General features: G+C 42.5%; 1 protein-coding gene across 2 annotated transcripts; it reads right to left on the bottom strand.

Moving 5' to 3' along the window:
* Positions 1 to 4,216: 4,216 nt before the first annotated feature.
* acbd3 (acyl-Coenzyme A binding domain containing 3) lies at positions 4,217 to 96,219 on the bottom strand. 2 transcript variants are annotated; one of them, XM_063040601.1, is made up of 9 exons: positions 95,903 to 96,219; positions 55,319 to 55,460; positions 43,382 to 43,522; positions 36,884 to 37,042; positions 34,835 to 35,009; positions 30,681 to 30,840; positions 22,432 to 22,716; positions 8,072 to 8,200; positions 4,217 to 4,716 (listed from the first exon to the last, which is right to left on the bottom strand). In XM_063040601.1, exons 1-9 carry the CDS (start codon positions 96,198 to 96,200, stop codon positions 4,679 to 4,681), a joined length of 1,527 nt encoding a protein of 508 aa, XP_062896671.1. In that variant the 5' UTR covers positions 96,201 to 96,219; the 3' UTR covers positions 4,217 to 4,678. The 2 variants fall into 2 exon arrangements, with proteins under 2 accessions (XP_062896671.1, XP_062896670.1); XM_063040600.1 differs by having other exon boundaries at positions 4,217 to 8,200.
* Between the last annotated feature and the right edge of the window lie 6,074 nt (positions 96,220 to 102,293).

Genomic DNA, 102,293 nt, shown 5'->3' with positions numbered 1-102,293 from the left:
CACTGACAGTGGTTGATATCCACCACCAGCAGTAAGTACCACAATCCCTGTGGCATCTATATCTCTGCCTCACAACACATCACAGGACCAGCTCTGTCAGCCCATGATGTTGTGCCAAGGTAATTCAACTAGTCATTAAACATCTAACTAGTCTCTTCTGCCTGCACAAGTCCATAATCCCTCCATTCTCTGCATATTCACAAACTAAGAACCTCTTAAGTGCCTCTATTATATTTGCCTCCACTACCACCCTTGGGAGCTTATCCAGGCACCCAACACTTTCTGCAAAATCAAGTTGACTACACACCTCCAATGATCTACCCACTTTCCTTATGCAACTCGAGCATTCATTCGTCCAAAACTGCAGTGGTAGGAGCAACCATGGAAGATTCATTTGGGTCAATGTTTTTATGCTGTGTAGCCTTGCAGTTCAATACTATGTTGTAGAAAAGATGTGGTTAAACTGGAAAGAGTGCAGAAAAGGTTTATGAGGACATTGCCAGAACCACAGGGTCTGAGTATTGAACAGATGACCAGGCCTTATTCCTTGGAGTGTACAAGAATGAAGGATCATCTTATAAGAATGATGAAAATTATGAGACACAAAGATAAGGTGGATGTCAAATCTTGGAGTAAGGGGTCCAAAACTAAGGAAGCATAGGATTAGAGCGAGATTGGAAAATTTAAAAAGGGATCTGAGGGGCAACTTTTATCCATGCAGAGAGTGACGTGTATATGGGACGAGTATTTAAGATGCACTTGGAGGGGGTGGGGGCTTGGAGGGAATAGAGTTGAACACAGGAAATTGAGACTACATCACTGGGCCAAAAGTTCTCTGTGCGCACTGTAATGCCCCACGACTCACCAGACCACCCTTGGTTCATGTATGCAAAACAGTAAACAATATGATCGCACCACTCAAAGATTAGTTTAAATTCTGCATTGGGAAGCAGATGCCAAGAACATCCCTGACAGAACGATAGGAATCAAGCTAGGAATACAAAACAAGCACCTGCAACTATCGTTGGGCATCTTAGCTTCCTCTTGAGATTTCCTACCCTCACCAAAGCTAGTATCCGCCCACATTCCACAGGGATCACTCCCTTAGTGATTCCCTTGTCCTTTCGTCTCTCCAACTAATCTTTCTCCTGATAGTTATCCCTGGCAAGTTAAACAAGTGCCACATCTGCACATTCACCTCCATTCAGGGCTCCAGTCCTTCCCGGTAACACTTCACCAGCGAGTTACTGCATCCAGTGCTCCCCGATGTGGCCTCCTCTTCATTGCTGAGAGGCAACATAGACTGGGGGACTGCTTCGTCGAGCATCTTTGCTCCATCCATAAAAAGCAGGATTTCCTGGTGGCCAACCATTTTGTCCAACCTCCATTCTGACAAGTTGATCCATGGCTTCTTTTACTAATAGGATAAAGCCACTCAAGTTAGAGGAGCAATACCTTATATTCCATCTGGGTGGCCTCCAACCTGATGGTATGAGCATCAATTTCTCCAACTTCTGGTAATTTTTCCTCCCCCTTCCCTCTTCAATTCCCTACTCTGGCCTCTCTCTCTCTCTCTCTTCTCATGGGCTTATGACTTGCCCTGGTGCCCCTCGTTCCTTTTCTCCATGGTCCACTCTCCTACAAGTTTCCTTCTGTTCCAACCCTTTACCTTTTTCACCCATCACCTCTGCTTCTTATTTCATCCCACCACCTTCTCCACCCACAACCTTCTAGCTTATACTCCTTCCCCTCCCCAAACCTCATCCTGGGGTCTTCCCCCTTTGCTGTCTAATGAAGAGTCTTGGCCTGAAACATCAATTCTTTATTTCTATAGACACTGCCTGACGTGCACAGTTCCTCTCACATTTTGTGTTGCTCTCAATTCCGAGCACCTGCAGAATCTCTTATGTTTATGATTCAGCCACTTGGTTTCTTGGTATCCAGTGGATAAGTGGGGACAATCAATCAGGTATGCCCTCTTTACAATAAACAAACAAATCAGCAAGTCAATCCCTTATCTAACTACGTTCAATCACCAGCCATTGTTACCCAATTGGAATTTGAACCAGGACAATTTGGCTTACAGGCTTCATCACAGCAGTATTCCAAACATGGAATTGTGCGCAGAATTCCTTGACATTAACCCGGGAGACATCACAACCTCTCAAGCCTTCTCCATCATTTAATAAGATCATTAACTGCTTACATGGGGTTATTGTGTACAAAATGCACGTCTCAAGGTTCTCAACTGCTCCTCACACCACTTTGAATCAGGGGCCAGAGATTTCCAGAATCAATGAAGATGTTACATTTCATAAAGCAGTTTCTGACTACATTCTTCAATCTTTTTCCCTGTTTGACCCTCTTCCCATGATTAATATTGGAGATGCTAGCCTGGGAGAAGATAAACAAGAATACCCAAGATATCTGCCTTTCAAACATCTGCAATCATTTACCATTCAGATGACATGCTTTATCATATTACAAGCATTTGACTAAGTAGAGCATCAGGGAATCCCGGTAAAACTGAAGTCAATAGGTATTAATGGGATGACGCTCAAGAGTTCCTATCGCACACAAAGGGAGACAATGATTGAATTACAATCAGGCAGTGTCTTTGGCTCAGACTCCTTCAGCTGTTCCACTGTGCCCCTCATGCTTGCAAGGAGCCAACGTCTCTAAAGCAGCATAGGAGGGGCAAAGCAGTTGACAGCCCATCCAGCACTGACACAGTGCAAACTTCTGCACTTACAGAACAGCAATGTACTTACAAGTCAATATGGAGAACCTGCAATTAGTGGCCTTGCCATGCTTCTTTATGTCCTCTCCGGTGGTAAGGGGCAATGGTTTGGGAGATGCTATCAGCATGTGTGCCATCTACAAAATACACTGCTGTTAAGTGACAAGGCTGCACAGACATCACCCCCCAAAGCCTATTCCTTTACTGTTGCTGCATCCAAATCCTGAGACTCCCACCCAATGACTATAAGATGTCATTTTCACCACTTTTCCTGCAGCAGGTCTGCCCATTCACCATCATCTCTGGGGATAATTATGGATAAGCAACAATGCTGGTCTTGACAGTGACCTCCACATTGTGAATAAAGAAAATATTTAACTACCATGCAAACTAAAATCCAGTGCAAGATGGTGGGTTAACATCACCTCTGAGGACAATCAGCAGAGGCCAATAAATGCAACCTTTTCCATCCACACATACATCCCCAGAACAAAAAACGATGTGTGCTGCAAAGAACTGAAAAATAGTAGATAACCTGCAACACAAAACGCTAGAGGTACTCTTAATCAGGCAGCATCTAGAGAGGTAACTGCACGAAGGGTCTTGACCTGAAATGTCAACTGACATTTCCCCAACATTAATACTACCTGACCTAAAATTCCTCCATTGGTTTATGTGTTGTTCCAGATATCAACATTTGCAGTCTGTTATGTCTCCATACTAGATAATCACTGGTTACTTATATACTTAGCAAGCACAGAACTTAAAATTAATGAAGGAAGCCTGTCTGCTTAACTAGATATGTGCAACTTTGCTGTCCATCCTAATCTGGCCTCTAAAGGGATCTACCTAGCAAGTTAGTTGATAGTACTGCACTATGCCACTGTAGAACACCCTCACCACACTGACAGAAGCTTGTCAAGAAAATGGCTAAATATCCATACTCTCAAGTATCAGATCCAATTAATTAATTGAGGCATCCGCGATCTGCGCCTGGAAGGTCTTCACTCTCCAGGGTGCAGGCCTGGGCAAGGTTGTATGGAAGACCAGCAGTTGCCCATGCTGCAAGTCTCCCCTCTCCACGACACCAATGTTATCCAAGGGAAGGGCATTAGGACCCATACAGCTTGGCACCAGTGTCATCGCACAGCACTGTGTGATTAAGTGCCTTGCTCAAGGACACAACACATTCCCTTGGCTGGGGCTCGAACTCACGACCTTCAGGTCGCTAGTCCAATGCCTTAACCACTTGGCCACGTGCCCACACATCAGATCCAAAGAGCACAAATATAGATGGAAAAAAAGCAGTTTGTTAAACTTTACACAGCTATCAGTGTTGCCCTGATTCTGTTAATTCAGAAGGAAGATAGTTCTATTGACATATGCATTTAATAACTTCCTTAAAACTTCAAACTAATGCAAATCTCACAAAAAAGGAAGGGAAAATAAAGACTGCCGATACACATTTTAATTGAGATTAAATATATTATTGGAAAGAAACAGTTTTTGAAATTGCACTGGTCATTTTGTTTTAAAAACTCACAGCAATAAAACCTTCCCACGTTTAATATCCTGGGAAAATCAGACCACATTTCCAGTAACAATCTCTGTAAAGTAGGAGCCCCATTATATTTCTATTTCTCTGAAAACTGGAATAATGAAAACCATATAAAACAGCCAGAGCTGTCTAATTAAGAAAATAGCTGTAAGTACACACAAAAAGGAAAGGGGACAGAGAAAATCATTATGTACAAAACAAGGGTTAAAAATTATTTATAAAAGAGAATAAGAGAGAAAACAAAAAAGAACCACACAGAATCACCACCTGTAGAATAAACTCCACTCTTAGAACTGTACAGATCACAGCCATGTTGTTTGGGCATATCAGGTGACCACACCACTGGAAATGAAAGCATCACTTGTGAAGGAAATCTCAAGTTAATGACGTGAATGAAGGCTCTTTGGTGACAAAACAGCTGCAAAAACAAGGCATATCAGTAAGAGAAAAAGCATTAAATTATAACGGAAAAATAAATCTGTACTTAATGCAAGTCTGTCACACTCCTGTTATTGATGCAAAACTTATTTTTTTTAATATGTTTAAAGAAAAGCATTGGGCTGGGCATTGCTGACCCAAAGTCCAGAGCAATTCACTAATATTACAAATTTTGCAGTTTTGTTCCTTCTTCGCTGCTCACAGGGAGAGACCAAAACAAAAGGGACAGGCCAGGATAGCAGCTGAACATCTTGATTCCAGACCAACAAGCCCATGAAAGATCCCTCTACATTATAAACATACACTTTAAATATACATAATTAGAAATCACCATTCAACCTGTACAGTCACAAAAATATATTGCTTTAAAAATAAAAAGGGGAGAAGAAAGGTTTTGAGTGTTAACCTCTGAGATTAAGTATAGTAAATTGTGGCTTTCCTGTCTCGGGAAACGGAGCTGTCTTCATGCCTACTTGGTTACTGCCTAAGGGGAGCCCAGTTCATTGAGGTAGGGGGACCAAGCTGCTCAGTACTTCAATTCCCATGATATTTATGCAGATACTAATTTGGGGTGAGCCTGTAATTGGATGGGTGGCTCCCAGTATGCACTGCCTCATCTAAGAGGCAATTTAGTACACTTTAGCCTAAAATGAAGTGGAGTCCCACCCAGTCTTTAACTAAGTGATGTACTGTTCACATTATAGCTGGCCCCATCCATGGTGATAATTGTTGACCCACTGTAACATTCTTGTTACTAGGACTTGCTGGCAAGATTACAAAAGTACAATGGGGAATATCCATGTGTTGCTCACAGAAAGGATTGAGAGTGGGGATGAAAAGGTCAGGCCTTGACTCTCCACTGTGCCTATTCAAATGGAAATGTCCACTGTCAAAATGGCAATCCACCCGAAAGGCATCTTAAATGAAACAACCTTTGACTCCAGAATGACACATTTATCAGGACATGAACTTCTTCCGTTGCATCAGAAGCATAATATTTCAGGACACCATATCCCAAGGTGACATCAAGGTCATTGGAGGAACATACAGAACCAACCACTTTCCTGGTCTTTTCTAAATGAGATCCATTTTCCGCACCACCCACAATCATTCTGTTTGTCTCTGGCTTGCTATCTTCACTGCCTTATTGATAGGCAAAAAATGTTGAGGGAAGTTTAAAGCATGAATTTCTAAAATTTCAAAAGGCATCCCAAGCTGGAGAAGCCATTTACTGTCTACAGTGAATATAATGCCAAGGAAATTTGATTGGGATTTACTCTATCATGATGGGTTTAGGTCAAGGCCAACATTAATTTTTCTGAAATCTCTAGCCAGCCCCATTTCTGAGCTAAACTTGGTTACCAGGTTAAGGTGTCCAAATTGACCTAAAACACATCTTTATCTCTAGATGTTCATGCCATACAATATATTTTTGCCTTTCTAGTCAGTTCATACAATGTGGCAGTACATGCCGCACTAGGAGGGTGATCATAGACCAGTCCAATTGTAATTACACCCACATTATTCTGCAGTTGGGATCACACGAAAGCAATCAGGAACACAAATTCTGTCGGTTTTACCTCTGTCAGAGATACTCATAAGAAAAGACAGCCTCACAGTTGCTGAGAGCAAGTACCCCAGAGAGTGGAGACGCACCATCTATACTTCTAGCGTATCCATCTCAGGGTTAATTTGATTTGTACAGTTGAACATCAATCTGTCCCATGGGGAATAATTTGGATAGGGGTGTTGTCTGCAACAAGGTGAAAAACAGCAAAACAGGTGACAGTCTGCAAGTGTTCCACCTGCCAATGCTTGCCCCTACTTCCAGTGGCTTGCTGTCAATGGCATTGGCTGTTCTCTAGAATGAGAAACAAGTTGAAGAACTCAGGCAAAAGCCACACAAGCTTTGAGGCTTTCTTCAAGCTTAAATTTTGATTCAAAGACATCAGTGTTGCCACTGAAGGAAACGGCGCTGTGTAAAGGAGATACTTGCTGCCAGAATACACAGGTACCAGAAACCTACCAGGGCAATAGGTATGTGCTATTCTGACTGAAAAGGTTGAACAGATAGAAAATAAACAGCACAATTGCTGACCAATGGGATTCCATCAAGTGTTTTTTCAAAGTAAATTTGAATTTAGATGGAGAGGCTCTGAGCATTGAATAACTGGATCAAGCTACTCCAACAGACCATCTACTGAATTTTGTTCCCAACTGCAGGATGCTCCTAATGAACAATCACTCACCTTCATTCTTCTAATTTCCCTCCCCACTCACCCAAATCTTAGACGTCTAGTCTGTGGGACAGGTGGCTTAACAATTGCCAGAAAAATATCTGACACAGACCTACCAGAAAGTAGCTCCTTTTAAACAGCAAAACCAGATGGAAATTTTAAATACGAGAGCTTGACAAAAAATTTAAAACAGGAAAAGCTGGAGGGGGCAATGTACAGCATGTACAAGGTTCCTCATTCAGGTATCTCAGCAACACACAGATCCCCGAGTATTTCTTTCTTAAACTCCTCCCCAGCCCCACACACTACATCCAGGTTTTAAGAGGCGATCCCAGGCTCTACAGCCTACGGGGCGGGGGGGGGGTGCAAAACCCACACCGCACCTCGTAATAAAACACAGACATTCCTTCTCATCACTTCAGTAAAGCAGCCAGCATAATCAAAGACCCCATCCACTCTGAACACTCTCCCTTCTCTTCTCCTCTCCAATTCAGGAAGGTACAAAAGCCTGAATCATGTATCACCAAGCTCAGAAGTAACTTCTACTCTGCTATTAAGAGACTTCTGAATAATTCCCTGATACGATAGGATGCACTTGACCTCACAATTTACCTTGCTATGGCCTTGAACTGCACTTTCTCTGTAACTGTAACACTTTATTCTGCATTTGGTTTTTGTTTTACCTTGTACTACCTTGATGCACTGTTACAATAAATTTATGGGTGAACAGTATTCAAGACAAATTTCTCACTGTCCTCAGTACATGTGACAATAACAAACCAATTTATCATTTTAATTAACCAAAAAACATTAACCTGGTGTAATAATGACACTAAATATATCTATTGAAACCAATTCCTGGCAGTGATTCTCATTACTGCAATAGCAGATCCTTCACCCAATTTATTATTATATAGAATGATTTAGATAATTATTTCAATGCACAATGTGCAAATTAAAGTTTACAAAAGAAAGCAAGAACAAAAGCAGATGCCAAGCATGGTGAAGCTTGGTTTTATCTGGTATAATATACTCTGTAGTAAACCGTTTTTGACCTCCACAGTGAGTAGGAGTTGTCAAATTTCAGAAGATAGACACCTCGGCCCGGGTACTGATGGGATCCAGCATAGACTTCTTCGTGGCAATCTCGTCGGTAGACAGGCACCACCTCATCTACCTGAACTTTGATGGCCCCCTTCTTGGCCTTTTCTGTTTCACTGGGGCTCCCTGGAAAAAAAACGCAAGTGATTTTCAGGACTTGTGAACATTTATTCCAGGGTACAGATGCTACATGCATGACAGAGGTACAGACAAGCGATAAGGGAGTGTGGTCTTTTTGATTGAGGGATAAGTAACAGCAGTATTTAGTGAACAATGCCACTAGAGTCATCTCTGAGACCATGTGGGTAGAACAGAAACAAGAAGGGGGAGGTGTCACTCTAGTGGGGCTGTGTTGTAGACCCCTAAATAGTCAGTAAGAACTTGAGCAGTTGTGTAGAGAAATTGCTCATAGTTGCAGCAATACTGCTGTATTAGTGGGAAATATGAATTTCCCCAGTACTGGCTGGGCCACCCAAAATGTTAAGGGACTGGATGGCAGACATCCCACCCTGCAAAAACTCATTTCAGGGAGGTAGCACCATCATTTCATGGAGGTAGCAGCCCCGCGCCCCCCCCCGCAACCCCATATCTCCACCCCCTCCCCACACCGGGGAATCTCCAAGGGTGTATGTAATACTTCGTTTAGTGATTTTGTCTAATCTGTAAACCAAGTTGGGTATATGCAGAAAATGTGACATTAAAGTATGTACATATATTATATTATCATGTTTATTCTATTACAACTTTAAGCAAGTCTACAGGGAGTTTGGCTTCATCACGTAGGACATCAATAGAGCAGCTACTTAGCAGCTAGCCAGATAGTTTAAATAATGCTAGCTACGCTAATGAACGAATGACACCTGTTAAACTCACCTCAACGTGTCTTTTACATTTTTGGGCAACAGAAAAGTCTCTGTTGCAAACAGTGCAGCGGGCAACACTTTCATTATTTTTGAGGTCGACTGTAAAGCCCGCCCACAGAGAAAACTGATAGGTCTACTTAGCACGAAGAGAGACCAATCAGGATGCTCGCTCTCCCTCTCAAAAAAATTAATTTGCGGGACATTGTTATATAATTTCCGGGCATCAGGGAGCCACTATCAATATGCGGGAGACTCCCGGAACTTCCAGGAGAGGTGGGATGTCTGGGATGGAGTAGCATTTGTGCAATGTACTAGGAAAGTTTCTGAGTCTATATATAAAGGGCCCTGCTCAGCAATGAGCATTACTGGACCTCCTTGGGGGTGGGGGGGGGGGGGATGCGGGAGGGTAAGTAAATGAAGTGGCAGTGTAGGGAGCACTTTGCTCCAGTGACCATAATTCAATTGGTTTTACAGTACTGATGGAAAAAGGATAAGTCAGGTCCATAGATTAGGGACCTAAACCAGAACAAAGCAATTCTGAGGGAATTAGAGTTTAGCAAAGGTCGATTTGGTGACCGTGTTTGAAAGGAAAAGAACAAATGGCAAGTGGTAAGCATTAGAAATTTTACAGACGCTGGAACTCTTGAGCAATGCACAGAAAATGCTGATGAAACTCATCAAGTTACAGCATGCAGCACCTATGCAGGAAAATAAAGAGTCCATGATTCAGGCCAAGACTCTTCAACAGGCAAGTGTGTGACCTTTAAGTCTGTGATAGCAAAGGTCCAGGACAGCATGCTCCTTTAGGGTGAAGGGTAAACTGGCAAGCTGAGGAAACCTTGACCAATGACAGATATTGAGGGTCTAGTATAGAAACCGAAACAAACATACACTGGGTCCAGTGAAGACTATAAAAAGATTAAGAATACTCCTCAGAGGGAAAAGAGGACAACAAATAGATGGATCTGGCAGGCAAGGTTAATGAAAGCCCCATCTCTATAGCTAAGTTAAGAGTAAGAGGGTAGGTAGCAAGAACATAGGTCCCCTCAGAGATGAGTGGGGCCGTCTATATCTTGAGCCACAGAAGAGGGGTGAGTTTTTTTTAATGAATATTTCTCCTGTGTTTACTGAGAAAATCATGGTTACTCAACAGATAAGGGAAATAAGTGGAGATATTTTGAAGGAGATTTATATTATCAAGGAAAAGGTATACACAGCCTTACAGTGCATTAAAGTGGATAAATCTCCAGGTCTGACCAAGTCCATCATTAGAATTTGTGCAAGGCTAGAGAGGAAATTATGGAGGCCCTTGCGGAGATATCTGCTTCAATGTTAGTCACTGGGAAAGTTCCTGAAAACTGCAAGGTGACTAATGTTGCTTCTTTGTTTTTAAAGGGTAGCAAGGACAAGCCAGGGAACCACAGGCTGGTCAGCCTGACATCTCACAAAAGTTACTGGAGGTAGGCTATACCCGCATTTGAATAGACAGCAAACATGTAGGTGGAGGGTAGGACAATGGATATTGTCTATTTGGACTTCTGCGAAGCCTTTAATAAGGTCCAACATGGCAGGCTGATCTGAAAGATTAAGTCCCATGAAATCCAGAGAGCACAACTTAGGTCAATTCAAAACTGGCTCAGAGGTAGGATGTAAAGGGTGTCAAGTTGAAGGCTGTTTCTTAGAACGGATGACAGTGACTAGTGGTATACTGTTGGGGTTGGTGGGAACCTTGTTATTTATTGAGTGATTTGAATGCAAATACACATGGCTTGATCAGGCAGCTGAGGATGACACAAAATAAGATGCTGTTGACAGTGAAGTTTATAGTACGGTATGAGGGGGTTTTGATCAGTAAGGGAAATGGACCGAGGAGTGGCAAATGGATTTCAATACAGGTAAGTGTGGAAAGTCAAACCTCTGTACAACTTGCACTATGATTGGTAGGGCATGAGGGAGTATAATGGAACAGAGGGACAGGAGTACAAGTGTATACAGTTCAATGAAACCACCAAGTGCAGACAGGATAGTGAAAAAGTGCTTAGCATGCTAGCCTCCTTCAATCAGGGCACAGAGTATAGCAGCTGGGTAGTTATATTACACTTGAATAAATCATTGGTGAGGCCATACCCGGAGTACAGCTTTAGTCAACCTATTATAGGAAAGATATGATAAAACTGGAAAGACTGCAGAAATTAGTAGGTTAATTGTTGTTGTGATTAGGCTAATTTGCAAAGACTAGAGTGCCTGAGAGGTTGGTCAGGCTAGAACCTTATTCCTTGGAATGGGAGGTGACCTTACAGAAATATTTATAATTATGAGAGGCATAGATAAGTAACAGATCTTTTCTCCAAGTCAGGGAGTACAAGACTAGGGCTTATAGGATTACAGTGAGAGGACAAAGACTTACAAGGAATCTGAGGGCTGAGGGGGCAATTTTTTCATGCAGAGTTTGGTGAGTATATGGAACAGCTTCCAGAGGAAGCGGTTGAGGCAGAGACAATAGTATCATTTAAGAAGTGGAGGGGTGGAATTTAGAGGCAAATGGAGGGGTGGGGCTGAGAGGGATATGGGCTGAACAAAGGAAATTGAAATTGAAACTAGCTGGATGAGTACCATGTCGTTGGGCATGGTCATACTGTAATGCTCTAAGATTATTTATTACTGTTGCTTTTCTTCTGATAAATTTTATGGGAAGCCATTCAGCTCAATGATTCAATGCTGGCTCCTGGAAGAGCAAGTTTGTCCAATTCCTTTTCCATGGCATTCTTACAAGTGCCCATCCAGGTGGTGATTGACTCTGTTCCAACCACCCATACAGGCAGCAAGTTCCAGATCATGGAAGTAACTATTCATATTTCACACCGCATGGAAATAGGCTCTAAAATATATAGTTTATATGGCAAATAACAATATACACTAATCCTGCATAATCCCACCCCAACACTCCCACCTCTGCTTACCCACTAGCCAACTAAATGAATCTTCAGAAGGCAGGAGGAAATCTGAATGCCTGGGTGAATCAGAGAGAGAACATGCAAACTCTACAGCTGGCTCCAGAGGTACAGTCATAGAGATATACACATGGAAACAGGACCTTTAGCCAAGTCATCCACGCTAACCAAGATGCCCACCTGATCTAGTTCCATTTACCTGCATTTGGCCCATATCAGTCTAAACAGCTCCTGTCCATGTTCAGCGTTCAAAGTAACAGCTCCTATCCATGTACTTAACCAAATATCTTTTAAACGTCATGATTGTAGCTGCCTCAACTGCTTCCTTTGCCTGCATGTTCCATATACTCATCACTCATTCTGTGAAAAAGTTTCCACTAAATCCTTCCCCTCTCACCCGAAGTCTATGCTCTCCAGTGTCAGACTACCTACCCTGGAAAAGGGACTGTGACTAATCACTTATCTGTGCCCCTCAAGTTTAATAAGTAAAAGTACAAGGTTACCCCTCAGCCTCTTGTACCCCAGGAGCTGTGACTTGGGCATTTGGATTTTGAATCCTACCAAAGCTTATAAAGCTTCACCTTTTTTAGGAGTGAATAAAAAGACAGGGGATAACATGGGGTGAGTGGAGGGGGATAAATAATCCCTGACTGTCCCAACTCTCAAAGCCACTCAGACCCCCAAATGGGTGAGGATGGATCACACAGCACAGAATGAGGCCCTTTTCCCACCATGTTCATACCAACCATTAAGTACCCACTTACACCAATCCCGTTTACCTGCACTTGGTCCATAGCCCTCTCCGTCTTGAAGTCCAAAGTGCTTGTCTGGTTACTTCATAAATTTAGGAGTCTGCCTCAAGCAATGCCTTCTAGGTTCCAACCGCCCCCTGGGTGAAAAGAGCTCTTCTTCAGAGATCCTCTACACAGCTTCCCTTTTCCCTAGACCCATGCCCTCTAGTTTTAGATGCTTCAGATCTGGGGAAACTTTTCCTACTATTTATCCTGCCTATGCCTCTCAGATATGTATTCCTTCCAAAGATTTCCTCTGCTCCAAGGCAAACAAACACAGCCTATCTAGTCTCTGATATTGTTAGTAGATATGCAGGACTGTTTCTATGCAGCTCATAGCAGATATTTATCTATCTGTATCGCTTTTAGTTCTGCTGTGGTGACCATCATCTCCTGCCACAAAATAAACTCCACAGCCACTGACAACTTTGAAATATAGTCACTGTTAGACCACAGAAAATGTAGCAGCCAACTTGCTTCAGTCATGTGTTAATAAGAGGTTTTGCTGGCTGTTCGATCTGCAGAATTTACTCCCTCCTTGGCATTACGAGGGCTGCAAAGGATCAAGAGGTGTGACCCATGGACCAACGCTGTCGGAACACAAGCTGGGGTCTGATCAACCCTGGGCGTGGGTGTCTGATGTTGAACGACCCAAAACACCCAGGTTACATCATTAATGATGTGTCCCAGTGCATCCTAGAATGTACCACAGAAGCATCAGATAATCCTAACTAACATTGAGGAATTTTTATTAGGCTAGACATAAGAAGAACTCCTTCAAAATAGTGCTACCAACAAGTCCACAAGCAGCAGCAGACAAGGACTTTACTTAAATATCTCAGCTGCATCTTTAACAGAGAAGCACTTCCTCAGCATTATGGTGCCAAACAAGATTAAGTGCTTGAGAATGGAGTTGACTTGAGCTCAGAGACCAGATGCTACACGATTAATTTTAACTGAAATCCAGTGAGGAACCGACAAATTCTTGGCACCTGGAACAATATGGATGACTGTAGCCAACAAGAAAATCTCGAGAGATGGAATAATTGGATAACAGCCTAAACTGCCCTCCTTAATATAAGTTTACTTTGCACAAGGACAATATAATGTTCCATTCCTGTCTGATTTAAGCTCAGCACAAACTCAGCCCACTTTTGCTTCTGGGTTGAATGATTTTTGGTTTAAGGTCCACATTATTGTCACAGATACACTAGTTAATAGGGGTGGGACTGCTGTGTCAGACTTGCCACCTCCTGAATGAGATGTTAAACCAAAATTGGTTTATATATATCCAAATAAAAATCCTATCACACTAAAGGAAATAGAGCAGGTGCATCCTGGCCAACACCCTTTCTTAAACTAATGAAAAGCAATGACTAAAAGTCCCAAAACCTTGCTGCAATTAAACTAGCTAGTGCCTTATCAGTAAAACACGCTTGCAACTAAATTTTCAAAGTCCTTTTCAACCAACAAAATGTTTTTAAAGCATAGTTCTTATTACAATATGGGAAATACACAAACCAACAATGTGAAAGTAATGATGTTTTGCGGTAATTGTAGGATAAATCTTATCATATCCTTTTGAAAAGATCGTGCATTCCTCAGAGAATAGGTCTCAGTTTAATATGTGACGCAAAGGACGGTATTTCTACCAGTGTGGCACCCTTTGGCTGTGGACAGAAAATGTGGGTGCTGTTCAAATCACAGGAGTGAGCCTCCAATTCAAAATAGTTCCAGTTTTGAGACAAGAGTGATACCTGTTTAACCAGAGGTGATATCATTCACAGCAGTCCTGATGAAGGGTCTTGGCCCAAAACATCAACTATTTAATGCTGCCTGAACTGCTGAGTTCCTCCAGTATTTTGTGTGTGTTGCTCTGGACATTCTCAGCATCTGCAGAATTTCGTGCTCATCATCCACATCATAGATATACCCAAGTAACTTAATCCGACAGCTTCAGTATGGCTAACTTCACCGCTCCCCAACAATTCATTTGTTACCTCTACACTTAACAATTCTAACAAACTCTTGATCTTCTCATCTCTGTAAACATAAAATATCTCTGTCCCAATTGCTATCGTTTTATTCATGCCTATATCTGTCAGCTACATTGGTTCTCAATGCAGAAAAGCATCTATCAAAAAAATTATCAGCCTCATTTTCAACATTCCTCCTACCCTAGCTCCCCAAGTTTCTGCCCTTTAACTATCACCACAACATTGAGATCTCTACATTCCTCCAATCCTGTTCTCCTGCACAGTATCTCCAAATAATGACTGGTGGTAATTATGGAAGAAGGCCTGCCCACTAGCACAAACTGAACTGCAACTTGCAGTACATACTTGTCACCCTCCTGCTCCATTAGTAACCCATCGCCATGGCAACCCTTGATATTCAGGTATTCCCTTTCTCCTGCCTGATCTATAACTTAGAAACTTTTCTCTTTTTACTAGTTGTGACAAATGGTCTTCAACACAAAATTTGAACCATTTCTCTCAATAGATGCTGCCTGACTTGCTGAGATATTCTGGCATTTTCTGTTTCCTGTGTTTCAGCTTCCTATCACCTTCTGCTTTTGTTTTTAAATCATCAAGGCTTAGGTACATAATCCATTCCATTTCTTTCAAATAGCCACATTAGCATTTTCTGGCTAAAGCTCTGGTAGCCATAAATCATTTGGCACTTTAGGCTGATAGAGTCAGAGTTGTACAGCATAGATACAGCACCTTCAGCCCACCACATCTATACCAACTACCACGGGAATTTGGAGAATGCCTATGAGAGGAATTTTTTAGAGCAGCTTGCAGTTTAGCCTACTAGGGGAAAGGAAATTCTGGATTGGGTATTGTGTAATGAACCAGATTTGATTAGGGAGCTCAAGGTAAAAGAACCTTAAGAAGACAGTGATCGTAATATGATAGGATTCACCCTGCAGTTTGAGAGGGCAAAGCTAAAGTCAGATGTATCAGTATTACAGTGGAGTAAAGGAAGGCAGGATAGAGGAGTTGGCCAAAGTTGATTTGAAGTGGGCACTAACAGCTATGATAGAAGAACAGCATTGGCTGGAGGGCAATTTGGAAGCTGCAGGACAGATACATCCCAAAGATGTAGCAGTATTCTAAAGGGAAGATGAGGCAACCGTGGCCAACAACGGAAGTCAAAGGCAACATAAAAGCAAGTGAGGACATACGACATAGCAAAAATTAGTGGGAAGTTAGAGGACTGGGAAGCCTTATTAAAAAAAAATAACAGAAAGCAACTAAAAAGCCATAAGGAGAGAAAGGATGAAATACAAGGATAAGCTAGCCAATAATATAAAAGAGGATATTAAAAGCTTTCAAGATATTTTATATAATAAGTAAAAGAGTGGTCAGAGTGGATATCAGACTGCTGGAAAATGACACCGGAGAGGTAGTCCGATCACAAACAAGAAAAAAATTTGCAGAGGCTGGAAATCCAAGCAACACACACAAAGTGCTGGAGGAACTGTGCAGGCCAGGCAGCATCGATTGAAATGTTTTGGGCTGAGACCCTTCATCAGGACTGGAGAAAGATGAGAAGTCAGAGTAAGAAGGTGGAGAGGAAGAAATACTAGGTGAAACCAGGCGAGGGGAAGGGTGAAGTAAAGAGCTGGAAGTTGATTGTGAAAGAGATAAAGGGCTAGAGAAGGGGGAATCTGAGAGGACAGAATGCCATGGAAGAAAGGGAAGGGGGAGAAGCACCAGAGGGAAGTGATGGGCAGATAAGGTGAGAGGGGGAAATGGGAATGGGGAATGGTGGGGGGGGGGCATTACCGGAAGTTCAAGAAATTGATGTTCATGCCATCAGGTTGGAGACTACTCAGACGGAATTTAAGGTGTTACTTCTCCAGACTAAGTGTGGCCTCATTGTTACAGTAAAGGCCATTGACTGACATGTCGGAATGGGAATGGGAAGTGGAATTAAAATGGGTGGCCACTGGGAGATCCCACATTTTCTGGCAGATGGAGCATAGGTGCTCAGCAAAGCAGTCTCCCAATCTACATTAGGTCTCATTGATATACAGGAGGCCACACCGGGAGCACCGGATACAATAGGTGACCCCAACAGACTCTCAGGTTTAGTGTCACCTCACCTGGAAGGACTGTCTGGGGCCCTGAATGGTGGTGGGGGAGGTGGTGTAGGGGCAAGTGTAGCACTTACTCTGCTTGCAAGATAAGTGTCAGGAGGGAAAACAGTGGGGAGGGACGAATGGACAAGGCAGTCATGTAGGGAGTGATACCTGCAGAAAGCAGGGAATTGGGGGAGGGGGGAGAAAGATGTGCTTGGTGGTGGAATCCCATTGGAGATGGTGGAAGTTACGAAGAATTAGGTGCTGGAGGAAAAGCTGTTGGAGTGGTAAGTGAGGACGAGGAACCCTATCCCTGGTGTGGGGGCGGAAAGATGAGGTGAGAGTGCTGGAGAGGTAGTAATAGGGAACAAAGAAATGGTAGATAAACTTAAGTTAGTCTTCACTGGAGAAGACACTAGCAGTATACCAGAAAATCAAGTGTGTCAGGGGCAGAAGTGAATGTATTTGCTAATACTAAGGAGAAGGTGCTTGGGAATTTGAAAGGTCTGAAGGCAGATAAGACACTTGGACCAGATGCATTGCACCTTAGGGTTCTGAAAGAGGTGGCTGAAGAGATTGTGGTGGCATTCATAATGATCTTTCAAGAATGACTAGATATGGCATGGCTGTGGAGGACTCGAAAACTGTAAATGTCACTCCACTCTTCAAGAAGGGAGGGAGGCAAAATAAAGAAAGTTACAGGCCAGTTAGTCTGACTTCAATGGCTGGTAAGATGTTAGAGCCCATTATTAAGGACAAAGTTTCTGGGTACTTGGAGGCACATGATAAAATAGGACAAAGTCACATGGGTTCCCAAAGGAAATAATCTTATCCAGCAAATCTGTTGGAATTCTTTGAAGAAATAAGAGGCAGAACAGACTAAGAGGCAGTGTATGCTGTTTACTTGGATTTTCCAAAGGCCTTTTACAAGGCACTGCACACGAAGCTACTTAACAAGATAAGAGCCCAGGGTATTACAGGAAAGCTACTAGCATGGATAGAAGACTGACTGACTGGCAGGAAGCAAAGAGTGGGAATAAAGGGGATCTATTCTGGTTGGCTACCGGTGACAGGTGGTGTTCTACAGAGGTCAGCATTGGGACTGCACATTACTGTGTATGTCAACCATTTGGATGACGGACTGATGGCTTTGTGGCCAAGTTTGCAGCCAATACAAAGATAGGTGGAGGGGCATGTAGTTTTGAGGAAGCAGGGAGTCTGCAGAAGGGCTTAGATTGAGAGAATGGGCAAAGAAGCTGCAAATGGAATAGAGTGTAGGGAAGTGTACGGTCATGCACTTTGGTAGAAGGAATAAAGACAGACTATTATCTAAACAGAGAGAAAAATTTTTAAAAATCAGAGGTGCAAAGGGACTAGCAAGATTAATTTGCAGGTTGGGTCGATGGTAAGGAAGACAAATGTAATGTTGGCATTCATTTTGAGAAAACTAGAATATAAAAAGAACGTAATGCTGAAGCTTTATAAGGCACTGGTCAGATCACACGGAGTATAGTGAGCAGTTTTGAGTCCCTTACCTACGAAAAGATGTGCTGGCATTGAAGAGGGTCCAGAGGAGGTTCACAAGAATGATTCTGGGAATGAAAGGGGTTAACCTATGATGTTTCTAGGCAGGTACTGGAGTTTAGAAGAATGAAAGGATCGCATTGAAACCTATGGATGTGGAGAGGATGATTCCTAAAGTGGGTGAGTTTAGGACCAAGAGGGCACAGCCTCATAATAGAGGGACATCCATTTAGAATAGAGATGAGGAGGAATCTTTAACCAAAGGGCGGTGAATCTGTGGAATTCAATACCACAGATGGTTGTGGAGGCCAAGTCATTGTGTATATTTCAGGTGGAGGTTGATAAGTTCTTGATTAGTCAGGGCATTAAAGATGATAGGGAGAAGGCAGGGATAATAAATCAGCCATAATGGAATAGTGGAGCAAACCAGATGGGCTGAATGGCCTTATTCTGGTCCTGTGTCTTATGACCATTTATACGAATCTCGTTTACCTACATTAAATCCGCATCCCTCTATGCCCTACTCATTGACATTCTTACTTAGATCACTCTGCACTCTGCTATGGAGAGGGAAGTCTCCCTTTTTATTGCTGGTGAGATCGTTCTGCTATGGAGAGGTAGAATGTTGCCCATAATGGCTTTTGTATTCTGTGCTTTTTCACCCAATCTTTCTCAATTTTTCAGTGCAGGGGAGGAGGATTTGGGGGTTTGATGAGAGGAGGGATGGGGGGGGGGTTAATGACCATGTTGCCATTCTTTTCTTTCTTGGTTTTGTGGCTATCTGGAGAATTTTAGAGATGTATACTTTGATAATAAATGAACTTTTGAAACCTCTCAAATGTTACTATTGCTTCTGCCTCCACCACTTCCCTTGCAGCTCATTCCAGATAACAACCATCTGTGTGAAAATTTTACCTCAGATCTCTTTAAATCTCCTCACTCTCTCTTTCAACCTAGGCACTCTAGTTTTAGATGCCTCTACCATGAGAGATCGTCACTGGCTATCTATCTATACCCCTCCATTTTGCGTGTCTCTATAATAACACTTCTCAGCCTCCTTCACTCCAGGGAAAACAGAGCCAACCTATCTAATCTTTCCTGATAACTAACCCCTCCATTCCAGGCAACATCTTTGTGAATCTTTTATACACCCCTTCATTTAATCACATCCCTTGTAGACTGTGGTGAACACAATAGTGTAATTTTTTTTTACAACAGTAACATCCTAATTCTGCTCCCCAACACAATCTTACATCATGACTAGATGTGACACTATGCACTCTGGGCCCTTCTGTTGGTCTCCATAAGACATAGGAGCAGAATTAGGCCATCTGGCCCATTGAGTCTGCTCTGTCATTCAATCATGGCTGATCCTTTTTTTTTCTCCTCCTCAACCCCATTCCCGGCCTTTTTCCCTGTAACCTTTGATGCCATGTCCAGTCAAGAACCTATCAATCTCTGCCTTAAATACACCCAATGACCTGGCCTCCACAGCTGCATATGGCAACAAATTCCACAAATTCACCACCCTTTGGCTAAAGAAATTTCTCCCTCACATCTCTGTTTTAAAAGGGCACCCCTCTATCCTGAGCCTGTGCCCTCTTGTCCTAGACGCTCCATCATGAGAAACATCCTTTCCACATCTACTCTGCCTAGGTCTTTCAACATTTGAAAGTTTTCATTGAGATCCCCCCCACTCATCCTTCTGAATTCCAGCGAGTACAGACCCAGAGCCATCAAACGTTCCTCGTATGATAACCCTTTCACTTCTGGAATCATCATTGTGAACCTCCTCTGGACCCTCTCCAATGCCAGCACATCTTTTCTAAGATGAGCATCCCAAAACTGTTCACAATACTCAAGGTGAGGCCTGACCAGTGCCTTATAAATCCACAGCATCACATCCTTGCTCTGGTATGCTAGACCTCTTGAAATGAATGCTAATGTGGCATTTGCCTTCCTCACCACTGATTCAACCTGCAAGTTGACCTTTAGAGTGTTCTGCACAAGGACTGCCAAGTCCCTTTGCATCTCAGACTTTTGGATTTTCTCCCCGTTTAGAAAGTAGTCTGCACATTTATTTCTACTACCATGCATTTTCCAACATTGTATTTCATTTGCCACTTTCTTGCCCATTCTCCTAATCTAAGTCCTTCTGCATCCTATGACATCCAGTTTCTCAACACTACTTGCCCCTCCACCAATCTTCGTATCATCTGCAAAGTTGGCAACAAAGCCATCTACTCCATCGTCTAAATCATTTATATACAGCATGAAAACAAGTGGTCCCAACACCAACCCCTACGGAAAACCAATAGTCACTGGCAGCCAACCAGAAAAGAATCCTTTTAGTCCCACTCGCTGCCACCTACTGATCAACCAATGCTCTAACCATGTTAGCAACTTTCTTGTAATACTATGGGCTCTTAACTTGGTAAGCAGTCTCATGTGTGGCACCTTGTCAAAGGCCTTCTGAAAGTCCAAATATACAGCATTCACTGCATCCCCTTTATCTAACCTATTTGTAATCTCCTCAAAGAATTCCATCAGGTTTGTCAGGCAGGATATTCCCTGAAGGGTCCTGTGTCACCAAGTACTCCATCACCTCATCCTTAACAAATGACTCTAACATCTTCACAATCACTGAGGTCAGGCTAACTGGTCTATAATTTCCTTTTTGCTGCCTTCCTCCTTTCTTAAAGAGTGGAGTGACATTTGCAATTTTCCACTCCTCTGGCACCATGCCAGAGTCCAATGATTTTTGGAAGATCATTTCTAAAGCAACTGCAATCTCTAACCCTACCTCTTTCAGAACCCTAGGGTACAGTTCATCTGATCCAGGTCTTTCAGCTTCTTGAGCACCTTCTCTCTTGTAATAGTAACTGCAACCACTTCTTTTTCTTCACACACTGCATCAGGCATACTGCTAGTGTCTTCCACAGTGAAGACTGATGCAAAATACTCATTTAGTTCATCAACCATCTACTTGTCCCCCGTTATTCTGCCTCAATTTTTAACCGTACTATATCCACTCTAATTTTTGTTTTAGTTTTAGCATACTTGAAAAGAACCTTTACTATCCACTTTGATATTATTTGCTAGCTTGCTTTCATATTTCATCTCAAAGCTGGAACCATGACATCCAGCAAGAGAATACTCAGGCAGTATGGGGTGGAGGTTGGGTGCAAGGCAGACGGAGAGTGTGTGGTCAGAAAGACGAAGAGCAGTGAGGCTCCAGTTACACAGAGAAGTCCAGCACAGCAGCCAGCCCTTCAGCCCACACTGCTGTGCTAATGACACCCAACACGTTCTACCTGCACAGGATCTATATCCCTCCATTCTCTTAATATTCATGTACCCGACAGCATCTTAAACACCCCTATCATAGCTGTCTCTAACACCACCTCAGCAGTGTGTTCAAAGTACATACCACTGTGTGGAAAAACTTGCCACACAATCTTCTTTGAACTGCCCTCCACACCTTAAATGCATTCCCTTTAGAATTAGATATTTGAAACCAGGTGAAAGATACCAGTGGTCTACTCTATCTATGTCTCTCATAATTTTATAATTCCTTACCTAGTCTTGACTCAGTCACGCCAAGAAAAACAGTCTAGTTTGACCAACCTTTTCTTATAGTTCCTGCACTCTAAATTCAGGCAGCATGTTAAAGCACATTGGCTCTAAAGCATGTCCTTCCTTCTAGTGAATGCAGCAGTGTTCTCTAGGCAGCGTCTCGTCCTGAAACGTCCACTGTACCTCTTCCTAGAGATGCTGCCTGGCCTGCTGCGTTCACCAGCAACTTTTGTGTGTGTTGCTTGACTTTCCAGCATCTGCAGATTTCCTCATGTTTGTGTCCTTCCTTCTAGTGATCAGAACTGAGTACAATATCCCGGATGCAATCTAACCAGTTTTGTTCTGCTTTCCAGTAACAATGATTCCCCTAGTATCTCAGCTGCCAGATCTTAGGGTGCGATAACAGAGAACTTCCAGTACCCCCTGGAGTCTGTGTCTACAGTATGTCAATATTTAGTGCCTAAACGGAAAGGTACTCCACACTCAAGTGATACACAGCAAGATTTATCAGTTAAACCATTCTGAATCCCTGCCCCACTATCAGAGATAGTGGCTACTGTACCTTCATCATCCTCTTCGTCTTCACTGGATTCGGTGACGTGCACACTCACAGTGGTGTTTGGAGAATCCGTCCATTCAAAGCACACGCCAAAACCTATGTCATAATTGTCTGTGGCAAATTCCCAAAAGAGGTAAGAACCCTCTTCGTGTGTGGGGACGCGCACTGTCACCACCTCTCCCCGGCCCACTGTGATGACAGAGTCTGCATCCTGTCGGATCTTCTCTTTGAAGTCTTTGATTTGTGGTCGGGTCCACATGGATGGTGCTGCTATGACTGGAGTTGCATCTGTAGGAATACAAATACAGGACTGAATTCTGATAGAAGTAATTAAAAAGCAACTTGTACTGAAGGCAAGTAGGCACTTACTTCAGATTTGCCCAGTCTAGTTCTTGAGGGTAGGGAAGGAGATGTACTGGTGGCTAAAGGCAAAAGAGGATCCTTTAAGTGGCAAAGTATCTCAAAGAATCCTAAGGGAACATTTCTGAACTAAATTTGCAAGGGAGATGAGAGAGTTTAAAGGAGATGTGCAAGGTAGGCACTTTTTAAAAAAAATCAACACAGTGGTAGATGCCGGGAACACACTACCAGGGGTGCTGGTGGAAGCAGATACAACAGAAACATGTAAAGGCATTTAGATTGGCACAGGGATGGAGGAATATGGATAATGTACAGGCAGAAAAGGATTAGTTTAACTTGGCATCATGTTTGACACAGACATTGTGGAGTTATACTGTTCCATGACAAAATTTGACCAAAGATGCATAATGACTAACGGCTTGGCTAAAAGGAAGTTGAGAGTACTGTTTATGGGCTAGAGCAAACTTCACAAGGAGAACGATAGCTTGAAAATCAGACTCTAAATACTTTCAAGGGTGGAAGACTAAAATCTTAGTAAACAGTTTTAAGTATTTTTTTTTAAATAAAACAAAAAGACAATGGGGTAAGGAATACTTTGCTGCAAGGAATATTGAGGTTAGTCTAAAGAGCTGGTAAAGACTGGAAGCAGAGAGATTTGTCGAAGGAAAAGAAAGGGAAAAGAGAGACATTTATCCAAGAGGGAAAGAAGCAGGCGTCAGAGCCTGCTTGGAAAGCCAACCAACAGTCGCCATCATACTTGAATGGCCAAGTGGCTGGCACACTGTTCGGCACATGAGCAATGAAATATTAAGCTTTTTATGGCGGCATAGCCTGCTCAAACTGGCTCATGTAATATAAATAGCAATTAATTCTGCATTACTAGACCCGTGGGTGCATTACATGCAGTATTTGTTTGGCAAAGTGAACTTTGAAAAGAGTTGGTAGCACCACCGCTGGGTACAGAGGTTCCAATCGCAGGAGGCTACATAGCGACATACACTCAGCCAGCCCTATCATGGGCACAACCTTCCCTGCCTTCGAGAACTTGTCTCAAGGCAGCAGCATCCATCACTAAGGACCCTCACTGTCTCCACGATCTACTGACTCACTTTCAAGGACTCTTCATCTCATGTTCTCAATATTTATTGCTTATTATTATTATTTTGCCTGCTTCTTTTGTTTCTTTGTATTTATTGTGAATGCCTGCAAGAAAATGAATCTCAGGGCTGTATATCGTGACATTAATAAATTTACTTTGAACATGCCCTCTTCTCGCTACTAGCATTGGGGTGAGGTACAGGAGTCTGAAGACCCACACTCTATGTTTTAGAAACAGCTTCTTTCTCTCTGCCATCAGATTTTAGAACTGTCTTTGAATACTACCTCATTTTTTTTGGACTTTTTATTGTGTACAGTAATTTTATGTCTTCGCACTGTACTGCTGCTGCAAAACAACAAAATTTCATGTTATCAAAGTCAGTCATAATCAATCTGATTTGGACCTTCCAATTATGAGAGGCTAAGTTTTTCATCTGGAATTGTGAAAACTAAGATTTAAAACACTGGATGACTTTTATATTTAAGTTCTCAAGTCTTTGTATCATATGATCATCAATACTCAGTTTACATGAGTAATGCATACAGCCTGGCAGAAACAGAACTGAGACAGAACCCCACATCTGTGCAGCGTGAGTAAATTATGAGGCATACTCCACCTCCTCTACTTTTAAAAGACTCAACTGCCCTGTCTTTGCTATGAATGGTGAAGCCTTTGGGCTGTAGAGCTATGTCCAAAATGCTGGGGGTGAGCCATGTTTCTTTCAAGCAAAGTACACTGATGTCCCTCTGTACTGCAATGTTGCTGAGTTCTTCAAACCTTCCGCCCACCCCGCCACCCCCCCCACCAGGGACTGTACATTTGTCAGCAGTATAGTTGGGAATGGGGGTCCGAGGGCTCCGTGTTTCAATTGTACCTGCAGCCCAGCACATGTTCCCTGTTTCCTCTTTCTTAAAGGGGAACTCTACTCATGACCCGAGTCCATAAGACCATAAAGCAAGGAGCAGAAGTTGGCCATTCGGCCCATCGAGTCTGCTCCGCCATTTTAACACGAGCTGATCCATTCTCCCATTTAGTCCCACTCCCCCGCCTTCTCACTATAACCTTTGATGCCCTGGCTACTCAGATAGCTATCAATCTCTGCCTTAAATACACCCAATGACTTGACCTTCACTGCCACCCATGGCAACAAATTCTACAGATTCACCACCCTCTGGCTAAAAAAATATCTTCACATCTCTGTTCTGAATGGGCGTCCTTCAATCCTTAAGTCATGCCCTCTCATACTAGACTCTCCCATCATGGGAAACAACTTTGCCACATCCACTCTGTCTATGCCTTTCAACATTCGAAATGTTTCTATGAGGTCTCCCCTCATTCTTCTAACTCCAAGGAATACAGTCCAAGAGCGGACAAACGTTCCTCATATGTTAACCCTCTCATTCCCGGAATCATTCTAGTGAATCTTCTCTGAACCCTCTCCAACATCAGCACATCCTTTCTTAAATAAGGAGCCCAAAACTGCACACAGTACTCCAAGTGAGGTCTTACCAGTGCCTTATAGAGCCTCAACATCACACCCCTGCTCCTATACTCTATTCCTCTAGAAATGAATGCCAACATTGCATTCGCCTTCTTCACCACCGACTCAACTCCCAAGTCCCGTTGCATCTCAGAACTTTGAATTCTTTCCCCATTTAAATAATAGTCTGCCTGTTTATTTTTTCTACCAGTGCATAACCATACACTTTCCAACACTGTATTTCATTTGCCACTTCTTTGCCCCTTCTCCCAATCTATCCAAGTCTCTCTGCAGACTCTCTGTTTCCTCAGCACTACTGGCCCCTCCACCTATCTTTGTATCATCAGCAAACTTAGCCACAAAGCCACCTATTCCATAATCCAAATCATTGATGTACAGCGTAAAAAGAAGCGGCCCCAACACAGACCCCTGTGGAACACCACTGGTAGCCAGCAGCCAACCAGAATAAGATCCCTTTATTCCCACTCTCTGTTTCCTGCCAATCAGCCAATGCTCTATCCACGTATGTAACTTTCCCATAATTCCATGGGCTCTTATCTTGTTCCCGCCTCATGTGTGGCACCTTGTCAACGGCCTTCTGAAAATCCAAATACACAACATCCACTACATCTCCCTTGTCCAGCCTACTTGTAATTTCCTCAAAAAATTGCAATAGGTTTGCCAGGCAGGATTTTCTTTTAAGGAAGCCATGCTGAGTTCTGCCTATCTTGTCATATGCCTCCAGGTACTCCATAACCTCATCCTTGACAATCGACTCCAACAACTTTCCAACCACCGATGTCAAGCTAACAGGTCCATAATTTCCTTTTTGCTTCCTTGCCCCCTTCTTAAATAGCGGAGTGACATTTGCAATCTTCCAGTCCTCCGCAACCATGCCAGAATCTATTGACTTTTGAAAGATCATTGCTAATGCCTCTGCAATCTCCACAGCTACTTCCTTCAGAACACCAGGGTGCATTCCATCTGGTCCGGGAGATTTATCTACCCTTAGACTATTCATCTTCCTGAGTACTTTCTCTATCATAATTGTGAATGCACACACTTCTCTTCCCTGACACCCGAGTGTCTGGTATACTGCTGATGTCTTCCTCAGTGAACACTGATGCAAAATACTCTTTCAGTTCCTCCACCATCTCCTTATCTCCCATTACAATTTCAGTTATCCTGGGTCCATCAATTAATGACTGATAGATTTTTAATAGTTTTCAAACAATTGCTTACTGAAATCCCATGGCTGACTGGATTTCAGCTGTAGCAGTCCTAAATGGAAATAAATGAAAAAAAGGGAGGAGAAGATGGCAGTGTGACGCAGCTCGCAGCAGCCACTCCTGTGGTGATGTCTGTTATTTGTCAAGTAGGGTGCCGTGCACAATCCTGATTTGATGGAGACGGATGTGAGAGCACAGAGGAATATCTGGTGAAACTTCTGAAATGCCTGCTTCGCTGCTGCTACTACTGTGTGGTCCAGAATCTCTGGAGGTGAAGGCCCCGAGTCCTCGGCTTTGCTTGTTGCTTGGCAGCCAGGGCGGGGTCGAAGCGCTCGGCAGAGGATGGTGCCCGGAGAGGCTGTGTCGGAGGCTCGAAGTTTTCCGATGGACTCAAGAGTCCGCTGCGGTCGGGTGCCTCCAATGGTGCTGCATCGGCAAGTTTGCGGCGCTTGGAGTTTCATGGCAGGGTGAGTTTCTCCCTTCTGCCGCCTGAGTGAGATGATGAGTCAATCGGGACTTTGAGACTTTTTTTTTTACCGTGCCCATGGTCTGCTCTTTATCAAATTATGGTATTGCTTTGCACTGTTGTAACTATATATTATAATTATGTGGTTTTGTCAGTTTTAGTCTTGGTTTGTCCTGTGTTTTCTTGTGATATCATTCTGGAGGAATGTTGTATCATTTTTTAATACATGCATTTCTAAATGACAATAAACGAGGACTGAGTGTCCTCATAATCTAATAATCTAAATATTTAATGATTCCTAGAGCTGCATGCAGAGTTGCCACTAATCGGCAAGGGTAAAAAGACACTAATAGCAGTTATATACAGGCCTCCAAACAGCAGCCGGGATGTGGACTACAAGTTACAGCTGGAAATAGAAAAAGCATGTCAGAAGGAAAATGTCAAGATAATTATGGGGGATTTTAATATGAAAGTGGATTGGGAAAGTCAGGAAGGTACTGGATCTCAGGAGAGGGAGTTTGTAGAATGCCTACGGGATGGCTCTTTGGAGCAGCTTGTCCATAAGCCCACCAGGGGATCGGCTGTTTTAGATTGGATTGGGTGCCGTGTAATGAACCTGAAGCAATTAGGGAGTTGGAGGTAATGGAACCCCTTGGAAGTAGTGATCATAATATGATTGAGTTCAGTTTCAAAGTTGAAAAGGAGACGCTGGTATCAGGTATATCGATATTTCAGTGGAACAAAGGAAATTACAGTGGTATGAGAGAGGAACTGGCCCAAGTCAATTGGAAAAGTAAGCTAGATGGAAGGACAGTAGAGCGGAATTGGATGAAATTCCAACAAGAAATAAAGAAAGTGCAGGAAAAATATATTCCAAGAAAAAAGAAAATCATGAATGGAAAAATGGCACAAATGTGGCTAACGAGAGAGGTTAAGGCTAAAATAAAAGCAAAAGAGACAGCGTACAAGGAAGCAAAAATTAATGGGAAAACTGGGGACTGGATGACTTAAAAACTTACAGAAGGAAACTAAGAGTCATTGGGAAAGAAAAGATGAATTATGAAAGGAAATTGGCAATTAACATAAAAAGGATAGAGTTTTTTAAAATATATGAAGAGTAATAGAGTGACAGGGGTAGATATAGGACCGATTGAAAATGATGCTGGAGAAATTATAATGGGTAACAAAGAGATGGCAGAGGAACTAAATGAGTATTTTGCATCAGTCTTCACAGTGGAAGACATTAGCAACATACCTGATAGCCAGAGGTCTCAGGGAATAGAATTAGGTACAGTCAAGATTACTAGTGAAAACGTGCTTGAGAAGCTAAATGGACTAAGAATAGATAAGGCTCCCGGACCAGATGAGATGCACCCACGGGTTCTGAAGGAGGTGGCTTTGGAGATTGTGGAGGCATTGGAAATGATCTTCCAGGAATCAACAGACTCTGGCATGGTTCCAGAGGACTGGAAGGTTGCAAATGTAGTTCCACTGTTTAAGAAAGGAGGGAGGCAGCAAAAAGAAAATTACAGACTTATTAGTTTGACATCGGTAGTTGGAAAGTTATTGGAGTTGATCCTCAAGGACGAGGTTATGAAATACCTCGAGGTGCATGACAAGATAGGCCCAAGCCAGCATGGCTTCATGAAGGGAAGGAAGATCCTGCCTCACCAACCTATTGGAATTTTTTGAGGTAATCTCAAATAAGATTGTCAAGGGAGAGGCTGTGGATGTTGTGTATTTGGATTTTCAAAAGGCCTTCGATAAGGTGCCACATAAGAGGCTGCTTAATAAGATGAGAGCCCATGGAATTACAGGAAAGATGTTGGAATGGGTGGAGCATTGGCTGATACGCAGAAAGCAAAGGGTGGGAATAAAGGGATCCTATTCTGATTGGTTGCCGGTTACTAGTAGTGCTCCGCAGGGGTCGGTGTTGGGGCCGCTTCTTCTTACAATGTATTATCGATGATTTAGATTATGAATTAAATGGTTTTGTGGCTAAGTTTTTAGACTATGAGGACACTCAGTTCTCGTTTATTGTCATTTAGAAATGCATGCTTTAAGAAATGATACAATGTTCCTCCAGTATGATATCACAGAAACACAGGACAGATCAAGACCAAAACTGACAAAAACCACATAGTTATAACATATAGTTACAACAGTGCAAAGCAATACCGTAATTTGATAAACAGCAGACCATGGGCATGGTAAAAAAAAAAGTCTCAAAGTCCCGATAGCCCATCATTCACACAGATGGTAGAAGGGAGAAACTCTCCCTGCCATGAACCTCCAGTGCCGTAAACTTGCCGATGCAGCACTATTGGAAGAACCTGACCACAGCCGACTTTGAGTCCGTCCAAAAACTTCGAGCCTCCGACCAGCCCTCTGACACCAAGCACCATTTCTGCCGAGAGCTCGACCCCGCCCCGGCCGCCGAGCAACAAGCAAAGCCGAGGACTCGGGGCCTTCCCCTCCGGAGATTCTGGACCACACAGTAGCAGCGGCAGCTAAGCAGGCATTTTAGAAGTTTCACCAGATGTTCCTCTGTGCTCTCATGTCTGTCTCCATCAAATCAGGATTGTGCACGGTACCCTACTTAACAGATATTCATCACCGGAGTGGCCGCTGCTCGCTGCGTCGCGTCGCCATCTTCTCCTCCTGTTTGCAGATGACATCAAGATAGGTGGAGGAGCAGGAAGTGTTGAAGAAACGGAAAGGTTGCAGAGAGACTTGGTCAGTCTAGGAGAGTGGGCAAAGAGATGGCAGATGAGATACAATGTTGAGAAATGTACAGTTGTACATTTCGGAAGAAGAAATAATCTGGCAGATTGTTTAGATTTATTTAGATGGGGAAAAAATTCAAAAATCCTAAGTGCAAAGGGACTCGGGGGTCCTTGTGCAGGTTAGCCACCAGGTTGGATTGGCAGTAAGGAAAGTGAATGCTATGTTGGCATTCATTTCAAGAGGAATAGTGTATAAGAGTAAGGAGGCTCTATGGGGCACTGGTGAGACCTCATTTGGAATACTGTGTGCAGTTTTGGGCTCCCTATCTGAGAAGGGATGTACTAATGTTGGAGATTTACGAGACTGATTCCTGGAATGCAGGGGCTAACATATGAGCAGCGCTTGTCGGATCCTGGACTGTATTCATTAGAGTATAGAAGAATGAGAGGGGGTCTCATAGAAACATTTCGAATGTTGAAAGGGTTGGACAGAGTAGATGTGGAAAGGCTGTTTTCCTTGGTGGGTGAGTCCAGGACAAAAGACCACAGTCTTAGAGGGTACCCATTTAAAACTGAAATGAGGAGAAATTTTTTTGGCCAGAGGGTCGTGGACTTATGGAATTCGTTGCCACATACAGCTGTGGAGGCCCGATCAATGAGGGTATTTAAGGAGGAGATTGATAGGTATCTAATTAGTAAGGGTATCAAGGAATATGGGGAAAAAGCTAGAAATTAGAACGAGATGGGAGAATAGTTTAGCTCATGGTGGAGCGGCGGAGCAGACTCGATGGGCCAAATGGCCTACTTCTGCTCCTTTGGTCTTGTGATCTTGTTTTCAGACAAAGGACTTGTGAACAGGGCTCAGCCTGTGTTAACAAACTCAAATGCCTACCTTTTGGTCCATTTTCCAATACTTCTTCTGAGGATTCTGGCTCAGGCTCTTTTTCGGAGCTGTCTGTACATGTGGTTGTTTGTCCGTTCACTGTTGGGACTTCTCCAATCCCAATGTGCATTGTTGGTACTATTGGCTCCTGCTGTTTCTGTAGTGTTGCCTGAAAGGACCGAGGAAACAATCTGCTATTATTTAAATATAATCAACAGGAAGCTAAAAATACAACAAGCACAATTAAAGAGTTTCTATCATTTGATTCCACTAACATTTGGTGGAATGCATCTTATTTTCACTATTGTTGTAAGCTCACACCTCTCAAAGGAGCAGCTGCAAGGACGCTAATCACCTCGAGCAGCAGCAGTACTCTCAATGGATACCATTAAATATTCCTGTTTCAGCCTGACACAGCTAAAAAGCACAACTGCTTCCAAGGTCAGTACAGTCAGCAAAGATGTCTTAATGCATTTAAACGTACTATCACTGCTTAAAACTGATGGAAACAACACAGTCTGTGATCGGAGAAAACCTCGGAGGAAGCGTGGGCGAAGATCAGGATTACAAGTGCATTTAAGGAAACGGGGTTTTAAACTCCCTATAGCAACGATCTTGCTAGCGAACATGCGGTCTCCAGTGAATAAAATCGATGATCTCAGAGCCAGGGTGCTGAATCAGAGGGACATTAGGACCGCGTGTCCTTTGTTTCACAGAATCCTGGTTAACCCCTTCCGTACCGGATGCAGCAATCCAGATCGATGGGTTTACTATACACCATCAGGATAGATATATAGGGTCTCTCAAAAGCAGAGGTGGAAGAGTATGCCTCATGATCAACTCTTCTTGGTGCATGAATATATCAGTGCTATCCCAATTCTGCTCACCAGAGCTGGAATATCTAGGAGTAAAGCATCATCCTTTTTACTTACCACAGGAGTTCTCTGGTAGCAGTTTACATTCCACCTCAGGCCAATGTCAAGCAGCCTTTAGATGATCTGAGCAATGGGATCAACATGCACGAAACAGCGCACCCTAACACCTTCACCACCGTTTTGGGAGATTTTAACCAGGCCAGTCTGAAAAAATCACTAAGCAATTACCATTAACAGATCACTTGCAATACCAGAGGAAACAACACACTGGACCATTGTTACACCACCATCAAGAACCGTGCTCTTCCATGCCCTCACTTCAGGAATTCTGATTACCTGGTTGTACTTCTACTCCCCGAATATAGGCAGAGACTGAAGACTGCAGCACCAGCAGTGAGAACCGAGAAGGTTTGGACAAGGGACGCACAAGAGCGCCTACAGGATTGCTTTGAATCGGTGGACTGGACTGTACTCACAGGGATTCATCTTTGTTACCAACTTCATTAAAACCTGTGTGGATGAGTGTGTGCCTACAAAGACTTACTGTACATAACCAAACCAAAAGCCATGGATTATCCAGGAGGTACGTTGTCTGCTGAAGGCTAAATCTGTGGCATTCAAGTCTGGCAGCCCAGGCTTGTACCAGAAAACCAGGTATGATTTGCAGAGGGCTATTTCAAGGGTGAAGGGACAATTCCAAACGAGGTTGGAGGAGATATCAGATGCACGGCCACTCTGGCTGGGACTGTAAGACATTACTTCCTACAAAGCGAAACCCAATAGTATGAATGGCAGCGATGCTTCACTACCAGATGAACCCAACACCTTTTATGCTTTGAAAGGGAGAACACAACTACAGCTGTGAAGATGCCTGCTGCACCTGATGACCCTGTGATCTCTGTCTCAGAGGCTGATGTTAGAACGAGAGTGAACCCTTGCAAGGCAGAAGGTCCCAATGGAGTACCTGGTAAGGCTCTGAAAATCTGTGCCAACCAACTAGCGGGAGTATTCAAGGACATTTTCAACCTCTCACTGTTACGGGGTGGAATTTCCCACTTGCTTCAAAAAGGCAACAATTATACCAGTGCCAAAGAAGAATAATGTGGGCTGCCTTATCGACTATTGCCTGGTAGCACTCGCATCGACAGTGATGAAATGCTTTGAGAGGTTGGTTATGACTGGACTGAACTCCTGCCTCAGCAAGGACGGGGCCCCATTGCAATTTGCCTATTGTCACAATACGTCAATTGCAGATGCAATCTCCATGGCTCTCCACATGGCTTTAGACCACCTAGACAACACAAACACCTACGTCAGGATGCTGTTCATCGACTGCAGCTCAGCATTTAATACCATCATTCCCACAATCCTGATTGAGAAGTTGCAGAACCTGGGCCTCTGTACTTCCCTCTGTAGTTGGATCCTCGACTTCCTAACCGGAAGACCACAGTCTGTGCGGATTGGTGATAACATATCCTCTTCGCTGACGATCAACACTGGCACACCTCGGGGGGTGTGCTCAGCCCACTGCTCCACTCTCTGTATACATGAGTGTGACTAGGCATAGCTCAAATACCATCTACAAATTTGCTGACAATACAACCATTGTTGGTAGAATCTCAGGTGGTGACGAGAGGGCGTACAGGAGTGAGATATGCCAACTAGTGGAGTGGTGCCGCAGCAACAAACTGGCACTCAACGTCAGTAAGACAAAAGGGCTGATTGTGGACTTCAGGAAGGGTAAGATGAAGGAACACATACCAATCCTCAAAGAGGAATCAGAAGTGGAGAGAATGAGCAGTTTCAAGTTACTCGGCGTCAAGATCTCTGAGGATCTAACCTGGTCCCAAAATATTGATGTAGTCATAAAGGCGGCAAGACAGCGACTATACTTTATTGAAGGGATTTCGCATGTCAACAAATACACTCAAAACCTTCCATAGTTATACCATTGAGAGCACTGACAGGCTGCATCACTGGTATGGAGGGGCTACTGCACAGGACCAAAAGAAGCTGCAGGAAGTTGTAAATCTAGTCAGCTCCATCTTGGGCACGAGCCTACAAAGTACCCAGGATATCTTCAGGGATCAGTGTCTCAGAAAGGTGGCGTCCATTATTAAGGACCCCCAGCAACCAGGGCATTCCCCTTTCTCACTGTTACCATCAGGTAGGAGGTACAGAAGCCTGAAGGCACACACTCAGCGATTCAGGAACAGCTTCTTCCCCTCTGCCATCCGATTCCTAAATGGACTTTGAAGCTTTGGACACTACCTCACTTTTTTTAAAATATACAGTATTTCTGTTTTTGGACATTGTTTAAAATCTATTCAATATATGTAATTGATTTACTTGTTTATTTATTTTTTTTTTCCCTCTCTTTGCTAGATTATGTATTGCATTGAACTGCTGTTGCTAAGTTAACAAATTTCACGTCACATGCCAGTGATAGTAAACCTGATTCTGATGCAGGACATCAGTATCCTTAAGATTTATTCACAGCCGATCTTGCACAAGACACGCTACAAGTTAAATGTCTAAGGGATGGTTCTGAGAAGGGATGATGGCAAGCTTTCCCCTCTTAATCAACAGCCACAGAATCTAACTACTGTATCCTAGTTGAGACAAGTGGACATGAATTCCACAATACGTATGATTTGTTTGACTCAGTTGCTCCTTAAGAAAATAACACTGAGGATTTCTCATCAACTAGAAAGCAGGATGCTCTAACCATATAGTTTACTCATTTGATTGGGGAAACTACCTGCAGGCTCCACTCCTAATACCAAACTCTTTGACAATTTATGACTTTATGACAATTAGTTTTTAACATGTAGAACTCTAGATGAATTAGATCACGGTAGAAAACCTAATTAGGTCCCAGGAAATACTACTTCGACAACTCTTACTTGTCACTCACCGTATCCCAGTGTTCTCCCTAGCTTTGCCTGAAATCAGTTTGCATTTCACCCTTTCCTTGTCCTTTCCAATTGATTTATTCTCCCACTGCTACCCTGAGTAAGATTACTCCAAACTCTGTCCTTAACACTTTGATGATAATTTGACCCTGCCTGGGACATGAATTTTAATTCAGTCCCCTCAAAATTTAGTGCCCAAATAATTTTAATCATGCCAATTGATGAGAACACTGTCAGTGTGAGCTTAGTAATGATAAAGCAGGAATGACTGTAGAAAGTGATGTGGCATTTGCAAATGACCCTAAAATTAAGGGGATAGTTACTCTTTTTGTTTTGAACCCCTATCCCCTTTGGCTGTCGGGGTCACCCTTACCTGCTGCTGTGCTATCTGCACCTGGTAGAGCTGTTGCATGTATTGTTGGTAGTGCTGCTCTTGAAGCTGGCGAATCAGGAGTTGTTGTTGCTCGAAGTTGCCGGGATACTGCTGGGCTGCATATTGCTGGAACTGCACTGCAGTCTGTGCGTTTAATGCAGCCATTATCTGTTGCCTAAAATCAAAAGTCCACAGAGTAAAGTTCCAGGTTAAAGCTTTATACTTCTTCACAAGGATGCCTGCACTTTTTAACCATTCCTGCCAATTTTCTGCTGGATAAATGCATCATCCAAATGTGGTAACACTAACCACACAGGCCAGGAAGATGCCAGGTTCAGCAATCTCACAATCAGAAGGTTAGAGCCAGAAACTTCCCCAGTCTGAGTTAGGTAGCTCCAGAGGACTCCAAAATGATCCTAAGCAATGGAACAGAAGTCAATCAGGATTCCTGTGTCAAGCACTATTCTACTCAAATGATGGGCCAACAACCCTACTACAGTCACTTTCAAGATTTACATGGAGATAGAAAATTTAGCATTCATTAGTTAAAAGTAACACAAGTTTGGATTTTTATATTGCTGCCATACATGAATACAAAAAAGACTAAAGAAACTAAATAACAGTGGAACATTTGACAGCTATCGACACACAGTACTGATGCCTGTTGGAAAAGGACAAGAGAAGACACTCATATCATAGTCCTAGAGTTATAGAGCCTTCTATGCCCATGCCAATTGTTAACTAACACCTATACCAATCTACACCAGAAAATTGTCCATGCCTTCCAATCCTTGACTATTCAAGTGTTCATGTAAATACTGCTATTACACGTGTTTCAGATTCCAACCACCTTGGTAAAAGAAAGTTCCTTAGACATTGTGGGGCAATGGACCTTTACTATGTTATGCTGTTCCATGTTCTAAGAACCATGTGCTACCTACAGCTTGTAACTTTGCAAGACGTTGCACAAGTAGTTTTTTTTTAGAGATACAGCATGTAATAGTCCTTTGAGCTGCCCCCACCCAGCAAGCTTTGATTAAACCTTAGCCTAATCAAAGAACAATTTATAATGACCAATTAACCTACTAACCAGTACGTCTTTGGACTGTGGAAAGGACTGGTGGACCCAGAGAAAACACACAATTCCACGTGGAGGATGTACAGACTTCTTACAGACGATATCAGAATTGAACAACAATGCCCCGAGCTACAATAACTCACGCTAACTGCTATGTTACCAATTTTTAGTTTCTATTGAAGGAAAACAAAGTAACTGTTGTATAACATCATGTTCCTCAACAACAAAGAGATAACCACTGGGCATTCTTGTACTATCATTTACTAAGATAAATGAGTGGCACAAAAGAGCTTCAGTTATATATTTCACTCAAAACATGATATCACTGGAAACACAGCACAACCACCTAGACCGGTGGTCCCCAACCACCGGGCTGTGGACCGCTACCGGGTCGCAAAGCATGTGCTACCGGGCCGTGAGGAAACAATATGATTTGGCGATATGAAATGATATGAGTCAGCTGCACTTTTCCTCATTCCCTGTCACGCCCACTGTTGAACTTGAACGCACGCGAGGTCATCAGTCGGTCATTAACCTACAACTGCTCGATGAGTAAAAAACAAACGTCGCTTGAGAGTTTCTTTGGAAGAGGTCCTAGACCATTTCCAACAGGCTTATTGAGAAAGAGCCCAGTCATTGGGCTTTTCTTTTGCCTAACAGAAAGATGGTCATGGGATCGAATTCAATTCCTAAGTACATTTTGGTTGAGGTCCCTGGTACAGCAGCGAGAGATGGCAAACTGTGGCACTCTTTATTTCAAGTAAGATACAAAGATCCCATGATTTTAAAACTAATGGGTGCCTACTGGGCAGTGCAGGTTCCATACTTAATAATTCTAAAATAGTTGTCCAAGAACATATTGAAGCAATAATACCAAGTTCAAATTTAACACAAGCAATCCCAAAAATGAAATTAGTATAAAAATAAAGCTCACATTAAAACTAATGAGCTTCATCTGATGAAGACCTTACTTTTGTTGCTCCATTCGAAACCGCTCTTCCTCTAGATTTCTCCGTTCCTCTTCCTCTCGCCTCCTTTTCTCTTCCTCTTCCCTTTTCCTTCGCTCTTCCTCCTGCCGCAAACGCTCTCGTTCCTCTGCCTCCCTATGGCGCCGTTCCTCCTCTTCTCTCCTACAGAGAGGAATTAAGCCACAATTAACTGTAAAACAAGAGCAGTCCCAATGCAAGTGACTGAGTATATTCAGTCTGGAAACAAGCAGGTACATGAGCTATAGACAACCTTTAATATGGTGAAGTCTCCCAGTGCCAGGCAAAGTTATTAGTCAAAGGAATGTCCCCTAATCAAGAGATCCAAGAGGCAGATATTAAGCAGCATCTTAAATGAGACATGTGGAAAGATATAGGAAGGAGATTTACGGTTAAGGCAACTGAGGATATGGCTGTCTACAGTGGAATGAAAGAACTTGTGGATGTGCTACAATTAAATTGTAGGGCTGCAGGAGATAATAGAGTAACATGGCACAGAAACAGGCCCTTCAGTCCAATATGACCATATGAACCAAACTGTTTCCCCACATTTTGCTCATAATCCTCTCAACCTTTCTATCTGTACACCTGTCTTTTAATCCTCTCAAACTTTCCTATCCGTATACCTGTCTTTTAAGTGTTTTAATTGAACCCACCTCTGCCACCTTGTTTCATATAACCACCACCCTATGTAAAAACAAAATGCCCCTTAGATCCCTTTTACACAGATCACAGGGAAGAATGCGAAGACAGACAGAGGAGGGGAAAGTAAGTGTAATGCCCTGGTTAAGAAAATGTTTTATTGTATTTCTACAGCTATGCTGTGAGGTATTTTGATTTTAGCAGTTTTTCTGCAAACGCAGTGTATTCTATTAGTTAAGCTTCATAGACCAGTGTCTTGGCTTCCGCTGAGATAAGAGCATTTGCTCAACCTAGGAATGTGGTGTCAGCCAATTGGGGTTGTCTGGTAACATGCTGTAGCATTCCATCCAGTGGGATGCCAACTCGAGAGAGTTGAGCAGGATCAGATTGCTGAAGAACAATGGCCTGGCTTTGGGTCTTTTGTTGGCAGGTGTTGGAAAATGAAGATGGTGCAGAGCGGAGCATAAGGGAAGATGCCTGCAGAATCTTGCCCAAAGAGGAGACCCCGTTGTAAGAAGTGCTTTGTGTAGACGAATGTTTCCAATGAGGAAGTGCCAATACTCCCGAGTAAGCTCCTGTTTGAAACGGTCATCAAGGAAAGTTGCATGGGGCAGCATTTACACAGCATTCACCACAATTTTCATTCCCTCATTGAAACATTCCAACATTCCTGTTTGGCTGAACCTGAATCATACTGACCCTAGATGTGCATTACTTATTGAAGGTGGTCTTCTCACCGTTGCTTAGGCAATGCTGAGTCACGTGGCTGTTGGCCAGAGTTAGCTAATGAACCAAGTTTGTATGTGCTATGGTGAGAGGGTTACATAAGGGAGAAGGATTGGGCTGGGAATTGGTGGGGTCACAAATGGGGATATACTGTACATGAACCAAATGTAGAGAGGGATAGTACAGCCTAATTCAAGTGGGTACTGAAAGGAAATGGTATTTTACAGCACAAAGAGGAACCAGATGAAATAAAGTGGATGGAACTATACATCTGATTTCTCAATTCTAGGATACCAAATGAAATCCATTATCCATTCTAATTACAACATTGTTTTCTAAAAAATTGATTCTACAGTGACAGACTTCTAAGAATAGAGATTTACAATTACAAAACTTCATGAAAACGAGATACTGCGGAGTTGAGATTTATTTAAAGATCAAGGTGAATAAACTGATCAGCTTACTCAATAAGGTGAAGGTACAACATCAGTTAATTCATGATGGAACTGAATAGGTACATATATTGACAACCTTGTCTTCTAATTTCACTTCTCCCATACCTGCCCATCATTATTCACACCCCTCAGTCCCACCAATCACCTCAGGCCCCAGATGTACCTCTCCTCCCTCTCATCATTATACTGATATCTCCACTCTTAATTCTGATACAGGGTTTTGACCCAAAACATAAAAAATTCCCCCACTCCACTGATGATGTTAAGACTCAATGGTTTCCCGCAGCAGAATATTTGTTGATTGAGATTCCAATTACTTGCAGCCTCTTGGGCCAGGACAACCATAGACCACACCAACTTGGAGGTTCAACCAGTGTGCAAAAGACAATAAATAAATAAATAAATAAGCAATAGATATTGAGATCATGTGATGAAGAGTCCTTGAAAGTGAGTCCATGTGTTGTGGGAACAGTTCAATGATGGGATGAGTTAAGTTATCTCTTCTGGTTCAGGAGTTTGATGCTTGAGGGGTAACAACTATTCCTGAACCTGGAGTGAGAGTCCTGACGTTCCTGTACCACCTTCCTGATGGTAGCAGCAAGGAGAGGGAATGACCTGGGTGGTGGGGGTTCCTGATGACGGATGCTGTTTTCCTGAGACAGTGCTCTGTGTATGTGTGTTCAATAATCGAGAAGGTTTTATTATGATGGATTGGACCGTATCCACCACGTTTTGTTGGATTTTCAGTTCAAGGGCATTGGTGTTTCTTTACAAGGCTGTGATTAAAAGGCACACATCCAACCAAGTCTATAGAAGTCGGTCAAAGTTATAGATGTCATGCCAAATCTTCAGAAACTCCTAAGGAAGTAGAGGCCAGTCTTGCCCATATAGGATTATAATTTTCATTTGATTTGGCAGCTGAGTTCAATAACGCAACTTTGAAACACTAGTTTTCAACAGTTACTTCCATTTGTGATCTCTTTACTAATGCACCCTTGAAACTACAAACCCCATTTCCAGAAAAGTTGGGATATTTTCCAAAATGCAATAAAAACAAAAATCTGTGATATATTAATTCACGTGAACCTTTATTTAACTGAAAAAAGTACAAAGAAAAGATTTTCAATAGTTTTACTGACCAACTTAATTGTATTTTGTAAATATACACAAATTTAGAATTTGATGGCTGTAACACACTCAACAAAAGTTGGGACAGAGTTAAAATAAAATTGAAAAGTGCACAGAAAAGTCATGCTACTGTGACAATTATAGCCACCTGGGGTCGGGAGTACTTCGGAAAACCATTGTCACTCAACACACTCTGTTGCTGCATCCAGAAATGCAACTTGAAACTGTATTACGCAAGGAGGAAGCCATACGTCAACTCTATGCAGAAACGCCGGAGAGTTCTCTGGGCCCGAGCTCATCTCAGATGGACCGAAAGACGGTGGAACCGTGTGCTGTGGTCAGATAAGTCCACATTTCAGCTAGCTTTCGGAAAAAACGGGCGTCGAGTTCTCTGTGCCAAAGATGAAAACGACCATCCAGATTGTTATCAGCGAAAGGTGCAAAAGCCAGCATCTGTGATGGTATGGGGGTGCATCAGTGCCCACGGCATGGGTGAATTGCATGTATGTGAAGGTACCATTGACTCTGAGGTGTATATTAGGATTTTAGAGAGACATATGTTGCCATCAAGGTGACGTCTCTTCCCGGGACGTCCATGCTTATTTCAGCAGGACAATGCCAGACCGCATTCTGCACGGGCTACAACAGCGTGGCTTTGTAGACACAGAGTGCGTGTGCTTGACTAGTCTGCTGCCAGTCCAGATCTATCTCCTATTGAAAATGTATGGCGCATCATGAAGAGGAGAATCAGACAACGGAGACCACAGACTGTTGCGCAGCTGAAGTCTTGTATCAAGCAAGAATGGACAAAATTTCCAATTGCAAATCGACTACAATTAGTATCCTCAGTTCCAAAACGATTAAAAAGTGTTATTAAAAGGAAAGGTGATGTAACACAATGGTAAACATGCCTCTGTCCCAACTTTTGTTGAGTGTGTTGCAGCCATCATATTCTAAATTTGTGTATGTTTACAAAATACAATTAAGTTGGTCAGTAAAACTATTGAAAATCTTTTCTTTGTACTTTTGGCAGTTAAATAAAGGTTCACGTGAATTAACATATCACAGATTTTTGTTTTTATTGCATTTTGGAAAATATCCCAACTTTTCTGGATATGGGGTTTGTAATTCTACCAATGTCCCTATCTTCTGCTTGGGAAGTTCTTACAAATCTAGACCAGGCTAACACAATGTACGAGCAAGGAGTAACTGTTTCACCCACCATTGTTACTCTGCAATTCAATTACAAGACTGATCACTATCTTAATACCATTTACCTCCCTTGGTTTCATAAATTTTAGTTCCCTTCTTAACAAAACTCTTTCAAATGACTCCCAACTTCATCGACTTTTCCCTTTTAACCCATTATGTTCCCCAGTTTAACACACTCTTCCCAAGGTGTCATTTCCAGGTGGAATGCAGAACAACAGGCTCTCTGTACAGCTGTAACATAACATCCTCTATTTGCATTCTAACTCCCTTGAGGTGATAAATCTGGAATCACAAGTCTCCCTATGTTCAGTTCCTGCCAAGGCTAGAATTTATTGTCCTCTAAACACCCAGGCAATCTGACTAGGCTGCCAAGAGTCTAACAGCATGCCTGTTGTTTCTGTAATAAAGCTTCACACCAGTCAGAGCCAGTAACAATTCAGAATTATTTTTCCAAGGGACACTAGTGAAATGCTTCATTTCATTATGGTTAGTAGCCATTTCCACTGAATTTATGTTCGGCAAGCGCCAACAAATAACAAATATAATATTCAGAACTTGAGACATTGGTTCTTTTCACAGCTATCATTGGGCAGGAGATACAGAAGACTGAAGTCCTACACTACTTGGGTACAAGAACAGCTACTTTCCTTCAAGCATTTAGTTGTTCACCCTAAATGTCAAAATGCTAAACACTACAGTTTAGCAACAGTATGATCACTTTGCACTAAAATGGAATTTTTGTTCTAATTGTGCTATTTCCTGCAAAAATTGTGTATCTTTTTGTGAATACTGTGTCTCTAATGCACTGTGCCTGTGATACAGTTGCAAGTAAGCTTTTCATTGGACCTGTGCATACATGTACTTGTACATATGATAATAAACTCAACATTGAATTTTCCTCTAATGTCTAACCTGAAAGGCATTAACACGAATGACTCTGTTGCAAGAAACTACAGAGGACTGTGGACACAGCCTAGCACATCACCGAAACCAGCTTCACCTCCATGAACTGTCTACAGTTCTCACTGCCACAGCAAAGCAACCAACACAGACCCAACCCATCCTGGACATTCCCTCTTCTCACCCAATCCTGTCAGACATAAGATATAAAAGCTAGAAAGCACATACCACCAGGCCCAAGGACAGCTTCCTCTCACGATTATTAGAATATTCATAGACCCTTAGCACAATAAGATGGACTCTTGACCTCACAATCTAGCTTGTTATGGACTGGCTGCAAACAGCCTGGCATGAAGCTCCAATACACAGGATCACAAGAGGCTATATATGGTTGTAGACTCAGCCAGCTCTAGCACAGGCACAACCCTTGCAACCATTGAGGACACCTTCAAGAGGTGCGCATCCAGAAGATGGGATCCATCACCAGGGAGGCCATGCCCTCCTCTTGTTACTTCCATTGGAGAGGAAGTACAGAAACTTGAACACCTACACTCAACGATTTAGGAACAACTTATTCCAGTCCGCCATCAGATTTCCGAAGGGTCTGTGAACACTAACACATTATTCCTTTCTTTTAAGCATTTATTGCAATTTTAATGCCTTTGCACTGCAATGCTGCTGTAAAATAACAAATTTCTTGACATACAAGTCAGTGATAATAAACCTGACTCTGATAGTCTGTCTGGATTGCACTTTCTGAAACAGTGACATTTTGCTCTATAATCTTTTCCCTTTAATTACCTTAATGCACTGTTGCAATGAAATGATCAGTAATGATCGCATACAAAACAATGATTTTCACTGTATCTCAGTATACGTGACAATGATAAACCAATTTACTGCAGCTGATAGTACTGCACCAGCTATTTGTACTCAGGTGCTCAATTGTGTCAACCCTCTCAATTCAGGAAAAGCCATGGCTGATACGTACCATTTACAAAGGAAAACTTTATGAGGCAAGTTATTTTACGCATAGAATAGTAGGTGTCTGGACTGCATTGCCGGGGAAGTGGTGAAAGACACCAATAGCATTTAGACATGCAAATGAACAGAAAGGAATGAAGGAAAAGAGCAGATGGGACTAAAATTCCACTGGCGTCATGGTGAGCATAGACCAGGAGTTTCCATTCTGGGGTCCACGGACCACTCGGTTAATGGCAGGGGCCCATGGCATAAAAGAGGTTGGGAACCCCTGGCATAAACGTCGTAGGCCTATGGGGCTATTTCCATGTTGGTCTGGTCTATATTCTATGAAAGGAAAGATTATAAAAATACACTGCCTTTCTTTATGACTGAAACTTTTTTTTATAAGTATCAAACTATTAGAACTGTGAAGACAGACAACGAATGTTTTTTTTACCTCTTCCTCTCCTGCTCTTCCTTCTCTATCTTATGAGAGGTGACATATGGTTCAAACAGACTGCAGCATTTGTTCACCAAATGAATAAATTCCACCATGGCATTTTCTTTTTTCATGCTTCCAAGGGCAGTCCATTCTCTCCTGAGAATAAAAGGTCCAAATAGACAACTGTCACTGGTCTTATTAAACACAACTTCACAAATACAACAAATTATTCTTAAACTACAGTTACACCATCAGACAATCCCACAACCTGCACTATTAACACCAGAATACATCTTTTTGCAGCAATGTTTGAAATGAAGTGATACTCAGGCACAGCCTTGCCCATTTTGGAGCAGCAAAACCATTGCGATAAATAGAGGACGTTAATCCTTATTCTACTTAAATTAACACCAAAGTAACTTTTAAAACTTACCTGAGCATATCCCAAATTGAATCTCGAAGAACAGCGCCATTAACATGGCAATGAACATTCCTTCCGTTTAGTATTAAGACTTGCAGTGAGGCTTAAGCTCTCAACCTTATGTGCCTCGGAGGCAAGGGTTTATAAACTGAGTCAGGCTGATGGCAGAATCAAAGTTATTTATAATACTAAACACATTATTAATTATAAGACCACCTGCCATTTCACCATCCATTGCAGAAATAAGTAAAAATCTCCTGACTTTAACCAGCAAGGTTCAGTGCTTCTAATTCTCCTTTCCACCACTGAATGTATCTGGTCCTGTGAATCCAAAGGTAGTCTTCAGTTTAATTCTTCTACCACCCACACCAAAAAAAAAATCTGAAGTACTTCAACCGCATCCCTCCAAGACTGCTTTTTTCCCCGAGTCTAACAGGGTCTGAGGAACAGGAGGCCAGTTTGCCCAGCAATGTGCAACCCCATTAATCAGGAATACTCAAACAACAGGAATTCTGCAGATGCTGGAAATACAAGCAACACACATCAAAGTTGCTGGTGAACGCAGCAGGCCAGGCAGCATCTCTAGGAAGAGGTGCAGTCGACGCTTTAGGCCAAGACCCTTCATCAGGACTAACTGAAGGAAGAGCTAGTAAGAGATTTGAAAGTGGGAGGGGGAGATCCAAAATGATAGGAGAAGACAGGAGGGGGAGGGATGGAGCCAAGAGCTGGACAGGTGATTGGCAAAAGGGATACAAGAGGATCATGGGACAGGAGGCCCAGGAAGAAAGACAAGGCGGGGGGGGGGCGGGGACCCAGAGGATGGGCAAGGGGTATAGTCAGAGGGACAGAGGGAGAAAAAGGAGTGAGAGAAAGAATGTGTGTATAAAAATAAGTAACAGATGGGGTACGAGGGGGAGGTGGGGCATTAGCGGAAGTTAGAGAAGTCGATGTTCTTGCCATCAGGTTGGAGGCTACCCAGACGGAATACAAGGTGTTGTTCCTCCAACCTGAGTGTGGCTTCATCTTTACAGTAGAGGAGGCCGTGGATAGACATGTCAGAATAGGAATGGGATGTGGAATTAAAATGTGTGGCCACTGGGAGATCCTGCTTTCTCTGGCGGACAGAGCGTAGGTGTTCAGCAAAGCGGTCTCCCAGTCTGCGTCGGGTCTCGCCAATATATAAAAGGCCACATCGGGAGCAGCAGACGCAGTATATCACCCCAGCCGACTCACAGGTGAAGTGTCGTCTCACCTGGAAGGACTGTTTGGGGCCCTGAATGGTGGTAAGAAGGAAGTGTAAGGGCATGTGTAGCACTTGTTCCGCTTACACGGATAAGTGCCAGGAGGGAGATCAGTGGGGAGGGATGGGGGGGACGAATGGACAAGGGAGTCGTGTAGGGAGCGATCCCTGCGGAAAGTGGGGGGGGGGAGGGAAAGATGTGCTTAGTGGTGGGATCCCGTTGGAGGTGGCGGAAGTTACGGAGAATAATATGTCGGACCCGGAGGCTGATGGGGTGGTAGGTGAGGACCAGGGGAACCCTATTCCTAGTGGGGTGGCGGGAGGATGGAGTGAGAGCAGATGTACGTGAAATGGGGGAGATGTGTTTAAGAGCAGAGTTGATAGTGGAGGAAGGGAAGACCCTTTCTTTAAAAAAAAGACATCTCCCTCGTCCTAGAATGAAAAGCCTCATCCTGAGAGCAGATGCGGCGGAGACAGAGGAATTGCGAGAAGGGGATGGCGTTTTTGCAAGAGACAGGGTGAGAAGAGGGATAGTCCAGATAGCTGTGAGAGTCAGTAGGCTTATAGTAGACATCAGTGGATAAGCTGTCTCCAGAGACAGAGACAGAGACAGAAAGATCTAGAAAGGGGAGGGAGGTGTCGGAAATGGACCAGGTAAACTTGAGGGCAGGGTGAAAGTTGGAGGCAAAGTTAATAAAGTCAACGAGCTCTGCATGCGTGCAGGAAGTAGCGCCAATGCAGTCGTCGATGTAGCGAAGGAAAAGTGGGGGAATCAGGAATACTGGCAGGTGTCACACTTTAAAAAACATTCAGAGCCATCATAAACACACGCGTACACACACAGTACTTGGTACCAAATAAGCAGACATTGCTCATAACTCTGATGAAGGACCTAGGTTCAAAACATCGACCCTTTATTGCTTTCTATAGATGCTGCCTGACCTGCTGAGTTCTTCCAGCATTGTGTGTGTGCTGTTCAGGATTTTCAGTATCTGCAGAATCTCTTGCAGCTTTTTACATTACTCCTATTCTCTTCCTCCCCCAGCTGGCCAGTTCTTGTTTCACCCATTTCCCTCACTTTTTTTTAATCCTGGCTATCTTCACTCTTTCGAGTCTCGATGAAAGGTCTCAAATTGAAATGTTAACTGTCCATTTCCCTCCACAGATGTTGCCTGAGCTGTCAAGTTGCTCCAGCAATTTGCGTTAAACTAGAGGTTTCCACATCTTCTTCTGGGGTTGAGAACTTAACCCCAGTATAGAGGGTACTGGCACAATAAATAAATATACATACATACACACAGACACACACACACACACACTTATTTATTTAATTGAGCACACATATACACACACACACACACACACACACAAACACATTTGACAGTTCTCTGTCAAATGTTTGTGGTGTTCAAGCCCAACCCTAGAAACTTCAACATCTAGACAGGGATATTATAGGGCCAGTGGAAAATCAGAGGAACCGTTAGACGTCTTGTCATTGCCAGCTCTCTCACAAACCAAAAGATTAGTCTACTGTATTTTACATGGAGCAAGGGTCATATCCTTCTAACCTTGGCTGATATTTGCCACTCAATCACTAAAAGATTCTCTTGCATTTACAAACAAGAGAACATCTGCAGATGCTGGAAATCTAAGCAACACACACAAAATGCAAGAGGAACTCAACAGGCCAGGCAGCACCTATTGAAAAGAGTCAGGTCACTTGCCTGAGTGCTACTGGTACCATGTAACCCAGTACTACCTGTCACATGCTCGGGTGGTTGGCAACTAAACCGGCTCCCCCACCAGGCTTGCCTGGTGAAGAGAGTGGGTAGACACCCTGCACGACAAAAAACAAGACCTGTCAAAGGGCAGATGAACCCTCTCGTAGGGTCAACGGCCATCTAGCAAACAGGTGTTGTGAAGCGCAGAAAGGGCATTCCTTGCATCGAAGCTTGGTCTGGCCATTCACTGCAACAGAACTTCCCCTAGCCGTCTTGGACTCCACCATGCCACTGGATCTGGGAAGGGATATCAACAGTGTGGGTCCGGACCTGTGCAACCTCCTACTCACCTAAAATCCACTCACGCACACGCTGTTCCTTTCTGAGGAGTGGGGTACCACCCCACTAACTGACTGAAAGGAACCATCATCATCCTATGGGGGGGGAGAGGGGGAGAGGGGGAGAGGGGGGAGGGGGAGGGGGGAGGGGGGGAGGGAGAGGGGGGAGGGAGAGGGGGGAGGGAGAGGGGGGAGGGAGAGGGGGGAGGAGAGAGGGAGAGGGGGAGAGGGAGAGGGAGAGAGAGAGAGAGAGAGGGAGAGGGAGAGGGAGAGGGAGAGGGAGAGGGAGAGGGAGAGAGAGAGAGATGCAAAAGAGTACAGTCGATGTTTCGAGCAGAGACCCTTCAACAGGACTATGCATTTGTAGGAGTGCGCAATGATAGGATGGCACAGTGGTGCAGCTGTTAGAGCTGCTGAGTCACAGCAATGCAGGTTCAATACTGACATGCTAGTGCAGAGCCTGCATGTTTACTCTAGGACTGTGTGGGTTCCTCTACATACCGTGAAGTGTCTCTGCTATATAGGGCAAGTGGTAGAATCTGAGGAAAATTGATTGGAACGTGTATCATAATGATAGGTACAGACCAAATGAGTTACAAGCAACACACGTAAAAATTGCTAGTGAACGCAGCAGGGCAGGCAGCATCTATAGGAAGAGGGACAGTCGACATTGCGGGCCGAGACCCTTCGTCAGGACTAACTGAAAGAAGAGATAGTAAGAGATTTTGTTTCCATGCTATATGACTCTAACATTGCTTATTAAATCTTTTCCTGTAATGTCTATTCTAATATATTACAGAAATAAAAGTTGTGAAAAACACTACCTGTACCTTAAAACTCTGATTAAATATGCTTTATTAATCTTCCATGGAATGCACCAAGAAATGAGTCAGTAGCCAATTGCTCTTATCCAAATACTCACTAGGATACAGCTGTTTCCTCTATTTTGTCTGCTTGTTGCAAATTATAGTTTGAGAGATTAAGTTAGAGATTAGGACTGGGATGGGGAATTATGGGAACAAGGCAGTGGAACTAAGAAAGGAAACGTAAATAGAAGCCAGTTTGGCATACAAATTATGACAGCAAGCTCCTGATGCAAAATCCTCTGTCCTCGGGTATAGTTCTGACGTTATTATGACAAAAGCAGTGAAGATGTCAAATCAGACTCCACGCAGTACTGGTAAGGAATAAACAGCTCTGAGTTAAGTTTACTTTGTGCCACAAGTAGTGCCTCAAGGATTGATAGTTCTTGCAGGAACTGATAATCAGAGGATTTTTGCTGTTTTACACAATAATGCCACTGTTTTCCTTTCTCAGAATAACTGTACTAAAGCCCTGAGGTTGTTGCTTGTGAAAACAAATCTGATGCAGTTCCTAATGGAAACTGGCAGTTAAGTGCTTCATGATGTCCCGAGGTTGTAAAAGACTTTATACAAGTTTACGTGTACTTCCCGCTTCACTTCCTACATAAACACAAATGCAGATCACTATTATTATGTAAGTAATATCATTTTGCCTTCACCAGCATGGTTTGGAACTCCCTCATCATTCCTGCTCTCAAAGTCTGCTAGCTCTATTTTAGAAGTGAGGATAGAAGAAAACCCACAGAACAGCAAAATTATGAAATGTCTCTAAATCAGAGGTGCCTGAAAACTTGGGGGTCTGTTAAATTCAACAATGCAGCAAGGACATCATCAGGTTCCATCATTATGCATTCCCAACATTCATCATAACACATCTGCCCCACCCTCATCCCTACCCACTTCCTCTACTAAAGACATAGACTGAGTGAAATATGAGGTCCCAGCTGAGTACAAAGTAAATTAAAATTATGACACGTCAACTGAACACTCAGTCAAGGTGGTCTAGGCCGGTATTTTTCTTTCTCCTTGAGTTTCCTTCAACACAACTTTACCAAGTCATATCAAGATGCGGTTCTATTGCAATTTTTTAATTCTCATCTAGCTTGTCATTATGTAAACACAATAAAACAAGAGTGGTAGACCAGCTTTAGTGGTTTTTCTCTATGGATCACTACAAACTGCATAGACGCTATAGTGCCTCTGACAAAGCAGCATTCTTAAACAATGTAATGGAGTGCTAGGAGTAGACTTTCTGTCTGTATCCGAGGATAGGGGTTCCACAGTAATGTTCTGAACAAGTGCTGAACTGAACTAACAGATCATTTATAACCAGGATTAGGACATTCATAGACACAATCAAGACATAAATGCAGTACTTTCCCTTTTACAAAACCTTGAAACATCACCTTCGATTTAAAAGGATAACTGTTTCAATGATGATTTGCAGTTTTCCTGAAATAAAAATAGTTATATTAAATAAAACAGTTAACTGTGAATTGTAAATATAAGTTAACTGTGAATTTGAGGGATGTCCATTTTTAGCAGAGATGAGGAAAACTTTCTTTAGTCAGAGAGTGGTGAATCCGTGGGATTCATTGCCACAGACAGGATGTCATTTGGTATATTTAAAGCAGAAGCTGAAAGATTCTTCATTAATCAGGGAGTGAAATGTTGTGGGAAGAAGGCAGGAAATGGGGTTAAGAGGGATAATAAATCAGCCGCAATGAAATGATGGAGCAGACGTGATAGAAATAACTGGCCTAATTCTGCTCCCAAGTCTTGTGATCTTATAATGCTATCTACGTAACACAGAGTTCCAGCTATTTACCTAGAAAGGTAGCCTGACTGTTACACTTTCGGTTTTATAATCTCTTCTGTACATGTAGGAAGTAAAAAACCAAAATAATGGAGATTTTTGTTTCTACTCTCTTTTAAAGTGATGGAAATAGGAGTTCTTGTCAATAATAATGAGGTAATGAGTTGACCCAGTGTTCTACAATGGTCGCAATAAGATATCTGAAAGAGCATATTACACTCACTATAAATATATTAAGCCATGAGCACCAAAATGTTCTTTCAAAGTACAGTAGGGCATTGTTGACCACATTTATTCTTTCATCTCAAATGGATCAGTTGGTAAATTTTGCTGCCCAGAGACAAGTGCACTGTTGAGATGCTGTTAATATTCCCAGGAAATCTTAGCAGTATATGAACTGACTTTCAAGTGCAGTTTACGTACCAAGTGCATGTGCACACTGATATATACACACACACACACACACTCACTCACCCCCCCACACACACACACTCACCCTCCACACACACTCACCCCCACACCCACACCCCCACACACACTCATCCCCACACCCCCACACACACACCCCCCCACACCCACACACTCACTCACACTCACCCCCACACACACACACACACACACACACACACACACACTTACACTCTCACACACCCACACCCTCACTCACTCACTCACTCACACACTCCTGTCTGCCTTGTACAAAGGCACTGGAGCAAATTATAACACTTAGCACTGGTGACAAAGATACTGTTCACGGTTTACAATTCTGCTCCTTTTTGTATGACAATTTTAATTCCATTTCTATACTTTTAACAAGTGTAAGAGAGATGGTTTCCTTCTGAGTCTCACTATTCTAATTTGGAAATATCAGTTTCTTCAGCTTCACTGGATATATACCTTTGCTTCATCTCTATCCTCTTCTTTTCTTTATGACATGAATGCAATAGAATAGGTCTCCGCAATGCTACAAAAGACATGAAAATTATAATACACCAGAAGGACTGGTCTCCATCACGTTTTTCTCAACATGACCTTTCTCCAACTAATCCATAGCAGTGAAACTGCACCGGGAGGAATGTGTGCTCTTTTGGCTGTCTTATTATAGGAGTGACATCATTAAATTGGAAAAAGGGCAGAGCAGATTTAGGAGGATGCTGCCTGAACTCGAGGGCTTAAGTTATTGGGGAAGGTTGGGCAGGTTAGGACTTGATTCCTTGAAACATAAGGAATTGAGGGGTGACCATACTGTGCTGTATAAATCATGAGGGGTACAAAAAGTGTAAATGTACATACTCTGTCTTCAGGGAAGGGAAACTAAAAACTGGAGGGAAAAGTAAGGTAAGAGAGGAAAAATTTTAAAGGGTCTCAAGGGGTCTTAATGCAGAGGGTTTTGTGTATGTGAATGGAGCCGCCACTGGAAGTGGGTGAGGAGGTATAATAATATTTAAGACATTTGGGTAAGTACATGAACAGGAGGAGTTTAGAGCAATAGGAGCCAAACCTGTGTAAATAGGAATAAGCTAGTGGCATCAAGGTCAGCAAAGATGAGTTGGTCCTAAGGGTCTGTTTCAATGATGTCTGACTCTAATCTTTCTATGTCTTTCCCTTCCTTCCATGTTTGCGATATAAATAATACATACATTTTCTACATAAATGGCATTTTGAAAGGGTATGTGAAGATGTATTAAGATTCAGTAAAATGCAAATATGTTTTGAAGATAAATCTGTTAATCAGTTCAGTTCATATGGAGCATGTGGCTTTGTTGACTCCATTTAAAAATATGACCACGGGGTACTTAAGTCAACTGTCCAGTAAACAGATTCTTCAATGGCAACATCCGAATTCTGACCTCCACCAAGTAGGTCACAGCAGCACAGCTGGTTGAGCTACTGCTTCACAGCTTAAATCCTGACCATAGGTGCTGCTCAGATTCTTCACATTCTGCTAGTACATGTGGGTCTCCTCACTCATCCCAAAGACATGCAGGATAGGCCAATAGTTACTATAAATTATTCCATGTGTGGGTGGGAGCGGTGTGGGAAATTGATGGGAATATGGGAGAACAAAACAGCATTAGTATAGGATGAGTGTAAATGGATGATTTATGGCTGACACTTACTCGATGGGTTACTTTACTGTCGCCAAACAATTGATACTAGAGCGTACAATCATCACAGCGATATTTGATTCTGCGCTTTGCGCTCCCTGGAGTACAAATCGATAGTAAATAGTAAAAATTTAAATTATAAATCATAAATAGAAAATAGAAAAGGGAAAGTAAGGTAGTGCAAAAAACCGAGAGGTAGGTCCAGATATTTGGAGGGTACGGCCCAGATCCAGGTCAGGATCTGTTCAGCAGTCTTATCACAGTTGGAAAGAAGCTGTTCCCAAATCTGGCCGTACAAGTCTTCAAGCTCCTGAGCCTTCTCCAGGAGGGAAGAGGGACGAAAAGTGTGTTGGCTGGGTGGGTCGTGTCCTTGATTATCCTGGCAGTACTGCTCCGACAGCATGCGGTGTAAAGTGAGTCCAAGGATGGAAGACTGGTTTGTGTGATGTTCACAATCTTCTGCAGCTTCTTCCGGTCTTGGACAGGACAAATTCCATACCAGGTTGTGATGCACTCTAGAAGAATGCTTTCTACGGTGCATCTATAAAAATTAGTGAGGGTTTTAGGGGACAGGCCAAATTTCTTCAGCTTTCTCAGGAAGTAAAGGCACTGGTGGGCCTTCTTGGCAGTGAACTCTGCTTGGTTGGACAAATCAAGTCATTTGTGATATTGACCCCGAGGAACTTAAGGCTTTTGACCTGTTCCACTTGTGCACCACCAATGTAAATGGGGTCATGCGGTCCGCTACTCCTTCTGAAGTCAACAACCAATTCCTTTGTCTTGCTGACATTGAGGGATAATTTATTGTCTTCGCACCATGCCACCAGGTTCTTAATTTCCTCTCTGTACTCAAACTCATCATTACCCGAGATACGGCCTACAATTGTGGTGTCATCAGCAAACTTATATATTGAGTTCGATGGAAACTTGGCTACACATTCATGGGTGTACAGTGAGTACAGCAGGGAGCTGAGTACACAGCCTTGTGGGGCACCGGTGCTCAGAGTGATTGTAGAGGAGAGCTCGTCCCCTATTTTTACAGCCTGGGTCCTGTCTGTGAGGAAGTTGAAGATCCAGCTGCAGATCTGAGTGCTAAGGCCCAGGTTCCAGAGCTTAGGAATCAGTTTATTTGGAATGATGGTATTAAAGGCAGAGCTGTAGTCAATGAAAAGGAGCCTTACATATGCGTCTTTATTCTCCAGGTGTTCTAAGGAGGAATGCAGGGCCAGAGAGATGGCATCTGCCGTTGACCTGTTGCTCCGGTAGGCAAATTGCAAAGCATCGAGGTTGACCGGTAGGCTGTGGTTGATGTGTGCCATAACCAATCTCTCGAAGCATTTCATAGCAAGTGATGTCAGAGCCACAGGTCGATCGTCATTCAGGCATGCCACCTTGCTCTCCTTCGGCACTGGGATTATCATTGCCTTCTTAAAACATGAGGGGATCTTAGACTGAAGCAAGGAGCAGTGGAAGATATCAGCAAACACTCCAGCTAGCTCGCTTGCACAGGCCTGGAGAACCCGTCCCAGGACGCCATCTGGGCCCGTCGCCTTCCTTGGATTTATCTTCAGGAAGGCCCTTCTAACATCCTCCTCGGTGACGATGAACCTCGAGTTCACCCGGAGGGAGCGGGACGCTCCTCTTCTGTTCGAATCTTGCATAGAATACATTAAGTTCATCAGGAAGAGAAGCACTAGAGTTACTGATATTCCCAGCCTTTTCTTTGCGCTCAGTGATCTCATTTAGACCTTGCCATAGTCTACCGGCATCCCTCTAGTTAGCCTGGGCTTACTTCCAAGCTGTATGATTCTTGGTCTTTAGTACGAATGCAACAAGCATGTGGCAAGCAACATCAGCCGCAGGCATTAATATCCAGGCTTGGAAATGGAACTATCACTGGGTCCCTCCCCACCAGTACTGTGCCTTACCCAGAAGGACTGCAACAATGCAAGGCAGTACACAACCAGCTTCTTCAAGACGATGGTGTTGTGGAATTGTGTGATAAAGGCAGTGATGATGTAAGCATGTGTTGCTAATAATGAATATCAAAATAAAAGCAGAGACAATGGTTGAGAAAGGAAAAATAAAGGCTGTTAGGTAGATGGTGAGGAAAAGAATAATTGAAAGATTATACATTTAAAGAAAAAGGTTTTGTATGATTTTAATAAAATAATTATAATAGAATTTGAAAGTAGCAAGCAACACAGCATATCAGATAGCATCTAATGGGTTAAGTGTTGATGAGAGGTTAATCTTTCTTTGCTCTCTCTTCATAAACTGCTATTGTGCAGGATGTTCACAGCAATTTACTGTTGATAGAATTCTTTAATAAGAAAGAATTTCTTTAAAGTTTTGTAATGTTAAAAAAAATTAACCAAGAGAAACAAAATGAAGACAAGGACTAGTTTAATAAGTCCTGCAATCAGCTGCATGTCTGCTGATCAACAAAAAGCTTGATCACAGTTTTAAAGGTGCGTTGGTACAATTTTATTGCACAGAAAACAGATGTTCAATTCAGTATGGCCTTCATAAACAGAATAATTTACACACAAAATATTTTCAGTCCATTACCCAAAAGGCCACAACACATTAAGTAATCTGGCCCCATTACTTTTCAGGCAGCATATTTAAGATCCCCAGCAACACACAAAAGCTGAAGGGACTCAGCAGGTCAGGCAACATCTATTGAGATAAATGACTAGCTGATGTTTCAGGTTGAGACCCTTCATCTGAAATAGGTCAGTCCAAATGAACTGCTTCAACCCAAAATGTTGACTGTTCATTTCACTCCACAGATGCCGCCTGACCCGTTATGTTCCTCCGTCTTTTCTGCCTGCTCCAGGTTCTAGCACCTGCAGTCTCTTGTGTCACTATTTAAGTTCCCCACCAATATCCGCCATCACCCATTTAAACAACTGTCTTCAATTTAAGTCCCTATTTATTGAACTTTCTCTTAGTCATCTTCTAAGCTTCTCAAAATGACTCAGTCATCTATGGGAGTTTTGAGGTAGGTAACCAAAAGTTTGGTCAACAAGTTAGCTTTTAAGGAGCATCACTGAAGAAGAATGATGTTCCAAATATCAGAGCTAAAGGCCAAGCCACTCAAAGGCGTAACCAGCATCCAGAAGAGATAAAAATGAGGATGATTAGAAAATTCAGTGAAGGCTAGATTAGAGCCTTAAATGGAGGAATTTATAAAGCAGACGATTAACCGGAAGCATTTAAAAGACACATAATACCTGGCTATTTTTGTGGGTGCATCTAGCTTATTGCTCTGGAGAAATCCTTTACTCCCTCTTGACTCTCAAGTTTTTGTATTTTGCCTTAGGTTCCTAATGAAATTTCCACTTATATTTCTGAATGCCCACTAAATTGGAAGCTACTAAAGAATGAAGCTGAGAGTGTGCAAGCCTGAAATAATCGTTGAGAATCAGGTCACAATTACCTCCTGTCATTGCCAAGTACATCAAAGAAGCCAACCTCTGGACAAGAGTCAGGACTATAGGGGCCGACAGAAATCTGTTTGTGCAGAGCGACAAGCTTCAGTTTTTCTTCATATGTTGGGTGAAATGCTTTTCCATCTTTTTCTGTAAATGGAAATATAAAAGGTTAGAATTCCTTTTAACATGCTGCTCTAAATTTCCTCACATTTAGATTGATAGAGTAATCTAGCATTTCATCCACATAGCCAAGCTCCCAGATGGGTTACCAATGTTTCCTTTAGAAGTCACTATTTTACTGGAGATTCTTCGTGCTTTAGACAAAAGCCACCGAGGTTACACCTGGATTCCGAAATAGCAGAATACAGTTGATGTTTATTATGTGAAACCTGGCTTATTGATACAACCTAAGCTTTAGTACACTGCTCTTACTGATTCCACCTAAGCTTTAGGTACACTTGCTCTTGGAATCAGATTTCTGAGAACAACTCAACACCAGGGGAAAAAATTAGCTTCTGCAGAAACTCAGTGGGTCAGGCAGTATCTATGAGGGAAATATTCAGTCACTGATTCCACTATCTGCCCCCACCAATCACATCCACCCACCTGACCCCATCCGTCAATCACCCTCCGCACCTGGATTCACCAATCACTTATAAGCTCTTGTCCCACACCACCTCATCACTCCTTTATACTGATCACCTCTCTTCTTACTGTCCAGATGAAGGGTCTCATCCCAAAATGGAGATGGCCCATTTCCCTCCAAAGATGTTAGTCGATCTGAGTTTGTCCTGCAAGCTCATTTTTTGCTCCAGATTCCAGCATCTGCTGTATCCATGTCTCATAACCCGAGGAGATCCAGTTTCAGTACTACTTGACTTCAGAGCAATTTTTGATGTTACACTCACTGTAAACAGAGTAACTAAATGCATAAGGGAAATCTAGATCAGCTGATGGCTACCAGGGGAAAGCTGCAGCGTCAATGTCTCCGACGTTGAGTCAGGCTTTGTGGCTCAGAGCACAGACCAGTAGTGACAGGACATAGGGAATTCATTGGTTAGAGAAACAGACACGAGAACAAGATTCCCAGATGGTTTGTTGTCACCTAGGTGCCAAGGCCAGGGACACCTCAGGAGGGCAAGTAGCCAGGGGTAGTCCACATAGGCAGGAAGGGTGACAAAGCGAGCTCAGGGAGTTCGGGGGATAAGCTAAAGAACAGCACCTCAGGATTGCTATCCGTGCCACACATTATTGAGGCTAGAAATACTGTAGGAAAAGAATACAGTTCAACATGTGGCTAAGGAGATGATGCAGGTGGGAGAGCTTCCGATTTTTGGATCACTGGGCTCTCTTCCATGTGAAGTGGGACCTGTAAAAACAGGTTTATACCTGAACTTACAATAGCAAATTGTGAGTACCACACTACACTGACAGCAGGAAATGAAAAGCTTGTTCGTAGTCATCTTCTGGAGGGCAGCGAGACATGGGTGATAAATACACTCTATGCCAGAAAAACTGATAGCCCAAAAATATTTTTTGTCAAATAATTTCTGAAGACTCTCTATATTACAGCAATTCAATTTATGAATGTTTTAAGAATTTTCACTAAACTGCCATTGACTCTTACAGCCATGTGTTTTTATCATGTGATTTATGACACTATCTTTCACAATGATGATTATTGTGTATGTCTCTATATAGGGTTACAGAATACTGAAATACTTAAATGCACTTTGCCCTGAATTTTCTCACTCCAAAGATTTTCCAGTAATACATCAATTTGCTAAATCTAAGATTGACTGTAATTAGCTTACTATTGAAAGTTTGAAAAGTCTCAACAGTAACTTGGTATCTATCAGAACCCTGAAAACTATCCAGAGCTGAAAATTAGGTTAAGGTTAAATTGGGGAGGATGCCGAGTGGCATGGCTCAAAGCTGGAAAGGCCTGTTCTGTGCTCTATCACAATAAATATATAAATAAAAGGCCTGTTCAGTGCTCTAGATAGATAGATAGATAGACAAACAAACAAATAAATAAATAAATAAAAGGCAAGGTTTGGACAACACATACAAAATGTAGCAGAAGACCAGGCAGCTACGGGAAAGAGTAAACAGTCGACGTTTTGGCAGAGATCCTTCATCAGGATTACAAAGAAAAAGGAGAAGTTGGAGTAAGGAGATAGGGAAGGGGATGAAGTGCAAGATGGTTCACAATTCTCTGCAACTTCTTGTGGTATCAGGCAGAATAATTGCCACAGCAAACAGTGATCTACATCTGGATGGGACACTTTCTATGGTGTGTGACGGGACCCTGGATTACCGCTATTAACTGTGCTTTTGAAAAGAGAGAGAGAGTTATTTACCACTGACATTTTGTTTTGAAAGAGAGAGAGAGATACAAAGACTAACTGTTGGACGGTCACTTTAAGGCACTGGTTAACTTTTGGATTTCTGCTGAGTTGGAGACAGCACCGAGCAGCTCGTAAGTTGCTATGGTGACCGAGGCCGCGTTATTAAATGGACAATTAATGTTATGATTTTCTGCAGGTTGTTGACATTCCTCAAGGACTTTTGCCTGCTTGCATTTCTTTCACAGAGAGAGGAAGGAGGAGTTATTTGAATGACAGTTGATATTCAGTATGGGAAGATAAAATAGGAGGTCAGGTGATAGACCTCAGACACATGTTTGGACAATGAATGAGCATTGTTGTGCCCACAGAAAAAGTGGGTTTTGGAGGATCGATCAGTCACTCTTGCAGTGGAAAGAGGAAAAGGGTTGACTAGTGGGGAGTTGTCCATGTGTCCACCTTCCCCTGGGGGATAGCTCCACCACAGAAAACCGGTCCCCTTTGCTAAAGTCACAGTCGGTGACTTTTAAAGGATTTCGAAGGACAACAAGAAGATCGACGGCGTCAGCTCACCTGAAGACTCAAATCTCTCCCTCTCCATCACTACTCAACTAAATACCACTGAAATGAACTTTACTCATCATCGTGAGACTGTATCTTTTTACCCGTAGACTTAAAGAAGCTTGGTTTTTCATACATATATATTCCACACTTACTTTTATGTAATCATTGCTAACCTGTTTGATTTATCTACATTTATATCACTGTATTGCGTAGTTACTAATAAATGTTATTAGTTTATAGCAATATTGGACCCCAAAGTGTTTTCTATTTCTGCTGGTTCTTTATTCCCGTCATGAGGTTCGTGACAGGTGCATCTGTAAAACTTGTTATATATTATAATGGAATCATAAGGATTGAATGTTGTAAACATGCATAAAGATAGACAACATCTGTTCAAAGAGGAACTGAGAGAATGTTTCAAGTCAATGATCTTTCATAAAATGTATTTACAGTTTAGGAGGAAATCAGACTGTCTTTTCACACTAAGATGATCCCCAGGGATTGAAACTACTTTTTCAGTCCCACAGTAATTGTTAATGTCTGCTCCACCCCCAAAACTCTTAACAACTCATTTTCTCGCCACACAAAGGTTTTAAAACAGAAGCATCAAACACTTCTAGCTCGTCACGGTTATCTGAGGCGTAGATATGTATTATTGTTGACACATATTGTGTAATTACAACAGTATAGGGCAAAGCAACACTACATTTAGATTAGATTAGATTCAACTTTATTGTCATTGTGCCAAATACAGATACAAAGCCAATGAAATGCAATTAGCATCTAACCAGAAGTGCAAAAGAATAGTATTACAGGTGCACATTCCTCTATCCAAAATTCTGAAATCCTAAAAGCTCTGAACACCAAAGTTTTTTTCGCCAACAGCTGACGTCACTCAGGTGTGACATGGCAGCACTAGTAGAGGCCACCAGATGTCAGCTGTGGCTCAACGCTCGTACTGGTTACACGTGCATTTGCTGTTCGCTGATATTTTGTGTTCACTGTTGATCTTGTGTTTAATTTCACTGTGAAAATGTCAAAAAGCGCTGCAGATACCCCTATGGGTAACAATGAGAAAAAGAGAAGGAATCTTCTCTATCAATAACGCAGGAAGTGGAGTTATTGCAGAAGCTTGATCATGGTGTGTCTGTGCAGTGTCTTACTGAAGAAGATAGTGTCGGAACTACCACTGTATATGATTTAAATAAAGACAAGTTACTGAAGTTTTATTGTGACAGTGATGTTCTACATTTATTCCAATAAGTCATTTACCATGTGTTTGATTTGGTTCGTTTGAAGCTGTATATTTTTATGTTTTATTGAATGTTTTCGTTGAAGATAAAATTTCTTGTCATTATTCCCTAAACAATACAGTATAACAATTATTTACATAGCATTAGGTATTATAAGTAATCTAGAGATGACTTAAAGTATACGGGAGGATGTGCATAGGTTTGATGGCGCCGCTGGGTCCTAAAGTCCACCACACTGAGACAGGTTAAATAAGGGACTCGAGCATACGTGTTTTTTTGTATCTGGGGGCGGTGGGGGGGGGGGTCTGAAATCCGAAAAATTCTGAATTCCAAAATGCAAGTGGCCCCAAGGATTTCAGATAAGGGATTGTGGATCTGTATTTACAAAATAACTGCAAATAAAAAGTAAGTGCTACAGCACACAAATATAAAAGTACTGAGACAGTATAATACGGATGCAATACTGCTTAGTGCTATGATATGAGGTTCAGCAGGGTCACAGCCTCAGGGAAGAAGCTCTTCCTGTGCCTGCTGGTGCGGGAGCAGAGACTCCTGTAGCACCTACCGGATGGGAGGAGAGTAAAAAGTCCATGGTTTGGGTGAGATGCATCCTTGATAATGCTTTTCACCCTGCCCAGGCAGCGTTTATGGCAAATGTTCTCAATGGTGGGCAACTGGGTGCCAATAATCCACTGGGCAGTTTTCACCACACGCTGGAGTGCTTTGCGGTCCGGTACGGGACAATTGCCATACCACACTGAGATGCACGGTGAGTATGCTCTCAATGGTACAGCGGTAAAAGTCCATCAGTATCCTGGGACAGAGGTGAGCTTTCTTGATGCTCCGCAGGAAATAAAGGCGCTGTTGCGCCTTATTGATCAGGATGGAGGAGTTCAGGGAACAGGTGAGATCATCGGAAATGTGGACACCAAGGAATTTGAAGCTTAATACACGCTCCACTACAGTTCCGTTGATGTAGATGGAGACATGAGTGTGGCTCCTAGCATGCCTGAAGTCCACAATGATCTCCTTGGTCTTCTGGGTGTTAAGGGCCAGGTTGATATCAGCACACCATGCTGGACCTCATCCCTGTAGGCCGTCTCATCATCCCCTCTGATCAGGCCAACCACAGTGGTGTCGTCTGCGAACTTGATTATGGAGTTAGGACCATGTACAGGAACGCAGTCATAGGTGAACAGGGAGTACAGAAGAGGGCTCAGCACACAGCCTTGAGGCACGCCGGTGTTCAGGGTGAGAGTGGAGGAGGAGAGGTTGTCTAACTTAACTGATTGGGGTCTGTTAGTCAGAAAGTCCAAGGTCCAATTGCAGAGGGATGAACTGATACCAAGCTGGTGAAATTTGGCAGCTTGGAGGGGATCACAGTACTGAATGCCAAACTAAAGTCAATGAACAGCATTCTGATGTAAGAGTTGGAGCTGTCCAGGTGGGTCAGGGCAGAACGAACTGCCGTGGAGATGGCGTCCTTTGTAGACCTGCTGCTCTGATAGGCAAATTGATGGGGTCCAGGGTAGTGGGCAGACAGGATTTCAGATGTGACAGAACCAGTCTCTCAAAGCACTTTGCAATTATGAGGGTGAGTGCAACTGGGCGGTAGTTATTCAGGCCCGTGGCAGTGGAATGCTTCGGTACTGGCACGATGGTGGCAATCTTGAAGCTTGTGGGGACAACTGCCTGGGCCAGGGACAGATTAAAAATGTCCATGAAGACCCCAGCCAACTGCCCTGCACAGACTGAGCACACAGGCAGGTATTCCATCCTAACCAGCTGCCTTCCGTATATTCACCCTGCTCAAGGTAGCACAAACATCGGAGGTGGAAAGTGAGAGAGGCAGTTCACCAGGTGGGAGATCTGCTTTGAGGGTGACCTCCTTGTTCTCTTGGTCAAAGCAAGCGTAGAAGTAATTGAGCTCATCAGGGAGGGAGGCAGAGCTGGAAGGGGGCACAGTACTAGGAGGTTTGAAGTCTGTAATGACCTGTATGCCATGCCACATGCACCGGGGGTCCGAGGAGTTGAAATGCTCCTCAATTCTCTGTTTGTATGTCCGTATCCTACAGCCTGAGAAACATTGCAGCAGAAACATTCATTACATTTCACGTCACATGCCGGTGATAATAAACCCGATTCTGATGCTGCTTGGAAGTTCTAGATGAAACAGTATGCAAGCTCTACTTTCCTTTCAAAGACAAGTGCAAGTCTGGACAGTAATAAACCATCTGTACCAACTCCACTGATACCCCGAAGCAGATGGAGTTCTCGATAGGTAGGCTACCGAAAGCTAGAAATCTCACCTGCACTCCCCATTGTATTGCATATTGGCTCTACTAACTTCATTGCTCTAGTGACAACATTTGAAATTCACTTCATTGGTTGCAAGACATTTCATAGACACAGTGCAATAATGATAGATTTGGGTGGGGAGCCTCCAATACATCCGATGAAATGGGGTTTCACTTCTTTACCCATGCCATCATCATCATCATCAGGTGCCATGCCCAGTTTGAGCTTTGACTGCCATGGCCCACACACTCCTGTTTCGGGTCAAATGGATCAATTCATTGGTATTCATTTCCAGTTCTCTGGCTGCTGTCTCCATCATCATTTGTCTTTGTCTTCCTCTTGCTTTCTTCCTTTCAATCTTTCTCATAATTACCATGCATTCTAACTCCTCTTTCCTAATCACATGTCCAAAGAAGTTACGTTGCTTTTTCATGATCTCATACATTATTTCTCTTTTTGTGTTTGCTCTGTTCATGACATCCTCGTTAGATACTTATTTCGTCCATGATATTCTTTGCATCCTCCTCAAAAACCGCATCTCTGCTGCTTCAATTTGTTTCATGTTGCTAGATATTATCCAACATTACTGGATAAACGTAACATTTCAGTACTCTGAGGCAGGTTGTCATGCCTATATTATAATTAGTCTTCATTCTCGTGTCTTTTGCTATCCCTATTCTCTTTTGATGACCATGTTGCACCTGCCATCTGATGTCAACCAGCTTCCTAAGTATCAAAAGTTCTGTACTTGTTTTATGTCTTCCCCGTTTATTCTCAGCCTGCAGACAGGATTCTCCTTCTTTTTGGATATCACCATACATTGTCTTTTTGTAATTGATAGATAGACCCATTTTTGCACTTTCTTCAACAACTATATCAATTAAGTTTTGTAGTTCTTCCTCCGTTCTTGCAATTAACAGTGTCATCTGCATATCTGAAATCATTGATGTTTTCACCGTACATTTGTTGATATCAGCAGTTCAAGAAGTGTGTTTATTTGAGATTTTTTTTCTTCATGAAAACATTTCCTCAGTACCTGATGTGGCAGCAGAGCAATAAAGCACCACAGGCCCTTCAGTCCAAATAGTCCATGCTGACACAGTGCCCATCTACTTAGTCCCAACTTCCTGCTGCAATCCCTCCAAGCCCCACCTCTCAAAGAGCTATCCAATTGCTCTTAAATGTATTATACCTTCCCTCAATCACTTCCTCTCATTCCAAATACTCACCACCTTTTGCATGCCTAACTGTTTCTTTTAAACCTTTCCCTTAACTATGCTCCTTAGTTTTCGACTCCCTATCCTGGGGGAAAAAACTCTTACCATCCACCTTAGCTGTGCCCCACACTTTTAAACACTATTATAAGCATGCTAGTGTTCATCAGTCAGCAAGTCCCAGAGTTGCAAAGGACACTGTAAAGATGCAAGTCTTTGTTTTACGAGGCCAGTGATACAATTATGCCCTGACTGCATCTTGCCAACCAGTTGACAGCTAATCTATTACATCAGCGTAACTTAATACTCAGCTACCGTGCAACAATTCCAAGTGTATTTGTGCCCAAAAGACAATACAGGCAGACACTCAACCACTGTGCCACAATCCTAAGCGTATGTATGTTCAAAAGATAGTACAGGGTGATACTCTATTGTTAGAGCCCTAAAATCTTCACCTATCCAAGTCAGGGGTTACAGATTAGCTGCTCAATGAAATTTCAATTTCCATTATTAATTTGTTGAGGAAATGCTTTTATGCTTCTCTTAAAAACTAATGCAGTCAAATATAAAAGAATACTGTACAGTTTGGGTGAATACAGTACAGAATTGAATTTACTAACATGTCAAACACTATCCTACACAGAGGGCTGAACCACGAGTATGCAAATTAACCTATGGGGGAAAGAGGAAAGAGAAAAATAGAGTAATTAAAAGTATTTACATTTGGTACTTATCTGGTCACTTGCATAACACCCAACAACCGAATGTTTGGAAATTTGAGAGAAAGAATTACATGACCCCCTGTTCTGCAAATCTTTGACAGCTGGTAGGTTCTTTTGGAAGAAAATTGGGAGTCAAGGAGAATGGAGTCACAAAAGTCAAATTCGGACAGGTAAAATGGCTTCTTATCCAAGAATGTCATTTGGAACACACTGGATTGCAGCTAACTTAGCACTAAATCCTGGAAATTCCTGGCTCAGTTGTACATCACTTTCCTATGAACTGCCAGATCAAGCAAATTTAGACCGTTTGCCTTGGAGTGCAGGAGACTGAGGAATGAACTAATAGATGCGTGTAAAATCATGAAGGGCACAGATAAGGTGAGTGAACACAGCTCCTCCCCCCCACCCCCGCCCCCAGATCAGGGGAGTTAAAATTAGAAGGCACTGGATTAAAATAAAGGGGGGGGTGTGGGAGGAGGAGGAGTGTATTTTAAAAGGATATGAGAGACAACTTTGTCCCCCACACTGTTAGAAGAATCTGTAGTGGCAGGTACAATAATAAAATCTGAAAGACTGCCTGCTGCACTGTACTTTATTCTGCATTGCTGTTTTCCCTTGTACTACCTTAATACACTGGAATAATCTGTATGGATGACATGCTAGACAGTTTTTCACTGTACCCCAATACAGATGATAATAATAAATCAATTGATATGTAGACAGGCACATAGGTAAGAAAGGTTCGAGAATATGGGCCAAAAACAAATCAGACTAGCTCAGGAAGGCAACTTGGTTGGCATGGATCAGCTGGGCTTCTTCCACACTGTATAATTAATGACTAAACAGTAATCAAAGACCAGACATGGATTGTAAGAAACAGCTCAGAGAAATCAGAAAAGACAGCCAATTTCTTCTTTGCCACAATCAAAATTCATGGCAAGGCTGATTCATTAACAAAAAAAATGCTGAAGAACCATCAAGCCAGAATGGAAACAATAGAATTCTCAGGAGATTCCAACTCCATCCGGCTTTCAAATTGGAAAATGGAACTGCCATCCCAGAACACTGAAAACATTTTAAATAGGTCAAGTGACTTAGAGTGGCTGAGATGTACCATGTCATCTATATTTGCCAGGTCAAGCAAGATTTGATGCCCTTGAACCAGAAATATTCATTTCCAAAAAGGTCATAGGCAGTAAAATCAGACTCTGAGTGGGAACTAGTTCATGCACTTCAGAATCCATAGAAAGAATTGGCACAAGGGAGCAAATTGAGAAAGTCTATAACTGGGTGGAGATGATGAATGGGGATAAAATTTGTTACGTACCCCGTAACTGGGTTGCCAAACCAGCAGAAATGGATCACTCAGTTGGAGTCTGGATTACTAGAACTAAGAAAGTTTTATTAAAGAAACAAGCAACACAGTAATCGAAAGGATAATAAATGCAACAGTTCAGCAATGATAACCACACATGTGCACAGAATTAAGATAACAGCATCAATCAAGCTCTATCGTTGTCTAGGGGTAAATGACCAAATTTCAAAGTGACTCAAAGTTCAGTCCAGTTTAGTAGTTCAGTTCGCAGTAATCGTTCCCATGGCGATGGACAACGTGGGGGAAGAGAGAGAGGGAACAGGAACAACTGATCATTCAGCACGGCTTCACTCACAGACCGGCGATTTTGGGCGGGTCCTTGGTGATGTCACCTGAGGTCACCGACTGTGACCCCTCCTCCAGATGCGATCGATCCTCTGCAGTGAACCCGGCACCCAGGCAAGGGCGGACACACACCGGGTTCCCGCTGATCGTACCTTTCCACCCTGGCCGTTGTCTGATACTTCTCACCGACTCGTGAGAGGCGTACCGCTTCCAGGGTCTCGTTACCTCGGGTGTCGTGTGTCCTGCCTTAGAAAACCGGTCCCTTTTTATCCCCCTGCTGGGGTATCGCCTGTCCATCACTTCAAACAGTTCAAGGTTCAAAGGGGGGAGCCGCTCCAGACAGCTCTCTCTCCCGTCCCTTCATTACACATCTCCAGACGCTGCTCCATTGTTCCTTATCTCTCCTTCCCCTGAGGGCAGGTGGCAGACCACTTGCTGATGTCACTGATGCTAACCCAGGCCAGCAAACATCTTAATTTTATGTGTATTCTCGTCACACTTCCCCCCTTTTAAGGATTTTTACCGGGAGGTAAAAATTACAAACATGAATACATTATTTGATACATACACAAATATACATCTTTATCAGCTATTTGGCTAACACAGCGAGTTTGAAGCTGTCAACACCTTGACAGACAGTCATCACATTTTCTGTTCCTTTTACACGTGCTATTAATAATCCCTTAGACCAGGCTCCAACTCAGCAAACTTCATAGTGGCCAAAAACACTGATGAATTGCGATCAATGTAACCTCTCATTTGGCTTTTTCCCGGACCACAATAACAAGGGTCGTCCCATTCCGACTCAGTTTTCTCTCGCAAGGGCTTAGTAGGAGGGGGACGGGTATTGACCGCAGAGTTATTGCAAAACTTCCTGCAGTACCCCACCATCTCCAAGAGCCTTCTGAGGGCCCTCTTGTCTGTCGGGGTTGGGAGGTCAGCGATAGCCTGCACTGTAGCTTGCATCGCTGCCAGCTGCCCCTGTGTCACCACAATTCCCAGGTAAGTGACCCTCGTGTGGCCGAATTCATTTTTTTCAAGGTTCACTATCAAGCTGGCTTCAGACAGCCGTATTAAATTGCCAATACACACCTCTGTGTTCATCAGCCCTTTAGTCACTGAATTACTCATTATATATCGGTGTTCTTTACTAGGCTGCCCTATTGTAACAGACATCACCCAACGTCCCAGTTCTTTGCATTTCCTCAGGACAATCAAACACACGGGTGCGAGTCGTTTAAGTACTTCTTCTAAAGATTCGCTTTGTTCGGGGATTAAGGGAGAGACCTTATCAGTAGACCTGGCTAGAACAATAGCCTTGTCCCATCTGATCGATCCCATACTAATCTTTTCAAAATGTTTTTTTTCTCTTATCAGGGGGCCCCTAGCTTCATTGATTTCCACGCTAACACCGACTAGGTTTGTTAGCATATCAAAAGCCGGTGACCGTCTCAGTTCGCGTCGGTCATGATCAATAACAGTTTTCCCCCTGGGCAGCCGGTAAATCTCTTTCATGATTCCACCAACTGTTTCCTCCAGCACCGCAAAATGTCCACCGGGGGGTACCTCGTGGGCCATGTTAAAAACCTCATCCCCATAACTCTTTTGCATCACCCCCCATTCCTCATCTGCGGGTACTGTACTTGATTTCCCTTTCTTCCTTAGCACTTCCTTCTCCACACAATAGTCTACTAGTTCCCTTGTCAAGGCTGTGTCAGAGAGAGCGGTCTATGCCACAACCATCAGCCCCTCGTCTCGCTTCTGCATCTGCACAAATTCTTTCCTGGCTACTGCTACGTTCGTCCCAGCTCCCTCACTGCCTCTTGTTTCATTTCGTTCCGTCTTTTCACTTTCTATTTCCCCCCCGTACAGGGTGGGCAGAAACGTTTCAGCTAAATTTATGTCGGCCTCTGCAGCTTTCCTCGCCATCCGCCGAGTTACTGCGCAAACGGGATAAACCTGCGAGTCCACGGGCGGGGCCTCCATGCTGGCAGGCTGACTTGTCAGCCTCACGGCGGGGAACACAATTCCTCCGGCGATGTCATTACCGAGCAAGACTTCCACGTCTTTCAACGGTAATTCGGACCTCACCCCGACCGTGACTAGTCCAGAGACCAGGTTGCTCTGTAAGTGTATCTGGTGCAAAGGGACTGACTCTGTCCCTTCCCCAACACCTTTGACCTCTACCTCCCCAGTCTGGGTCTCTGAGCTAAACTCTAATACACTCTTCAGTATTAGTGACTGACACGCTCCCGTGTCTCTCCAGATCCGCACTGGAACTGGTTTTAACCCCTCCTTCACTGACACCAGTCCGGCCGAGATAAACCTCTCGCGCCCTTCCTGGACTTTTTCAGACCTGTCCTTCCCTAGCGGTTCGCTTAACAGCTCGATACAGCCATTCCAAATTTCCGCTTTTCCTTTCCCCGTCTCCTTCCTTGGGGCAAAGCACCTGGACGCAAAGTGTCCGGCTTTCCCACAATTATAACAGACGACCCCAGGAGACTTCCTACCAGACTGCTCCCGGTCTACCTTATCCTTTTCACTAGTCCCCGGCTTACTTTCTGACTTTTCCGGCGGACTCTCCCCGCCGTCCTGACTACCCTTCTGGTAGCCTTTACTCGGGGCAAACTTCATTTTATGCGTCAACGCATACTCATCCGCTAACTTAGCAGTTGTGGCTAACGTGGCTGCCTCTTTCTCATCGAGGTAGGGTCTCATACCCTCAGGGACACAACCTTTAAACTGCTCAATCAGGATCAGTTGTAGCAGTCTGTCATAATCCCCCTCTACCCCCTTCGAGGCGCACCAACGCTCACAATATGTCTGCATCTCACGGGCAAACTCCAAATACGTGCGGTCCCACTGCTTCCTCGCATTCCGGAACCTCTGCTGGTATGCCTCCGGGACCAACTCATAAATCCTGAGGATGGCCTCTTTCACCACCTCATACCTCTGGGCATCTTCCGCGGACAAAGCTGAGTAAGCTTCTTGGGCTTTCCCTTTCAGTACACTCTGAAGTAAAACAACCCACTTATCCCTCGGCCAGTCCTGACTTATAGCCACTTTTTCGAAGTGGAGAAAGTACCGATCCACGTCAGTATCGTCAAATGGGGGAACCAGCCTAACCTCCTGGGTCGCCCGGAACCCTCCACCTTGGTTCGGCACGAGCCCCTGCTTGGCCCTTATCTTTAACTTCTCCAGCTCAAATTCCCTTTCCCTCTGTTTCCCTCTCTCTTCTCGCTCCCATTGCCTCTCTTTCTCCTCTCTCTCTAACTGTCTCTCTCTCTTTCTCTTTTCTTTCCAACTGTCGTACCCGGAACTCGTGCTCGAGTCTCAGTTTTTCAAGCTGTACCTGTACCGCGTCTCCAGCAGGTTTTTCTCCAGCTCACCTTGGGGAAACACACCTTTAGATACATAGTGCTCTACAATAGCTCTGTGTATCTCCTCTCTCCTCATTGTCGACTTCACCTTAGCAAGATTCAACCGTTTGGCCACAGCTATCAATTCCGATTTCCTGGCATCCTCTAATGCCTCCAAGGTCGGCGCCTTTATAAGTTCCTCAGCCTCCATTTCTGCTGTTTGTCTTTTCTTTCTTTCGGGAATTTTAACCCAATCAATTTACTCCGTCCCAAATTTAGCGTTCAAAATCGCGGACGAGAACCCCACTTATGTTACGTACCCCGTAACTGGGTTGCCAAACCAGCAGAAATGGATCACTCAGTTGGAGTCTGGATTACTAGAACTAAGAAAGTTTTATTAAAGAAACAAGCAACACAGTAATCGAAAGGATAATAAATGCAACAGTTCAGCAATGATAACCACACATGTGCACAGAATTAAGATAACAGCATCAATCAAGCTCTATCGTTGTCTAGGGGTAAATGACCAAATTTCAAAGTGACTCAAAGTTCAGTCCAGTTTAGTAGTTCAGTTCGCAGTAATTGTTCCCATGGCGATGGACAACGTGGGGGAAGAGAGAGAGGGAACAGGAACAACTGATCATTCAGCACGGCTTCACTCACAGACTGGCGATTTTGGGCGGGTCCTTGGTGATGTCACCTGAGGTCACCGACTGTGACCCCTCCTCCAGATGCGGTCAATCCTCTGCAGCGAACCCGGCACCCAGGCAAGGGCGGACACACACCGGGTTCCCGCTGATCGTACCTTTCCACCCTGACCGTTGTCTGATACTTCTCACCGACTCGTGAGAGGCGTACCGCTTCCAGGGTCTCGTTACCTCGGGTGTCGTGTGTCCTGCCTTAGAAAACCGGTCCCTTTTTATCCCCCTGCTGGGGTATAGCCTGTCCATCACTTCAAACAGTTCAAGGTTCAAAGGGGGGAGCCGCTCCAGACAGCTCTCTCTCCCCCGTCCCTTCATTACACATCTCCAGACGCTGCTCCATTGTTCCTTATCTCTCCTTCCCCTGAGGGCAGGTGGCAGACCACTTGCTGATGTCACTGATGCTAACCCAGGCCAGCAAACATCTTAATTTTATGTGTATTCTCGTCACAAATTGAAGAAACAGTGCCAGGGTGTAGTGAATACTCATGTTGTGGCAAAGCTGACAATCTTTCTTACAGCCACTCATTGTGCCTGGAAATGTTAATTGAGGCATGTTTGTCAACAACTGAAAACTTAAAGCAATTTTATTCAAGACAGTGAACACAAATTCTCACAGGCAAGGTGGTAAAACTGAAATAAGAAATGAGAAATGTCTCTACCTAGCCTATTCAAACTGCATTGATCCCCAGCTAGTCGTCGTCGTCATGGCTATCCCTCGAGGTCAAGGGTGATGGTCTTCGCTCTGTTGTCTACTTACGGGCTCTCAAGAGGCTTATGTAGATTATATGATTATTACAATCTGCAGAGACCTTTCTGAAGTACTATATTTTTAAATTGTATCTAATACAAATGTATTTCATAGAAGTGAAATACATTTTCAAAAAAATTCTCAAGATAGCACCAGATAAATTTGCAATATTGACAGGAATCATAATGATTAACAGAATTCCAATGCAAGTTCAGTTTGCTGTTTCCTCTCAAAACATTTAACAATGTTTCTCTCTTCACAGATGCTACTGGGGTTGTTGACTATACAATTCCTTAAGAGAACCAATTCAGCTATGTCTTTTGCTTCACCTGTAAGATGAATGTACCCGTGAAGTATCAGCTTAGCTGATCACTCTGTCAGCTCCAAGATACCGACTATGCGATCAAATTACAGCCCAAGCAGCAATAAGATAGAGAGACACCATCGGAGGTATGGACGTAGAAATATAAAGATTAACTATAGAATGTCACTTGTATCATTTTCCACATAGCATACAGTATCATAAGACATATAAGCAGAGTTAGGTCATTTGGCCCTTCGAGTCTGCTCCATCATTTCATGTCTGATCCATTTCCCTCTCAGTCCCAATCTCCTGCCTTCTCCCCGTATCCCTTCATGCTCTGACTAATCAAGAATCTATCAACCTCTGCCTTATATGTACCCAATGACTTGGCCTCCACTGCTGCCTGGTTCCACAGATTCACCACTCTCTGGATGAAGATAGGCCTCATCTCTATTCTAAATGGACATCCCTCTATTCTGAGTCTGTGTGTCCTTTAGTCTTAGACTCCCCCACCATAGGAAACATCCTCTCTACATCCACTCTTTCAATGAGATCCCCTCTCATTCTTCTGAATCTCAGTGAGAAGAGGTTTAGAACCACCAAATATTCCTCTTACAATAAGCCTTTCAATCCTGGAATCATTTTTGTCAATCTCCTTTGAACCCTCTCCAATGCCAGCACATCATTTCTCAGATAAGGGGCCCAAAACTGCTTAAAATACTCCAAGTGAGGCCTCACCATTGCCTTAAGAAGCCTCAACGTGATAGCCATGCTTTTATATTCTAGTCCTCTCAAAATGAATGTGAACATTGCATTTGCCTTTCTCACCACTGACTCAACCTGCAAATTAACCTTTAGGGAATCCTGCATGAGGATTCCCAAGTTCCTTTGCACCTCAGATATTTTAAATTTTCTTTGTATTTAGAAAATAGTCTACACTTTTATTTCTTCTACCGAAGTGCATGACCATACAATTCCCAACACTGTATTTGATCTGCCACTTCTTTGCCCTCTCTTCTAATCTGTCTAAGTCTTTCTGTAGCCTCTTTGCTTCCTCAACACTACCTACCTTCATATTGTCTAATAAAACTTGGCCACAAAGCTATCAATTCCATCATCCAAAACATTGACTTATAACATAAAAAGCAGCAGTCCCAACGCAGACCGTGGAACACCACTCGCCACCAGCAGCCAACCAGAAAAGGCTCCCTTTATTCCCACTCTTTGCCTCCTGACAATCAGCAAATGTTCTATCCACGCCAGTATCTTTCCTATATGGGCTCGAAGCTTGTTAAGCAGCCTTACATGCGGCACCTTGTCAAAGGCCTTTGAAAATCCAAGTACACAACATCCACTGATTCTCCTTTGTCTATCCTTTCTGTTATTTCTTCAAAGGAGTCCAACAGATTTGTCAGGCAAGATTTTCCCTTAAGGAAACCTTACTGACTACAGCGTATTTTATCATGAGCATCCAAGTACCCCAAAACCATATCCTTAACAATTGACTCCAAGATCTTCCTAACCACCAACGTCGGACTAACTGGCCAATAGTTTCCTTCTGCCTCTCTCCCTCCTTGAAGACTGGAGTGATATTTGCAATTTTCCAGTCCTCCGGAACCATGCCAAAATTCTCGAAAGATCATTACAAATACCTCCACAATCTCTTCAGCCAACTCTTTCAGAACTCTGGGGTGTATACCATTTGGTCCAGGTGACTTATCTACCTTCGAACCTTTGGTTTCCCAAGCACCTTCTCCCTAGTTATGGAAAATTCACTCACTTCTGCTCCCTGACTCTCTCATAATTCTGGCATACTGCTGGTATCTTCCCCAATAAAGACGGATGCAAAATACTTACTCAGTTTGTCCACCATTTCCCTTTCCCCCTCCCCCATTACTACCTCTCCAGCATCATTTTCCAGTAGTCCGATATCTACTTTCGCTTCTCTTTTACACTTTATGTAACTAAGAAACTTTTGGCATCTTCTTTAATATTATTGGCTAGCTTACCTTCGTATTCCATACTTCCTTCATGTTGGTTTCTAAAAGCTTCTCTCCATCATAAGCCCTCTCTGGCTTTTCTGTCGGCTTTGACTTCTCTTGTCAGCCACAGTTGTGTCATCCTGCCTTTGGAATACTACTACTTCTTTGGGATGTACTTATCCGGCGCTTTCCCAATTGCTCTCAGAAACTCCCGCCACCACTGCTCTGCCGTCATCCCTGCTGATGTTCTTTTCCAATTAATTTTGGCCAGTTCCTCTTCTCACGCCTCTGTAATTCCCTTTACTCCATTTTAACACTGATTCATCTGACTTTAGCTTCACCTTCTCAAATTGCAGGGTGAATCCTATCATACTCTGCTCCCTAAGGATTCCTCAATTCAGTTCCAGTTCATTGCACAACACCCAATCAAAAATAGCTGATCCCTTAGTGGGCTTACCACTAGCTGCTCTAAAAAGCCATCTCACAGGCATTCTACAAATTCCTCCACTTAGGATCCAGCACTAATCTGATTTTCTCCAATCTACCTGCATATTGAAATTCCCCATGATGATGGTAACATTGCCCCTTCAATTTGGCAATGTACACCAATACTGTGTATGAAGGCTGATTTGATGCAGTGGAAATAATCAAATTCTCCTCTCAAATAAGTATCATCTGTTCACTGGACTGAATCGAATAACACGAAAATACACTTCTTCCAACAACACAGCAAGCATAAATGGGCCACTGAATTAACAAGTGCACAACACTAAACCTATGCCCTCCTGCTTTCCAAGCTGTGCGCATTTGGAAGTACAGTCGGCCCACCTTATCTGCGAGGGATTGGTTTCAGAACCACTTGCGGATACCAAAAAACGCGGATGCTCAAGTCCCTTATTCAATCTGTCTAAATGCGGTGGACCTCAGGACCCAGCGGAACCCCGGATCTTATTTAGCCTGTCTCAGTGCGGTGGACATTAGGACCCAGCGGCGGAACTCTGAATCCGCAGTGTTTCTGTTCACGAAAATAATCACAATCACGATTTAAAATTAAGTGGAAATAATAAAGCGATCGGAAAGAGGTGAAACGCCATGGGTCACTGGAAAAGCGTTAGGCTACAGTCAGTTAACGATTGGAACAATTTTAAAGGATAACATGAGAAAGGCCCTGCCCCAATGAAAGCCACAATTATTACTAAGCAACGCAGTGGTTTATTTATCGGGTTTTGGGGTTTGGGGTTTTTGATCTTCCACATCAACCCGGCATGGACGGAGAGCGCGCTCGGGAGCTGTCTTTCACTGGATCGAACTCAGGAATTTCCATTCCCGAGCCCAGCGCTGAAACATATGTTTCTTAAGTGTTTTATATGCATAGAAAGTTAAAATATACGTTATATACTAAGACAAACGTTTGACTAACTGACACTAAATAATATCGGATGTATCTGTTCCGACTTAATAGTAAGAGAACTTCCAGGTTTTTTTTCGATCCCGATCCACGATAACCTACGTACATTCCCCCGTGTACTTTAAATCATCTCTAGATTACTTATAATACCTAATACAATGTAAATGCTATGTAAAATAGTTGTTATACTGCATTGTTTAGGGAATAATGACAAGAAAAAAAAGTCTGTACATGTTCGAACAACAACTGCTGGAAGAGCACTTCCGGGTTTTCTCGATTGGTTGAATTCGTGCATGCGGAACTCGTGGATAAGGAGGGCCGACTGTAATGACTCACTTTCTATCTTGAATGTGCGTCCCACCAACATACAGCTGATTCACTGGTAGGAGTTTAAAGGGTCCACTCTATAACCTAGCCTTACAAAAAAATATCGCAAACTAGAAGAATATGGATTGGAAATTCCTTGTTAGCTTATCTCCTTCAAAATGTTTCACACTGGGAAAGACCTCTAATATGATTTGAAAAGGAAGATCTCTCAAAAATGGCAATCATTGAATCTTACAGCACAGGAAACCATCTGCAAACCTATGCCCGTCCGCAGCTCCGTCAAAGTGTAATCAAACTTGCCCCAAGCCTCTAAATAATTATTTTTCAAGTGTTTGTCCAGGTACACAATCGATTGACAGACAACGCAATAGCGACAGCTCTACACACCATTCTTACATTATCTGAAGAAGGGGGATGTTCATGTGAGAATGCTGTTCTTGGACCACAGTTCAGCATTCAACACCATAATCCCCTCCAGGCTTGACAAGAAGCTCAGAAACCTTGGCCTTCATCCTGCCTTGTGTAGCTGGATCCTGGACTTCCTGTCAGATCGCCGGCAGGTGGTAAGAGTGGGCTCCTTCACCTCTGACCTTCAGCACAGGAACCACTCAGGGCTGTGTACTAAGTCCTCTCCTTTACTCCCTGTATACCCATGACTGTGTCACCACCAACAGCTGCAATCTGCTAATTAGACAACACTACATTGATTGGCCTAATCTCAGATAATAATGAGGCAGTTTACACAGAGGAAGTCATCACCCTGACACAGTGGTGTCAGGAAAACAACCTCTGCCTCAACATTGCAAAAACAAAGGAGCTGGTTGTGGACTACAGGAGGAATGGAGACAAACTAACCCCTATAGACATCAATGGATCTGGGGTTGAGAGGGTGAACAGCTTTAAGTTCCTCAGCAAACAGATCACCGAGGATCTCAGGCTGTCTGTACATACTGGCTGTGTGGTGAAAAAGGCACAACAGCGCCTCTTTCACCTCAGACGGTTGAAGAAGTTAGGTATCGGCCCTCAAATTCTAAGAACTTTCTACAGGGGCACAATTGAGAGCATCCTGACTGGCTGCATCACTGCCTGGTATGGGGACTGTACTTCCCTCAAACACAGGACTCTGCAGAAAGTGGTACAGACAGCTCAGCGCATCTGTAGATGTGAACTTCCCATGATTCAGGACATTTACAAAGACAGGTGTGAGAAGGATCATTGGGGACCCGTGTCATCCCAACCACAAACTGTTCTAGCTACTATCAATCAGAAAATGCTACCTCAGCATACAAGCCAGGACCAACAGGCTCCAGGACAGCTTCTTCCACCAGGCCATCAGACTGATTAATTCATGCTGACACAACTGTATTTCTATGTTATATTGACTATCCTGTTGTACATATTTATAAATTACTATAATTGCACATTTGAACAGAGACATAACATAAAGGTTTTTACTCAAGTTATAATGTCAATTCAATACAATGTGAAGCCTATCAATAATCTGCCTCAATGCCAGTCTGCATTCTAGATTACAACGTAGAACAAAAAGCTCTTAGTACCCTCACTGCTGATAATTTTAAAATTGTATTCTCTGTTCAGCAACCCGATCGCAGAAAAAGATTCACCTCATCAACCCTTGTATACGAAAACATTCACATGGAAAAGCTTGAATAAAAGTTACCTATTACCACTTGCTGTCTAAAGAGTGTTCCAAACAACCCAGCCCTCGGAAACAAAGGTAAACCAAGAATAACTCCAAGTGTAGCAAATGTTATTGAAGGTTATTGAATCAGTAACAACGAACTGGAATTTAGGTTAGTTCTTAAAGCTTTTGTCTCAAATGACTGCTGGGAATAACATTTAAAGAGGGATTGGACAAATACAGAGAAAACTAACCAAAAAAAATGGTGCAAGGAGAGAGCCTGGATACAGGATTAAACCAAAAAAATTTGAACCTAAAATTGGAATTCAGTTGTAAGATTCATTTTTAAGGTCTTGGATCTGAAATATTAACTATTTCCTTCAGATACTGTCCAACCTGCTGAGTGCTTGAAGAATTTTCTGCTTTATTTCAGATTTTAAGCACCCGCAATTTTAATTTTAATCATCATTTCATGAAATATGATAGATCCAATAAACTTCTCCTGTGCCAAAGATCTAAAGCTTATTCAAAAGTGTGAACCAAATCAGAAAAAAAGTGATTTCCAAAGACAATTTTTGAAAGCTATATTAAAGATAGGAATTGAAACAGGTGGTGTGATGTGTTTCTGTATTACAAAGTGACTATACTTTTTAAATTACTTAGATGGGGTGGAGTTTGTTAGGTGTGTGGGGTTTAGATGGGATGGAGCCTGTTAGGTGTGTGGGGCTTAGATGGGATGGAGCCTGTTAGGTGTGTTCAGGAAGGTTTCCTGACACAATATAGAGATAAACCTACAAGAGGAGAGGTTGTACTTGATCTGATATTGGGAAATGAACCTGGTCAGGTGTCAGGTCTCTCAATGGAAGAGCATTTTGGAAATAGTGACCACAATTCTATCTCCTATACCATAGCACTGGAGAGGGGTAGGAACAGACAAGTTAGGAAAGTGTTTAATTGGAGTAAGGGGAAATATGAAGCTATCAGGCAAGAACTTGGAAGGATTAATTGGGAACAGATGTTCTCAGGGAAATGTACGGAAGAAATGTGGCAAATGTTCAGGGGATATTTGTGTGGCTTGCTGCATAGGTACGTTTCAATGAGACAGGGAAAGGACGGTAGGGTACAGGAACCATGGTGTACAAAAGCTGTTGAAAACCTAGTCAAGAAGAATGGTAATGATAAGAGATCCAGGAGGCGGCTAGCAGGAAGGAGCTCAAAAATGAAATTAGGAGAGCCAGAAGGGGCCATGAGAAGACCTTTAAGAGCAGAATTAAGGAAAACCCCAAGGCATTCTACAAGTATGTGAAGAGCAGGAGGATAAGACGTGAGAGAATAGGACCAATCAAGTGTGACAGTGGAAAAGTTGTATGGAACCAGAGGAGGTAGCAGAGATACCTAATGAATACTTTTCTTCTGTATTCACTACTGAAAAGGATCTTGGCGATTGTAGAGATGACTTACAGCAGACTGAAAAGCTTGAGCACACAGACATTAAGGAAGAGGATGTACTGAAGCTATTGGAAAGCACAAAGTTGGATAAGTCTCCAGGACCAAATGAGATGTACCCCAGGCTACTGTGGGAGGCGAGGGAGGAGATTGCTGTGCCTCTGGCAGTGATCTTTGCATTAATAGGGACGGGAGAGGTTCCAGAGGACTAGAGGGTTGCATATGCTGTTCCCTTATTCAAGAAAGGGAGTAGAGATAGCTCAGGAAATGATAGACCAGTGAGTCTTACTTCAGTGGTTGGTAAGTTGATGGAAAAGATCCTGAGAGGCAGGATTCCTGAACATTTGGAGAGGCATAATATGATTAGGAATAGTCAGCACGGCTTTGTCAAAGGCCATGCCTTATGAGCCTGAGTGAATTTTTCGAGGATGTGACTAAACACATTGATGCAAGGCTTACTGAGAAAGTAAGGAGGCATGGGATCCAAGGGGACCTTGCTTTGTGGATCCAGAATTGGCTTGCTCACAGAAGGTAAACAGTGGTTGTAGATGGGCCATATTCTGCATGGAAGTCAGTGACCAGTGGTGTGCCTCAGGGATCTGTTCTGAGACCCCTTCTCTTCGTGATTTTTATAAATGATCTCGATGAGGAAGTGGAGGGATGGGTTAGTAAATTTGCTGATGACACAAAGGTTGGGGGTGTTCTGGATAGTGTGGAGGGCTGTCCGAGGTGATAGCAGAAGATCAATAGGATGCAAAACTGGGCTGCGAAGTGGCAGATGGAGTTCATCACATAAGTGTGAGGTGGTTCATTTTGGTAAGTCAAATATGATGGCAGAATATAGTATTAATGGTAAGACTCTTGACAGTGTGTAGGATCAGAGGGATCTTGGGGCTCGAGCCCATAGGACACTCAAAAGCTGCTGCACAGATTGACTCTGTGGTTGAGAAGGCATACGGTGCATTGGCCTTCATCAATCGTGGGAATGAGTTTAGTAGCCAAGAGGTAACATTAAGCTATATAGGGCCCTGGTCAGACCCCACTTGGAGTACTGTGCTCAGCTCTGGTCACCTCATTACAGGAAGGATGTGGAAACCATGGAAAGGGTGCAGAGGAGATTTACAAGGATATTGCCTGGATTGGGGAGCATGCCTTATGAGAATAAGTTGAGTGAACTCGGCCTTTTCTCCTTGGAGCGACAGAGGATGAGGGGTGACCTGATAAGAGGTGCATAAGATGATGAGAGGCATTGATCGTGTGGATAGCCAGAGGCTTTTTCCCAGGGCTGAAATGGTTAACACAAGAGGGCACAGTTTTAAGGTGCTTGTAAGTAGGTACAGAGAAGACCCCGGGGTAAGTTTTTTTTTATGCAGAGAGTGGTGAGTGTAGGATCAGAGGGATCTTGGGGCTCGAGCCCATAGGACACTCAAAAGCTGCTGCACAGATTGACTCTGTGGTTGAGAAGGCATACGGTGCATTGGCCTTCATCAATCGTGGGAATGAGTTTAGGAGCTGAGAGGTAACGTTAAGCTATATAGGGCCCTGGTCAGACCCCACTTGGAGTACTGTGCTCAGTTCTGGTCACCTCATTACAGGAAGGTTGTGGAAACCATGGAAGGGGTGCCTCAGGGATCTGTTCTGGGACCCCTTCTCTTCGTGATTTTTATAAATGATCTCGATGAGGAAGTGGAAGGATGGGTTAGTAAATTTGCTGATGACACAAAGGTTGGGGGTGTTCTGGATAGTGTGGAGAGCTGTCCGAGGTGACAGATCACTGCTGCTGGCAACAGTGGTGGAGGCGGATACAATAGGGTCTTTTAAGGGACTCCTACATAGGTATATGGAGCTTAGGAAAACAGAGGGCTATAGGTAGTCCTAGGTAATTTCTAAGTGAGTATGTTTGGTACAGCATTATGAGCCTGTATTGTGCTGTAGGTTTTCTATGTTTCTATGCATACATTAAAGTGTACTTTCTGGGTCTAAAATGCTTTTGAATGTCCCAAAGCCACCAGTGAAACACAAGTATATTTACACAGGCCACTATGTCATATACACCTATAATTAAACTCATTCTTCAATCTTGATCTTCCTTTCACTTAGCTCTTCCTTTAAAGTATCTACTATTTGAGCAGTGGGTAAGGGATGACTTGAGTGATCTGCAGTTAGTAGGGAACTACTGAATTGCCATAACTTCAGGTGCTATAATGACAAAGTTTCATCTATTTTTTGTAAATGGTATGAGGCTATCCTGCATTGTTAATTTGTCTCATCTCTCATTCACACCATCACCTCAGAGTCAAACTGATCAGCGAATGCCAATAACCTTATTTCACTATTTTTCATACACTTAAAATCCTTTTCCATATTTGTTCTCTCTTGCAGAGTCCAACTTTTGAAGTGTTTCACAACTGTAATTCTGCAACACAAGCAATACCTACCAATCTTTTTCAATCCATGAAAACATGCAGAGGAAATGAAAAGCAATAAGACATTTCTCAATGGCTTGTCAACTATACTCTGTTCCTACTTGTGGAAATGAAGCAACCCCAGGGAGATCCCAGTTGTCAGCCTTGCTCCAGGCTGTTTTAGCTGATCTTAAGATTTCTGCAGCAACTTCCAAAATCTCAAGTTCTATGTATTTAATATTTATATTTATTACAATTTTTAAAATATTATTGTGTTCATCTTGTTTATTTTTATTGTGCTGCATCAATTCTTTTTGTCCTCCTTTACATTTGTGTCCCAGAAATAACATTAAACTGTCTTGAATCTTTTTGCATTCATGAGTAGTTCTAAAATGTAGGTACAGTGTTGTTACAACAAAGGAAATGAACAAATTATACAGTACTTGTAAATCTAGATCAGCTTTAATCACATAGACTGGTTAATATTCACCATGTAATATTCTCCACTTCCACGCTTGAATGTGGAAAATAAACAAAAATCACCGATGCGTGATCAATGTCCTGGACTGTAAAGTACATCTCTGTGCATGACAGATGACACACTCAACGTTAAATAAGCCCAAAAAGGTGGGTATTGCAGGGATGCAGCCTAAGGGAACAGTAAGATCCAATGTATAATCAGGGGGAACTAAAATTTAATAACAAATTAATAATCTTAGAGTCAAACAGTACAGAAACGGGCCTTTCAGCCCAGAGTCTGCATCAGACAAACTTTTACACTAATTCCTTTTTATTCTGCAATATCCCCATCAAATTCTATCACTCACCCACAATTGCCAATTAACCAACCAACCTGCATATCTTTTAGATAAGGGAGGAAACCGGAGCACCCAGAGGTCACAGGGAGAACATCCTAATTCCAAGCAGATAGTATTAAAAGTCAGGCTTGAACACCTGCTGCTGAAGCTATACCACAGGGATAGCGATACTCGAAGGGGGTTCCTTATGTCCAGTCTATTCCTCAATTTTGTTTTCGTTGCATTCATTGCAGAAAACTCTGCTATGCAGCGATATGATGTTGGAAGTGGAAGCAACATTTACAGTGCTTTAGTGGCTATCTCAGGATATTCAGCTTTGACTTTGATCCAGAATGCCAACAGATATGTTATGTCAAACATACTTTTCAGCCCACCGTCATTTGCAAGCTCGAGGAGTTGATCTTTTTCCCACGCCGACATGGAAGATTCACCTGAAACATTCACAAATAGGTCATGGACCCATTCCTTTGCATGTCTTGGGTCACTGATGACCTCGTGTGCGTTAAAGTTCAACAGTGGACGTGACCGGGAATGAGAAAAAGTGCAGCTGACTCATATCTTTTCATATTGCCAAATCATAACGTTTCCTCGCGGCCTGGTAGCACATGCTTTGCGGCCCAGTGGTTGGGAACCACTGCTGTAGTGTTAATATGCCTGCATTGTTGCTCAAACATCTTCAGTTTTTTTTATATAGCTAAGCGACAACAGATTAAACAAAATTAAATTAGAAAAAGGTTCAGTAGAGCCTAAGATCAAGTTTATTGGCACAGGCATACCCAGGATATAAATGCCATAAAATTAGTTTTTTGCAATAGCAGAGTACATTACAAACACAAAATAAACTTAAATTAACATAAATTATACATGAACTAACATGTCAAAATGAATAAAAAACAATGATTAGTGCAAGTTAGAGAGGAAATTTAAGTACAGTCCAAGGTAGTAACCAGAGTACCAGAACAGCAGGAGCCTACAAAGATGCAGAGTAAAAACAAACTAAATAATTTTTACCAGCAAAATCATAATTAATATTACCATCATGTTATAAAATTTGTTGTTTTTGCAGTGGTACAAAGCAATAAACAAAACTGAATTACAGTACATTCACACACATGCACTGTAATATGTATATGAGTTAAATAAGTAATGGAAAAAAAGTAACGAGGTAGTGTTCATGAGTTCAATGTCCATTCAGAAATCAGATAGCAGAGGGGAAGAAGCTGTTCCTGAATCATTCAGCGCATGTCTTCAAGCTCCTGTACCTCCTCCCTAATGCGAAGAGGGCATTCCCTGGGTGATGGAGGTCCTTAATGATGGGTGTTGTCTTTTTGAGGCATCACGTCTTAATGGTGTCCTGGATGCTGGGGAAGCGAGTTCCCATGATGGAGCTGACTGAGCTGACTGAGTTTACAACTTTCTGCAGCTTATTTCGATCCTGTGCAGTGCTCCCCCTGCCCCCCATAACAGACAGTAATGCAGTCAATTAGAATGCCCTCCTCAGTATCTCTGTAGAAATTTGAGAGTCTTTGGTGACATACCAAATCTCAAACTCCTAATGAAATATAGCCACTGAACACTGAAATATCGCCCTTATTGCAAAATATCAACTAATGACAAAGAAACCTTTTAGAAAGCATGAAGCTGTAGCAGCTAGTTGCAACAGGGAGGCTTTTATCAATCTTGGCAAAACAAAGCAGGCAATTATTGATCTTTTTATTTCCTCCCTTAAAGTGCTGACTGACTCATCAGTAGTGAAGCTTCACTAACAGCTAAACTGGACAGATGGAGGGAAGGTAAGTGGTAAGTAGGAGGCCAAACCCCACTGACTCTGAGTAACATTGTGGAAGGTAACACTAAGGTGGCAAACTTTTTTGACAGCATGTACCCAAACTGACAATAATCTTCTAAAAATTATCATGTATCATGGTTATTTTGAGCAGGGATCATTACTGAAGTAACTATGGGCTTTTTAAGGAAAAAAAAGGACGAGTCCTGTTGTTTATTTACATGTATTCATTGTTCTACTATTAATAAAAGTATAACAGTAGGATTGAAATAATGAAGGATTTTCAAAAACCTGCTCAAAAATAATACAAATATTAAAAAGACAATTGGAAAAATAACATCACTTCTAAGTAGTATTGTTATTGTACCTCACATCTAAGAAATGTGAATGTGAAATTATAAGCTTTGGTGCATATTTATTAAGGACCAAGAATGATAAGTTAACACACTTTACTCTCAGTGGAGACTTCTGTTGCTGCACAAACAATGACAAACATTTTATATCCAGCCTGAATCTGGTTGTTTTGAGCACTAGTTTCAGTGAGTCTACTCCTATATTAGAATTGACCAAGTTCATCACTGAAAACAATGACTCACATGAATATGTCAATGAAAATATTGCTAATAATGTCATTGCAAGTTTTCTCAGACAGTTAAAAGTTTCAGGAATGGAATTTGAGTTTCAGAATCTCATTGTCTAGACTCTTATGCTTTGATCCAGTCATAAACTGATCTTTTTCAATATTTTCTAGTTCAGTTCTTAAATTGACAAATTTTACAATCCAAATTGAGCTGCTTTGCAATCAACTCAAAATTGTCCAAATCAATCCACTGCAACATTTCAAAATCAGCTTGTCTTATGGTACACTGTCAACATGTTTTATGACTTTTTTTTCCAGTTGCTTCAAATAACATGAACTTAGTGAATCTTAAAGAAAATTGTTCAGTAGTTGAATCAATGATACTCCAAAATTGCATTGGAAGGCTCCAAATATCTGACTTTCCAGGAATTTCATGTGCCATGTGTTTTTTTAAGGTTTGGAAAATATTTAAAAGTGCAATTTTTGGCATCATCCTTAAATACTTATAATTTGATTTCAGACTTTTATATTGTCAAACATAAACATCAACTGTTTTGCCAGACACTTGTAATTTTGTGTTTGAGTTATTTAGGCACTATGAGAAATCTACAAAAAAATCATTACTCTACAAATCCACACGTTATGCAAATCTTGACAAGAAAAGTTTTCACTCAACAAAAACAGAAACATTTCTTCCACTCATCAAATCATTTAAGGACAGAACCTTCACTAAGCCATTGACAATTGCTTTACATAAGTAGCCCTGGTGCACCAAATTCATCTTGCTCAGTAAATTCCAAAAGTGTCCTTCTTTCAAAGCACATCCCGAAATAAAATTAATTACCTTGTTTATAACCCTCCATCACTTCAAGTTCCTTAAGGCCAGCTTTTCCATACACAGCCTCTTCATGTACTATCCACTGAAAGCCAAGCAGTGATGTCCAGCATATTTTACAAACAGATTGGTGAAGAGGTATGTTTTGGCAATCATCCTGGGTGCACCATCAGTTGTCACGGAAACTATCTTTGGAAGGTTAACCTGTCGACCAGACAATTCTTTTACTACCGCCTTACATATTTCAATCCCTGTGGTGTGTTCAGATAACATTACAAAATTGATCAGTTCTTTGCGTATTTCATCACACCAACAAAATTGAGCAATTATGGCTAGCCTTACTGTTGATGTAACATCAGTGCCCTCACCAACACAAAGAGAAATTTATATGAACTAATATCTTTTCTTAGTTATGTTGTTTGTTCTCATGGTCAATATTCCATGTTTCTGCTCACTGGCAAATCCTTAATACACTGAAAATTTTTCTTTTTTTTTGGAAAATCATCAAAAAAGGAGCACAGTCTAGCCATGATTTTTTTTAACATATTCCACATCAGTGTGATTTTCCATGTTGGATCAATAATATTTGAAAATTCAAAACTAGTAGCGACTAAAGTAGAGCTGTCTGAAAAAATATCAAAATATTTGCCTGCATTTCTTTTGTTGCTGATTTCTCAAGAAATGTGTTCTTTGGTTCTTGCTAACTTTTATTGCAAAGATGTTTATGAACAGTTTCATAATGAAGCTTTTGGAGGAGTTCTAAACACCAGTGTTTCAGAACAGGTGCATAATGCTTTATCACTCTTTTTAAATCATGCCATATCTTTCATTCCGCCACTTTAGAAAATCTGTTGCTCCTCCCATTATCTGAACCTTTTTGTTTCTTTGCCAGTATACCTGACATACTGAACAAGTTGAAGAGTGTGTGTATGTATATATAATATTAATGGAGGTGCTTAACTACATACAGTATTTTCAGTTATCACTGAACATCTAATGTTCACTCACAAATGACAGAAGAAAAAATATCAGCAGAGTGAAACCAATGTCAACTGGCCCAACCATTTACTATACAAATACTGATGTATATGCCTGATCTCTGAGGATTTCAAAATGTATTATCCACATTGCATGCTGTCACAAACATCTAGCTGGCTCTAAGCCTGCGTGAGATGTTTCCTGTGAAAACATCTCACTGCTCTCTGGTTGCAAAAAAATCTTAGCTGCCTCATTTGGGCAATAAAGATAATCATTATACATCTTTTTACTCTGGGTGGGGTTTAAAGAATTGAGAGGTAGCACTGCAGGTGGCATGCCAGAAAACTTCTGCATGTACCATCTTGGGCACGCATGCCACATTTCCCAACTCAAACATCTCTCCAGATTACAATGGCGGCTAGGCTTCTAAAACAATGCATCACTGTAATGCAGCATGGAATGCCACATTTATTTTACACATATTCTGATGTTGTGCAAGTCTCCTAATCAATCCAGGACAATCACCTATTGGGTTGACTGGTGTATTGGCATTCAGAAGCTGGCACATAGGTTGAGTTGGAGAGGTAGGAGATATGCCAGTTATAGCATCTATTCTCTAGATAAATTTCAATAAGGTATAATTGTGATTGCAGGAAAAAGCTATCCATTTGATCAAGTACAAGAAATAAAGATTATGACTCCGGCATATGCCATGTCTGATAAGACATTTATTACCTCATCACCTTTTCTCACTTCATCACCACAGCCTTTGTTTTAAGTGTCCAAGAATCAATGAGTCGATAAGCAACCCAACAATTGAGTATACACACAAACCTCCTAGAATAGAGATAGAATTCCAAAATACATTAATTCTCAAAGAAAATTTTATTTCTGCAGTCTTACATAGTTAACTTCCTATGTCCAACAATTGCAGTTTCCCTGGTTTAATAAACAAGCTTATCAACTTCCACTCCAGCAAACCCTCGGGATTTTGATTCATCAACACAGGCCAAACATGCCCTATAAAAACTGCATGGACTCATGAATGAAGAACAGGGACTTGTGAAAGTTAAACTATCTTCTGCAGAAGATCCCCTTGGACCATAGGACTCTGCAGAAGCAACCCAACACTTTCTGTCGGCTGTCACAGAAAATACAACAGAATTAATTCCAAGTTTTATCACATTTTCCTGTCAACAGTAACTAAAGAAAAGTCAGTTACTATAGGTTATTTGCCCAGTTAATGCAGGTTTTTCATATGAAAACACCCTATTCCTCATGTGCCTGCTCAGTTACTTTCATCACTAACTGTCACAATGCATTCAACAGCCTCAGTGTCTTCTTCACATATCGCTGGAACAATGCAGAAACAGAGGTAAAGAATTTAGCTCCAGCTCTATAAATTTGCTAATGACAACTATTGTTGCTCAAATTTTGCACAGCAAAAAGGCAGCATTCAGGAGTGACAGATGGGCTGGTTGAGTGGCGTGCTGTCAAAAAACTCATAGTCAATGTCACGAAGGAACCAAATATGGACTTCAGGATAGGGAAGTCAGGAAAACACAGACCAGACGGCATTGAGGTGTCAGCAGTGGAAAGGGCGAGTAGCTTTAAGTTCATGGGCATCAACATCTCGTAGAGTCTATACAGGGGCCAAAATATTGAGGCAATCAGAAAGCATGCCAGCGGCGCTACTTCACTAGGAACTTTGAAAAGGTTCGGTTTATAAATTTCTACAGATGTACAGGGGAGAGCACAGTACCCTGGTTGTCTCATAATGCACAGGACCGCAAGAGGCTGTATAATGTTATAGACTCAATCAGCTCCATCATGGGTACAACCCTTCCCAGCAACGAGGACATCATCAAAAGGTAGCGTCTCAAGGCAGCAGCAGGCATTACTAAGAACATCCACCATCCAGGACATGCCCTCTTTTCAATACCGCCATCAGATTTCTGAACAGTCCATTAACAGCAATTCTTTATTTCATTTTTTTGCACATTGTTTTTGTAATTTATGGTAGTTTTGTCTTTGCACTGTACTACCACCACAAAACAAAATTCACATCATGTGATAATATGTTTGATACTGATATTTCAGGGAGCCCACTATTGAAACAAAGCAATGTACAACAAGCATAAATCGTGGGTGGGTGATGTGGGGTAGAAAAGAACAAAGAAAATGGCCACAATGGGATGGGGACCAAGACAAAGCAGATTGTGCAAATAACGGTGATGCTATCTAAGAGAAGACTCTGAAGACAATCATCACTGCTAATCTGTCTGAAAATGGTGCAATTAGAATGTGACTAATGAGAGTAGGGAAGAAGGAAAAAATGCAGAAGTACTGCCCTTATTGAAAACCTGAAATAAAAGAGATTCGCACAAATACTCAGGTCAGTCAGCATCTGTGGAGAGAGGAAAACTAAGTCAACATTCTGGACAATGAGCTTTTGCAAGAACTGGCTGAGATTGAGAGATCCATGGGCTACAACGTGCCTGGTGAGAAGTTGTTGTTTCTTGAGTTTTCATTGGGTTAGGTTTAGACCAGTGCAGAAGAGCAAAGATAGAAACCCAAGTGGGATGAAGAATTACAGTGATAGACCTTTGGAAGCTCAGGGTCATCTGTGCAGACTGAAGGTATTGTGCATACTGGTTACCTGATCTGTATTTGGTTTATCAATAGAGAACACATTGTAAGCACTGAGCGCAATATACTCAATTGGAAAAATACAAACGAGTCACTGCTTCATCTGGAAGGAAACTGGGCTACCTGAATGATGAGAAAGGAAGAGAAGGGGCCATTGCCAGAAAGGTCATCAACTTGTAACATTCATTCAGTCTTTCTCTTTCCAGCACACCCAGATCCACTTTTATTTCAGATATTATAACATTTCATCTCCCAACCATGCCTCATTCATTTCCCACTAATTTAACCAGATGGATCAACAGCGATTAACAAGCCTTGACCAGCCTACTCTACTGGTAGCAAAATAAGTTGCATAATTTAGTGTCACTTGGGCACCACAGGTCTCTCTGCTCCTGAACCTTTTCACAAAAGCATTACTTTATTGTTTTGCCATTCATCTGCTATACGTTGCCCAATTCACTAGGCTGCAATCACTATCCTCTTGACAATACACAAGATTTCCAGCATTTGTCTCAAATGCAAATTTTTAAATTGTTGTTTGTACACTCGGGCCTTTACAACAAAGAGCAATAACCCCTACACCGATCCCTTGGGAACTCCACTATTCTCCCGTCTCCTGTCCCAAACCATTCATCATTCTTGCTCCTTACATAATAAGCATATCCATGCTTTTGATGCAATTTACGTTAAGTGTTTTGGCTATGTTGAAAGCCTGGTATGTGGCATCTTATCAAAAGCCTTGTGTAAAACTGTACACCACACCTCATTACCTCAATCACTACTTGTTACTTCATCACCATTCTATCACATTGGTTAAAGATTACTATCCCTAAACAAATTCATGCTAGCTTGTCTTCATTAATCCACATTCTTTCCAAAGAATACTGATCCTGTCCCACATCAATGACTCTAAAAGTTTGCTCAATGATGAAAGTTATCTGACCAGCAAAGAGTTTCTCAACCAGAGTTTGTAAGAGGTCACTAGGGCTTCCATGAGAGATCATGATTAAAAAAAGACACATCATTTTTTGAACTTCACACAGTACTTGATGCTTGCACTTGCAGTGGTGGGCAGTGACCGAGCAGCCCCATTCGCAATCTCATTAGAGGTCTGTGAAAGAAGAGTATCCTGTCATTCAAAGGAAACCAATGAACACTTTGCTGCAGTTTTCAACTTCCTACATGTATGAGCAAGCTTTTTTTTGTTTAACAAGCGTCAAAAGCAAGGATAGAAATTTTCTCATTTCAGTTGAAGGTGAAATCTGTGTGTATTCAACCCACAATTGAGTATTTGCGCAGCAAAAAACAAACACAGGTTTCACGTGCTAGGCCCATATTTTGAGTCACTTAGTAAGATATTTTTTCAAAGTCTTGTATAAAACTGTTTCTTCAGCCATATTTTTACTTACATTGCTTTAGCTTATAGTTTTTAGTAACTTTACTATTCAATATTGTCTATAAATTTTCATGTTGTAAACAGCATTAATTAAAATCAATTTACAACCTTGATTTAAATTAAATCTACCTAGCCTACCTTTAGAAAAATTAAATCCCATTTTGGCTTAAGCCAGTTATTTAACAAAATATATTATATTGCCTTATGAGTATTTAAAATTTATGAAACAGTAAGAACAAGATTCATTTCAAGAAAGGCAAACTAAGCCTAACTACCTGCTTTTTCCCCCGAGAAAGTTGGCTAAAAATTAATTCTCTACTCAGAGCATTGACAATTATTTTTGGATTATTATATCTATAACTTATTGATCACGCTAATGTACAATGAGCTGTAGGTATAATTTTTATGCAGGGGTTCCCTGAGACCTGAAAATTATTTCACAGGTTCCTTCAGGGCAAGAAGGTTGAGAAAGGCTGGTCACCAACATATACTGAGGAAAATTAAGAATGATATTATTTAATACTAAGGAGGCTGAATAGAAAAATGGAGTGGTTATATAGGCTTTAACAGGATTTTTCCCTCTCAAATTTAATACCTGGAATGGGGCTTGACTTATCAGGAGAGAATGGTATCCACTGGAATTTGGAAGAGTGAGAGGAGACTTGATTAAAGCATAGAATCAGAATCAGGTTTAATATTGTGAAATTTGTTTTCCAGCAGTAGTACTTTGTAATATATAATAAAAAAAACTATAAAATTACTCTAAGTAGCTATGTAGATATAATTACAATATCGAGAGTGTTCACGGGTTCATTTTCCATTCAGAAGTCGACAGCGGATAGGAAAAACCTATTCCTGAAACACTGAGTGTCTCTCTTCAGGCTCCTGTAACACTTCCTTGATGGTAGCAATGAGAAGAAAGCACATCCTGGGTGATGGGGGTCCTTAATGATGGATTCCGCTTTTTGAGATCGTCCTAGATGATTGTGAGGCTAGTGCCGATTACGGAGATGGCAGAGTTTACAACTTTCTGCATATTTTTCCTGTCCTGTGCAGTGGCCCCTGCATACCAGGCAGAGATGCAACCATTTAGAATGCTCTCCACAGTACATCTGCAGAAATTTGAAAGACATACCAATTCTCCTCAAACTTCGAATGAAATATAGCCTCTATCTTTGTAATTGCATCAATATGTTGGGCCCAGGAGAGGCCTTGAAAGCGAGAATATGTTCAGCGTGGTTACTTTCATGAGACAATATAAAACTAGGAGTCAAGGAGCTGCTCATCTCAAATAGATCAGGCAAATTCCTAGTCTTTACAAGTCTTATCCTCTGAAGTGATGGATGGACGGTAAATATTCCTTAGGTAGAGAGAAATTTGATAAACGAGAGTTTGAAAGGAGAGATAGTTACAATCTGACAAGTTATGGCAGAACAGGCTTCAGGAGCTCAGTGGCCTCTTCCTAGTTTGTATGCATTTAAATAATCCCCAAGCTACTGATATGGGAGAGTAAGCAACAGTAATAATACTGAACGGGGTCCAGGCCTTATGGCACAAAGCATGGACGCTTCATTTACTGAGGAATGCAAATGGAACTGAAGATTGCGTGATCAACAGACAGCCCACCTCTTACCTTTTAATGGAAGGTCACTGATGGAACAGCAGAAGCCGCTGGGCCCAGGAAACTGTCCTAAGTAATTCTTGCAGTCCAAGAGCTTCAACAATGATATAACCTCAACTTTGGATTCTGAAGGGAGTCATGACATGGTTAATGTGATGGGATGTTTCCTCGTGGCTGAACCTAGAACTAGGAATTACCATGAAAAGACAAGAATTGCCTATTAAAGACATCTGAGGCAAAATTTTCCCTGACGACCACTGAGTATTCAGCACTCTCTTCCTGGGGCGGGGGGGGGGGGGGAAGAGAGACAGTGAAAACAGTCTTTTTTAAGACAACACTACATAGCTACCTGACAAGAAGGTGCAAGGTTACCACTGATGGACAAGAATGTGGAATCAAGATTAGAACCAGACATTTTTTAATTAAATAGTGGATAAGGCGGAGCTCAGGAGGGATGATGGCACCTAACAGGGACTCCTTTGCTTGCATCTTCGGAAACAGCGCTATTTCCATCTTGCATATTATTTTTCCCTTTCAGGGTTCTTTTGAAGATCCTGACCTGGAGTTACACGCTGACTACAGTTCTTTGCAGGAATGGGACCCGTTCTCCGGGTTTCACAACTAACCGTTGTTGTTCAGCACACCAAAACTCGGCCTAAGAGTCCGACTCGAATTCGGAAGCCTGGGATCTCAAGGCTCTGGAGACGGGCGGATCGAAGGTCAGTGTCACGACAGGAGACCCGTGTGTCGTCAGGGGAGTCGGAATATCTGCAGTTGTGTGCCCAGTGTTTTGGGTACAGAGCTTGAAAAAAAAGCAACGTGGCAGACCTTTAACATCGTAAACCAGCGAGTTGTTTGTTAAGCCTCCCCACTCGCTGGGAAAATGGAGACACCCCTTTTGCCCTTGTTAGGGAGACAGAGGGAGAACCTCTGGTGTGTCAAATACCAAATGAAACGCTAAATCTGTGGGGTAACTGCAAGTCTGTGTCTTTGCTATTGCTTTGCTCATGCTTGAGTGCTCGGAGGTGGTGCTGATGCCTTTTTTTTTTGCCGGTGGGGGGAAGAGGAGATTGTCACTCACTGGGGGACTTTGGGGTTCTAACATTTAACTGTCGTTCATTCTTTAGGGTACTCCTGTTTTTGTGGATATTTGTGAAGAAAAAGCACTTCAGGATGTATATTGTATACATTTCTCTGACATTAAATTGTACCTTTGAGCAGACTTCAGCACCTGAGTGGCCTGTTCCTGCTCCCAATTCATGTGCTTGTGTGAGGTGATTTTCCCTCTTAGCCAACTTCAGTTTTAGTGGGACCTCTGGATGCCACTCTGGTAAATGCAGGCATGCTGTCAAAGTCGTCACTCAGCTCTGAAATCCATCTCTCTGGCCCAAGTACGTAGCAAGGCTGGGATGATGTCTGCATCTGAACAGTCCTAGTGAAACTCAAGCTGGATAACAGTTCAGAAATGCCACTTGTAATGACACCTTCTGGAACTTTGCTGATAATACAGTAGGCTGATGGATGGTAATTAACTGGATTGGATTCCATTTAGTTTTCTATGAACGATATGCAATTTTTCATATTACCAGATATCAGTGTTGGAATTCTACGAGAACTACTTGACCACAGTGCGGAACCCAAGTCTAGTCTTAAATACCATCACTGCAAAATCTCACCTATTTGCAAGCAATCTGTTCCATCCTTTTTAGAATCAGAATCGGAGAGCTGTTTGCCTATTGAAATCAATTTGCCAATATTATGAATTTATTTAATATCTTTGCAAAATTTAACTCTCCATGCAGACTTTACATAATGTTGCCCATCCAAGCATGATCAGACAACTTGGATATATGGCTCTGTATAACATCAACCATGATTAGCAAATCTGGTGAGTAGATATAGACCAAGCACAAATTCCTGCAGGACGCCAGCTGTCACATCCTGTCCATCACCTCTATTCTGTCTCTTGACACTCAACCCATTTCCTAACCAGGTCAGTAATTCCATTTCAATTCTTGAAGCTTCAACAATAGCTCTTAAAAGGAACATTATCAAAAGAATGCTTGATGTGTGTGTGTGAGACAGTGGTTTTGGTACCAGGAAGATGAAGTTACAATGGTAACTTTATGCTTGCAGTTTGGGAAAAAGACGTAGTCATAGGAATTTAGACTAGGGAATAAAAAAAGAACAATTGCACTTTACTGAAAATAAATATTCAATATAAATTTAAATCAAAGTTATACACAATAACTTCTGTATATTAAATATTTAAATATTCCTGCCAATTTCCTCCCAGCACGCCCACATTAATAACTGAAATTATAATGTAACTTTTCATCCCTGTAATTATACCTCTCCTCAAAAGGGATATTAGAGACAATTTCAGGTGACCAGTTTTCTTTATAAAGTGAGGTCACAATTTTAAAATGGGGAAAATATTTAAAGTCTCCAGATACATTTGCAGCTCTGGTCCAATTCTGCTCCAGTTTCCCCAGGTTCTCTGCAGACAAATGTTTAATCGTGGACCAATGAAATTATCAAACTACATCACAGCAGGTAAACTTGCTGAGAGGTTGGTATCATGGTGAGAATTAAGGAAGGGGAGAGTGTTTGGGGGTGGTAGGAATGAAAATATTTTGGAATGGTAGAATGATTGGGTAAATTTATATCTCCATTTGCTGTGGATTATTTCAACATTACACCAAAAGGAACCAAATTTATATAGTACTCCAGAAAATTTTTCATATTTGCATACAAAGAGGATAAGATCATTTCAGTTCACTGAGTCTATGTTAACTCACAGACCATTTCCCCATTAGTTTTCTCGGTAACCTTGTCTTCCCACATTCCCGTTCCCATTGCTGACATTATCATTCACTATGGCATTAGAAGCAATTGACACTGGTCAGTTTACCGACCAACGCACACACCTTTTAGATGTGGGATGCGCAAAGAAAGCAGAATACACTGGGCAAATTCAGTCACTTGGAGAATGTGCAAACTCTACATCAAGTATCATGGAACAATAATGAAGCCAAATCTTCAAAGTAGCTATGAACTGTCCCATGGTAGTATTACAGTTTTAATATTGCAGAATCATAGATATTAATCACACTCCAAACAGTATTTAATTATTGCATCACATTGGCTGAAACAAAAACATCTAATTGCATTTCCTAGTTCTTGGTCCACTGCCATAGTGCCTCTATCTTGTTAGGAGATGGAAGAGATCGAGTATGTTATCAAAGACCTTCAAATTTCTGTAGCGATGGTGGAAAGAATTCTGACCCGTTGCATCACAGCCTGGAATGAAGGGTCAAGTGCACAGGATCTCGAGCGGGTCATAGACTCAACCAGCCCCATCACAGGCACAACCCTCCCCACTGAGGACATGTTCAGATGGCAGTGCCTCAAAGTGGCATTCATCACGAAGAACCCTCATCATTCAAAATATGCTCTATTATTGTTCCTGCCATTGAGGAGGCAAAGGAGACAGAAGACCCACATTCAATGATATAGAAACAACTTTTTCCCCTCTGCCAGCAGATTTTCAATTGTGCAGAAACAGCATCGTTTTGTTTTGTAATTTACAGTAATGTTATCGTTGCAGTGCCGCTGCCACAAAACACATTTCACACCGTCTAGGTCAATTAAAATAAGACCGATTGAGTCACACTGCATAGAAAAAGGTCCTTAAGCCCATCACATCCAAGCTGATCTTTCTACCCATTTACACTGATTCTATCTGCCTGCCATATACTTCGATGCCTTGCCTATTGTAAGTCTAAATGCCTCAAATGCAATGATTGTATCTAATCCCACCACTGCCATTGGTTGTGCATAACCATTGTGTAGAAAACTTACCCCTCAGATTCCCTCGCAAACAATGGGAGTACTAAGTGCATTGTTTGTGCCTCTACTACCTTTATAGCAGAACATTTTTTAAATCTTGCATCAATTACTGGTAAGAGAAGTAGGTTCTTCCTATGCATCGAGCTTGACTCAACTAACAACTTATTGAATGGCAAAAAGGTTTCTAAGATTATTGTGAGGGGTATACTGATAAGGATCAGTCTTTTTCCAGAGTAGGAGTGCGAGGGGGCAGATATTTAAAGTGAATCAGAATCCAGTTTACCATCACTGGCATATGTCAGCAAATATGTTGCTTTATAGCAGCAGTGCAGTACAAGACACACAAACTTACAAGTTTGAAATTAAATAGTATAAAAGGTGAATGACAGGGCAGTGCTCCTGGACTGTTCAGAAATTTGGTGGTGGAGGCATAGAAACTGCACTTAAAACACTGAGAGTCTTTGGGCTCCGGTACCTCCTCCGTAATGTTAGTAACACGAAGAGGGCAAGTCCAAGGTAGTAGGTATGTGGAATGTACTGCCAGACTAAGTGGTAGAGCTGGGTACAATTACAAAACTGAGAAGACATTTATACAGGTATGTGGATAGGAAAGCCTTAAAGAGTTCTGAGCCAAACACAGGCAAATGGGGCGAGCTCAGGTGAAACAAAGAATCTGCTGAAAGAACTCAGGTCAAGCAGCACCTGCAGGAGGCAAAGAACTCCTTTCTTCCCACAGTTGCTGCTTAACGCACTGACTTCTTCCAGCAGATTGTTTGCTGCTGCGGATTTACAGCATCTGCTGGCTCTCAGCTCAGGCTGACATCTTAATTGGCATGAATGAGTAGACTAGAGATGCAACAATCTAAATGATGTACTTGCATTCTTTATCTGTATGCTCATTCATTTTGAACATCTTTAAGTTTACCTGACAGCCCTTCCGTTCCAAGGTGAACAATTAAACTCTATGCAACCTTTCCTCAGTCAATCTTCTTCAGTCCTTGACATATTCTCACTCATTACTCTGGTATTTCCACCTTCGATTTGGGATTCTCCCCATCACTGAAGAGATGTTCAGGGGAAATGTTTAAACCATTTGCAGCTTTACAAACAAGAGACTACTTCTACTGGGGGAGAATAAGTAGCTCAAGAACACAGATTAAAGATAACTAGGAAAGGCAAAGTGCCACAAATTTAGGAAAGGTTTTCCTGAAACAGCATGCAAGCAAAATTCAAGAGGAACTGAAATGACATTATTGGCACTGCAATTAGTGCCATCATAATTAAATATTTTCACAAACAGAATGACAGCCAATGTGTACAACTCAAGCACATTGAGACCAGGGTCACGTGACCATACCGACATAAAGAATGGTACTCCACCAGGGAAGGACAGGAAGAGTTCCTGTGATACGTTGTCGGAAGTGTCTCCCTGTAGACCAGACACCAAGTCCAATTCACCTTTCCTCCATAGAATGAGCACTAATGTCAATGCACTTACTTGAAACCTGGTTATAACTAGACTTTTATTTGCAGATGTTGGCTGTGCAAAAATTGGCTACCTTTGCTGCCACCCTTAGTTAGTGACAGACTAACATAGTTTCACTGGATTCGTGAGGTGACAGCCACAACAGAAACAAGACTTTGTAGGAAAGTGTTCGCTTTGGGGTGGGTGTGTTGTTTGAAGCGGTACCTTTAAAGAACCTGAGAGCCAGACTGTAGAGCTCGTTCAGAGCGAAGCCCCATCGCTGCTCCATCTCCTCCACCCGAGCCTGGGTCTCCCGGTCAGCGGCCTGTCCATCCCCGGAGCCTGGGCCCGATCCTGACTCGGTTCCCGGGCCAGCTTTGCCAGCCGAGACCTGCTGCTGTCTGCTCTTCAGCCCTTCATCTTCCTCTGGGTCCGGGCTCAGTGTCAAGCCGTCGATGGAGACTTCCAGCCGCCCGCCTCCTGAGCCATTGCCGCCCTCGGCCGCCGCCATCATCTTCAGCATCGCTGCCCCTCCTCCTCCCTGCGGCCACGTAACCAAAGCGCTTACATCACGTCCGGTACGGCAATCGGAAGCAAAATCAGACGGGCCCCGCCTCAGCCGTTGCTAGGAGACGGGGAGATGCGGCCTGGCTGGATTGACTCGTTCGGGTGTCTTCTATCGATCCCTTCTGCAGCCAGGCGGAGTCCACTTCCCCTCTCGCTGGTTACAAGGCCCAAACTCCCCACTATACCCCCGAGCCAAACCTGCTCCAAACACCCATCTTGACCACCGGCGCTATCTGTGTGGCGTTCTATCTCTATTACTACATGGGCGCTCCAATTTCCTCCCAAAGACGTACGGCTTGAAGGGTTATGAAACACTGTAAATTGCCCTCAGTACGGGGGGAGATGTGAGGGAAATGAAATGGGACAGCGAGGGCTAATGTAAGCGGGTGGTTAATGGCTGACACGGACTTAATGCCTGGGTACACAGGAAAGATGATGTAGTTGTGTTGTATCTGTCGAGATGGCGTGCAAAGCAAAACTTTTTCACTGCACTTTGGTACACGTGACAAAAAAAATTGAACAAATCTCATTTAATTAATTTACCTGTATCTGGTGATCATATTAGAGTCAGAGAAATGCACAGAAACGGGCCGTTCTGCCCAACTTGTCCATTGTCGAGCAAGTTGCCTACCTGAACTAATCCCATTGGCCTGTGTCTGGTCCATATACCTTTAAACATTTCTTATCCATGTATCTCATGATTTTATAATGGAGTTAATGAATTAATAGGTTTCAACAGGTACATTTAATGTTAGAGAAATGTATAAAATATACATTTTGAAATTCTTTTTCTTCGCAAACATCCATGAAAACAGAGGATTGCCCCAAAGAATGAATGACAGTTAAACATTAGAACTCCAAAGCACCTGCAGCTCCCCCCCACGCATTAGCAGCAGCAAAGCAATACACCCCCTTCCCCCACCAGCAAAAAAGCATCAGCACCCTCCACCAAGCACTCACGTGTGCAGCAAAGCATCAATAAAGACACAACTTGCAGTACCCCAAAGACTACTTGTTCACCCGGTATTTGACATACCATAGGCTCTCTCTCCCCCTAATAAGGGAAAAAGAGCTGTCTCTGTTTGACAGTGAGAGGGGAGACATAACAAAGCAACTCACCGATTTATGGTGTTAATGTTGTGTTGCTTTTTCTGAGCTCTGTGCCCAAAGAACTCGGGTCTCTGGGAACACAGCCAGCAGCCAGGTGATGTTCAAGAGCTGCAATGTTGCAGATAAAACTCTGATTAGACCACAGTTGGAGAGAACAAGGATAAGGACAAGCCTTCCAGTCAGCGTGTTTAATGTCCCAAGATGTCCTCCAAGAGAAACAAAATTACGGAACATGAACAGATAGAGGAGTGAAGGCCAAAGTAGGCTTTAAGAAGTCAGGAGAAGAATGAGATGAGGGGTTTAGTGAAGGAATTTCAGAGCTTGGGATCTTGGCAGCAGGAGGCATGGCCACTGGTGGTTGAGGGATTAATTGCAAAGGGAGTTACAGAGACCAGGGAAAGAGTACATTGCCTTTACCACTTTAATAACTTAGAGGCATCTAACAGCTTTACCACTGAAGCCAATGAAATGCATTGTTAGAGGAAATGGCAACCAATTTTCACTCAGCAAAATCCAACAATGAGAATGTGACACACACAAAATGCAGGAAGAACTCAGCAGGCCAGGCAGCAGCTATGGAAAAGGGAAAACAATCAATGTTTCGGGCCAAGACCCTTCATCAATGAGAATGTGACAGTTAATTTCTCTTGCAACAATCTGCTGGAGAAACTCAGCAGGTCAAGCATTATTTGCAGGTGGAAAGAAATTGAGAATGTTTTGGGTTAAAACCCTGCAGCAGGATTGAGTGGCCAATATAAAGACAATTGGGGTCAGAGAGGTGATATAGGGGCCAAAGGTGACTGGTGGCCAGAGGAGTAAGGCAGTTGAGAGTGTCGGAGGGGAAATGGTTGTATTTGCTTCTGGTCCCTGTCTCACGCCTCCTTTCACCTCTTTAAACTACCATCTCCCTCTCATATAGGACTTCAACCCAAAATGTCGGCAATATATTTCCCCTCACACCTGCTGCTTGACCGGTTGATTTCCTCCAGCAGATTGTTTGTTGCTTCAGATTTGAGCACCTGCAGTTGCTTGTATCTCCAATTTGTTCTTATTGAGCGTACACTGAGATGAAGATATTGAAATAAGGAAACTAGGAGAATAGGTGTAGTTATCTGAACGATAGTAGAGAGGGATCCTTCATGTGCACCAGGAGCCATTGCTAGATTTAATGACAGCGTCACACTTTTTTCTTTACTGAGGTTCAGCCAGGAGAACTGGACAAATGTTATCCGTTATCCTTTTTTGGAGTATAACGTGGGTAAAATGTACTGTGGAGAGATAGCTGACTGAATGCATCAGAGTCAGGACTGCGAGGGGCTGTAAAGGGTTATAGACTCAGCCAGATTCATCATGGGCACAAACCTCCCCACCATCGAGGGCATCTTCAAGAGGCAGTGCCTCAAGAATCCCGCATCCTCACCATCTGAAACACGCCCTCTTTCTCTTTATTACCATCAGTGAGGACGTCCAGACCAGGAGCCACATCCACCATCTGAATGGTTCATAAACACCACCTCACTGTTCTCTTTGTACTAGCTACAGAATGTATTTTTTATTGTAACTAAAAGTAATTTGTCATGCCTGTACCATGCTGCTACAAACACATTTCATGATATATATGTCACTGATAATAAATTTGATTCCGTTTCTGACTTGTTAATGTATGAATAGTAAGTTTGTGGATTTCATAAAAATCAGTGTTGGAGATAGTGAGGAAGGTTGCTTAAGGCTACAGGATGATGGAGATCAGGTGGAAAGTTGGCACAGCAGTGTAAGATAGAATTGAATCCCAATGAGTACAAAAGCAATGGATTTTGGAATGTGAAGTAGGGGTCCAATTCATACTTCCCTGAAAGTGTCTTCATAAGTTTGGCCTTAGAATATCAGAGCAAATTCACCAAGATATAGTCTAGATTGGAGGACTTCAGTCATTGGGAGAGATTGGTAAGACACTGCTCGTTTTCCCTGGAGGTGATCTGATAGAGGTATACAAGATTATGAGAGGCATTAAGAGGGTAGAGAGTCAGTCTTTTTCCCAAGGCAATGGTATCAAATACAAGAAGGCATAATCTTATCATGGATAGGAAGGAGTTTTAAAGGGGATCTGAGGGGCAAGTGTTTTTTCACATTGAGTGGTTGATATCTGGAACTTGCTGCAGAGGAGTCAGATACAATTACTATGTTTAAGAGGCATTTATACAGGCACTTAAATAGGTAAAGAATAGAAGGACAGTTCCAATGCAGGAAATTAGATTAGTGCAGATGTGCAAAAATGTCAGCATGGCAGTGGTGGGCCAAAGATGCCATGAAAAGACAGAAAGAAAGAAAGGAAGACAGAAAGAAAGACAAAAAGAAAGACAGAAAGAAAGACAGAAAGAAAGAGAGAAAGGAAGAAAGAGAGTGTGACAGAGAGAGTGTGTGTGTGTGTGTGTGTGTGTGTACTTCCCCTTGTTTGACCTTAATATTTATAGTGCTTTACATGAACCTTTCAGGATACAATAAAGTTTTATTTAGATCTCTAGATCAACAGATCTCTAGATCAAGCCCAGTCATTGTAAAATGTGAAAAACATAACAACCAAATTGGATTCAGCAAGATCACACAAAGGCCAAATAACTTGTTCAGTGGCAATGGGCCGATGGTTACTGGTGTAAACTCTTCACATCAACTATTATAGCACTCAATTAATATTGGGGAATCTGTTGCCCTCCCTCTATTAATGATAAAGGATGGCATTAGATGGCATCTTCCCCCAGCTCATCAGCAAAACAATTAAATTCTTCTCACTGTAATGCCTCTATTTTTCTTTTCAGGGCGGCTGGGGTCCCATTGGGATCTTTGATCTACAACAGGGGTGGCCAACCTTTTACATTCCCTGCATCAATTTTTTCACTCACAAGTTCAGATGCGCCATACAACTCTTGTACCCCCATTCAATTCTTGTAAGAATGTTAATATAGAACTCGTGCGTGAAAAAATCGCATCTGAACTCGTGCGTGAAAAAATTGACGCATGGAATGTAAAAGGTTGGCCACCCCTGATCTCCAAGGGCACACAAAAGCTCATGGCAGCGTGTTCCCATTCTTGGAGCTCGCAGATTGGTATGTTTTGGTATGTCCAGGTGTGACCTTAAGTCGAGCACCTTCAGGACCTTGTGCAGTCCCTGTGAACACAAATTCTTGCCGGTGTCATATAATGAAGCAGAGCAGGAGCCGGAACATTGAAGACAGCAAGAGTGGCTGTCGGAGGGCTCTCCCTCTCTTCCTCCCTACCCCCCCTTCTCAAGATGGGGAACTTGAAATAAAAAGCAACACTTCAGGGTGACTGTAATATCAAAATAGTGACTGTTTGTCCCCCCTCTCTCTATGAAGGAGCGATATCTGTCCCTTCCTTGTTAGTGACAGAACATGTGGGATGTTGAAATGTTGGAGTGAACATTTAGTTTTTGGTGGACTGTAGACTATGGTCTCTCTTTGCTGCTGCTTGCATGGTAGGTGGTGGGAATGCTGATGTTTTATGCTGGAATAAGCGGAGGGAGGCTATGATGCTGCTTGTGCATGGGAGGAGGCAGAGGACTTTGGGGTTCTTATGTTTTTTTCTGTCATTCGTTCTTTGGGAGTTTTCTGTTTTGAGGATGTCTGTGGAGAATAAGAATTTCGGGTTGTATATTGTATACATTCTCTGATATTAAATGGAACTGTTGAACTATTACAAACCATATCCTTTCTTAAGATGGGAAGCCAGAATTCCATGTGTGGTCTCGCTTGGGCCCTGTATGATCAGAATCAGGTTTGTTATCATTGACGTACATCGTGAAAAACACAGGAGATGAAGAAAGGCTAACATCTAGACTAAGTGTAGCTTTATCCAAAATACAATATATTGTTAAGCCCAAACACAGTTTGAGTGCAGGAAGATACAAGACACACGATTGCATTTAGTGGCAGAGGAATTTTTTCATTTGCTCCTCAATATCTCCCAAATGGATTTTTATAAAGGATTTGCTCAGTTGTAGCTGCTGCTCCATTCTCCCTACCTGTATATAAACACAAAGTATACAAAGAGTTCCCAGTTACCTTCCTGTGTCGTGTCTGGTGTCCATTCCTTCAACAGCCATGGGTCTTGGAATAAAGTGGTCTTTTGTTTCAGTCATTAATCCTTCAGGAGGTTAACCTGAATCTTCTCACTTAGGCAAAACTGATTTCACATCACCTGATGGCCTCCGCAGAGTGCATGTTGGACCATAGCTGTGTTCTGCTCCCTGGACAATATTTGTGCTCCCTCACTTACAGCCTGCTCTTTGCATTCTCCTCAATCCCTTTATTTCTTCTTTCTCACATTTTGTATTTTCCTCTCCATTTTGCCTTCTTCTCCCTCACTTTGTTCCCCTCCTTTGTCTCTTCATTCTCCTCCTACTTTTAGCTTATTATTGTAATTCGTGTGATACAGCATGGAAACGGGCTGTCTGGCCCAATTCATCCATGCTGACCAAGATGGTCATCTAAGCTCATCCCTTATATACCCCTCTAAACCCTTAACATCCAAGTTTCTTTTAAATGGTGTTAATTGTACTTATCAGAAACAAGAGAAAAATCTGCTTGGATGTTGGAAATCCAAGCAACACACACTAAATGTTGGAAGAACTCGGTAGGCCAGGCAGCATCTGTGGAAAAGAGCATCAGGACAAACGATGAAGGGTCTCAGCCTGAAATGTCAACTGTACTTTTTTCCATCAGTGCTGCCTAGCCTGCTGAGTTCCTCCAGCATTTTGTGTGTGTTGCTTCTACTTACCTTGACCACTTCCTCTGGCAGCTCATTCCATATATGCACCACTCTCTGTGTAAAACACTTGTCCCTCAGGTTCCTATCCTTTCTCCTCTTACCTTAAACCTGTGCCCTCTAGTTCTTGATTGCCTAATCCTAAGAAAAACACAGTTTG

The sequence above is a fragment of the Mobula hypostoma genome, chromosome 2 (genome assembly GCF_963921235.1).
Source record: "Mobula hypostoma chromosome 2, sMobHyp1.1, whole genome shotgun sequence".
In the NCBI taxonomy this organism is placed as follows: domain Eukaryota; kingdom Metazoa; phylum Chordata; class Chondrichthyes; order Myliobatiformes; family Myliobatidae; genus Mobula; species Mobula hypostoma.
This window is presented reverse-complemented; position numbering and strand designations above follow the sequence as displayed.

Coding starts and splice junctions, on each gene's coding strand:
- acbd3 (XM_063040600.1), bottom strand. CDS start 96,200: ATGCTGAAGATGATGGCGGCGGCCGAGGGCGGCAATGGCTCAGGAGGC. Junction 55,461..95,902: donor GGCTCTCAGGTTCTTTAAAG/GTACCGCTTCAA, acceptor TTCCATTTACAG/AAAAAGATGGAAAAGCATTT. Junction 30,841..34,834: donor TGCAGATAGCACAGCAGCAG/GTAAGGGTGACC, acceptor CGGTCCTTTCAG/GCAACACTACAGAAACAGCA.